This window comes from Primulina tabacum, chromosome 3 (genome assembly GCF_025594145.1).
Source record: "Primulina tabacum isolate GXHZ01 chromosome 3, ASM2559414v2, whole genome shotgun sequence".
Taxonomy (NCBI): domain Eukaryota; kingdom Viridiplantae; phylum Streptophyta; class Magnoliopsida; order Lamiales; family Gesneriaceae; genus Primulina; species Primulina tabacum.
Window position 1 is genome coordinate 23457567 of NC_134552.1, and position 144179 is coordinate 23601745.

At 36.1% G+C, this 144179-nt stretch overlaps 1 protein-coding gene across 2 annotated transcripts; it reads left to right on the plus strand.

Annotated features, from left to right (window-relative positions):
* Positions 1 to 61690: 61690 nt before the first annotated feature.
* Positions 61691 to 64770, plus strand: LOC142541024 (uncharacterized). 2 transcript variants are annotated; one of them, XM_075647562.1, is made up of 4 exons: positions 61691 to 61927; positions 63059 to 63384; positions 63471 to 63677; positions 63785 to 64770. In XM_075647562.1, the coding sequence occupies exons 2-4, from the start codon at positions 63127 to 63129 to the stop codon at positions 64070 to 64072; spliced, it is 753 nt and encodes a 250-aa protein (XP_075503677.1). In that variant the 5' UTR covers positions 61691 to 61927; positions 63059 to 63126; the 3' UTR covers positions 64073 to 64770. The 2 variants fall into 2 exon arrangements, with proteins under 2 accessions (XP_075503677.1, XP_075503676.1); XM_075647561.1 differs by having other exon boundaries at positions 63062 to 63384.
* Positions 64771 to 144179: the final 79409 nt, after the last annotated feature.

Sequence of the window (144179 nt, forward strand, 5' to 3'; positions counted from 1 at the left end):
CAGTGGATTCCAGCTATACGTGAAGGTACAAAGCCACTGTCCAGTCAAAGGACAATAATGGACGTTGCATCAGAGCATTAAAGACAAAACGTTTCAGAAGGGCAGTCGAAAAGTCGATATACAAAGTCCAAGAAACGAATTCAAGATGCAACATATACGATAAATGATTCTCACTGTACGTTCAGTTTTTTCGCCTATATAAAGAGAAGATCGGTGAAGATTCAACAACAACAATATAAAAAGAAGAAAGATGAAACGTCCTGTCCTTTTTCTTGCTTTAAAAGTACTAGAAATTTTTTTTTTAACACTCAATTTTCGGCCATGTACCCTTCTCACATGAAATATTTTCCCCTTTAAAATTAAACATTAACCAACTAGCATTTTAAAAACCAAGTGCAATAGTGATAAAATGAAATCATCGCATATTTTACCAAACCTAAAAAGCAATAATTTGAAAAGAATAGCCCATACTAAACCTCTCAAAAATCTCTCAAATGCATAAATAAATAATCTTAAAAATCTTTAATCATAAAGCATGAATCAAAAGTCATAATGCGGAAAAAGTAGAAGCGCTGGTCCTCGGGTTGTGTGCGCCTTCAGTCCAGTCAAATCACCCGTCAAGTCCTCCCTCAAACTCACCTGCATCCATTACACCTAGTGAGTCTAAAGACTCAACACACGATCATCTTTATAGCAAGTAATACGTAATACAGTCAACATATAACAGTGAAAAATATTTGTACTTAAAATATCGTTTTCATGAAGATGCATAAACTTCAAACATGAACATTTTCGTGAACCTTTTATGATGCATGAACTTTAAATAGGAACATTTTCATAATGATGCGTCAACTTTAAGTATAAACATTTTCATGACATGCATAACATAAACCTTAACATTTCCTTTTTCCTCAACATGGCATAACATAAACATTTTTCATGATCATAAACATTTTTCTTTTCCTTTTCCTTTGTTGAATTCAGATCGTTAATTGTGACTTTCCTCAAACCTCAAAAGTCGATGGATCCATCTACATGTAACCACAGTATTGGGCGGCGGGGGACACCAGCAACACTCTCACCGGTCAACTGGGCCCTAGCCTATCATGATCGAATAGAAATACGATCGTCGGGGCTCCCTCTGGGGCCTTCTCCCATAAATGGGCTCCCTCTGGGGCCTTCTCCCCTCACGATATTCCCATTCTTACCTCAAACCCCAAATCCTCATAACCTCATATTCGCAATAATGGAAACACGATCGTCGGGCTCCCACTAGGACAATCACCCTCACGACATCGCCATCATTAACGAATTAGTCACAATCACTTCATTTCCTTCAACATTTACATTCTCATCACTTTATAAAATCGTGCATAACATATATTTTGTTTTTGAAACCAAGCATGCAACACGTCTTTTAAATGTCTTCCTTAATTCATAAAAATCCCATGGACATTAAAGAAATCATAATTTAATCATGAACATTTCATAAACATTTAAAATGACATTTTACCCTCAAAACATGTAAAATAACATTTTTACATATTAAATCATAACCATCTAAAATTCCTTAATCATTTAAAATATCATTTTACATATAAAATCTCATAAACATTTAAAATATCATTTTAACATAAAAAATTCCATAAACATCCATAACTATAGAAAATAATAATATTAGCACATAAAACAGCATTCAGGGCACTGCCATGACGTTTACTAATTTTTAGGTGTAAAAAGACCGTTTAACCCCTAGGCTTGACATTTTACGATTTTGACTTTTTTCTTGATTTCTTGACTCTAACATGTCCCAAATAATTATTTAAGCTTATATGAATTTTTCCATAATTTTATTTAGCATAAATATTATACTTTTTCATTTATCTTTAATTAACTGTTTTGACGGTGTTTTAATCCCGAAAAATCCCAAACTTTAATATAAAATTCCTAAATTCTAAATTCAGTCTTTTAATATTTTTTTAGCACTTATGGACCATGACTCGAACCCCGTGAGCCGTTTTCCAATTTTTCTTTACTTAAAACACCCTATTTGACACCTAAACTTCGACCCCGAGCCAACTTCCGATTTTCACGAGTTACCCCCAAACCATGTTGATCCAAAACCTAGCCAACCCATCTAGGGACCCTACTGTGCAAGCCCAGCCCGTAAAACAAGCCCTAGCCCGATCAAAACCTTCCTGAATCTCGACCATGTTCTGTACGTGTGTGTGTTTGTGAGTTCCTTTGAACACGAGGACTCCTAACTAGTCTAGGACTTCTCCCAACCCTTAACCACCGAACCCACCTAACCCTGACCATCCTCGGACCATGCCCAGACTCGACCCAACCAGCACCGAGCCCCTGAACCCACGCAGCAGCCAGGCGCACATCACTAGCGCGCGAGACCCAATGTGTGCGCGAGAGTCCACCTAGCGTGGGACTCCTTGCAGCAGCCAGCACCGAGCCCTAGACTTCCTGCCCCACTCTGAACCACCTCAAGTCATCACCCAAACCACCTAGCCCAGCCATCAACCGAGCCATTCCTCTGAAACTCTCGACCGACCACCATCATCTTACGGAAAGAGTCCTATGCAGCGTGGACTCTTCCCTAGCTTGGTACACGAGTCCTAGCCGTGCTAGGCCTCTTACTAGGACCTAGTCACGTCCCAATCTAGCCCTCCTCAAGACTTAGTCGAGCCCCTAAGCCCCATGCATCACAACTGAACCCATGAAGACAAACCAACCTCTCGCTATTCTTTCCTTTTCCCAATTTCGGTTCCAGCTTTCTGTTGTGTACATGTGCAGCCTGTGTGGGTGACTTAGGACCCTTTAAAACATGTATAAACCACCCTTAAACTTTACCTAATCATGGCAGCCCCTTAACCAAACAATAAACACATTATTGGGTTCGAAAATCATGTTTCTTCATGTATACATGCAATATACCGAAAATTATGACAGATATTTCATGTTCTTCATGCATACAATAATTCAAACAATAATATGATATGATGGATGAGAAAAGGAGATGTATGTCGTGCCTTTGCGTTATGCACGCACGAAAAACCGTTGACGTCGAAGAACGGATCGAAACCTTTGGCTTGTTTCCCTTAGAACCCTTCGAAAACCCTACTGAATTTTTCCTTCAATATGGTGTGCCGTGTGTGATGTGGGTTGTGAGGAGAGTTTTCAGAAAAAAAAAAATTGAGTGGCCGTGAGGTTTGATTGCAAAGTGAAGGGTTTTGTGTGCATTAGTATATTAAATACACTAATTAAATAGTTAATTAGGCTTTAGGCCTATTAAGGGGTTTAATTAGGCCCAATAGTCTTAATTAAAATATTAAAAATAATTTTGGTAAAATAAGGTTGTGAATTTAATAGCCGGGTTGCCGAGAAGTTGTATTTTTGTTGAAAAACCAACACCGATAAAATTTATGTCCCGGCGTTTAAAATCACCTCAAAACCCCTTATTTTCAAAAATATGAAAAGCATCGACCATATTTTAAATAATTAAAAATAATCATTTAATAAAAACATTTGACATTTTTCAGCCCTCGGTCCCCGTTCATCGATCGTCACTTTGAATATTCCTAAAAATACAATTTTATGCATGATAACAATAAAAATCTCGTTTAACATATGAACAAGTATGTCACATAATTAATTAGTAATTAAAATCAATTATTACTTATTTTTCATTATTTCCTAGATTCGCATGCAGTTGGATTACGTCGTCTTAATTTTGGACCTTACAAAAGATATACAGAAAAAAAAGAACTTCAACGCAGACAAGATAGAAAAGAAAGGGCACGTACATTGCACATCAGCTTTCAGAAGCATTCAGTCCAGAGAGACACTTTAACGTATTATCTGCTTAGTTTAGAAGCCTATTTCCCTCAATATGTGAGAACATCCTTCAGTTCTCACACACAAACACTCTCAACCACTCAAATTGTAACGCCCCGAAAATTTAAAGGGGCCACGCGAACCACATGCATATAAATTATTAAATTCTTTGTATTTTGATTAAAATGTTTTATTTGCATTAATTAATTATGTGGTGCATATTTGCGTGTTTAAAATATATTTTTCTACATGGTTGCATTAAAATGTATTTTTTAAAGGTTATTCGAGTTGCGATCGAGGAACGGAGACCGAGGGCTGAAAATTAGAAAATGTTTTTATTAAATAATTATTTTTAATTATTTAAAATATGGTTGTTGCTTTTTAGTATTTTTGAAAATAAAGGGTTTTGAGGTGATTTTATACACCGGGACGTAAATTTTATCGGTGTTGGTTTTTCAACAAAAAATACGAACTTCTTGGCAACCCGACTATTAAATTCACAAACTTATTTTACCTAAATTATTTTTAATTTACTAATTAAGCACTAATTGGCCTAATTATATGCTTAATGGGCCTAAGCCTAATTAGTAAATAATTAGCTATAAAATATATTAAAAACCCTCCCCAAACCTAATACTTTGCACGCCCCACTTCCCTAAAATTTACAAATTCTTTCTCCCTAGCAAAACATCACACGGCACACACAAAATAATTTGGAGAAATTCAAAAGCTTCAAGGGAGTTCAAGCCATGATCGTTCGTCGCCGTTCTTCGATTCGTCAACGTATATTCTTGCGTAAATTACGCAAAGGCACGCCATACATCTTCTTTTCTCGTTCATCACATCATATTATTGTTTAAATTATATTTGAATGAAAAGCATGAGGTTTTTATGAATATTTTTGAAATATTGCATCTACATGAGGTAAACTTGTGAATTGTTGTTCCAAAAACATGAATATTATGTTGATTAGGGGCTGCCATGATTAGGATAGGTTGAGGGATGTTTTTACATGTTATATTGAGTCCTTAATCACCCTAAAACGCTGCAAATATGAGAAAAATAAAGCTGGAACCGTGGGCAAAGATTTTACGAGAGGGCCGTGAGGTTGTGTGTTGGGTACTAGATGTATGTGGCTTGGTTCCTATGCATGGGGTCATGGGGCTTGGCCAGGGCTGGCTGCGGCTCGAGTTGGGTCAGTTTTGAGGGCTGGTAGAGTCCTAGCATGGCTAGGACTCAAGGGGCAGCAAGCTAGGAAGAGTCCGATGGTGCAAGGACTCTTCCAAAACACGCAGGGGAAGAAGGATGCTAGGGGGCGGCTCACGGCTGGCTTGGGTGAGCCAGGCTGGTATTTAGGGTCTAGAGAGGATGGTCCGGGGTTGGGTCAGTGGCTGATGTAGTTTGGTTCAAGGAGGGCACGAGCGAAACCTGTAACGTGGAGAAGCATGGAGTCGCGGCGCTGCTATCTTCTGATTCAGTGGCTCGTGCGCAGGGTACAGGGTCTGGGCTTGGTCTGGGCGTGGTCCAGGGGTGGTCAGGGTTGGCTAGGCTCGGGGTGGCTCGGCTGGAGGTGACCTAAGAGGAGTAGGAGTCTTCTAGCGTGAGTTCAAGGGGAGTGCAGAATTGGGTCAAGTTCAGTAGGCTTTTTGAACAGGTTAGTTTCATGATTTTGGGCTGGGCTTGGTCAGTAGGGTCCCTAGGTGGGTTGGCTAGGTTTTGGCTCAAGATGGCTTGGGTGTGGCTCGAGTAAAATTTGAGATGGCTCGGGTGGTTCGATAAGGTGTCTAAAATGAAAATTTAAGAAGTAAAATTGAATCCAAAGGTCCACGGGAGTGGCTCATGACTTGGAAGGGTAAAATAAATCTTAAAAATGTTATGTGTAAAATTTGGGATCAAAATAACGAGTTTTTGATTTATTCGGGATTTAACCGCCGCACGAAACGCTAATTAACGAGTTAATTGAAACGCCTAGTTTTAAGCCTTATAAAATTATGAAAAATTAGTGTTAAGCTTAAATAATTGTTAGAAGTCTAAGTTTTTAATTTGGGAATTTTATATTCAGGTTTGGTTTAATTCGGGATTAAAACGCGTTAATACGTCTTATTTAAAGATTAAATTAAAAGTCCTCGATTTAGGCAAAATAAAAATATGGAAAAATTAATGAAGGCTTAAATAATTATTTGAGACATGTTAGAGGCATGAAATCAAGAAAACGTCAAGAAACGTAAAATGTCAAGTCCAGGGGTAAAACGGTCTTTTTACACTTAGAAATTAGTAAACGTCATGGCAGTGCCCTAAATGCTATTTTTATGATATTATGATTATTTTTAAATGTTTATGAAATGTTCATGATTAAATTATGATTTATAAATGTCTAAGGGATTTTATGATTTAAGGAAGACATTTAAAAGACATGTTGCATGCTTGGTTTCAAAAACAAAATGTTATGTTATGCATGATTTTTATAAAGTGATGAGAATGTAAATGTTGCAGGAAGTGAAGCGATTGTGACTAATTCATTAATGTTGGCGACGTCGTGAGGGTTATGGTCCCAGTGGGAGCCCGACGATCGTGTTTCCATCATTACGAATATGTGGTAACGGTTATGTGGTAACGGTTTTGTGGTAACGGAAGAATGGAAATATCGTGAGGGGAAAAGGCCCCAGAGGGAGCCCATTTATGGGAAAAGGCCCCAGAGGGAGCCCCGACGATCGTATTTCTATTCGAATAATGATAGGCCAGGGCCTAGTTGACCGGTGAGAGTGTTGCTGGTGCCCCCCGCCGCCCAGTACTGTGGTTATATACAGATGGATCCATCGACCTTCATGTCATGATCAGGAAAGTCACAATTAACGATCTGAATTCAACAAAGGAAAAAGAAAAGGAAAAAGAAAAATGTTTATGATCATGAAAAATGTTTTATGTCATGTCATGTTGAGGAAAAAGGAAAAAGGTTGAGGTTTGTGAAATGCATGTCATGAAAATGTTTATGCTTAATTTTATGCATCATGAAAATATTTATGAAAATGGTCATGTTTGAAGTTCATGCATCTTCTTGAAAACGATATTTTAAGTACAAGTATTTTTCACTGTTAGATGTTGATTATATTACGTATTATTCGTTATCAAGATTATGGTGTGTTGAGTCTTCAGACTCACTAGGTGTGATGGATGCAGGTGAGTTTGAGGGAGGACTTGACGGGTGATTTGACTGGACTGAAGGCGTACACAACCCGAGGACCAGCGCTTCTACTTTTCCGCATTTACGATTATGACTTATGATTTATGTTAAGATTTTTAAGACTGTTTATTTATGCTTTGAGAGATTTTGGAGAGGTTTAGTATGGGCTATACTTTTCAAATTATTGCTTTTCTAGGTTTGGTAAAACAGTAGACGATTTCATTTTATGACTAGTGCACTTGATTTTAAAAATGTTAGATGGATGATGTTTTATTTTTTAAAGGGGTAAAATATTTTATAAAAATATTTTCATGAGGTAAAGGTACGTGACAGAAAAATCGAGTGTTTAAAAAAAATTCTAGCACTTTTAAAGCAATAAAAAGAGCAGACGTTTCACAAATATAGTTTCTCACAAAGACGTTAAGCTTGTGTATGTATTCTTTGACACATAGATGTTAAAGAAGTGTTGGCTGGAAGGTGCTGCCTTCAGTCGTAGCTAGGAGTTCAGTTTAGGCTGTAGTGTAAGTCCTAGCTGAGTGGGTTTGTATTAAGTACTGTATAAATCAAAGTCTTGTAGTGGATCCTACCCGAGGCGATAGAAAGGGTGACGTAGGAGCAGTTGAAGTCTCCGAACATCCATAAACATATCTTGTATATTTAACTGAATAACTAATGTTTTCAAACTGTTTGGATCAATTAGAGTATCCGATAAGTTCAGTTGTCACCATAACTGAACTGACAACTGAACTGATGAATGCAAAAACTAATCTACCCTTTTTCGGTTATTCAGTTTACATGAGATAAAATGTTTTCTAATATAACAGTCTTCTTCACGAAGAATTACTTCGAGTTTCTTCCGCTTGGTTTTAAACCAAACTCGATTTAATCCATCGGTGTTACCATTCTTAGAACACGAGCTATTGCAGCTGATTGGAGAATATAGTGTTTGAAATGCCTTCAAAGGCACTAGCACACTCGTTCCTTCAGCTCAAAATATTCTTAAAATTCTAAATCATCAAAAATTCTTACCATTTAACTCATTCAATCCGCACTTATTGTTAAACTAGTCCCCAAATTCTTTCAAAATTGCAAAATAAATTCTTAATTTTCTCAAAATTATCCAATTGCTCCTTAATTTCGAAATTTCCACTATTAACCCATAATTTTTCGGCATTCTTAATTTCCTTCTACGGGTTTCCCATAAAATAAATTTCGATAATTTTAAACTTATTTACCCAAAAAACAATTCTCATAACAATCTTACTTTTCATCAAAACTTAAAATCCCAATTTATACATTTTCTTACTTCCAACGATAATCGTTGTCTTCGAATCATTATTACTCATGAGTAATTCCCAAAAATTAATTGCACTAGTAACCATGAATCATAAATATTTTCTTAGCAAATCTATGTGTCCCAAAGACATTCATAATATTCACGATTAACTTATGGCCCAAAAAGTAGAATGTCAATACTAACACAAAAAATTCAACATAGTCCAATCCCATCACAAAGCCAACATGCGTTGGAATCAAATAATTCCTTATTTCATATCTTATCACATATAACAACTCTAAAGCATATAAAACATATATCATCATAAACCTATTAAACATGTGACGTGAACATATAATTCATGTACTTATGCAGGTATCATCATAAAATCATATAAAGTATATAAACTTAAAAATTTGAGGCTTGACGACTGAGCTTCCCGGCACTGATGGTAGCACAACCCTTTGCAAAAACCATTGTTCTGATACCAACTGCAACTTCTGCTATTCGTTTTACTTAAAAAGTACTAGAAATTTTTTTATCTTTTTTTTAAAAAACCCATACTAGCATCGGCCGAACACTTGCATAAAATAATTAAATTATTTTTGACGTCATTTTAAAATAACCCAACCAACTGACATTTAAAAATCCAAAGGAAATAGTTGAAAGCATAAAATCGTCAAACTTTTACCAAGCCTAAAAACATTATTTGAAAAGTATAGCACATACTATAAACTCTCAAAAACCACTCGCAACCATAAATAGATTGTCGTAAAAATATCTTTAACATAAATCATAATCATAAACTAGTGCAGAAAACTAGCGTCGGTCCTCAGGTTATGTGCACCTTCAGTCCAGTAAAGTCAACCATCAAGACCTCCATTAACATTACTATCATAATCACCTGCATCAATCACACCTAGTGAGTCTAAAGACTCAACACACCATAATCTTGATAACAAGTACTATATATACAGATCACATGTACCGTAAAAATACTTGTACTTAAAAAATCGTTTTCATGAAGATGCATAAACTTTAAACAATAATATTTTCGTAAACATTTTCATGATGCATAAACTTTAAATAATAACACTTTCGTAAACATTTTCATGATGCATAAACTTTAAACAATAACATTTTCATAATGATTCTTAAACATTTTCATATAAACATAAACATATTCATATTTGTATACATATTCATATCAGCATATTCATATAATCATATTCATATTCATATTCGTGTTTGTTGAATTCAGATCGCGATTGTGACTTGTATTCGTATTCGTATTGGGCGATTGATCCATATATAAAAACCACAGTACTTGGAAGCGGGGACATCAGCGACACTCTCACCCGTCTACTGATTCTTGGCCAATGTATTAACATATTAACGTATTCGTATCATGGAAACACGATCGTCGGGCTCCCACTGGGACCATAACCCACATCTCTAACATATCATCGTATTGGTCACAATCCCTTCATGTCCTTCAACATTTCGTATTTTCATCACTTAACAAAAACATGCACATAATATCGTTTTTCTTTTAAACCAAGCATGCAACATATCTTTTAAATGTCAATATTAAATCATAAAAATCCATAAACATTTAAAAATCATAATTTAACATATTAAAAATTCGTAAACATTTAAAATAAATATTTTAACATATAAAAAGCCATAAACGTTTTTAAATCAACATTTTAACATATTAAATCATAAATATTTAAAATAAACATTTTTACATCATAAAATCATAAGATCCATAAACACTTAAAATAAACCTTTTACCATCATAAAAATCTATAAACATTTAAAATTGACATTTTAACATATAAAATTCATAAACATTTAAAATAATCAAATTAGCATATAAAATAGAATTCAAGATACTGCCATGACGTTTACTAATTTTTAGGTGTAAAATTACTATTTTCCCCCTAGACGTAAAATTTCAAGTATTTGACTTTTTCTTAATTCCGTTAACTCTAGACCATCCCAAATAATTAATTAAGCTTACAAGAATTTTTTCAGATTTTTATTTGGCATAAATCGAGAACTTTTAAATTAATCTTTAAATGTAACGTATTAATTCGTTTTAATCCCGAATTAAACCAAATCTTAATATAAAATTCACAAATTAAAAACTTAGACTTTTAATAATTAATTGAGCTTGAATATAATTTTCCATAATTTTATTCCACTTAAAACTAGGCGTTTCAATTAATTCTTTAATGAATGTTTCGTGCGACGATTAAATCCCGGATAAATCCAAAAGTCATTATTATGATCCCAAATTTTACACATAGCATTTTTATTATTTATTCTACTCTTGTGAGCCATGAACAACACCCGTGGACCCATGGCTCCAATTTTAGTCTTTTAATTTTCGTTTTTGACACCTAGACGAACACTCCGAGCCATCTCCCAATTTACTCGAGCCACGCCCAAGCCACCTTGAGCCAAACCTGAGCCAACCCATCAAGGAACCGTCCTGACCAAGCCCAAGCCCCTAAACCTAGCCCTGGATCGCTCAAACTCACCTGGAACTGAGACCATGTACTGCATGTGTGTGTGCGTGAGTTTCCCTTGAACAATAGGACTCCCACCTAGTCTAGGACCCTTCCAGCCCTTAACAACTTGACCCCTAATGACCCTAACCTTCCCTAGACCACGCCCAGACCCAGTTCAGACCAGACCAGTCCCTTGAACTCGCGCACGAAGCATTGCACCAGATACATGCTTGGCCGAGAATCTCCCTTGATATGCACTCTTTGTTTCTGTTGCTAGCCACCCAACCAACAAGCCAGCCCTTGAACCAGACCCTCAGGCACCCTCCTAGGATCCTAATGACTCAACCTAGCCCATCCCAAAGCCCCAGGGCACGTCATCTCTCCCTGTCCAGCTGCTGAACCATGCGCCACTTCCTTGAAGCTCACGGGCTAGGACTCCTTCTCAGCCCTGGTGTTTGAGTCCTAGCGTGGCTAAGACTCTTCCCTTGACCCCCCACGAACCCTAGCCAAGCCCTGGTCCCAGACGAACCCAAGCCCAGCAACATACCCGTAAAACCGAGCTCCTTTGATCACATGACCGAATTATGACACCAACCTGTTCTATTCTTATGTGCAGCCTTTTTGTGTGTTTTCTAGTACTTATAACTTGTGTAAAACCATCCCTTTTCAATTCCTAATCATGACAGCCCTTTATATACATGTAAATCATGATTTTTGGAACAAAACTAAGCTTTAAAAATCCACCAATGATGCATGTAAGAAAATATATCAAGGTGCTCTTGTTTTTCATGCAATTTCAAACATAAATACATAATATGATGTGATGATGAGTAAAGAAAAAATATGGCGTGCCTTTGCATATTTTACGCATGAATAAACGTTGGCGAATCAAAGAACGACGACTTGAAGAACCCTTGAAAACCTTGAAGAAGTTTGATGCTTTTGCCCTTCAATATTTGCTGTGTTCCGTGCCTTGTAAATTGAGAATTGTGTTTGTAAATTGATGGGGTTTGGGGCGTGGGGTTTATGGTAGGTTTTTAGTTTTTAAATATTGTTTAAAATCCTAATCAAACTCTAATTACTAGCTCAGGCCCATTAACCATGTTAATTAGGACCAATTAGTTCATTAGTTTTTAATTAAAATATTAAAATTATTTTGAATAGAAAAGTTTGTGAATTTATTAGATGGGTTGCCGAAATGTTTGTATTTTTATTGAAAACCCAATACGGATAAAATTTACGTCCCGGCGTATAAAATCACCTCAAAACTCCTTATTTTCAAAAATATGAAAAAACATCACCCATATTTAAATAATTAAAAACAACTATTTAATGAAAATATTTTCTATTTTTCAACCTTCGGTCTCCGTTCCTCGATCGCAACTCGAATAATATTTAAAAAATATATTTTAATGCAACCATGTAGAAAAATATATTTTAAACATGTAAATATTCACATCATAATTAATTAATGTAATTAAGACAATTAATTGTAATACACAAGGAATTTAATAACTTGTATGCATGTGGTTCACGTGGACCTTCAAATTTTCGGGGCGTTACAAAAGCCTTCATGACCTAATTAGCCTCTTAATTAACATTAATGGGCTTGATTAATTAATTGGACTAGTCCAACTAGTTTAACTAGTTAATCAAAATCCATTAAAAACTTAAATTATTTAGTATGTTGCACTTGTAGTTCTATAAGCCCATTAAACATACTACTCACTATATTTAATTTAATATTTAATAAACTCAACTTTTGAGTTTTATAAATAATTTAAATTTCCAAATCTTATAAATTCAACTCCTTGAATTTATTCTCTCCAAATTTGATAAATTCAATTTCTTAAATTTATTATCTCATAATTCAACTCCTTGAATTTATTTTTTCTCAAAATTTAATTATCATAAATTCAACTCCTTGAATTTATTATATCATAATTTTATATAAATTTAACTAATTGAATTGATTCTCTCAACAAGAACAAAATGATCAAGTGCTTGTGTGACCCTCAATGGTTCAGGGATACTGTTAACCGTGGGTTCACAACTCATTGTAATTCAGGACATAATCATTTATTCGGGCTTACCCTAATTTGCCACATTCTTTGTATCAACAATTGATCATTAGAATGTCAGAAATCATATTTCTGATTAGACCCATCGAATCATGGTAAGAGCGTCTAGTAGCATCGTCCCATGATTCCCTAGGTATCACTGATAGTGCTTGCAAGAACCAGTCGGCTATGATAAACGTACAATAAGGTCCCTTCATCTCATATATCCCGATCGAATCTGCAACCATTGGTTAATCGAGGGTTGCATAAGAATTCAATAACTATGTGACACATATTTGAGAATAAAAAGTGGCATCGCATGTACAATTGGAGAAATCCTTCTCTAACGTACATCTCATACTCTGGGTAGAGATTTTATGCACTATTATTTCATTAGATCACACAGGATATCCACACTAGTAGGTGAGCGATGAATTCCCGACTACAATGCATTGGCTCCTACATGCGTCGGAACTGTACCCAATCTCACCATCTGATGATCCTCCTGGAGTCGGTAAACTTCGAAGCACAGCCCTAGCATATAGAGCCTCGGTGTTGTCCCGGCTCGTAAGGACTAATGGTGTATAATCATATCCACGAACTTATCCTCTCGATGAAGGATAACCACTTAGAAAGTCATTGGGAGGGCAGTTCGGTATAATCATCATATGACTACCCATCTGCAATGAAACGTCTGCTATTCGTTTTCTTAAAACGTGCTAGAATTTTTTTTTTAAAAAACCTCACTTACCATCGGCCGAACCATAAAATATTTTTGACATCATTTTAAAAATAAACATCCAACTGCCATTTAAAAATCCAAAAGAAAATATTTTAAAGCATAAAATCGTCAAACATTTTACCAACCTAAAAACATTATTCGAAAAGTATAGCTCATACTATAACCTCTCAAAAACCTCTCATAACATAAATAAAAGACGCAAAAATATCTTTAACATTACTTAAAATCATAAATCATAACTAGTGCGGAAAACTAGCGTCGGTCCTCGGGTTATGTGCACCTTCAGTCCAGCAAAGTCAACCATCAAGACCTCCATTATCATATTCATAATCAATATCACCTGCATCAATCACACCTAGTGAGTCTAAAGACTCAACACGTCATATTCTTGATAACGAGTAATACGTAATACAGTTAACATATAACAGTGAATAATACTTGTACTAAAAATATCGTTTTCATGAAGATGCATAAACTTTAAACAAATCCATTTTCATAAACATTTTCATGATGCATAAACTTTAAATAAAAACATTTTCATAATGATACATCAACTTTAAGCATAAATATTTTCATGACATGCATCACATAAACCTTAACATTTTCCTTTCTTTTTCATCAACATGACATAACATAAAACCTTTTAACATGATCATAAACATTTTTTCTTTTCCTTTTCCTTTGTTGAATTCAGATCGTTAATTGTGACTTTCCTCATCGTGACATAAACCTCAAAGTCGATGGATCCATCTACATGTAACCATAGTACTGGGCGGCGGGGGACACCATCAACAATCTCAACGGTCAACTGGGCCTTGGCCTATCCCCTTTCGAATAGAAATACGATCGTCGGGGCTCCCTCTGGGCCTTCTTTCATAAATGGGCTCCCTCTGGGGCCTTCTCCCCTCATGATATTCCCATTCTTACCTCAAAGCTCATATCCTCATATTCGTAATAATGAAAACATGATCGTCGGGCTCCCACTGAGACCGTCGCCCTCACGATATCTCCAATATTAGCGAATTAGTCACAATCACTTCACTTCCTTCAACGTTTTACATTCTCATTACTTTATAAAAATCATGCATTACATATAATTTTGTTTTTGAAACCAAGCATGCAACATGTCTTTTAAATGTCCAATTTAAATCCTAAAAATCATAGACATTTAAAAATCATAATTTAACATATTAAAAATCATAAACATCCATGAAAATTTTAAAATAAACATTTTAACATCATAAATATTTAAAATAAACATTTAAATCATAAACATTTACAATAACGTTTTAGCATATTAAATCATAAAACATTAAACATATTAACGTCTTAAAAATCCATAAATATTTAAAATTGACATATTAATATATAAACATCCATAATCATTGAAAATAATCATATTAGCATATAAAACAACATATAGGGTACTGCCATGACGTTTACTAATTTTTAGGTGTAAAATGACCGCTTTACCCCTAAACTTAAAATTTCACGTTTTTGACTTTTTCTTAATTCCATTGATTCTAACATGTCCCAAATAATTATTTAAGCCTACATGAATTTTCCTATTTTTTTATTTAGCATAAAACGAGGACTTTTAAATAAATCTTTAAATGTGACGTATTAATGCATTTTAATCTCGAATTAAACCAAACCTTAATATAAAATTCCCAAATTAAAAACATAGACTTATAATAATTATTTAATCTTAAATATAATTTTTCATAATTTTATAAAGCCTAAAACTAGGCGTTTGAATTAACTCGTTAATTAGCGTTTCGTGCGCCGATTAAATCCCGAATAAATCCAAAACTTGTTATTTTGATCCCAAATTTTTAACATAACCTTTTTATGATTTATTCTACCCTTCCAAGTCATGAGCCACACCCGTGGACCCATGGATTCAATTTTTGTTCTTTAATTTTTGTTCTTTAATTTTTGTTTTTGACACATAACCGAACCACACGAGCCAACTCCTAATTTACTCGAGCCACGCCCAAGCCACCTTGAGCCAAAACCTAGCCAATCAATCTAGGGACCCTCTTGACCAAGCCCAGCCCGTAAAACAAGCCCTGGCCCGACCAAAACTTGATGGAAACTCAACCCAATATTTTGCGGTGTTGTGTGTGTGCTTCCTTGTATGTCTAGGACTCCTAACCCAACTAGGACTCTCCCAGCCGAGCTACCATGGAGCCCACACGACCCTAACCTTCCCTAGGACACGCCCAGACCAAAGCCCCTGGACCCCGCGCACGAGCCACCTGAACAGCACAGCAGCCTCGCGCGTTTGATGCCTCCCTCACGATTTCCACTTCCAGCTGAGCCAGCATCAAACCCAGCCGCACCACGCCCTGGCCCGACCCCTACCCATCACACTAGGACCCTGACGGACCACCTAGCTTGCCCCAGACCGAGCCGCGAGCCCCTCTTCTCTCCTGAACAAATCATGCGCGTGAATATGGGAGGAGTCCCACTTCGGGTGGACTCCTTCCCCAAGCCTAAAACTCGAACCCTAGCCACCCTAGGACCCAAACCAGCCCTAAACCGAGACCAACCCTGACCCTAGACGAGCCCTGGTCGAGCCCCCTGGCCCCATGCATAGGAACCGAACCCTTGCACCTTGACACACAAAAACAAACTCACGGTTCCCTCCATACTTAGGCCCACGGTCCCCGCTTCTGTCATTGTTTTGTGCAACATTATTGGTGGATTTCGGTGACTCTAAAACATGTGTAAATCATCCTTAATTATATCCTAGCCATGACAGCCCCTTTAGCAACCATATAAACATGTTTTTGGTACAAAAATCAAGCTTTAAAAATCACCTTTGATGCATGAACGAAAATAAAACAAAGTTTCCCTTATATTTCATGAAATTTCAAATATAAATGCATAATATGATGTGATGATGAGTAAAAGGAGAATATGGCGTGCCTTTGCGTTATATACGCACGAAAAACCGTTGACGACGAAGAACGGGACGCAACCTTTGGCTTGTTTTCCTAAGCACCCTTCGAAAAAAACCCTTGAATGTGATATGTAGGTGTGCCGTGTGTGTAGAGTGGTTGGGAGAGAATTTCAGAATTTTGGGAGTGTGTGGCCGAGAGATCTTGATGCAAGAGCGAAGGGTTTTGGTGGTTTAACACTTTAAATACCAATTAAATACCAACAAGGCTTTTAGGCCTATTAAGCCTCTAAATTAAGCCCATTAGTTTTAATTAGGATTTAATAAAATTTCAACAAGGTTTTTATTTAAATAAATTTGTGAATTTAATAGCCTGCCAAGAAGCTCGTATTTTAGTTGAAAAACCAACACCGATAAAATTTACGTCCCGGCGTATAAAATCACCTCAAAATCCCCTTATTTTCAAAAATATGAAAAATCATCAACCATATTTTAAATAATTAAAAATAATTATTTAATAAAAACATTTTACGTTTTTCACCCCTCAGTCTCCGTTCCTCGATCGCAACTCGAATAACCTTTAAAAATACATTTTAATGCAATCATGTAGAAAAATATATTTTAAACATGTAAATATGCACAACATAATTAATCATGCAATTAAAACATTTAATCAAAATACAGGAGAATTTAATAATTCAAATACATGTGGTTCGCGTGGACCTTTAAATTTTCGGGGCGTTACATGCATGTTTGGACATCTCTATGCCCTTACCAAGAAACGCGGTACACAACATCACAGATGTTAGTCTCCAGCTCAAGAAACCTTTATCTATTTTTTAGGCGGCTGAATCGACTAGGAACAGATTTAGATTATACAGTAATTACAAATGAGTTTCAAACTCAAATTACGATTCATTTGTATTAAAGTATAATCAAAATCTTTATCTATGTTGTTTACATGGGTATACGGATAAAGAATTAACAAATCATGAAATATATTAAAATAAAAATTGTTTATTACAACTGAGTCAATAAATTCTTTAACCAACAGTTAGCTTATATAGCATCTACTCTAACGTTTATAACTCTCAAAGAATCTATAATTTAATAGATAATAATAGATGATTCGAGTTTCTATTCTATCTTATAATGGAAGTGTGACTGATAATAATAATTTTTATTGTAATGTTAGATGTACATTTAAATTGACATACGATGATGACATTTTCTGTTTTTAAATGTAATTGAGAATAAAAAAATAAAGTAATCTAATTGAATTTAGATGTATTTTTGTAATTTATGATGCAAAATATAATCCAACAATTTTCCTAACTTCTAATATAAAAAATAGATTTACAGTATTATTTCTCATCGTAAAGAGAACTCTATGATTGAAACACGTTTTTTGGTGATTATACAAATTTATTTAACGAGAGGATAAAATATTTCAATTATTCTATAATTATATATCATATTACTCAATCTGTCTCATATGTTTAAATAAGTTCTTTATTACATTTTGTCGAATATCTATATATACAAAATATTTCAAAACTTCACGTGTAATTCATGTAAGGCACGTTATATTACTTAGCGACCTGCTGCATACGTGTTGATATATAATATAAGATATAATCATTAAGTGTTTGTTTTATGTATAACATATTTTTTATTTTCGAATAATTTTTTGGTTATGATTTGTTTTCATGAAATCAAGTTCTTTGTTTGGTTAATAAGAAACGTCTTGAAAAATGATTTGCAATGTAAAGTGCGTAGTGAAATAACACAAGTATTTTTATGAATATTTGGAGATAAAACTCTTATATCACTCATTCTTCCATTTAGGTGGGTTTCCACTCAAAGACTTTTATTTTACAACATTTCGTAAATACCCACTTCAGCTAGGACGTATTGCCTAAGTTGAAATTCTTAGCTACCACTTTACAAATCTTGATGTTTGAGAACCTTCGGTTCACCATAAAACAATGCAATATCCCAACGGTCAATCTTAGAATGATCATCTGTACTATCGTCCGACAGACATGTCACTTTCAGTTGTTCTACGTATCATTGAATGTCAATCTAATGTTCCATGTGTTTTGTGACTTTAAGCTCTTGTTTTCATAAAACTGACACACCATGTCCGGAATAAATAACTTTCTATCATTGTAGAGTTAATAGGATATTATGAAATCATTCTTAATAGGGAAGACATTGAACGATATGTCTTACTATATATGTTTTTTTAAAAATAACTCATTTCTGATTGATGGAAGTGCAGTTGTACATTCAACGGTTTGAACGTGTATAATGTCCGTCATTTTGACAAATGATATCTTGCAGTTAGAGTTCAGATATTTTGTGGCTTGACTTCTTGCCGAAAAGGCTTGATCTTCTGATTCTCTTGTTTGAACGGCTTGAACTGATCCAGGGATATAAAAACTTGAAAATATAATTGAAAAGAAGCTGGATCTGAAAAAATTCAATGTTTTTATTTTGTCAATGACCAAAACTTAGAATAATAGAAATATTCTAACAATTTTCCCTTTTTTGATGATGAAAAAACCAAGTTGTAAATATATACAAAAATTTACAATAACACAATATAACCGATGATGGAAAAAGAATGAATTTCATTGAGTGAATGAAATGTCATTTGTACAGGTATAGTAAAATATAAGTCCTTATAAAATCTTCTCTGGCTAGTACCTCCACCACTGTCACTGCCTATTCTTCTTCTCTCATTCCCTTATTTTCTCCTCTTACAACCAATCACTTTGACTCTTTATATTTGGCTCTCTTAGCTTGAAGTTTTTGTTCTTCAATATTTTTGTGATCTACCAAATCCTTTTTTTTCCATTACCATGTTGCATATAACTAAGAATTTCTTGAAACTGGCTACCTCTAGTGTCAACTCGATCATTCATAAGTTGTATGACTTGAGCAACTTGAGCTTTTAGTTCAGTTTTCATAAGATTTTGACGTCGTGAAATCTAAGCTGAAAGTTCTGTGTTCATGATGATGGCTCGATTCTTTATTATGGTTTGATCGGTCATGGCCAAATGAAATTGGGATTCAATGGCACGTGTTCTCGATCATTTGAGACCTGAAACTGGTGAACTTTACTCGAGGAACATAGTTTTTTTACTTATATGTTATTCAAGAATTGAGAGATTGTGAGCAGCTAAACATGAGATGATCGAATGGAGACTTGGCTGGAGAGTGCTCTTTCGGTTAGAAAGTCATCTGGAAGAGGGGATGAGGGACCGGCATGGCGTTCAATAGAACCATTGGTGGGACTTGGAGTGATGGAACTGGCGGCTGTAAGTTGGACTTGTTATGGCTACTGATCAGCCACTTTTTAATAAAAACCTGCAAGAAATGGTTCGAAAAGTAGGTGCACGTAAAAAGTAAAGACGCATGATTTTTATAGATGTTTGGAGATAAAAACTCCTACATCATCCCTTTTTCTTCTTTATGAAGGATTTCACTAAAAAACTTTGGCTTAACAAACTTTTTGCAACAGTCCACTCCAATCAAGACTTATCACACTGCCTATTTTCGAACTCTTAGTGATCGCTTTACACTTCTGGATTTTAAGAACCCTCGTTTCACCAGACAACACAATCAATCAAATAACCAAAAGGTTACTGATAAAAGAAACATTGTATGTTTTGGGTAGTACGAAATTTTGAATGATCAGATATATTTCTACTTAATGCGTGCTTGATGAGCAATGAAGTATATGAACTTTAAGAGTGATCAAATATTTGAGTATGCTAGCTTCAGTAGTATGTCAATCACATGGTTGAAAAACTTAAAATTGATCGAACTTGTATCTGCATTCTTCAGCTCTTCTTTTATAGGCTATCATCCAAATGGTCGGAAAAGATACATAACGTAAACCTGTAGCGTTGGAATGATGTATCACTATCCACTGTAATTTCAATAAATGTTCTTCAAAGAAGTATTTAATGTTCTCTTTGCTTGCACAAATTTGAATATCGTTCCTTGAAGAGTTGTTGTTGAGCATCCTTTTACGACAATTTTTATTAGCATAAGAACTTGTAGTATGTATAAGAAATCTTTCTATTAATAGGAATAATGACATTAATGCAGATCAATATCGGGACTGGTGCAGGACATGGTTGACTTGTATTGGTGCAAAACCATTGAATGCCCCGAGCTGGTCAGAGAATGTCTTTCATTAAGTGGGCAATAAATAATTCTTTAATGAAGCGGTTTGAAGACTTTGATCAACCGATTGAAAGTCTTCTAATGGTTGAAACTTTTTCAAGCGGTCGAAGACCAAGCGGTTGAGATCTAGACGGTTGAAATGGTTCCTGTTATACAAAAAAGATTGCAGCTGCTTCCTGAAACAATTAGGTGCTGTTTTGATTTTGTCAATCACAAAAACTTTAGGATAATAATAATTTCTTAACAATTTTCCCCTTTTTGATAATGACGAAACCCAGCTACAGAACTATACAATAGTTTACAAAATATTTTTGTATTTCATTGAGTTAATGAAAATACAAACTACGGGCAGCAAAACAGTAATCAAACAGTAATAGAAACAGATAAACAATTGCAATAGTTAATGTAACGTCCAAAAAACGAAACGTATGTAAACCACATGCATGAAAATTATTTTAATTGCTTAATTGTTTTAATTAATTTATTTTAAATGCTAGCATGATATTTATTATATGATTAAATGTATGATTGCATGATTAAATGATAATATGACATGATTACATGAAATTGAAAAATTTTACCCGAATATTCGATAATAGGAAGGGGGAAAGAGACCAGGGACGACAAAAAAAAAATATTTATTTTTCATTAAATAATTGCAAGGCTTCCTAATATGATTAAAAATGATTTAATTTTCTTAAAAATGCTGGAGTTCTAATTGTTTTACGAGTCGAGCTCGATTATTCTCGGAAAGCCGGTTTTGGGAAAACAAAGAGTTTTAAAAGATCGAAAATATTATTTTTGGGAAATTAATTTTATAAATTTTTATGATTTAATTAAATAAGTGTTATTGGGCTCAATTTAATTATTTAAAGTAAGAACAATTGCCCTTAAACTTGTTAGCCCAAAATCAAAGCTCATTAGCATGTTGTTTAAATCTATAAATAAGCTACCTAGGTCTTTTAAACACCATATTTTTTTTACCTAGTAGCAGCAAAAACACACCACGCACACACTTCATAATTTCGAGATTTTGGAGGAAAGAAAAGGCTTGTGTTCTTCGTCGTCCGGTCATCCAACGTCACACCCCGCCAACAATCGTTTATTCAAGCGTTATAAGGGCAAAGACATGTTTTCTAAACCCTTTAAAACATCATACAAATTATAATATGCGTGTTTTAATTGATTATGCATGAAAAAATATGTTTGTTAGATTATTTTATGGTATGATACGTATTTTCAATGTTTTTATGATTTTATGCTTGTTGATGTAACGTTATGATTCCCGAGGGTTAAGCTGCCAATACATGATAAAATTTGAAAAAAAAATGATAAATATTGAAGAGAAAACAAGCTGGAACCGTGGGATGAATCAAGGAGTAGGAACAAGGGTTTGTGTGCATGTTGTAGGTCCAAGGGTGTGGTTGCTTTGCATGGGGCTTGGGGGTTCAGCCAGGGCTAGCTGGGGCTCCAAGAGGGTCAGTGGGTGAGGGCTTGGTAGAGTCCTAGTGGGCTAGGACTCGTGAAGCAGGGCTAGTGAAGAGTCCTCGCTGCATAGGACTCTTCCCGAGGGTGTTTTCTTGTATGGCTGAGAAGAGGGGCTCGCGGCTGGCTTAGCTAGGTGGTTCAGATGAAGGCTTAGGATGGTTCAGTGGGGGTTAGGAGGACTTGGGCTCGGTGGTGGCTCGAGTAGGAACTCTCACGTAAGAAGGAGTCTATACGCTTAAGGAAGGGGTGTGCACTGCTATTGTTTTTGTGCAGGGTTGCAGCACGGTTCAGGGGCTCGGGCTGGGTTCGGTTGGCTCTGGGCAGGGTCCAAGGAAGGCTGCTTGGGGGTGGAGCTTGGGTTGGAGCAGCGGTGGCTCGTGAGGAAGGCGGTCGTACCTGTTGAAGGAGAATCATGAGCACAGGTTCGCGGCTGGCGTGGGGGCTGGTTGTGCGGCCTTGTGCATGGGTTAGGGGCTCGGTGATGGTCTGGTCTAGGTTGGATCATGGTCCAGTGACAGTTAGCGGGGTGTGTGACCAGGTGTAAATAAGCTAAAAGAGTCCTAGATTGATAAGGACCCCCAAAAATACAAGGAGATGGCCGTGGGTTCTGGTGCATACGGGCTGGAGGTTTTTCAAGTGGTTAAGGGCTGGTCCTTTTGGATAGGGCTGGTCAGTATGGTCCCTAGGTGGGATAGCTAGGGTTTGGCTCAAGGTGGCTCGGGCGCGGCTCGAGTAAATTGGGAGATGGCTCGGTGGTTTCGAATAGGTGTCAAAAGTCTAAAATAAATATGAAAAGTTAGAACCATGGGTCCACGGGGGTGGCTCACGATTTGACTTGGTATTTTAGGTAATAAAAATGTTATAAATAAAATTTGTTAAGAATATAATGAGTTTTGAATTTATTCGGGATTTAATCGCATCACAAAACGCTAATTAAAGAATTTATTGAAACACCTAGATTTAAGTTTAATAAAATTATGAAAAATTATATTTAAACTTAAATAATTATTTTGGATAATCCCATGTCATTAAAAGTGAGAAAAAGATAAAATTGAGAATTTTTACGTCTATGGGCAAAACGGTAATTTTACACTAAGAAAATACTTAAAAGCTAAGCAGCATCCCGAAGGATCATAATGCATTTTAAATGATATTTTATGATATAAAATGACGATTTTAATGAAAATATGATATTTTATGATTTATGGATATTTTAGGATTTATGATAAAGTTGTGTAATCTATACTGTTTAAAATGCTATTTTTGGAAGTTATGATATTTTATGATTTTTAAAGAAAAGGAAAAATATTTTGAGGGATATGAATTGACTGTGACAAATTATATATGATGTGTAGGGGATCCCTTTTTTTGAGGGAACGGTGAACTTATATGATTTTGTGGAGATATCGTGAAGGCCAAGGCAACAGATGGAGCCCATATACAGACCAAGGCCCCAGAGGAACTTGTTTACGGGCCAAGGCCCCAGAGGGACCCCGTGTATGGGAAAAGGCTCCAGGGAACCCCCATGATCGTATTTCCATGGTGGAGCCTAGTGCCCACCCCCATGGGCTATGTGGAGCTGAAGACTGATCAGTCGATCGAAAGATAAAAGCTAGTCACTTTCAACGATCAAAATTCACTCAAAATGATAAATGATTGAAAGACTTACGATTAAAATGATTTATGATATATGATCTATGCTTAAAGCTATTTTTAACTAATTTATTTATGCTTAAATGATTTTAAATGATTTATTATTGTTCGAAAGCTATTTTAAATAAAAGTATGATTTTTAAATGCATGTGATTGTATATGTATTATTTGCTATTTATGTTTAGAACGTGTTGAGTCATTAGACTCACTAGGTTTGTATGATGTAGGATTTGATGATTTTATGGAGGCACTGACGATTGAGTGGATCGAGTGCAGCAGTACACTCCGAGGGACCTTTATGTTTCCGCACTAGATTGTTAGATATAAGATTTAAAAGTTTTAAGTTAATGATTTTATTAGATATTTTTATGCTTTAATTTTATGTTAGTTGATCTTTTTAAAAATCGACGTAGAATTTTTGGTTAGTTGACGATTTATAGATTTATTTTATGCATTTGAGATTTTAAATGTTAATTTATTATGGTTATGAAAATGTTAAGTATTTTAAATTAGTATTTTCAAGTTATGTTAAAAAAAAAATGTCGAGGTCGTTTCAGTTAAACCTTTCCCTTGTTCTTCAAGCTGTTTAGCTTCATCCGTTTTGGCACTCTGCAACCCTTTTCCTAGTTGCTTCTTCTGCTTTCTTTAGTTCTTTCTACCTCTCACTTTCCCCTGTTTTGACATCACCTTGCATCATAAATTGCATGATATCAGTAAGTTGATCTCCTTGGGAAGACATGCGCCGATCAACATGTGCTCTTAGGCTAGTCATTTGACTCGAAAGCTCAGTGCACATATTGAGATGCGAGGAATTATGCATTTCCTTTCGGAGGGTAATTCTTGTATTCATGACAAGAAATTCCTTGGAGAGGCCAGATTTCATGGATTGAAAGGCTTCATTAAGATCAAATTGCTTTCGGTTAAGAGCAAGAATTGATTGATCCATAGTCTTCAGACGATCCAAAATTTCCTTCTGGCTATCCTCTTCCGCAAGTTCTTCTTCGGGTTCAAATAAATCTGATGAAGAAATTATTCGAGCCTTGAAATGAAGCCAGTTGAAAGGATGATGCTTTTCCGGTTGCATGACCGCGTTTTGATCAGGATTGGGAAGCGGTAAAGCATGACCGGGGACCAATCCACCGACTAAAGCATGACCAGGGACCAATCCACCCACTAAAGCATGACCGGGGATCTTATATATGTGGGAGTGGACGTTCGGTCGAGAGCCTGTGATGATCCCTGCCAGCCAGTACTATGCTTTAGTCTGATCAGGCGTATTATGTTATGGGTCACTTGCTTGGAAACATATCTCTATGCAAAATGATGATGTTTATGCATGTTTAAGTATGTATGATGCAGCACGTTTATGAAAATATTTATGAAATGATGGCACATCTATGTTTATGTAAGTATGTATGTGCCACTTTTAAATGCATGTGGTTTTATTATGTAATACTTGCTACTCTCAATTTATACATGTTGAGTCTTTAGACTCACTAGACTTGATCGATACAGGTGAAGACGGGTATGGGGAGGCGAAAGGCGGGGACCAGAGAGTTGGCTCGGACGGTGTGGAGGCCTAACCCGAGGACCGCTTGAGTTTTCAAGAATTTTATGCATGTTAAATTCCTTTACTCTGATTTTCATGAAATTATTTCATGTTGTTTAAACAAGTACTTGTTGCAAGCTCTTTTACATTTCAAATATTTAGACAAATATTTTATTTGTATTTCATTTTATGATATTATTACTTATTTAAGAAAAAATTTAATTTTCCGCAAATTTTAATTAGTTTAAAATACGGTACATTACAACTGATATGACCATTTCTGAGATTATATGACCTAAGAATGTGACTCTTTTTTATCCAAAATTCACACTTCTTGAATTTATCGCATAATTATTTTTCTCCGAGTGATTGTAGAGTGAGGCGAAGATGTTCCTTGTGGTCTTTTCACTTGGTGAATACGCAAAAATATCGTCAATAAATTCTACCTCAAACTTGTCGAGGAATGTCTTGAACACTTTATTCATCTATGAATGTTGTTGGTGTATTGGTTCGACCAAAAGGCATTATCGTCAAATCATAGTGTCCATACTTTGTTTTGATGGCTGTTTTAGGAATTTCCTCTACCTTGACCTTTGGTTAGTGGTAGCCTGAATTTAGATCGAGCTTTGAAATATCTTAACTCTTTATAACTGATCAAAAAGGCCATCTATTCTTGGAAGATAACATTTATTCTTGATTATGATCTTATTTACTTCTTTGTAGGTTAATACACAACCTTTTACTTTCACCATTCTTCTTTACAAATAAAACTGGAGTTCCCCAAGAAGAGGCACTTGGTCTGATTTGTTTCTTGTCTAACGGATCTTGGAGTTCTTCTTTCAGCCCTTGAGTTCAGCTGGAGCCGATCAATAGGTGCCTTAGTTATTATCGTAGCACCAGCTATCAATTAATTTCGAATTCTACTTCGATGTCCGATATAATTCCAGGTAACGCTTTCGGAAACTCTTGCACCACTGGAATATTTATTAGCTTGAGCTCGATTCCTTATTTTACTTCTCTCGTTATTGTTGGATAGAAGTTTTCACCATACTTCAAGGCTTTTTAGGTCTGGGAAGAAAAAATTAGGGATTTATGTTCCTTGTCCTTGCCATAAAATATGATTTATTCTTGGTTTGGGATTTGACATTCTTACCCCGACAAGCTACTATTGAATGATTCTTGTCTAACCAATCCATTCCCAGAATGCCGTCGAAATGCATATTCATATTGATTTTATTCTATATATCATGATTACTATTTCAAAACATAAAACCAATATAGAATCTTGGAACATAACTCCTTATCAGTCTATTAACTTAAGTCCCAAGAATTATAACTAGTCATTAATAAAATTTATTCAAACTTGTACGAAATAAACTAATCCTCAAATAATTCTTCTTTTACTAAATCTTTCTTTAATCAAGACTATGAGCCTAGCATACTCTAACAGAAATGAGTTTCGTTGGATGAATTTCTCCTTAAATCATACCTCTTTTTTTTACTGTAAAAGAGCTAGAAGTTATTATGTATGTTACACTTCCCTCGATGTCCATCAATATCTCATAACTTACTTTATCTACATAAGGTAATTATCTTTTTTCCCTAAAATATTATAAATTTCTTAACTTGAGATATTGTTTTTACGCTCATAAGCTATTACAAAATATTACGTATTTAAATTTATCTATTAGCATCTCAAATTTAATGTTCATGCCGTTAATTATTGATACAAAAATTAGCTTCTATATCGAAATATCAAACTTATGTAATTCTTATATGTGATTTTAATATATATAATTTATTATCCCCAAATCAAATATTTTATCTTAAGTTGGTATCTTCAATCGATTTATCTTATATAGGTATGAGTCAACTTATCTCCGATAGGTATATTTCAAAAAATATAACTCAAATTATCTCTTATAGGTATATTCCCAAAAATATAATTCAACTTATCTATGATATATAAAGTCCCAAAAATATAATTTAATAAAATTGTTTTCCTCTTATGTAATTCCATAAAATTCGACAACTAATAAAATTTACGTGTTGAATCGGGTTTTTTTAAAGATATTTTTTAAAAATGGAAAATCTAAAGATTTTGAGATAGATGGAAAGCCTACATCGTTTGGTTTACGGAACGATCGGCGAAATCGAACTTCGAGATTCCTACGTGAAGCTATTGTAGATCCAAAAAATGGTTAACAAACACGATTTGGAAAGTGATATCAAAATGAAGGGTACTTTCAAAGAGAGTTTTACTCGTTGGACCGATTCGGGTTAGATTTCACTAGGCTTTTTGTGACGAACCATATCTTAAATTACTAGTACTTTAATATTTGTGGAAAATTTTGAATTTTCTTATTAAATAATTTATTATAAATATTACTTGTAAAACAATTTAACGGTTATCACGCATACTAAATTAAAATTAATATTAAAACTCCACCATTTTAAATACCACAACCACGAAATCCAAGTTAAAACATCCACCATAGTTTGAAAAATCCAACATAATATAAAAAGTTCAGCATACTAGTCAACAAAACCAGTGCAATAAAATCAGAGTAAAAAGTTTCTAAAACGTGTATAAATAAATCTCGTAAGCTACAAGGTGCTCGGGTTTACACTGCCGCTAGTCCGAGCCTGCTCACTGGTCACCGCCTCCCGTATCCTCAACTACATCATCTGCATCGATAAAGTCTAGTGAGTCTAATGCATCAGCATCCATAAACATTGAATAACAAGTAATATGCAATATAATTTATGCAATTTTAACATAGCTCGTACATAGCATAATATAAGCTTAAATATGTATAACGCGACTTTCCTGCATAAACATTTCCATAAAATCATATTTTCTTGCGTAGAGTTCTGTTCAATGCAGGTGGGTCATAACATAAATCGTTTGATCAAACTAAACCACAATACTGGGCATGGCAGGGATCACCACAGTCCTCGGACTGGTTTTCCACTCCCTAACATAATATAATTCCTCCGAAGAGGTTGGAGAGGTCTCCGGACACGTTCTCCGGCTTCCAAACCTGTAACATAATTTGTCCACAAGACAAATCGCATACCTCAAAAATAGTTATTTTGCACGTCATACATACTTACAAAAATCGTGAACCTTGTGGGATCGTCCTTGGAAATATTGTCTTTACATATTAAAAATTATACCAAAAACAACTCATAAAGTGCATTCCGACACGTACAACTCCTTAATTAAATAGAACCACTTAGGACGTACCAGTCAAATCTGGACTTTATCTATACTTGAAATACATCCTAACCTACTGCCCAAGTCCCTTAACCAGCCCCGAACCATAACCAATCCCGTACCATGCTTAACGAACAATATAAACACAAGTTGCCCAAAGAGTGACTCTATGACACCTATAGGTTCCGTACGACTTCCTATCGATTCTATATCGAACCAAGCCCTTGACTCCACACTTAGACATAAATTAAGCCTCTGGTCTATCCCATTCCAGCTCCTAACATTCCAAAACCCATTAAATCACAAAAAACATGAACCCTAGTCGCGCCTAAGCCCTATGCACGCAAGCTGATGTTCACGACTCCAGCAGCTATTTCCACCCAACTGGACCCTAACCAACCCATACCAGACCTACCTCGGGACCCTAAGACCCTGCCTAGACCCTAGCCATGAGCCCTGGTCCAGCCTAGGAAGCAAACACGAACACAAACCCCCGATCGCCCTTTAATCACGTGTGAAACTTCCTTCACCTCCTACTGCACCAGCAGCGTAATTGTAACGGCCCCAGATTCGACGAGTGTCCTCACTGTACCAAGACGAGTCTTTCCAGCGTGCTTATGTCCTCACTCACACGCACCCTAGAAAACTTCCCAGGAGGTCACCCATCCCAGAATTTCCCCAAGTCAAACACGCTTAACTTTGGAGTTCTTATGTGATGAGCTACCGAAAAGAAGATGCACCTTCTTGATATGAGTAATACATATCAAATCTTTTAAGCCCTCTTCAACTGCACAGTCCCATACCTGAACAGTTTCGAAAAACCCTCTCCTTCCGATGTAAGATCGGTTCATCCATGTTCCTTCCGCCTAGAAGCCTACTAGGATCCGCTCATTGTCCGTGCAACTTCATGGCACCGGCGATCACCCCCCGCCCTCTTCGGCCCTGGCCTCACATGCCCACAAGCTTCCGCTTGGTTCGTCTCCGAACCACACCGTACTCGGAGAGATCGGCTCTGATACCAAATCTAACGCCCCAGATTCGATGATTGTCCTCACTGTACCAATACGAGTCTTTCCAGCGTGCTTATGTCCTCAATCACACGCACCCTAAGAAACTTCTCAGGAGGTCACCCATCCCAGAATTACCCCAAGTCAAGCTGTTAAGAAAATATTATTCCCAAGAATTTTGGTGTATGACGAAAACAAGACAGCACGAAAACAGTTGCGGTTTATATATGAGATATGCATCGGTTCAACCATCTGGCTCATCAGCTGTAATAACTTTCTAACAGGATAAATCTCAAAGAAGTCTCAACCGCTTATTTCAGACCGCTAGCAGATTCAGCTTGGACTTAAATGATCCTCAAAACCAAATCATTAAAGAGAACCATTTATTGCTCAAAGACATTCTCTGACCGACCTAATACATTCAAAGTATTACACCGCCTTGAAGTCAACGTATAAATTCATCAGTTCCAAAAATGATCTGCATATATATCTTTATCCCAGAAAAGATAGACCAAGTATAGACTTCAAGTTCTGATGAAAGAAGACAGTTACCACAAAAAGAACTCCTCAGGAAAAGCGCTTCAGAACTACGCTGAGCAAAAGGAAGATTAAATGCTTTTACGAAAGATCATTTAATGCTCATAAAAACGACAACAACACATCTATTCAGTGGATCAGGTTAACGTTGCTCCATCCTTTCCGACCGTTAAGAAGATCGCATATATTAACGGAGGATTGAGCTAGCTAAGACCACCTCTTGATCTACAGCTAAAACTCTTGTTGCTAGCATACACAAAGATCTCAGAGCGCTATCAAAAGCATACATACTTCATCGCTCTTTCAGCATGCTTTAAACATCATCACATTCGATCTTCTAAGGATCAATTTCGTGCTACTCAAAACAAACTGATTGTTCATATAAGTAACCTTTTGGTTATTGGATTTAGACTCGGTATCTGGTGAACTAAGTGTTCTTAAAACCCAGAAGTGTAAAGTGATCACTAAGAATTCCAAGACAGGCAGTGTGTTAAGTCCTGATTGGAGTGGGCTGCTGCAAAAATGTGTACAGCCAAAGTCTTTTAGTGGAAACCTTCCTAAGAAGGAAGAAGGGGTGACGTAGGAGTATTCATTCTCCGAAGATCCATAAAAAATCTTGTGTCACTTTACTTATCGTAAGCATTTTCTTTGTTTCTAATTGTTGAATAAGCTTGTTAACGTGTTCAAGTTTCTATTGGAAATTGTTAACCGTCTTCCGCACTAAATAGTGGTTCACGTTTCCAACCGTTTGAGAAAAATTGTTCCAACCTCCTAAAAACGGTCGAAACCAACACTTTACACGAAAAAAATTTGAAAGAGTTTATTCACCCCCCCTCTAAACTCTTTCCCGATCCTAACAAGTGGTATCAGAGCGGGGTTTTCTCAAACACTGACATCTTTTTGAACACTTATGGCTTCTTTCAATAAAATTCCGATGATCTCTAAAGAAGATTATGATGATTGGAAAATTCGTATGCAGGCACATCTAACATCCCAAGATGATGATGTGTGTTATATTATCACTGATGGGCCGATGAAATTCTTGAAAGTTAATACTGCTGCCACTACAATCGAAGGTGCTCCTCAGATGGTAGAAAAGCACAGATCCGAATGGACAGCTGAAGACAAAAAGAAGGAAAATCTAGACAAAGTTGCAAAATATATCCTCTACAAGACTCTGGACAAAAATATGTTTGCCAAAATCAAAACTTTCACTACTGCTAAGGAAATATGGAAAAACTCTCTCAATTATGTGAAGGCAACGATCAGACAAAAGAAAACAAGTTAACTGTCGCCATCCAGAAGTTTGATAATGCGAAAATGAAGCCAGGAGAAACTCTGGCAGAATTTGATGAACGGTTCAGCGGTATTATCATCGAACTCATTTCATTAGGAAAAGATTATTCTAATCGTGAAATTTGCCTTAAAGGTTTTGCGAGCTCTTCCCAGAGAATGGGACGTAAAGGCTATAGCAATGCGAGAATCCAAAGATCTAAACAAGTTGGAACTTCATGACCTCTTCGCCCACCTTAAAGCGTATGAGTTCGAGCATAGGATACGAACTCAAGAAGAACCATCCACCTCTCAACAAACGAAGGCATTGGCAGCTACCACAGTGACTCTTCCGGTCGAAGAGTCCACAAGTAAGAAATCGGCCGAGCAATTAAGCAATGAATCCATGTCTTTATTTGTTAAAAAATTTAGTAAATACATGCGTAAGAATAAATCACTGATGAATAAAACTCACTTCAACAAGGACCATACTGATGATGGTCAAGCTTGTTTTAACTGTGGAAAGAAAGGACACTTTATTACAGAATGCAACAGGCCAAGAAAAAATGAAAAGAAATCAAGTGACAGAAGACGAGTTAAAAACAAAAGATTCATGAAAAAGAAGAGTCAGCGAGTCTTAGTTGCAGAAGAAGATAAAGTCAAATGGGCTGAATCAGAATCTGAAAAGTCCATCTCTGAAGAATCTTCAAGTGAAAGCGAAGATGAGAAAGTAGAATGTCTCATGGCCAAAGAAGATCAAGAATCTACCGATGAAATGGTATTTGACTTTAACTCTGATGAATTCACACGAGAAGATCTTGTCACCGCACTTCACGACATGGTAAATGAGTTTAAGAAGCTATCACAGCAGTTCAATGAAGCCAAAACAGAAAAACAAAACTTGGAAAACAAGTTAACTCTCTCTAGCTGTTCGCAGCAGAAAGAGGTTGATAGTTTGAGAGTAAAGTTAAGTCTGTTAACGGCTGAGAACGATGACCTGCGAAGATTGTTCCATGCTACGTTAAAAGAAAATAAACGGTTGATAAATACAATCAACAATTGGAACAAGTTCTCTGTTTCTCTTAATAGGATGCATGAAATGCAGAAACCGGTCGGAGACAGAACCAGACTAGTTTATGGCATTAATGAATGCAGCACCTCTGGAGGATCAACTCAACCGTTACTAGAGAAAGGCAGTTTAAAACCAATTAAAATTTTCAGATCTAGTACGGTATATGAACATGGTAAGACTGAATATCAAGGTACTCAGAATGTAAATCTTGAAAACAATAGAAGGAGATGTGGTTTAGGATACGTCGAAATTGAGAATGCTAAAACCAACCGATCATGGCTCAGAGCAGGCCAAATACAACCATTCACAACGGTTCGGGTTGGGCCAGCAGAAAGTCAGGGTCAATCAAAAATCATTCAAAAACTAGACCTAACCATTACCACAATAGCCGACCTGTTCAAAAGAGGTACCGATTGAGTGACAATGACAGACGGTCGAAACAACCTACACCACTTGATTATGCTCACAACAGCACTTACTTTAGGACACATCATGAAAAATCCTTCAGTATAATTCAAGTGTTGATTCCTAAAGGACTAATAAATTCAGGACCCAAATAGAAAAGGGTTCCAATCTCTTATTTCAATAATGACAGGCAACAAAGGAAAAGGAGCTGGAAGAATCCATCTGGTTCCTGGATAGTGGTTGCTCTAGACACATGACTGGAAACAAAGATCTTCTATCAGAAATAGTCAACTACAAAGCTCCAACCATCACCTTTGGTGATAATTCTAAAGGTAGAGCTGTGGGTAAAGGTAAGATTATCCACGGCAAAGTTATCATTAAAGATGTGCTTCTTGTAGAAAATCTATGTTATAACTTGATAAGCATAAGCCAACTATGTGACAAGGGTTACACCGTTGAGTTTCAAAAACTCTTATGCACTGTTAAAACCACAGCTGGTAATATCATGTTAAATGGTCATAGAGAGTAAAAAACATATAAAGTCAAATGGAATGATGGTTATCTTAATGCACCTACCTGCTTTATTGCCTCGAATGGAAATAAAAATTGTCTTAGGCATAAACGACTCAACCATCTCAACTTTAAATCCATTGCTACTATTAGCAGACTAAAACATGTATATAGTTTGCCTAACATTGACTTTGCCAAATATAGAATTTGTAATGGCTGTCAATTAGGAAAACAAGTTCGCTCCACATTCAAAAGCAGAGGAAGAAACTCAACAGCAAGATGTCTGGAACTTCTTCATATGGATTTATTTGGACTGATACCCTTAACGAGCTTAGGGGGAAACAAATACACTCTCGTAGTAATTGATGATTTCTTCAGATTTACATGGGTAACATTTCTAAACTCTAAAGTTCAAACCGTCGATCAACTAATCAAGCTGCTCAAAAGACTTCAGAATGAGAAAAGCGAAGCCATTGACAGAATCAGAAGTGACAGAGGAACTGAATTTCTAAAATAATTCCTGTCATTCTATCTTGAAGATCATAGCATAAAGCATGAACTATCAGCGGCTAGATCACCTCAACAGAACGGAGTTGCTGAAAGAAGAAACCACACATTAAAGGAAGCAGCTAGAACTATGCTAGCCGAATCTAGTATTTCACAAAGGTTTTGGGCAAAAGCTATTAATACATCCTGTTATACTCAAAACTGGTCCATGATCAACAAAAATCATGAAAAGACTCCATATGAAATTTGGACCGGCAAGCAACCAGAAGTTGGATAATTTTGCATTTTTGGTTATAAGTGTTTCATTCATTTAAATGGCAAAACACATCTCACCGCATTTGATGTAAAAGCTGACAATGGTATCTTTTTAGGATATTCAGCAGTGAGCAAAGCATACAGAGCTTATTACCAAAGAAATCTCACTGTTGAAGAATCCATACATATTGTATTTGATGAATCTTCTATATGTCATGACAATAGTAGTAACAGTATACATGATTTAATAAATAATCTTGATGCTACTATCCTTGAAGCAAGCAGTGATGATGAGGTAGATCTGAGAAAAATAGGGAGACATATCAAAAAAAAATCCAACCGCACAAGAACAAACTCAACAGGTGCACGAATAAGAGGAAAACCAGCAGACACAAAATACACAAATAGAAGAAGCACTGGAGCAAGAAGAGGAAATCATTCAACCAACTGAGCTAAATCCATATGGACCATGTCTCCAGTGGAGAAAAGATCATCCACTCGAACTGGTCATCGGTAACTCGACTGCTCCTCTTAGAACTAGAAATCAAATGATAAATGAATTTATGCATGCTGAGTTTGTATCTCAGATAGAACCTAAGAAAATCTATGATGCACTACTTGACACAAATTGGATAGAGGCCATGCAAGAGGAACTTAATCAGTTTGAAAGAAGTAAGGTTCGACATCTAGTCCCTCGGCCTAATAATAATCATGTGATTGGAAAAAGATGGGTGTTTACGAATAAAATGGATGAAAATGGTTTAATTATAAGAAACAAGGCTAGACTAGTAGCTCAAGGCTATAGACAGGAGGAATGTATAGACTTTGATGAATCATTTGCCCCAGTAGCCAGGTTAGAAGCCATTAGAATATTTTTGGCATTTGAAGCATTTAAATATTTCAAAGTATATCAAATGGATGTTAAATTTGCATTCTTGAATGGACTGTTAAATGAGGAAGTTCATATAGAACAACCACCCGGCTTTGTTAATCACACTTTCCCTGAGTATGTTTACAAACTTGACAAAGCTCTATATGGACTAAAACAGGTCTCGAGAGCATGGTATGACACTTTAACCAAATTTTTTCTTGAGCATGGTTTCACAATCGGAACAGTAGATAAAACGCTGTTTAGATTCTCAAAAAATGATCATTCACTGTTTGTACAAATATATATGGATGATATTATTTTCGGATCAACTAACCCTAAGCTATGTGAGAGATTTTCTAAGATGATGCAGGAGCAATTTGAGATGAGCATGATGGGCGAATTAAATTAGTTTTTAGGACTGCAAGTCAAGCAGTCCGAAAATGATATATTTATCAATCAAGCCAAATATACTCGAGTTATGCTAAAGAAAGAAATTCGGCATGAAAAGTTGCTCTCAAGCTTCCACTCCAATGAGTTCATCAATTAAACTGGATAAAGACGAAGGGGTAATCTCTGTGGACACAAAAATGTATCGAGGGTTAATTGGTTCTTTGCTATATTTGACTGAATGTCAACCAGATATTATGTTTGCGGTTTGTTTATGCGCACGGTTTCAAGCTAAACCTATGCAATCTCATATTATTGCTTCTAAACTTATCTTTAAATATTTTAAGGTACTACTAATGTGGGTCTTTGTTATCCCAAAGATTCAAGTCTCAATCTTTTAGGGTACTCAGACGCAGATTATGCTGGTTGCAAAGTCGACAGAAAAAGTACGAGCGGTTCATGTCAGTTCTTGGGCGAAAGACTAATAACATGGCTTAGTAAGAAACAGACGTCAATTGCTACATCAACCGCTGAAGCAGAATACCTTGCGGCTAGAAGTTGCTGTGCTAAGATGCTATGAATACAACAACAATTAAAATATTATGGCATCCAAGCTACTGAGTCACCCATTTTTTGCAACAATACCAGCACAATAGCCATAACATACAACCCTGTTATGCACTCTCGGACAAAACATATTGACATCAGACACCATTTCATCCGAGAACACGTCATGAAGAAAGAAATACGGCTTGAATATGTTCATATGGATCAACAAATGGCCGATATTTTTTCACAAAACCATTATCAGAGGCTAATTTTTCACATTTCCAAAAATTGCTTGGATTAGTCGATTTATTTTGATATAATTATTTCTTGCGTATGTTCAGTTTGTAATGCAGGAAATAAACGGAAAATAAAAAGACAGTCAGTAATACAAAATAGAAAATTTTTATTAGAACAACCGGGAACGTACAATCATAATTTCATTATCAACGCCCTCGACCAGCTATCCAACCTGGCGGTCAGCCCACCGATGGAGGTACGTAAAAAATCATCTGAGGAGGCAATCCTTCTCAGAGTCCTCTGTTCTTTTAGGAGCATGAGGAGGTAGACGCCATCATCTGAAAAGACGTCTGCATTATCAGTGACGTAAAGACGTCGCTGATATTTCTTCAGAGTTGCCACCTCCTTAGAGGTAACAACTTGTCCTCCCTCAAGGGAGGACTGAAGCTCCTGGACCTCTGTCCAGGTTACCACCGAAGAGCAGTCTTGTGGGAAGTCACCACCGATTCCATGAACGCTTTCGCAAGGTCTGGCTCACTTCAACTGCCTGCCTTTGCCATTCTGATATCTGTTTTTTATCTCTAATATTTGTAAAACTAACCCCTCTACCTGTATTTATAGATGAGTACCATATGAAGGGTCTCTCTCTCTCATGATGACAGATACTAGGGTTTGAAGAGGCTTTCTATCAAAGCCATCGCAGGTTCATCTTCCAGGATTAGCTTTAATCCACATGCTTAGGGGGAACAATGGTTAAGTCATTAATTAAATAGAATTCTCAACTGTTTCCTCCTAACTACATTACTTATACAGTTCATTTTCCTTGGGCACGATACTTCCATGTCATTTCGTAAAAATTAGTCGAACTTTTCGATTGCCTCTGACTGACATGACGGTTTTTATTTTTGAAATTTGAATTTAATGATTTTACCGCCGCCCAATTTTTTTTCAAAACTTACAAAATTCTCTCCACTAACAGTCCTCCACGTGGACTGACTGGTGCTTATATGAACCGCACATACATAATCTACATTTGCGAACTTGTTGATCTTACCTTGCTATTACACTCGATCACGTTTAAACTTAATTTGCAGGTGCTAAATTCAAACCTTCTTGGTAAATCAAGGAAATGGCTGCCTCCATTGCCCAAAACACAGTCACTGTTAACTTTACGTCAGTATTTGCCATGTCCAACAAGTCTATGCAAGCCATGTTTCGTACGATAGAACATTCTGGGCTTCGCTCTTTTCTGGGTTGCCGCTACAATTACTCCGACACAATATTGAAGGAATTTTTTGATTCAGCGTACATGAAAAACAGAGAAATTGTTTGTGCTGTTCAAAACAAAAATCTCATGTTCACACAGAAGATGTTTGCTGATTTGTTCAGCTTACCCACGGAAAGAATTACTAATTTCTCCACACTGCCGATCGGAAATATTGACATTTGACGTAGTGCCTTCTCAAACACAAATTTTCCAATTTCTCATCCAACATGTCAAAAACGCAACTTAAAGATTGAATTCAGACGGTTGGCAGATATCGTGGCAAAAGGAATACTTGCCAAGGCTGGTGTCTATGATAAAATAACCTTGTAAAAATTTCTTTTTATGGCCACCATCTCATCCAAATTGCGGTTAAATTGGTCTAACGTTCTCTTCAAGATATTGGTGGCCATGATCAATAAAGAAAACCAATCGCAAGGTTTTGCGATTCAAATCTGCCATATGCTGACTGATGCCGGGGTTCAACTGGTTGATATGGTAGAAGTTGGAAAAACCAAGCTTTTCAACTGGGTATCGATTGATAAATTTATCAAGAAGAATCGGCCGACAGATGAGGAGATAGTCTCCATGAAAACCAAAACCGGGGAAGAATTCGTGAAACAGAAGAAAACATCCTAGACCGCTTCAACAGCCAAAGAAACCAAAAGCAAGGTGGTTCTAAAATCTAGTTCCGATGATGAGTCCAAGGATGACGTTCCAGTCTCTCAAGTTTTTAAGAAGAAGAGAACTGCACACTCAAAACTAGCAAAGATCAGACAGGTCAAACATCTTTCTGCACCACTCGTTCCTGCCCCACTCCCTGCAATCTCAGCCACAAAGTTAAAAGGGACTCAAATTACTGAACCAGAGATTGAGTCCTCTTACTCAGATAAGGGCAAATAGGTAATGATTGAAAATCCGCCACAAAGCAATTTGGTTCATATGGCCATAGTACTCACCAGCGAGCGTGTCAATGAGGGCGTCCGTAAGAAAAAGAAGATGTTTGATAAATGGGTTCAATATCGGACTGCTGTAACTTTTGACTCTTTATTTCAAACCGGCAAAATAAAAGCAGCCGCTAAGCTTGAACGGTCCATTTTGAAATGGACAGAGACATCTGATATCCAAACCGCTCTACATCGACGAGACTTTCTGGAACTTCAGATGAAAGAAAGCACTCTCCGAGTCATCATACAATTAAAAAGGAAAAACTTTGATCCCTTTTGTCTTACGGCCAAGGATGATTCAGCTGTCATCTTTCAACTTGAGATGGACGCATTGTCGCTTGCTATGAAGGTCGCTCTAATGCGACAGGATCTCAATATTACAGCATTTACAGAACAGGGAAAGTTCGATTCTCTGATGGAAATACATGAAGATCTATGCTCTGAATAGTTTCAAGCCATCCCTACAAATAAGGATTCCTCATCTACTTCACCCGGTACAAGCACTAAGCTTTCATCACCAGTACTTACCGTGACATCTCAACCGGTTGATGAAGAGAACACTATGCCTCCTTCTGAAAAAATCACGCCAGAAGACTTTCCAAGTGCTGAAAAACAATGCCATCATATTGCTTCCGACATCCCATCTGTGTCTCCCACAATCTCTAACATTGATACGTCTGCAAAACTGCCTCCACTTCATCTTTCAGCTGCTCAAACTATTTCTGTTGATGAGAAAGTGAAGTTTTTATCTGATTTTGATAAAGCTATCACATTTCAAGAAAAATCGGGTTCTCCAACAGGCTCTCCCACCAAGGATGATCCAACAGCTATTTCAGAACAGCTTTTGACCTCTCCCAAGGAATTGCATGAAATCGAGCTGATCAATCCTTCGATGTATGCAAATTCTCCTCTACCGAGTTCTCCGCCAGCAAAACCAGAGGAAACAGATGTCACCGGATCTAAACCGCCTGCTTCCACTGAAGACATTAATCAAAATATTCAGAGCATTACGGATGAACTCCATGAGCATGAACCATCAGAATATGCTGGTAAGCTATCCTCCTCTCAACTGGTCTCTTTCAAGAACAGGTTATTATCTGAAGACGACGTACCTGAAGAACAAGAAGTTCTAGAAGAGAGTTGCCAACAGCAGATTCTGACCAGACTAATCACCATGGATAAATCCATTCTGGCACTCAATCGCAAACAATTTGATCTAAAGAAGGAATTTCGATCAATCAAGACTGCTTTCCGCAACGATCTTTCCACCATGGAAACAAGTCTTTCTCTCACGCAAGCTAAACATAACTCTGCTCATCTTAACATCTGCCTTGGCCTATCGGAGCAAATGACTCGTCTTCAGACAAATCTCGAACAACGCCTCGATGCCCAAGGTGCTCAGCTTGCAGAAATCATGGAGTTCCTTGTTCATAGTGATGTCAAAAAGGGGGAAAGAGAACGTCAAAGGGCAATTCAAGAAGCAGAAATATCTGTTATGAAGGAATTGCATGAGTTGAAAGAAAAGGAAGACAAGGCCAAAAACAGTGGAACAAAGTAAAAGGTCCAACGAAACACTAGTTGCCTATTTTCTTACAACAGTTGGTTATTTTGAATATTGTAATTTCATTTACTTAATGAAATACAATACTTTCGCTCTTATATATCTCCTTCAAAATTATTATGTTACATAGCCTTACAGCTATGTTTTGTTATCACCAAAAAGGGGAAAATTGTTAAGAAAATATTATTCCCAAGAATTTTGGTGTATGACAAAAACAAGACAGCACGAAAACAGTTGCGGTTTATATATGAGATATGCATCCGTTCAACCGTCCGGCTCATCAGCTGTAATAACTTTCTAAGCGGATAAAGCTCAAAGAAGTCTCAACCGCTTATTTCAGACCGCTAGCAGATTCAGCTTGGACTTAAATGATTCTCAGAACCAAATCATTAAAGAGAACCATTTATTGCTCAAAGACATTATCTGACCGGCCTAATACATTCAAAGTATTACACCACCTTGAATTCAACGTATACATTCATCAGTTCCAAAGATGATCTGCATTTATATTTTTATCCCAAAAAAAGTAGACCAAGTATAGACTTCAAGTTCTGATGAAAGAAGACAGTTACCACAAAAGGAACTCCTCAGGAAAAGTGCTTCAGAACTACGCTGAGCAAAAGGAACTTTAAATGCTTTTACGAAAGATCATTTAATGCTCATAAAGACGACAACAACACATATGTTCAGTGGATCGGGTTAACGCAGCTGCATCCTTTCCGACCGTTAAGAAGATCGCGTATATTAACGGAGGAGTGTGCTAGCTAAGACAACCTCTTGATCCACAGCTAAAACTCTCGTTGCTAGCATACACAAAGTTCTCAGAGCGCTATCAAAAGCATACATACTTCATCGCTCTTTCAGCACGCTTTAAACATCATCACATTCGATCTTCTAAGGATCAATTTTGTGCTACTCAAAACAAACTGATTGTTCATATCAGTAACCTTTTGGTTATTGGATTTAGTATCGATATCTGGTGAACTAAGTGTTCTTAAAACCCAGAAGTGTAAAGTGATAACTAAGAGTTCCAAGACAGGCAGTGTGATAAGTCCTGATTGGAGTGGGCTGTTGCAAAAATTTTTTAGAGCCAAAGTCTTTTAGTGAAAACCTTCCTATGAAGAAAGAAGGGGTGACGTAGGAGTATTCATTCTCCGAACATCCATAAAACATCTTGTGTCACTTTACTTATCGGAAGCATTTTCTTTGTTTCTAATTGTTGAATAAGCTTATTAACGTGTTCAAGTTTCTATTGGAAATTGTGAACCGTCTTCCGCACTAAATAGTGGTTCACGTTTACAACCATTTGAGAAGAATTGTTCCAAACGCCTAAAAACGGTCGAAACCAACACTTTACACGAAAAAATTTTGAAAGAGTTCATTCATCCGCCCCCCAAACTCTTTCCCGATCCTAACACAAGCACGCTTAACTTTGGAATTCTTATGTGATGAGCTACCGAAATGAAGATGCACCTTCTTGATATGAGTAGTACATATCAAATCTTTTAAGCCCTCTTCAACTGCACAGTCTCATACCTGAACAGTTTCGAAAATCCCTCTCCTTCCAATGTATGATCGGTTCATCCATGTTCCTTGCGCCTAGAAGCCTGCCTGGAGCCGCTCATTGTCCATGCAACCTCATGGCATCGGCGATCACCCCCCGCCCTCTTCAGCCCCGGGCCTCACAATAACGGCCCATTGCGGACCACCTAATGACACCTAGACACGTCCCTTAAAATGACCATACATAGAATCAAGCCATAGGATTAGTTCAGCGAAGACGGCGATTAAAAACTCTAAGAAACATAGAATTTTGTGCATATTTTGTATCCAAAAATAGTTTTTGTACCGTTCTAGCGTGCATATTATCAAACTAACACGTTTTCATGCATAATTTGTATCAAAATATGTTATTTAAAAAGATTGATGCATAGAAGAAAGGTTTAGACATGCCTTTGCATTGAAACGCACAAAATAACGAAAAAAAACTCGGGGACGAACGGAGGCCGAACAGAGACGAATTGCTGCATTTAATGGCTTGAAAAGTGGCTAAATATATCAAAGATTGTAGTGTGAGTGTTCGGCTGAGCTTGCTAATGGGAGAAGGTTGAAACAAATCGAGCCCTTGTGTGAGGAAACTCTCATCCAAAGTGTGTGTAAATAGTGTGCTCTTGGTGCTTTGGTTTGTGTTGTGTGTGTGTGCGCGAGAGTTGTGTAGGGAATTAAGGTGGGACTCCTTCTAATATTCAAATAGTATCATGACTATGTGTTTAGTTTAATTAAATGACAATCTGAAATTACCAATTAAGCCCTCCAAGTTTTAAAATTTGTATATTTAAGAGTCCTAAAAATCTTAAATTCTACCAATAATTAAATACTACTTAATTTAATTAATTAAGTCATAAAACTCATTATTAAAAAAACTGTACTTCGAATGGAATTATTTAAATCTCTTATTTTTTAATGTTGCTAAATAAAATGTTTTACGTACTTTTATTTCACTCGATAAATGAAATTTAGTACTTAAATGCTAACATTCATAAATCCTTTAAAATAACTAATTTCTCGACTTAAATAAAAAAATAACTTTAAATTTTTAACACTTTCATTGTCTCCGGTCTCCTTTCTCGGATCGACATCGAATATTCATCAGAAAGATAAAACTTGAGATAACACTTTAAATTGGATAAATGAATAAATAAATATATATATATAAATAAAATAATTTTGTAGGACCGAGCGCTTGCCGCTTTACCAAAAGCTATAGCTGGTGGTAATGGTGCAACTCAAATCTTTTAAACCGCACAACAGCTCAAGCACAACGGTTCGATCGCTCTACCAAGCAGGGAAAATTATTGCATCCAACAATCTCTCTCCCAATAATTGCACTCCTTGCAATCATGGGAATCGAATCCGTGATCTTGGTTCTGATACCAATTATAGGACCGAGCGCTTGCCGCTTTACAAAAGCAATAGCTGGTGGTAATGGTGCAACTCAAATCTTTTAAACCGCACAACAGCTCAAGTACCACGGTTCGATCGCTCTACTAAGCAGGGACAATTATTGGACCCAACAAATTTAACACATAGCATGCATTACTTAAATTATTAATTGAAGAAATTAATTAATTTAATCATGAATGGGGTTTACGTTTACTAGTTTTTGGGCACTACACTTTTGCCAAAATTTGACTTCTTCAAATTGTCAAATTTTTTCTACCAAAACCCAGCGTCAACATAAACTTAGCGGCTCTCATATCACTTAAATGTCACTCTCCAAGACCGAGTGTAGATGACATCCAACATTATTTAACAATTTAATTGAAAAAAATAAGCCTCGTAGCAAATAGCAAACCAGTCTAATTAATAACAGAACATCATTTTTTATATGTGAAATATGAATAATGCTGAAGCTGTACTTACAAAGAATGTGGACAAATGAGGAAGCAAATAAACTATAATCATGAAATCAAGGACTTGGTCTTCATAAATTTAGATTTTCATCAGCCCCAAAATTGATCTTGTTCCATCTCTTCCACATGTTGTTCATTATTATCTGGGGAGGGACGTAAGGGGGTGGTGAGTGTTTTAGGAAATACTCAGTAAGTGGAGGTCGATGAAATAATAGAATAATAAGTTATACATATACATATCTTTAAAGTGATCATTTTCATAGTTGAAGTCGAAAGCGGAACAGACAGAGGACAGAACTTATATGATATCAGACGATCAAATCATATCAAATAGAACATAATCTTAACAGAGAAAATCTTATCAAATCTGAATCACATACTGAACACAAATCTTATAATAATGACCATGAGTTATCCTTGATCTTGGGCTCCCTCTGGGGCCTTCTCCAGTAAATAGGCTCTTTGGGCCCTTTTCTCTTACAGGATTTCCCGATGCGCCAATATCGAATCATAACAAATAAACTTACACTTGATCCAAGGAAGCGGATCGAAAGGATCAAATCGGAACTACATGGAAGGAACGAGTCAGAACTTTGCAAAAGATGCATAACAAAACATATAATAATGCAAACAAAATAAAAAATTTAGTAATCAATCGAATTTTAAATCATATATCAACTTTAAAAGAACACATAAGCCTTTAAAACAGTACATAAGTCATTTAGAGTAATTCAAAGGTGTGATTTCAAACTTGATCGATACTTGAACGTGACCTTGGCCGAACCTAGGCAGAGCTTGACTATGACTTGGACAACATACGTGATACACAAGCAAAATTGTAAAACATAGATTCAACTACTGTCCCTTTTGTTCTAAGACGAGTCTTTTCTGCGTGTTTATGTCCTCATTCACACGCACCCTAGGAAACTTCCCAGTGGGTCACCCAATCCAGAATTTCTTCACGTCAAGGATGCTTAACCTTGAAGTTCATATGTGATGAGCTAACGAAAAGAAGATACGCCTTATTGATATAAGTAGTACATATCATATTTTTTAAGCCCTCTTCAACTGCACAGTCTCATACCTGAACAGTTTTGGAATCACTCTCCTTCCTGTGTAAGAACGATTTATTCATGTTCCTTTAGCCTAGAAGCCTGCCAAGAGCCTCTCATTGTCCGTGCAACATCATGGCACTGGAGATCCCCCCACGCCCTCTTCGTTCCCGGGCCTCACATGTCTACCAGCTTCCACTTGGTTCGTCCTCGAACCACACCGTACTAGGAGAGGTGGGCTCTGATACCAACTGTAACGCCCCAAATTCGACTACTCTTCTTACTGCACCAAGACGATTCTTTCCAGCGTTTTTATGTCCTTACTCACACGCACCCTAGGAAACTTTCGAGGAGGTCACTCATTCAAGAATTGTCCCAAGTCAAGCACGTTTAACCATGAAGTTCATATGTGATGATCTACCAAAAAGAAAATGCACCTTCTTGATATGAGTAGAACATATCAAATCTTTTAAGTTTTCCTCAACTGCACAGTCTCATACTTAAACAGTTTTGGAATCTCTCTCCTTCCGGTGTAAGTTCGGTTCATTCATGTTCCCTTCGTCTAGAAGCTTGCCAGGAACCGCTCATTGTAACGCCCGAAAATCAGCCCACGAAAACCGCATGCATGAAAATTATTGAAATTGCTTATTTATTTTCAAATAATTTTAAATATTTAAATGATATATTTTATATGATTAAATGTTTAAATTGCATGATTTGGCATGATTTCGTGATATTAAGGATTTTGTTTCGGATATTCGATAATAGGATGGGGAAAAGAGACCGGGGACGACCAAGATGAAAATATTTTTCGATAAATGTTTTTAAGGCTCGATAATATAATTAAATAGGATAAAAATTTTCTAATGTCCGAGAAATCGATTTTAGTCAAACGAAAAACTTTTAAGGGCCCGAAAGTTTTTATTTTAAAAGTTTTTTTAATAAATGTTTTACTTAACAATTAAATGGGACTTAATGAGCCTAATTAACCTAGAATTAATGGGCCTAATTATTCTTAAATCAAAAACCTTAAAACCCTAACTCTTAAACTAATTTTCGAAAAAATAAAAAGCATAAACCAGGGTTCTATGATTCTTAGTGCTGCTGAAATACACACACCACACACACACTCAAATTTTCGAAAGTCTGAAAGCAAAAATCAAAGTCTATTCGCTTCTCGTTCGCAACCCACGCCCAAGATTGATTATTCGAGCATTTTTAACACAAATGCACGCTTCTAAACTTTCTTTTTGCACCATTAAAATCATAATATATGTGGTTTATGTTTTGAAGCATGAAAAAAATATGTTTATCAAATTATTTTAATGTCTTGATGTTTATTTTTCAAAGTTTGACGTTTTTATGCTTGATTGAGACATACCAAGATTGCTAAGGGACACGTTGCCATTGGGGGAAATAAAGGGATGTAAAGGGTCTAGAAGGGAATCGTTTAAGCACGAGAAGAAAGCTAGACAGAGGCTTAGGAGCCACGTATGTCTAGGGCTCGACTAGGGTTTGTTTAATGACCCGACACCACTCACCCGCGATCATTACTCATAGGACTTCTCCAGCCCAAGGCTGGAGAAGGCTGGAGAGGTCCTATGAGTAATGATTGTGGGTGAGTGGTGTCGGGTCATTACAATAAAAGACGCTTTTTATTGTAATGATCATGGGCTATCCCGATCTTAGGCTCCCTCGGGGGCCTTTTCCCTTCTTGGGTTCCCACTGAAGCCTTTTCCCTCACGGGCTTTCCCTTTCGTCATTACTAATAGGACTCTCCACACCAGGTTGGTGGGGTGGTACCTCCCCAAATCTCGAACCCATGACATCCTAGCATAAGTACATAGTTCAAAGATACTTGATACCAATTGAGTAATGATCGCGGGAGAGTGGTGTCGGGTCATTACAGTTTGTTTCAGTTCTAAGGTTTTCATAGGACTATAGCCGCACCAGGAGCTTGAACAAGCTTGGTCATGGCCCGGTGTTGGCTACGTCCAAAGGCTAGAAGGAGTCATAGGGTGGTTGGATGGGAGGTACGATGGTAGGAGGCATCCACGAGGCTTGAAGAGGAAGCTAGGGTGCATGCGGCTCGGTTGCAGGCGGAGGAGCTGCACGGTGTTTCTAGGGCTGGTCAAGACTATCTGGTAGGGTCCTATGAGGTTGGCTAGGGGTCTGATGCAGGCTTGGCTAGGGCCTAGACGAGAGTGGCTTGATGGATGAGTGAGCCGCGACCTTGGAGAATAAAAGAGAGGGGCGCGTGGCTTAGGGCAGAAGTTAGGGCTTGATCGTGGGCTCTTGTGGGCAGGGTCATGATTCACGGGGGGTAGTTTAGGGATGAAATTTTATGTTTAAAATTAGGGATGAAAATATTAAGTGTTGAAATTATTCGGGTTTGAAACGCTTTACGGTATAATTATTAAGTCATAAAATCGAAAGGCACGGATTTACATCTTAGAAAAATATTAGAAGTCAAATTTAAGCTTATATGATTGTTCGGGATAGGGTCGAGTTAAGAGAAGTAAGAAAAAGTAAAAAACGGGAAGTTCGAGGTCCATGGGTAAAATGGTCATTTTACGTCTCTAGTAGTTCGAGATGTCTAGCAGTGTCCCGAAGAATCATAATGCTTGCTAAATGATATTTTAAAATGTTCATTATTAAAATATGATATTTTTATGATATATGCAAATGCTGTACGATTTTCTCGAAAAAAAATTCTATTATACGATTTTTGGAAGAAAACGATATTTTATAAATAAAAGGAGAGGAAAAATATTTTAAAGGATTTGAATTGACTGTGACACAGTGGATATGTGGGAGATCTATTTTAAGAAAGAACAGTAAACTTACAATTGGGAATATCGTGAGGGAAAAGGTCTTAGAAGGAGACCGTTTACGGGAGAAGGCCCCGGAGGGAGCCCAACGGTCGAATTTCTAGTCACTTTCAAGGATCAAACTTCACCCAAAATGATATATGATGATGAAAGGCTTTATGATTTACTTGCGTTTACAAATTTTACGCCAGCTTATTTTAAATAAAAGTATGATTTGAATGGTTAGATCATGTTGAGTCATTAAACTCACTAGGTTTGAATGGTTGCAGGTGAGGATGAATTGAGGAAGGCTCTGACGCTTGAGTGGATCTGGTCCGACAGCACACTCTTGAGGGACATTGTTTTCCGCAATAGCTTATGATTTAAAGATTTAAACTAAAGTTTTGGAGGATTGTGTTGGTAAAGATTTTATGCTTTGAATTGAAGTCAGACGTTGAACTTTCTTTTAAATTGACGTATGATTTTATGATTGATTATTTATGGATTTTTATTCATTTAGGATTTTTAAATATTAGTTTATTTATGTTGGATGATTTTGAAGTTAGAGGAAAAATGTTTATAAAAAAAACATTTCTAGTAATTATTTAAATTTAAAAGTAAGGGACTGTTGGGGATCGATAAGGAGTTTAGAGGGGGGTGAATAAACATTTTCATTTGTTGGATGATTTTGGATATTACAGTCCAATACTTGTACACACCCATTTCAGCAGGGCTTACCTTTAGCCTACTGAAACTCTTTGTTACACAACTCAGTAAACGAGTACAACAAAGTTCTAAAAAAGACTCTTTTTCAGTTTACAAACTCTTCTCAATGATATAGTAAAGTGTTTAGCTTGAAGAGTTTTCGAAACAGCAACAGCACAAAGTGATCTCAGAAGATCGGATATGGTTAATAAATCGTGTGCTGCTTTTCTGTATGTTGAGCTAGAATATAAGTAGTTTGATGGAAGCTCAAAACTCACGTTGGAATAATCGTTGCGTTGATAATGATAATAACATTGTTTTCTATAAAGGATTGACCTTTATATATATAGAAAAATTTGAGTCCAACTTCTATAATCAAAAACAGCTTCTGATGCTCCTGAGTAGAGCCAGCTTTAATACCTAAAAAAGGTCCTATAGAAAGCTTCAGTGTAATCAGTCTTGTTTCATACCAAAATTGGTAAGGATCGTTAAATGTCTTTGTACAACATTAATGGTGCAATTAATGCTAGTACTAGGTAAAGTAACGGTAATATTTAAGATTGTAACGATCAATTAAAAACGTTAAGTTACTTATGCTTAAGCTAAGTTTTGCTTTTAAAGCTAAGTGCTGCTTCTTATTTTCTAAGCAGTTTAAGTACTTGAAGAGTACTGCTTTTATACTGTATTCTGATTATAGCTATCGCGACCTACTGATTTTGACTCTTATCGCAACAATTAAATTAAGTCTAACAATTTCCCCCTTTGTAGTTATGCCAAAACCTAGAAGTTGGAAAACACAAATTTTAACAATAAGCAGATAGCAATTGATAGCAAAATAATCAATAATAAAATAAGCAGTAAAACAAAGTGAAAAAGAGTTTAATGAATTTAATCATCAGTGCCGATATCTCTGAACATTGTTTCCTCATCTTGAGGATCTTGATTCATGTACGAAGATTTTGATTGATGACCTCTAGATCTGCCTTCTTCTAACCTGGCTTCTGCTTCCCCCTTTTTGGCATGATTGGCTAGAACTCGAGTGAGTAAGTCATCCACTCGGCCAGTAAGAGTAAGAATGCCATTATTCAGCATCTCCAAAAATGGTGCTTGATTCGAAACTCGTTCATTTAGATCAAGAATAGATTGAGATTGAGACTCAATCTTGGCATCAATAGTTACAAGTTTCGAGTCCAAGGCTTCTACTTTGGTGGAGACTGATTGAGTAGCCGAATTATGATCAGAGACAGTTTTAATGATGTCAGATTGACCAACCAAGATGCTGGCGTGACTTGAGACAACATTTTGTCTAAAAAGGCTGGTTTTGACATGTAGTTTGGCCAAAGATTCTGCCGAGCGAATGACTTCTTTTGAGATGCGGTCACGGAAGAATCTGGTGGCATAACCTCACCAGTATGTTCAAAAGACAACTGTTTAACAATTTCTAACAGATTATCAAGATTTCTTGTCAGAATATCTACCTCGAATTCAAGATCAAACGTTGCTTCTGCTGGGGACGGTGTCCTTTCGCGCATACGCTTTCTGATCTCTGCGAGATGATCGTTGTGAGCTGGAGAATCAGCAGGAGGGATAATCAAAGCAGTAGAAGGTGCATCTTCTGGTTGAGCAGTAGAAAGAGCAGTAGCCTGTTCTGCAGAGGTTCTTCAAATATCAATAGTTAGTTCTTGAGCTGCACTCTCATCTGGTTGGGCAGCTTCAGTGGTTTCCAGTTGCTCAGCTGCTGGAATGGATTCAGATGGGATATTCAAAATAGCTTCCATTTTCGCTTGATATTCAGCAGAGAATACCTCCAGATTTGGCAGTGATTGAGATGGAGCAATATCTGGTTCTGCCATTGGTTGGTCTGCTGGTTGAGCTTCCGGTTGAACCAAATCATCAACCTAAACTGTTTCTGGTGCAGTAGAGGCAGCAAAAACAATAGATTACTGAAGCTACGTCACAGACAGAAATCAAAGAGGAGGATTGAGTAGGCATCGTTAGGGATGCAGGAGTACAGGAGACCTTAGCTTCTAATATAGCTGTGGTGCTTTCCTCAACTGGCTTATTCTGAAGAAAGTCTGGAATGAAGCCTACTTGGTACTGTACAGGCTCTCCAAAGGCCTGTTCTTGAGCAAGAAGTTGCTCATTCATCAATCGCACTCGGTCGATCAAAAGATGAATCACATTCTGATCCTGAGTAGCAGTGGGAATCATAGAGTCAAAATTAGACTGAAGAGTCTTTAAAACAGATTCCAGCTTCTGGCATTTCAGCTGCTCTAGAATCTTCTTCTGTTCATTGCCGCAATCACAGTTTCGGTCTTGGCAGATTCAAAGACCTTCTTTTCATTTTTCACCATTTTCGCATAAACACCTGGTGTTTTCAAATAAGTGATTGGGTGGAGAATTCTTATTTTCAGCTAGAAAGTCATGTCTTCACTGGCAGATTTTTCAATCTCCTCCAAGTGAAGATCAATAGCAGTGAGAGCAGATGACTTGGCACCAAGAGATTGTGGTTCTGCAACAAGTTTACCCTTGTCTTTATCTGAAGAGGAGGCAAGCAGCACGGGTTTAAAGGCAGAAGACCCTGCAGTAAATTCTATAATAATGACTCCAGACGTTGGTCTGAAAGTCGGAACAGAAGTAGAGGTGGTTGCAGCAGAGATGGCTGCTAGTTTGGAGATGGGGAGAGATTCTGGTTTGGATGAGGTGGCTATTGGAAACACTTGTCTCAAAGGGACAATGTTTAAATCAGCAAGAGCTGCTGTTTTCTTGAGGCGGAGGGTTGTGCGGGCTTTCTTCTTGCTTGGGGTGGCTGGGAGTGAGGCTTTGATTGGAGCAGCAGATTCCTCAGATACTGTTTTATCTGAATCAGTAGAAACAACCACTCTTTTCCTCTTGATTTTCTTTTGAGGTCCTTGAGCCTTAGTCTGAGTGTCGCCAATCTCCTTCTTCAAGGCAACAAATTCAGCCACAGTTGGCTTAGGCCTTAGAGCAAGTATATTATCAGCATCGGCCATAGTAACAGATAAACCATCATGTTCAGAAGTAAGAGGAAAATCCAGCATCCTTCAACATCATGCCGATCTGAACATCAAAACCAGTACCCTTCCACACAATCAGGTCCTTCATGATTCTGAACAAAAAAACGACTCCAGTCCACTTTAATATTACAAGTGATAGCTACCATTACTTGAACCTTTTCTTGGGTCAGCTTATCAAACGTACCAGCTTTGACCAGAAGTGCCTTTGCCACAATATCGGCAAGCACTTGATATTCCCTCTTCAGAAGCTTCTTGAAGCAAAAAGGAGAGAGTTCCTCTCCAGAACCTGAGAAGGAGGTAAGGGCAGTGGACATCTCCTCCTTAGAAATATTAGAAAAATCAGAGATACCTGAGCATGGGAGAAAGAAAGTCGATCCCAATAGTGCAGCATCGATAGAGATGGATGCACCTCCCTGGGAGTAAATTATTTTACCATCCTCGACAGTTGCTTTCGCATAGAAGTCCAGAAGGGCAGTCTTGTATATGATAGCAGGTGCTTCCAGAAATCTTCTTAGACCAGATTTTTCAATGGCCTTGAACATATTGACAAGATTGTCATCCTTGATTTTCAAAACTGATGCGAAGTAAACTTGGTAAGAATTTAGTGTGTATAAGCTCCAGTCATTTCTGCAAATAAAATGAATTCGAAGTAGATTCTGTAGTAGAGATGAATGCTAGAGAAAGCAGTAGCTAGTATGCAATAGTCTGAGATCGTAAAAGATGAAATGAGATGGAAGAAACGGTTAATATTCAAAATTGTACAGCCGTCAGTGAAAACATAAGGACACGTGTCAGTATGTTTGCGGCTGAGTTTTTGAAAAGTTAAAAATTGAGTGTCGGATACGCCAAAATAAAAAAAAATGAAAGAGGCGGGATGTCCAAGTGGTTATTAAGGAAGAAAATCAAAAGTAGATTTGTCCAACTTCTCGTAAGATGATGTTTGAAGACATCCTTTTTCAAGAGATCAAGACTTGGAAGAAATTCCTTGACCTGTAATCTTAATAATCAGTTAGGTTACTCTAAATTATGTTAGAATAAGCTGTGGAATAATCCCTTTCACAAACACCGATTGACCGACGATTTCGGTTGGGAATAAATCTAGCAAGCGGACTAGGTCAAGTAATAGTATTTGGAGATGAGTTCAGGTATCGTACCCACAGATATCGATGTTTAATTACTAGAATATGAATTATTCTTCGCTAATAAAGTTCAAATTATGGGAGATAGATTAATCAAAACTAAATTAAACAATTTAAATAAATAAACTAAAGCAAAAAAAATCCAAATTATTAAACTAGACGAAGATTCAAATTATTTAAAAACGACTAAGGCGCACAACGGTACCGAGACAATTTATAATCTACGTGTCAAATTCATATTCAATAAATTAATTATTTAATTCACGACGGAATTTCAAAAATTATTTATTAAACGATTCTTCGAATTAATAAATCTAATTAAATCTAACAGTCCAATTATTCCTAACTGAATTTAATTAGATTCAACCGCATTAGATCGCTGTGAAATTCCAGTTTTTCAACCTAAAGTCGCACACTGAAATCGAATACTATTTCTAGTCAATTTAACCATGTGTTGATTAATGTGTGAAACAAATATTAATCTATCGCCTTCCGGTTTTAGATTAACCAACAAATATTCTATTTAATTGGCCAGATTAAAAGAACACGTGATAAACGACATCAATCAATGAATAAAATAAATAATCTAATTGAATTAAACTCAAAACATCAAAAAATAATATGTCTCGGCCCTATCATGACCTTAGTCTATAAAAATCTACTCCATAAACTTAAAATAAAATTCAAAATCAGTGTTTAAATTCAATGCAGAAAACATGATTAAGAAGGAAGGAAAAAGATTCTCTGTGATTTGTAGCATGTGTGAGGAATTCCTCCAACAAAAGTCTTCTGTCTTCCTCTCTTCTTTTCCTTCTTCCGCGCTGTTCTGCTATTCCGTCTGCTGCTCATGTGCTTCTGTTATCGGATGCTCCCTTTTTTTCTTCTGTACGCTTCTGCCCTTTTATTCTTCTTAATGGGCCTCCTCCTTCCTTTCCTTTTTAAGCCCATCTCTATAAAAGAAAGTGTAGATAAGATATTTATACAGATTTACATAGATTTTTCCAAGATTTCAATATCACCAAGGAATAGAATATAAGAGTATTTAATTTCCTTTCTTCTGATATTTTGTTCCCTTTGAAATCTAGTAAATTTATATTATCTCTCAATTTAAACACTTTTCACATTTTATTCAAATCTACAATTATTATTCAATTAAGCACATAATTAGGGATAAAAATTATTAGATAAGGGCAAATATTATCAAATCAAATCCCTAAAATCTTTTCAAGATTTGGCCTTATCACCGATCATACAAAGAGAGGGGATTATTCCATAGTTTTAGAATGACTAAGCTGCAGAATCATCCCTTTTACAAACCATGACCACGCGAAGAAGGGGATGATTCCAGTAACTCCTAGTTAGATTCCTACTGAGGGACTTCAATACTGCTGATATCAACAATTGTAATAGCTTAAATAATGTAACGCATCTGGTTTTATGAATGAAATATTTCATTTTGTCATATCTCTTGTTTATCTACTACTTTTACTTACTGCATAAGAGAAAACTGAAGACAGAAAACAGTAATTAAGATAAATCAATTAAACCGAGAACATTACGAAAATAAGAGAACTTATTCTCAGGCAAATGTTTAGTAAATATATCTGCTATTTGTTGATCAGTAGAGACATATTCCAGACTAATGTCATTCTTCTGCACATGATCTCTAATAAAATGATGTCTGATGTCAATGTGCTTCATTCTGTAATGAAGTACTGGATTGTGCGTAATTGCTATAGCACTGGTATTGTCACATAATATAGGTGATTCAAAACCTTAAACTCCGTAGTCTTTAAATTGTAGCTGTATCCACAGTATTTGAGAGCAGCAACTTCCAGTAGCAAGGTATTCTGCTTCTGCAATAGACGTAGCTATGGAAGTCTGCTTTTTACTGAACCAGGAGATCAACCTATCACCAAGAAGTTGACAAAAACCACTTGTTCTTTTTCTATCTAGTTTGCAACCTGCATAGTCAGCATCTGAATATCCAATAAGATTGAAAGAAGAATCATTGGGATACTATAGGCCGACATTTTGAGTACCCTTTAAGTATTTCATAATACGTTTAGCAGCAATATAATGTGATTGCTTAGCGTTAGATTGAAATTTTGCACAAATACAAACAGCAAACATAATATCAGGTCTACTGGCAGTAAGATATAACAATGAACCAATTAAAACACGATACTGAGTTACCTCTACTGAAATTCCATTTTCATCCTTATCAAGTTTAGTAGATGAGCTCATTGGAGTGGAAGTAGCAGAGCATGTTTCCCTACCAAACTTTTTCAGTAGTTCCTTAGTATACTTTGCTTAATTTATGAAGATTCCAGTATCAAGTTGCTTAATCTGGAGTCTTAGGAAGAATGTCAATTCTCCCATCATGCTCATTTCAAATTGTTCATGTATTGATTTAGAGAACTTTGCACATAATTTGGGGTTAGTTGACCCAAAGATAATGTAATCAACATAAATCTGTACTAACAAAATGTGTTTATTCTTAACTAAAGTGAAAAAAGTCTTGTATACTGCGTCGATAGTAAAATCATGATTGACAAAAAATTGTGAGAGCGTTTCATACCAAGCTCGAGGTGCCTGTTTTAAACCATGCAGGGCTTTATGTAATTTAAACACATGATGTGGTAAGAAATGATCAATAAAACCTGGAGGTTGTTTAACGTAGACCTCTGCTTGCAGTAGACCATTTAGGAAGACACTTTTCACGTCCATCTGATAAACTTTGAAACTTTTGAAAGCAGCAAAGACTAAGAATATTCTGATTGGTTCAAGCCTTGCTACTGGTGCATAGGTCTCATTATAGTCTATTCTTTCTTCTTGTCTGAAACCTCGAGCCACCAGTCTTGCTTTATTTCTGACAATAATACCTTCTTCATTTAGCTAGTTTCTAAAAATCCATCGGGTTCCAATAACAGCTTGATGAGATAATCTAGGTACAAAAAACCAAACTTCATTTTTTTTAAATTGATTCAGCTCTTCTTGCATAGCTTCAATCCAACTGGGATCCAGAAAAGCTTCTTCAATTTTCTTTGGTTCATCCTGAGAGATAAAAGCAGCATGCATATATCCATTAATCATTTGCCTTCTGGTTCTTAATGGAGCCGCTGGATTACCAATGACCAAAGATCGAGGGTGAGATTTTCTCCAGACAAAAGGGTTTAAAGAAATTTCTCCCTGGTTTGATGGATTCAGATCATGCTCAGCTAAAGCAGCAGCAGGTTCTGGAATGTCAACTTCTAGTTATGGTATGTCCTATGTCTGAACAACTGGTTCTACCAGAGGAATGTCTGGTTCTGGATTTTAGGCATCTTTGACACTTGGTTCTGCATCATCGTCACTATCTAGTTCCAGATGAATCTTGTCTAATCTGTTACTTAGATTTGACACGTTAGAAATTTCAGGAGCATTGCTATCTTAATAAAAAAACAATATGAATAGATTCTTCAACATTAAGAGTTCTATTATTGAAAATTCTGAATGCTTTGCTTACTGCTGAATATCCAAGAAATAATCCAGCATCTGAATTTGAATCAAATGCAGACAAATTATTTTTACAATTATTGTCCACAAATCATTTACAACCAAACACATGAAAATATGATACATTAGGCTTACTCCCTTTCCATATCTCATATGGGGTCTGATTGTGTCTCTTGTTGATCATGGTTCTGTTTTGTGTGAAACACGCTGTATTGAATGCTTCTGCCCAGAAGCGCTGAGAGATATTTGTATTTGCTAGCATTGTTCTAGCATCTTCTTTAAGAGTTTTGTTTCTCCTCTCAGCTACTCCATTTTGTTGAGGCGTTCTGGCAGCTGAATATTCATGATGAATGCCCTGTTCATCTAAATATAACTCAAGAATCTTGTTCGAAAATTCAGTGCCCCGATCACTTCTGATTTTAATGACAGAAACTAATTTTTCATTTTGAATCCTTTTCAGAAGCTTGATAAGGAGGCTACTAGTTTGATCTTTTCCAGTAAGAAATATCACCCAAGTAAATCTAGAAAAGTCATCAACAATGACAAGTGTATACTTCATTCTTCCTAAGATCATGATAGGGATTGGACCAAATAAGTGCATATGCGATAATTCTAAACACCTTGAAATTGATTTACTACCTTTATTCTTGAAGCTAGATCTTACTTGTTTGCCAAGTTGACATGCAGAACATACATGATTCTTAACGAAATTAATATCAGGTAAACCATCAACTATGTTCTGCTTCTTGAGATAATTAATTGACTTGAAGTTTAGGTGATTCAATCTCTTATGCCATAGCCAATGTTTATCACTAAGGGAGGCAACTAAACATGTAGGAACATTAACATGATCTATGTTCCATGATACTTTGTAAGTGTTGCCTTCTCTTTTTCCTGTTAATACAGTAAACTCAACAACATCTTTAACTGTGCATGTGTACTTCTAAAAAGCTACTGAATAACCATTATCACACAGTTGACCAATTCTGATTAAATTATAACAAAGATTTTCAACCAAGAGCACGTCATTTATAGTGATGTTACCATGGATAATCTTACCCTTAACCACGGTTTTACCTTTTGAGTTGTCCCCAAAAGTTATTTTTGGTCCAGTACAACTCATTATTTCTGAGAGTAGACTCTTTTGTCCGGTCATATGTCTGGAACATCTACTGTCCAGATACCATGTGGAGCTGCTGATCTTAGCTTTCCTCTCCTGTTCCTGCAAGAACAAGTTTTAGTAACTGGTACCCAATCTATTTGGGTCCGAGCCTTATCAGTCCTTTAGGAACCCACATTTATTCAATTCTAGGTGACCTTGTACTTCGGGTATCCACTGAGGTGTGTGCTACAGATCATCTGTTATTTCTAACAGAATGCATCTTAGAATATTGTTCTTCCCGTCTGTTTTTGTTGTCTGGCATGTATCTCTTCTGAACAGGTCTAGAATTATAGTACCGGTTGTTTTTAACCTTCATAGAGGGTTGTCCTCCTGAGTTGAATCCTCTAATGGATCCAGAACTCCGGTGGACTCTTCCCTGAGGTTCAACATAACCCAGACCATAATGCTTCCTTCTGTTCGTCTGATCTACAAATCTTTCAACTCGAACAGTTGGTACTACTGATTCATATACCACACTGGATTTAACAAAATGAATGCATTTCCCTTTGTTTGTATCCAGTTCTGGCTTAGTACTTGTTTCAGAAGTGCTTTCATTATTACTGAATCCGAGACCACTCTTGTCTCCAGATTGCTTCTGTAATTCTTGCATCTTCTCTAATGAAACAGAAGACTTGTTCCATGCATTTACCAGAACCGATAGCTTCTGATTCTCAGACCTCATTGTCTGGTAATCTGCATTTACTCTGTCATTCTCAGTCTTCAACTTACTTATCTCAACTTTTAGATCACCACTGTTTTCTTGCAAGCAAGTAAACTTACTGATTTGATCATTTAAATTTCGATTTTCAGTTTTAACTTCCTCGAATAATTGAGAAAGTCTTGAGTACTCTTCTACCATGTCATGCAGTGCATTAACCAAATCAGTTCGTGTAAATTCATTAGAGTCAAAGTTAAATACCTCTCCAGATGTCGAGGTTGATTCAGTATCTGTTATGAGACATTTGATCTCTTCTGCATCGCTATAACTGGAATGACTTTCTGAGTCATAAGACTCATAACTAGAACCCGCCCATTTAGATTTGCTTTCTTCTGCGATCATCGCTTTGCAGTCTCTTCTGAATTTCTTGTCATTCCTCTTGTATTCCTTTTCTTTTGATCATCCTTCTTTGGCTTAGGGCAATCAGCAATGAAACGCCCGAATTTTCCACAGTTGAAACACGCCATGTCACCAGGTGGTGAATCCTTCTTAAAGTTTCGGTTAGGACCCTGGTAAGCTCGATGATTCTTCTTCATGAATCTGGAAAATTTTTTCACATATAAAGACATTGCACCGTTGCTGATTTGTTCAGCAGTCTTTCCAGATGTGCTTTCATTGGCAGTAGCAGGTGCAGCAGTAGCAGTAAGAGCTTTGGTAGGTGGATTTGACGAGGGCTCTTCTCCACTTCTCACTTCGAGTTCAAACTCATAGGCTTTTAAGTCTGCAAACAAGTCGTGTAGTTCTAACTTGTTCAGATCTTTAGATACTCTCATAGCCATAGTTTTTAGATCCCATTCTCTGGGTAAAGCTCTCATAACTTTGAGTGTTATTTCTCTGTTGCCATATTCTTTCCCCAGAGCTGCTAGCTCATTGACTAAGCTGCTGAAACGTTCATCAAATTTATTCAGAGTTTCTCCAACTTTCATTTTGAGATTTTCAAATTTCTGCATTGCTACACACAACTTATTCTCCTTTGTCTGTTCATTTCCTTCACAGATTTGGATGAGTTTTTCCCAAATCTCTTTTGTAGTTAAAAACATCTTGATCTTGCTGAAGGTGTTCTTATCAAGTTTTTTGTAGAGAATGTCCTTCGCAACATTATCTAGATTGGCTTTCTTTTTATCCTCGCCAGTCCATTCACTTCTGTTCTTCTCAACCATCTGAGTGCTCCCTCAGTAACAGCAATAGCATTGTTAGGCTTTAAAATCTTCAGTGGACCATCTGTGATGACAAACCACGTGTCATCGTCTTGACCTGCAAGATGAGCTTGCATACGGATCTTCCAGTCATCGAAATCTTCTTTTGAAAACATGGGTACTTTGCTGAAATGTGCCATATCTATTGTAAATATATAGAACAAGAAAAATCTGCTCTGATACCACTTGTTGGGGGTCGATAAGGAGTTTAGAGAAGGGTGAATAAACTCTCTCCTTTGTTGGATGATTTTGCAAAGTGTATTAGAATCCTGTTAAAGATTGTAGCTGATCTTGTTCGAGTGTAAGTCCAGTAGATCACAATAATAAGTGCGGAAACGATCCAATGGAGTACAATGAGAAATAATAAAACAGTAGGCAGTTGAACATTGGTTGTTTCTGGAAGTTTGAAAATAAAATCGAAGGTATCACTAAAAGACTTTGGATATTACAGTACAACACTTGTACACAACCACTTCAGCAGGGCTTACCCTTAACCTACTGAAACTCTTAGTTACACAACTCAGTAAAACGAATACAACAAAGTTTTGGAAAAGACTCTTTTCCAGTTTACAAACTCTTCTCAATGATATAGTAAAGTGTTTAGCTTGAAGAGGTTTTCGAAACAGCAACAGCACAAAGTGATCTCAGAAGATCGGATATGGATAATAAAGTGTGTGCTACTTTTCTGTATGTTGAGCTAGAAGATAAGTAGTTTGATGAAAGCTCAAAACTCATGTTGGAATAATCGTTGCGTTGATAATGATAATAACATTGTTTTCTATAAAAGATTGACCTCGATATATATAGAAAACTTTGAGTCCAACGTCTATAATAAAAAACAGCTTCGGATACTCCTGAGTAGAGTCAGCTTTAATACCTAAAAAAGTTCCTGCAGAAAGCTTCAGAGTAATCAGTCTTGTTTAATACCAAAATTGGTAAGGAGCGTTAAATGTCTTTGTACAGCATTAATGGTGCAATTAATGCTAGTACTAGGTAAAGTAACGGTAACATTTAAGATTGTAACGATCAAGTAAAAACGTTAAGTTACTTCTGCTTAAGCTAAGTTCAACTTTTAAAGCTAAGTGTTGCTCCTTATTTTCTAAGCCGTTTAAGTACTTAAAGAGTACAGCTTTTATATTGTCTTCTGATTATAGCTATCGCGACCTACTGGTTTTGAATCTTATCACCACAATTAAATTAAGTCTAACAGGGACATTTAAAAAATAATACCTTAAAATGTTTGTTAGATTCTGTAGAACTTGACTGGAAGCACACGATCTCGACGTCTACTTGCTTGAGGATGCCGAACTATGACGATTCGAATGAGGCTCGATTTCAATTTTATTGTTGCTTAACTCCTTAGGGAACTTCTTGACTTGAATATGATTATTTGGACAGATTAACACCTTAAAACAATGCCTACTTGCTGCCCAAAATTTAAGGGCACAACAACAACTTTCTCGCTTGAAGGGGTCGAATTTTTGGTGAGTTTGTGGAGGTTTTTTGAAGTATGAATTGTGTAGGCCATGAGTAGTATTTATAGGATGAAAACGGTATATCAAGGGCCATATATGGCGGAAAACATGGAGCCCAAACAACCTCCATGATGGTCAATGTATTCAACCACTTCAAAGGTCACTTTGGTTTATTAAGTGCCATCATTTACGCCATAAAGATGTCCAACTCCTAGCTTATCACTTGGCTGCATTTTTTTTTTCCCATTTTAAGACAATAAGGATGTGCTTATTTGAGCTAGATATTAAAATCAATGAGCTGGGGTTTACACCCTCGAGTAGCCTCACTTTGATTCTTGCGAGCTTGTATCACATCAGGCTCTAATAAGCTGAATTGAGTACCTTTGAGCTGGGAAATCGAGCTTTATCACTTAGATTTTTGATTGATAAGCTTTGAACTAATAGTTTTAAGTTTATTTTTTTTTTACATGTTTTGTGCTTTAAAATTCCGAGTCCTCGTATTTAACTTTAGGCTATTGGTCATTTCCAAACTTTAACAACTTATTTGACCAAAACTCTAAATTGGACAAGTTAATGAATTAAAATAATTTTTCCTATGTTTTACGTTAAAATTTACTGCGTATAATATGCATCGAGTGCTATAAATAGAATAATCAGATATTTTTTGTTTGAATTATTTTGATTACCAAGTTATATGCCTAGAATTCGTTCACATGAACAATTTTATTCAACGAGAGGACGGATTACGATGAGTACTTTTGCTCTGAGTTAGAGAGATTCGATTACCAACCTCATCTTATTTCACGTTTTCATTTGCGCATGATTTTTGTCACGCCTTGGATCTAGGCTCTGCAAGCACAATTGTATAAAAAACATCTATATCAACTATTTTGTATTCGTCATTGATTTACAGATATGATAAATCAAGTTGTTAAAGATTCTATTACAAACATTTATAAACCAATTCAAACATATTTTTCTAATCAAAATGAGATAGGGTATCAAAATCCCCTCATTTCAGAAAAACAATATAACTTTCATGACTTGATCTCTCAATCCACTAGTATTGAGAATCTAGAGGTGGACCATATGTTCAAGGGGAGGCTCCATGACTTTAGGTTGCACTCAACACAACATAAATAAGATTTTGTTCTCTTGTACTTTAACCTGCATATTGTTATCATCTCTGATCCTATTGTAGGTGACGGTCTCTAATACAAATTTTATCATGCTCAAGGCCCATGACCACGCAAATGCGCTGTACAATAAGCCAGTGTACCAACTATTTCGTATTTATTCCCTTAGTTTTTTAGAACTTTTAATTTCACATTGAGGATTTTATTTCAATGCTACTATGGTAAACCGAATCTAACTTCTTTCATTAGAACGATTTTACGAGATAATTTTATTCACGGCCTATGCAATAATTTTGCTTATAAAATCAAAGCTCGTAAGTGTCAATTAAATAATAATTGAAGGACATCAATTTTAAAAATCAGCGGGCGGCCGCTACCAGTATTTGCCCACGGCTCGATTACCCGTAGCACATATAAACGCACCCCATGTTTTACACCTTACCTTCCATTCTAAGCTTCCCTCGGTCACATTAGCTACCTCCTCCGCCGCCATATTACCAGCTATCTTCTGTTGGAATCAACCTATTTCCATGGAGAGTCCACGTAGAGAAGGATGAAACCCCAGGTGAGCTGTAAAGTTGGTTTCGTGATGATTTCAATGCAATCTTCTGATTTTCGTTGCTTCGTCTGTTGGGTTTCTGGATTTTTGATTTTGATTTTTGATTATTTTGCGCTCTAACTCTGTTTACCCTATTATCAGCAATTCTGGAGCTTGAAATTGAACGACCTTTGTTCGATTTGAGCTTGATATAGAAGAGTTGTAGAGCTATTCCATGATTCGGGAAACGTTTGAACGGATATTATTTGAGCAAAACTAAAAACGATCGATTTTGGGATTTTTCCTTTCAGCAGAACGATGTAAATGTGTGCTAATCGAAGCTTATGATAGAAGGAATTGCTCGATATTTAGTCCTCATAAAACTTCCCAAGAAACGAATAGTTGCATCTGAATTATATTTTGTTATGTCGGTGACCATAATCTTAACTTATTGAGAACGATAGCAGCACAAATCGCTGAAAGAAATGAACTTTAGATCTGTTCGATACATAACAGAGTCAATCTTGTATAAATTTATTGAAAAATTAACAAGAGTTATGAAAATTGAAAATCTTGATATTTAGGAACATAGATTAAAAAATCGACGATTTTGAGATTTTGAGAGTGATAGAGTTTGGTTGAATTTGTGATAGCTCGCTAGCTGTCAAAGAAAAATTTGTGCTAGCGTTTCTAGCAAATAATGGGGAATGGATTTTCGGTAAAATATGTTGACCTTGAATGTAAACGATGATCAAGTGGCTGAATTCATTCCTCTTTGTTGTTTTTGACAATCTTTTTATTTCAACATCGGCTATGGTTCTTATGAAATGTTAATGTTTCATCATCTTCATTTGTCCTCCCCGAATAAGTCATTATCCTGAATATAGGGACATGGGTTGAAGAATCTAAGATTTTGTAAACTTATTCGTGGCTTCATGTGGTAAAAGTTGTGATAGCTAACAATGGGACATGGACCCGGGCTAAAAAATGTCGACTTCGAATCTGAACAATGTTTGAGAGCCATTTGATTTGATTTTTTGAATTGTTTGGCAATCTTCTTTATAATCATCCATGGTTCGCCAAAGGTTTTTATGTTTCATTGTCTCCTCCCAGAATAAATCTTTATCTTGATGTATTGACCCTTTTTCGCTGGGACAGCAGGTATTTGGGAATGTGGGGTTAGTCCAAGCAGATATTTCCCAGTGGACAATTTTTATATATTGAGAATGTCTATGCTCTCAAAGCTACGCTGTATCACGGTAGATGTTACTGGCACGCTAATGGCTTACAAGGGAGAACTTGGTGATTACTATTGTATGGCAGCTAAATCAATTGGACTTCCATGTCCTGACTATAAACGAGTACATGAAGGCTTTAAACTTGCGTATACAGAGATGGCAAGGAAGCATCCATGTTTTGGATTTTCTGAAAAGATGCCCAATATTGTTTGGTGGAAGACATGTGTGCGTAATTCTTTTGTCCAGGTAAAATTTAACGCGCTCAATAGAATTATAGTTGACTCGAGATTTAATAACTTCTGTTTCTAGCACTTTATTGTGTTTCCTGGCAGGCTGGATATGAATATGATGAAGAGACATTCGAGAAGATTTTCAGGCGGATATATTCGACCTTTGGTTCTTCTGCGCCTTATGCAATCTTCCCAGATTCACAACCTTTCCTGAGATGGGTTCGAGGGAAGGGTATAACTGTTGGAATTGTTAGCAATGCAGAGTATCGGTATCAGGATGTTATACTTCCTGCGTTGGGTTTACATCAGGTAAAGATGCAGGAATAATATAATTTGAATTTTGTCCGAAATGCTTCATGGAATATAAAATATCTCTTTTGCTTTCTATGTTTAATTCGTTATACCTTTGATTTCAGGGATCCGAGTGGGACTTTGGCGTGTTCTCGGGTCTCGAAGGTGTTGAGAAACCAGATCCTAGAATGTATCAGATAGCACTGGAGAGGGCTGGAAATATAGCTCCTGAAGAAGCTCTTCACGTTGGAGACAGTATGCGCAAGGACTATTTGCCTGCGAAGAGCGTAGGAATGCACGCCCTATTGCTAGATCGTTTTAAGATACCAGATGCAGAAATTTGGAGGAAATCTGGTGCTGTAGTTCTACCTGACTTGATGGCGGTGCAAAAATGGCTTTCTTCTGTGGAATAGGTTTGTAAGTGACATGGTAGAAACTCAGACCTATCCCTCTGTTTTTAACTTAAGGGGTCGACCACAGGTCCCCAACTCTCTTTGGTGGCCATTGTTTTTGTTGGTTTGACAGACACCAAATGGTCCAATTGATGCAGCGATTATATGCATACAAGGAAACACAATTGAGATCGTGATGTCCCAAGTTCTATTTCCATACAGCGAATTGTTAGCATTGTGATGTAATAATGTACTTCTTTTCAGTGAAAATTTAGATTTGTAATTGAAATTATTGCTAATTCCTTCGTTTGTTATATGTCCCATGTTCGGGTTTTCCCACCTAGAAGACTGATTTTATGGGTCGGTTTTCCTATTGGACATATGGCCTAATATCGATGCTCTCTTTCAAGAGTTAACTAGTTGAAGAGATGACCATTATCGATTGAATTAAGGCGGGTATCGACTTCTCTAGAGGTGCTGATGTTAGATGTCGTTACGTGTAAGCTCAAGAACGCAAGCCAAACAAGAAAAGATTAGCCTTTTAAGTGGCAGAGCTGTTGCCGTGCATGCAATATGTCCCAGAGAGTTCAATTTGAAGTCTTGATATCTTCCGTTTTCTGGATTGAATTTAATACCTTCTTGTATATGTTGTACTTTATATTCTCACTTCATTAATCAGATGTAAGAAATGTACCTTTTCTAAAAAAAGTACTCATTCTCCACACAAAAATCTACTATATGAACCCCGCCCATTTGTGATAAAAATTGCTTACAATGAATAGCACGAGGATTGAAGTCGTGATTACCATTTTGATGGTGCTCGTGGTATCAGCCTACGCAAGCTGTTGCACGGATTGCTTGTAGCAATGTCTTGATGACAAATCCATTTTCATCATTTTGTGTGTCTCTGTTCGAGACAGGTCGTCTTGCCGCCCTAACGCTGCCACCTTCTACCACCAGATTCTTCGCTGGAGATAAATATGTTACAAATCATCTCGCAGATAATCCAAGTGAAAGGAATAGGGAAAAGTTTTTGTTTGTGCTTATTCGAAGAATGCAAGTAAAACTATATGTTATGTATGTTGGAGTTTAAAATTTTAGTGATGATTTTCAAAACGTTATTTGGACGTCGTATGATTTAAATCATTTATATGATGTTTAGATCTGATTTATCTTGGTGTAAATAACATCGGATCAAATTATTCCGGGTTTAAGCTGATATAGATCTTCTTGTAAATTTATACAAACAAATCTTCCTCCTTCTTTGATAGTCAAATCAAATCCACGATTAGAAACTTTGTTACTCGTATAGATCGTATTAGAGATCTATATGAAGTTTGTGTCGAGATTGGATTGCCAGAATTTCAGAAATTTGGCAGTGTTGCAGCATCGGGGCGGTGGAAGAGTGTAGGCCGATATTTTGTTCTCCAAAATATTGGGTGGCCAAATTTTCTTGTGAGGAGATAGATGAGAGAAAAAGACAAAATTTTCTGTGCAAAAGTTATGTTATTTCATATAACCGTTCATGAAATATTTATAAGTTTAATTCGTGATCTAATCAAGAATCCTACTTGAATAAAGATATAGTAACTTCATTATTCAAAAGTTCTGATTTATGTATTTTTTACTTTTGAAAATATTATGCATAATTAAATAATTTTCAAATTTTGATAAAATACATACATACATATATATATATATATATATTAAATAAAATTTAATTACTTAATTAATTATTTAATATAATATGATGCATTTTTGAGTAATAATAGTAACATGAAATATGCAATTAAGAAACATCTTTCCAAAATGTCTCTTACTTTTGCAAAATATTCCTTGCACTATTAACTCATTAGATCATATATGATTTCTTTACCAGTAGAGCGAGCGCTGAATCCTCGAATACGATGCATTGGCTCCTGCATATTTTGAAACTACACCCAACTTTGCCACATTATGACCTTTAATATAGTCAGTAAACCGATCAAAGGCATGCTAGTACATAGAGTCTCTACGTCGTCTCGGTTCAAAGGGCTAATAGTGTACAACCATAACCGAAGACTATTCAACTCGATAAGAGATACCCACTTGGACAGTCTGACAAAGAGTTGTTAAGTACATCATCAAATGATCACCCATATATATGAATGAGCTACTGTAAAGCACAACTAATTCTCATCATTCAAAACATCATCATTTTCATCAATTGTAAAATCATTCACTTATGCAATTTTCTTTAAATCCAAGCATGCAACATATATTTTCATAAAATCTTAGAAATCATGATTGTGATGTATAAACATTTAAAATATAGTAAATTTGTTCTCAGGGCGCTGCCAGTACAAAAATCTCAAGCCGGGCGTAAAATGACAGTTTTGCCCCTTGAAATTCAAAAATTATCGTTTCTTCCATGGACCTCTAAAATTGACCCGAAGCTTACCAAACTCCTTAAAATATCCAAAACATATTTAAAAGCACTCATAACATAAACTTGAGCCTATTTTACAACTTAACCGATTCGTTTTAAAACTTGGACAGGGGTCCCGATTTTTAACCCAAGTCAACTCGAAACCCAACCTAATTACTCCCAACTTTTTACCATACCTAATACACATCTAAAATGTCTTAAAAACCTCAAAACCAGATCCTTAAACCATTGAATCAAGGTTCAGCGAGCTGCTGGAAATCTCAGCACCCACGTTTCAAGAACCTACTCCCCTAGTCCCGGCTCTAACGTGCTAACCACTCCAACTAGCCTCGAACCCAACCACTAGAGACCAAGACCAGACCTTACTGGACCCCCTTGAGCCGAGCCTACAACCCCATGCATGCTACAACTTGCTAAAGACCGAGGAAAAACCCAAGCCGTCACCCGCGACCGACCCCGATACCCCCGACCCCAGGCGGTTCTAAGGACTAAACCAGCAGGTGGTGGACCTCCCCTAGCCTCGGTTGGACCCTCTTAGATCGAGCCTCGGAGTGACGCAGCCTCTGCCCAACAGAACTCAAACCAACCATAGCCACAAACCCTCGACTCCCTCACCCCAAGTGCAGATCGCGACCCTAGCTTAAACAACATCAGCTTACCCTTTCGCACAGCCCCTTAACAGCAAGAACATGGCATCCCCTCGCACAAATCAAAATACACGTGAGATGGAAGCAACTTTGCAACGTTTTTTTTCGTAAAAAGAATGAACGAAAATGAGAGCATGCATTAGATCATGACATTCACGTTCAAACACATACATTTCAGTATACCAACGGCATATGTGATGAGAAAAAGAATACAAGCGTGCCTGATGATTTTTTTTTTGGTGAACAAATGCTTGAAGGAACCTGAGACGTGGGAAGAGCTTGAGTTTGAATGAAAAGAAGAAACCGAAATTCTTTGTTGTTGCACTCAATAAGAGGATGAGTGATTGGAGGGGGTGGGCGGTTGAGTGGAGAGTGAATTAGGTTTATTGGGGGTGCTTAAGGAATAATTAGATATTATTTAAATGCTTAACAAGTAAATTAGTTCACAAACTGAGCGTTTAATAGATTGAACTAGCAGATCAAGAAGACTGATAGAAACTGATCTAAAATATGCAAACTATCTGTTGTCCATAACCGAAGATTAGTACGCAGATTTTCCAAGGCAACTGGACTAGCAAACTGAACTACGCACGCAACTAACTGATCAGTTACTACAATCAGTTGTGAGCTTATCAGCGACATGTTATCACCTGATCTTTCAGCATTACATGTCATCAGTTAAGGAAAAGGACGTTCAACCGACAACTATACAAAAACTGACTGCAACAAGTAGTGGGATCGCAAAAGCTGCAGTGTACAAGTGTCAGAAGAATGTTGACATGAAAAACAACGGATATAAAGTTTCAAATCATATTCAATATTACCGTTGGAGGCAAAACCTATAAATAGCAGAGAAGAGAATCTCTCCGAATTAACCCGATCGATATACTATTCTATCAACTGAGCTGTTACTCTGCTTAAATCCTTGCAAATTTCAAAGCTCACGCTTATTGAATACATTTATAGCATTCAAGGCTATACTTCGAGCTTACAAGCACAAACTATTATTATTTTAATACTTGATCTTGATGAGATCAGTGGTGCTAAATTATTCCAGTCCAATTTAGTACTGTAAATTGGTTCGTAACTAAGAGTTTCAATTTGGCATTGTTAATTCCAAAACTGAAGTGGGTCTGTACAAATCTTTGTATCAATCAAAGTCTTTTAGTGAATATCCTATCTTATTGATAGAAGGGGTGACGTATGAGTATTTGAAATCTCCGAACATCCATAAAATCTTGTGTCTTCTTCTATCTATCAGTCTGTTTATTTCCACATTTTTATTGTTATTGATTGATATCGACTTACAATATTCCCGAGTATCAGTTTATCACTAAAATGACTCATAAAAAGCGAAAAGGTTGTGAAAATTGTCAGTGTTTATTCAAACCACCTTCTAAACGCTCTTTCACCTTTATCCGACCCTATCATATGTTATGAACATGTTTATGCTTCGACTGGTCTTGATTATGCATACAACTTTCTAAGATCATGAAATCTATTTTTATTACGGTACTTTTCAATGTTGCCTGTTATGTATATGTACCTGCTATGACGATACACGTGTGTTGAGTCTTTAGACTCACTTGGTGTGAATGATGCAGGTGAGCATATCGATCGGCAGACTGGAGGTGTCGAAAACTGAGTAGGCGGAGTTGGCTGTGCGTACGCAAACCCGAGTACTATATTTTCCACACATTATGTTTTGAACTAAGAGTGAGTGGATATTTTTTACTCATTCATTTTATTATGTTGATGGTTATCAAGATCATTAAATGTTTCATATTTGTTTTTTTTTTTTAAAAAAACGTAAGTGTAGGGTTGACGATTTGTCCTAATTTTTTACTGCAGTAATTTTTACTTGTTAGTTAATTTATATTATTTTAAAATGTGTAATTTGCAGTGGTATTGCATGCATGCGTAAATATATAATTTCGGAAATGAGCTTAAAAAAATAGTAGTATTTTAAGTAGTAGACGTTACATACTGTATCACTACTCATTCAAAAATTGCTATAAAACATTCTACACATTTACAAACATATTAAATGTTTAATTAGAACACGACTTTCCCAATTTTCAAAAAATATATAATTCACATTATATTCAATGTATTTTTTAATATCTGAAATTTTTTATCCCATATTTCTGGAATAGAAAATAAATTTGGGATTAAACAAAATGAAAGTGGCACTCTTCAAATGTGGTTCAGCCATATGGATTTAATTTCACAATATTTTTTTCCAAACCAATTATCATAAAAAATAACATTAATGCCGACATATTTCCAATATTTATCAAGTTGACTACTTGGATTCCCATACAAAAAATATGAAAGAAAAACCAAATCTTATTTCAAAATATGGAACACATGATTACACATATATCGTGTGCATTGCATAAACAAGAGAATATTCTTGAAATGAAAATATTATAAATTGCTACATCTTATGCAGTGCATAAACAAAAGAATATTATTCAAAAAAATTCAAGAAAGGAATAATCTCAACATATTGTGTGAATATAATTTTAACATGGAGGACAAACGTTTTAAAAAATATATATATATTAAATACCACCAAGAATTGGGTCAAGGTTCACACATATATAGTACAACAACAAAGCATTACAACTTATTAAACAGTAATAGTTGAGTGAAATGCAGCACAAAATTTTTGGCTTTTTGGTTATTGTAGTGATGGTGATGGCACTCATTGCGAATGTCTCGAGTGTAGAAGATAGCGACTTTGGTATTTGCCAGAATTCGTGTTTCAAGCTCTGTGGTTACGGAAAGATTTGTTCGAGTCAGTGTCAAGGTCTCTGCTCCGAGTCTGTTCAGGAAATTACGACTTTCACCGACAACAATAGCTAAACATATATAATATTACTGAAAATTAAATGTGATAATTTATGATATATGAAATTATTGATTTAGAATAATCAGTTTGATTAGTTTTGAATTGTTTCTTTTGTATTAAAGAATTTAAAAAATCAATTCTTGATAATTTGAATGGTCCAATACAGAGCTGGTAAACGACATGACCCTCAAAAAACCCACCTAGCTCTTGGTGGGTTTAGAATTTCTCAATCCAACCCAAGGTGGGTTGCAGGTTACGCAAGCCACCAGCGGACCACTCATACAAAAAATATATATATATATATATATATATATATATATATATATATAATTAAATGAATTTAATCATTTCATAATAAAATTCTATATCGTTGATTTTACAATTATACACGTTAGTTAAAGTAATGATCACAAACATTTCACAACTTTCACTACAAAAAAATATAAAGATATATTATTATTTTAAAAAAATTCCCAATTTCGGGCCAACCAAGCACTCCTGCAAATGACTCGTGCTAGCTAGTAATTGGAGGCCAGCCTTAAATCCCAACACAAACCACTTAATTTGGTTGGTTAGTTAGGAATACTGACGGATCCAACTCGTATTGACGACTTTAATCCGATACAATGAATCTAGCCCAAATATATTAGCAATATATTCATTGATGATGAATAAGATATAAATATGTTAGACTTAAATTTGTTGTGGAGATGCTAATAAAAGTGGCGATGCTAGTAAAAACCAGTCGATGCTGGCTTAGTACAAAACCAGTAGATGTAAAATAGCAGAAAAACAAAAGCATAGCAGAAAAACAGAAGCACTTGTATCGAGCTAAAGACCAGTAGCAGCACTTGTCAAGTACTGTTTCTTAGCTAAAACCAGAACTAGAAGGATACAAAATTCGAAATATACACTAACAGAATCTTGCGTATCTCAAAGTGTCTAAATATTACTGTTGATCTATTAACGTGATACCAGCATTTATTGCTTCATTAAATGCCATTAAATGCTATACAAGATCATTTAAGACGGTATACCATTTTTGGTATGAACTGCGACTGATCACTTTTAATGTATTCTGCAGGGTCCATTTTCGGCAATAAAGCTGAACCACTGAAAAGTCAAAAGAGCCGTTCAGATTTTAATGTTGGATAAAAAAGTCTATATATATGGAGACGAAGCACTTTTCAAAAAAAGAAGGGAAACGAATCTAAATCAAAGAATATCATTTGAGCATCGCTAGAACTTTCAGTCATCCCAAAAAGCTCAACACTGAAAAAGCAGCACACGCTTCATTGCATACTCTTGATCATTGAGATCATATTGTGCTAGCTATTTTCGTTATATCTTCTCAAGCTATTCACTTCACTATTTCATTGATAGAAGAATTTGTAACTGGAAAAGAGTCTTTTCCAGAACTTAAGATCATTCAAGAAGTTGAGTTGTAAAACTAAGAGTTTCGATAGGCAAAGGGTAAGTCCTGTTGAAGTGGGTGTGTACAACTGTTGTATTGTATTCATCAAAGTCTTTTAGTGATATCTTCTGGAAACAGAAGAAGGGGAGACGTAGAAGATTCATCTTCGAACTTCCAGAAACAAACCTTGTGTCATCTACTGTTTTTCTGTTTCACTATTTTTCACCTACTAACCAACAGATCGTTTTCGCACATTATCTTGTGATCTGCTGGTCTTTAAACTTGAATAAGAATCTTATCTTTAACAGGACTCTAGCACATCATTCCGAAAAATCGGTTAAGTTTGCCGTTGAGTTTATTCAACCCCCCCTTCTAAACTCAACCCGATCCTGAACAAGTGGTATCAGAGCAGAGTTATTCTTGTTCTGAAAAATATTTAATAGACATGGCTCATTTCAGCAAAGTTCCAATGTTCTCAAAAGAAGATTTCGATGATTGGAAAATCAGAATGCACGCTCATCTTGCGGGTCAAGATGATGACATGTGTTATGTCATCACTGATGGTCCATTAAAGATCTTAAAGCCAAATCCAGCTATTGCTATCACCGAAGGTGCACCTCAGATGCTTGAAAAACCAAGATATGAATGGACAAGTGAGGACAAGAAGAAAGCCAATCTTGACAACTTTGCGAAGGACATTCTGTACAAGACACTCGACAAAAATACCTTCAGCAAAATCAAGATGTGTCCTACTGCAAAGGAAATCTGGGAAAAATTGATTCAGATCTGTGAAGGAAATGAAGAAACTAAGGAAACCAAACTTTTTGTAGCCATGCAGAAGTTTGAGAATATGAAGATGAAGGCTGGAGAAACTATGAATGAGTTTGATGAATGCTTCAGCAGCCTCGTCAATGAACTCTCAGCTCTTGGGAAAGACTTTGGCAATAGAGAAATTGCATTAAAGGTAATGAGAGGCCTACCCAGAGAATGGGACGTCAAAACAATGGCAATGAGAGCTTCCAAGGATCTCAACAAGTTAGAACTACACGACTTATTCTCGGATTTAAAGGCATATGAGTTTGAACTTGAAGTTCGAAGTGGAGAAGAGCCCCTTAGCAAATCCACCAACCAAAGCTCTCGCAGCTACTGTTAACTCTACTACTACAGTTGCTCCAAGCTCATCTTTTGCTACTGCTTTAGAGAACACTTCTGAGAGAAGTGCTGAACAGATAAGCAATGACGCAATGTCATTATTTGTTAAGAAGTTTTCCAGATTCATGAGAAAGAATCATAGAACATTTCAAAGTCCCAACCGCAATTTCAAAAAGGAATCATCACCTAGTGATATGGCATGCTTTAACTGTGGAAAAGTTGGACATTTTATTGCTGATTGTCCAAAACCAAAGAAGGATGACCAGAAGAAGAAGGGCGTCAAACGCAATGATAAAAAGACCAGAAGAGACTGAAAGGCAATGATTGCAGAAGAAAGTAAGTCCAAATGGGCAGACTCAAGTTCTGAATCTTCTGATTCTGAAAGCCATTCAAGTGAAAGTGATGAAGACGAGATCAAATGTCTGATGGCAAATACTGAGTCAACCTCGACATCCAGAGAGGTATTTGACTTTGACTCTGATGAATTTACACGCACTGATTTAGTCAATGCATTACACGACATGGTAGAAGAGTATTCTAGACTTTCTCAATCATTCGAGGAAGTTAAAATTGAAAATCAGAACTTAAGAGATCAGAATAGTAAGTTAACTTGCTTGCAAGTAAACAGCTGTAATGATTTACAATTTGAGATGAGTAAATTAAAAACTGAGAATGAAAGAGTAATAGCAGATTACCAGACGATGCTTTCGGAAAATCAGAAGCTATCGCTACTGGTGAATGCTTGGAACAAGTCCTCTATTTCACTCGAAAAGATGCAAGAGTTACAAAAACAATCTGGAGACAGGAGTGGTCTCGGATTTTGTAATAATGAAGGCACTTCTGAAACGAATACTAAGCCAAAACTGGATATGTGCAAAGGGAAGTACATTCACTTTGTGAAATCCAGTGTGGTACAGAAACCAGAATAACCTACTGCTTCAATTGAGAGGAATGTAAATCAGATGAACAACAGGATGCATTATGGTTTGGGTTATGTTAAACCTAAGGAAAGAGTTGACCAGAGTTCTGGATCCAGTAGAGGATTCAACTCAGGAAGACAATTTTCTATGAAGGTTAATAGCTACCAGTACTACAATTCTAGACCTGTTCAAAAGAGATACATGAAAAACAAGAGAAACAGAAGGGAAGAAAAACTTTTTAAGATGCATAATATGAGAAATAACAGACCCTTTGTTGCACACACCTCCATGGATACCCGAAGTACAAAGATTGTACAAATGTGGGTTCCAAAGGGACTAATAAGGCTTGGAACCAAGTAGATTGGGTACCAGATACTAAAATTTATGTTTGCAGGTACAGGTGAAGAAAGCCAAGATCAGTAGCTCAACATGGTATTTGGACAGTGGATGTTCCAGACACATGTCTGGACAGAAGAGTCTACTACCAGAAATAGTGAGTTGTACTGGACCAGAGATAACCTTTGGGGACAACTAAAAAGGTAAAACCGTGGGTAAGGGTAAGATTATCCATGGTAACATCACTATTAAGGATGTGCTCCTAGTTGAAAATCTTTGTTATAACTTGATCAGTATTAGTCAATTATGTGATAGTGGTTTTTCAGTAGCATTCCAGAAGCACACTTGCACAGTCAAAAATGCTGATGACTTTACTGTTCTAACCGGAGTTAGAAAAGGCAACACCTATAAAATTTCTTGGAACATAGATCATATCATTGCTCCTACATGTTTAGTTGCATCTCTAAGTGATAAAAACTGGCTGTGGCACAAGAGATTGAATCATCTGAATTTCAAGTCTATCAACAATCTCAAAAAGCAGAACTTAGTCGACGGATTGCCAGACATAAAATTTGTTAAGAATCATGTATGTTCTGCATGTCAACTTGGTAAGCAAGTAAGATCTAGTTTCAAAAATAAAGGCAGCAAATCATCCTCAAGATGTTTAGAATTATTGCATATGGACTTATTTGGTCCAATTTCTATCATGAGCTTAGGGGGAATGAGATACACCCTTGTTGTTGTTGATGATTTCTCTAGATTTACTTGGGTAATCTTTCTTGCTGGAAAAGATCAAACCAGTAACCTCCTGATCAAACTTCTGAAAAAGATTCAAAATGAAAAATCAGTTTCTGTCATTAGAATCAGAAGTGATCGAGGTACTGAATTTACTAACAAGATTCTTGAGATATATCTAGATGAACAGGGCATTCATCATGAATATTCAGCTGCCAGGACGCCTCAACAAAATGGAGTAGCTGAGAGGAGAAATAGAACACTTAAAGAAGCTGCTAGAACAATGCTAGCAGATGCAGACATCTCTCAGCGCTTCTGAGCAGAAGCTATTAATACAGCTTGCTATACACAAAACAGAACGATGATCAATAAGAGAAACAATCAGACTCCGTATGAAATATGGAAAGGAAGTAAACCGAACGTATCTTACTTTCATGTTTTCGGTTGTAGATGCTTTGTGCACAATAATGGCAAAAATCATTTAGCTGCTTTTGATTCTAAATCTGACACTGGTTTATTTCTTGGATATTCAGCAGTTAGTAAGGCTTTTAGAATTTTCAATAATAAAACTCTTAATATTGAAGAATCTATTCATGTTGTCTTTGATGAAGACAGCAGTGTTCCCGAGATTACTAACATATCTAATTTAAGTAAAAGATTAGACATGATTTATCTGGAATTAGACAGTGAAGATGATGCAGAAGCAAGTGTCAAGGATATTGAAAATCCAGAACCAGACATTCACATTCCAGAACCAGCAGCTGATACTCCAGAACCAGCAGCTGACATTCCAGAACCAGCAGTCGATACTCCAAAACAATCTACTGCCTTATATGAAGACAATCTAAATCCTTTTATTTGGAGAAAATCTCATCCTCCATCTTTGGTAATTGGAAATCCAGCAGCTCCACTAAGGACTAGAAGACAGATGATAAATGAATACATGCATGCTGCTTTTATTTCACAAGATGAACCAAAGAAGATTGAAGAAGCTCTTCTGGATCCCAGTTGGATAGAAGCTATGCAAGAAGAGCTGAATCAATTTGAGAGGAATAAAGTTTGGTTTCTAGTACCTAGACCTTCTCACCAAGCTGTCATTGGAACTCGGTGGGTATTCAGAAACAAGCTAAATGAGGAAGGAACAGTTGTAAGAAACAAAGCAAGACTGGTTGCACAAGGATTCAGACAAGAAGAAGGAATAGACTATGATGAAACCTTTGCACCAGTAGCTAGGCTCGAAGCTATCAGAATATTCTTAGCCTTTGCTGCTTTCAAAAACTTCAAAGTCTATCAAATGAATGTAAAGAGTACGTTTCTTAATGGTCTACTACAAGAGGAAGTCTATGTTGAACAACCTCCAGGTTTTTCTACTCATTTGTTACCAAATCATGTTTTTAAATTATATAAAGCATTGTATGGTCTGAAACAAGCACCTAGGGCTTGGTACGACACACTTTCACAATTTCTCATTAATCATGGTTTCACCGTTGTTACTGTAGATAAGACTTTTTTTACCTTAGCCAAAAACAAACACATATTGTTAGTTCAGATTTATGTTGATGATATCATATTTGGGTCAACTAACCCCAAATTATGTGCAAAGTTTGCTAAGTTAATGCAGGACCAGTTCGAGATGAGCATGATGGGAGAATTAACATTTTTCTTAGGACTTCAAATCAAGCAACTTGATACTGGAATCTTCATAAACCAAACTAAGTATACAAAGGAACTACTGAAAAAGTTTGGGATGGAAACATGTTCTGCTGCTTCCACTCCTATGAGTTCATCTACTAAACTTGATAAAGATGAAGGGGGAATTTCAGTAGAGGTAACTCAGTATCGTGGTTTGATTGGTTCATTGTTATACCTTACTGCCAGTAGACCAGATATCATGTTTGCTGTTTGCATTTGTGCTAGATTTCAATCAAACCCTAAACAATCACATTACATTGCTGGTAAAAGAATTTTAAAATATCTTAAGGGTACTCAAAATGTAGGCCTCTGGTATCCCAAGGACTCGTCGTTTAATCTTATTGGATACTCAGATGCTGATTATGCAGGATGTAAACTGGATAGAAAAAGCACAAGTGGTTTTTGTCAATTTCTTGGTGATAGGTTGATCTCCTGGTTTAGCAAAAAGCAGACTTCCATAGCCACGTCTACTGCAGAAGCTGAATATCTTGCTGCTGGAAGCTGTTGTTCTCAAATACTTTGGATACAGCAACAACTCAAAGACTATGTAGTTCAAGCCTCTGAATCACCAATATTTTGTGATAATACCAGTGCAATTGCTATATCACATAATCCAGTACTCCATTCCAGAACTAAGCACATGGATATCAGACATCATTTTATCAGAGATCATGTGCAAAAGAAGAATATTCGTCTGGAATACATTCCTACTGATCAGCAAGCAGCAGACATTTTTACAAAACCTCTGCCTGAGAATAAGTTTTCTTACTTTCGAAATACACTTGGATTAATAGATTTAACTTGATTATTTATCATCATCTGATATTATGGCTTAACTTTTCCTCTGTTATTATTCAGTTTTAATTTTGCAGAAGGTAAAAGCTGAACGATAGAGATAATCAGTAGACATAAAATTTCATTAAAAATAATAGAAGCGGGGGCGTACATTTCTCACTTCTTTTTTAACGTACTCCCTCCAGAATACCAACCAAGTGGTCAGCTCTCCGGTGGAGGTACGTAGAAACTCCTCTGAAAAATAATCTTTTTCAGAGTCCTCTGCTCCTTTAAGAGCATGAGGAGGTAGACGCCATCATCAGAGAAGACGTCTTCGCTGTCAGCACTATGGAGACGTCGATAATATTTCTTCATCATTAACAACTCCTTGGTGGAAGATGCTCGCCCACTCTCGAAGGAGGACTTAAGCTCCTGGATTTTAGTCCAGGTAGCAAGTGTCTTCTTCAGCACTTTAGTCTTCTATTGCTTTCTTTCTTGCAGCGGTCACCTCCCTCATTAACTCATCAGCCAAATCAGGACTATTATCTCTTGCCATTTCTCTTATAGAATGATTATCTGGTTTACCCCATGTTAATATTTATAGATGAAAATCAGGCACCAAAGCTCGAGAAAGTCTTGACTACAGTAGATATATATATGAAACATCCCATATCAAGCTATCATCGGTTCAGTTACCAAGTATTTTCATTTAATAATTGCACTAATTTAGGTAGAACTTTATTCTGATCTTCTGTGATTTTGTGTCAGATGCAGAATGTATTTTGTCTCATTAACAAAACAAGGCTTTCTTCAGTTTCCAGTAGAAGCTATCATAAGACGACTTACTTTCTTCTGAACTTAATCATTTATTCATTTTATTCTTCTAACATTGAGTTGTTTGCAGAAAGGAATAAAGGAACATCAAGTACTTCAACTGAAATTTTATTAGAAATTTTCCAGTACATTAAACAAAGCGAAAGTTACAGAAATCTCAAGACAATCGAAACGTCTTCTGAAATTCTAAACTAATCAAGCTTATGTCTTCAGTAATATTAGCAGCTTGTAGTATTTTTGCAAAGTACTTCAGCAGAAGAAGGAGAGTCTTTTTCAAAAGAATCTAGCAAGCTTAGGTCTTGCAAAGAATCTAGCAAGATTGGGTCTTGTCAGCACTATGTATAATCAGATACTTTACAGGACATTATAGATGATATTAGCATTATCGATCCACCAGCACTCTCTTATTGCATTAGCATGCTTCTGGAAGGGATCGATGCTACATATCAATCTCAATGAAAGCAAACAATCTTTTTGATAGTTAATATTACAACTCCAGGAGTATGATCCAAGGATCATTATGTGCAGAACGACTTTTTCCAACATCTTCTTAGAAATCGCAGCAAGCTGTCTTCTGAACATTCTTGCTTCTGCTTCCGGATCAGTTGTTACCTCTTCTTTCATTTGATTTTTATGTTTACTTAACCTTGTTTAACCCTTGCAGGTATTTATAGTGATATTCAAAGGAGATAAGGATTCTTGCGACTGTTAAAATTCAACGGTTTAAATTGAAAGATTGCCAAGAGTCGTTTAGTATTTAATATCCATTACTACTGCATTAATTGAGGGGGAACATCTTTATGGCATTTATATTAGAAACTGATTTGTCTTTTCGATAAAACAGTATACCTACCAGAAGTTGTTGAAGTGCTGCATTTGTTTCAGCATCTTATCCACTTCTAGTAGATATTATCATAAAATGACAAATCATCTTCTGTTTATTTAGCAACCGCCTCGGACAGCCCGCCAATTTTTAAAATATTTTAAAATGAGTAGAGTAACTTACACTTTTGCCTCTCTCTCTTCTAACACATCGACATGTGTCCCTATGTTCACTGACGGCTGTATATTTTGCTTTAACCGTTCATTTTTTTTACTACGCTTTACGAACTACAGATTATTTCCTTGTCTCTACTGCTTTTTCGCATCTACTGCTAACATACTTCTATTCTCTTTCAAATTTAGAAATGGCCGCTAGCATATACGTTGAATGCTTATCAGGTGAATTTTGCTTCTGTGCTCACTATTAAGGATGAGAATCTTGTCAAGATGTTCAAATCATTGGAAAAGTCTGGGCTTCGAATATTCTTGGAATTGCCTGCTGTTATCTACAATTCTGTTCTTCTGGATTTCTATGCCAAAGCAGAAGTTGTGGAAGGCAAGATTACCTATACACAGGGAGATGCATTGATCTCTATTGATGCTGCACTTCTGGGTTACCACTTTCTTCCTACCGAATTTCTGGCCTTTCCGAGCTTTCGGATATCACAAAGGAAGAAATGTCTACTCCTTTAACCATCTTTTCAGCTACTGGTGAAGAGCTCTCACCTTCCTGCTTCAAGAAGCTACTGAAAATTGAGTACCAGGTACTCGCTGATATAGTAGCAAAAGCCTTGTTAGTTAAGGCTGGAACCTTTGACAAACTAACAAAAGAAAATGTTCAAGTGATGGTAGCCATCACATCAGAAAAGAAAGTGGATTGGGGACGTTTTCTGTTTCGCATTATGAAGGATATGATTCTCAGGAAAAGTACTGGATTTGCTGTGCAAATCAGTAAGATGTTGAAAGATGCTGGCTTTCCTGGCACAACAGAAGAGGATGGCTCTTCAGTCACCATGACTTATGCTGATAATGTGCTTGCCTTAAGGCCAAAGCCAACAGTTGGTGAATTTGTGGCCATTTAGAAGGAGATTGGAGAATCACAAATTGAGGGGTAGAAGAAAATTAAACGAAAAGGAGTTGTGGTCTTGTCTGATTCTGACAAAGCAGAATCTGGAGAATCAGCAGCACCCACTCAGCAAGCTTCACTGCCTCCCACCCCAGCTAAGAAGAAGCCTCGCACAACAATCCGCATCAAGAAAACAGCAGCTCTTGCTGAATTAGAGAATGTTCCTCTTCGACAAGTTTTTCCACCAGTTGTCCCATCCACCAAAGCTAAAGACGTTGAATCAGGGCCTTCAACTGCTCCAAGTTTCAGACCAATTTCTGGTATGGTCATTAAAGAATCTGCTACTGGTTCTTCTGCTTTTAAACCAGTAGTCTCCGCCTCTTCTAGAAAAGGGAAAGGTAAGATTACTGAGTTGTCTGAATCACCGGTGGCTCCCTCCTCAATCCAAACAGCAATAAATCTACATCTGGAAGAAGTTGAGATCTCAACCAGAGAAGATATGAAATTTTTTGACGATTGGCTTAAGGTACGAGTCTACCACCCAATCACATTTTTGAAAACTACTGGTGTTTATGCTCAAACAGTAGAAAATGAGAAAAAGGTTTTTGATGCTGTCGGGACACGAAATGTGATAGAAGCTATAAATCGTCGCAATTACATTCTGGAAAAATTCAAAATGCAGAAGATGGACACTGTTCTGAAAACCTTAAAGTCAAATTTTGACTCTGCAAGTCCTACTGCTTTTCATGGCCAGAATGTCATTCAAATTTTGTCGGAGCAGCTGACAATTCTTTCTGAACAAATTGCTGATAAGGAAAAGGCTTTTTCTCAGCCTCCAAAATTCAGTGTCACCACTGTCCCCACCATTTTGAAGACTCAGTCAGTTGAGGAACCGGCCAAAGCTTCTTCTGAAGCCAAGGTCTCTAGTACTCCTGCACCTCAAGAAGTTCCTACTCAATCATCCTCTCTGATTTCTGTTCATGATTTGGCATCGGTTGATGAGGTGATCGAATCGATTGTGCAGACTCAAGCAGCACAGGATGACACAATGCCCGTTACTTCTACCTCTGCTGATCATCCTCCAGTCCAATCCATTCCAGAATCATGCAACTGCTACTGCCACTGCTACTGTTACGGCTACTGCTTCTTCATCTCTTCCAGAGTTTGAGCATTTTTCAGAAGCTCATCAAGCTGAAATGGCAACTTTGTTGCATACTTCACCATCTACTGTTGAGCCACAAGCCATACCTGAACCTGCTGCTGATTTGCAGCAACCAGAAGAAAGGCCAACAGATCAATCTACTGCTTCAGAAGGACCTTCTGCTGAACCAGAACCAGCTGTTATCACTCAAGCAGAAGTTGCACAATCTACTGCTCTTATTATTCCTTCTCTGCAGTCTCCTGAGCGCATCGCCAGAATGGAAGACATTAAGCAATGATTGCTTGCAAGAACCCCTTCACCAGTTGTGGAACCATTTGATTTAGAGTTTCAGATTGATAATCTACAAAAGGAGCTACAGAATCTTTCTGATATAGTCAAGCGGCTATCTCGTGAGAATGCCGTAGAAATCAGTGGTGCTCAGTTTTTCCGAGACCGTATGTCCAAGGAAATACATAAAATGGCGGAATCTGTGCATAAAATGAATGCTGAAACCATTGTTTTTCGACAAGTTATATCCAGAAGTTCCAGTCAGCTCATGATTGCTCAATCTGACATACTTACCCGGCTCACCGAGCATGATGGCCTTTTTCGCTCAATCTACACCACCATGGACCTAATGGATGCCAAGATCGATTCTCAATCTCAATCTCTCACCGCTCTAAATGATCGAGTTTCTAATCAGGCTCCATATCTGGAGATGTTGACTAATGGCATTCAAAACTTATTTGGGCGAATGGATGACTTAATTGCTAGGGTCATTGCCGATGATGCCAAAAAGGGGGGAGAAGATAGAACTGGAGATAGAACTGGAGCGAGTAGCAGCAGACCTCATTCTTCTGGAAGGGATAAAAATCCAGATGAAGCTACTTTCAGAGATATTGGAACAAATTAGTTTTATTTTCTTGTCTTAACTAATTTGTGCTTTACGTGATTTTTCTGGATAATAACTGTTTTTATCTGCTTCGTAATCTGTTTTATCTATTCATCTTAACGTCTAAGGAACATCTAGGTTTGGGCATCACCACAAAGGGGGAAATTGTTAGACTTAAATTTGTTGTGGAGATGCTAGTAAAAGTGGAGATGCTAGTAAAAACCAGTAGATGCTGGCTTAGTACAAAACCAGTAGATGTAAAATAGCAGAAAAACAGAAGCATAGCAGAAAAACAGAAGCACTTGTATTGAGCTAAAGACCAGTAGCAGCACTTGTCAAGTACTGTTTCTTAGCTAAAACCAGAACTAGAAGGATACAAAATTCGAAATATACACTAACAGAATCTTGCGTATCTCAAAGTCTCTAAATATTACCGTTGATCTATTAACGTGATACCAGCATTTATTGCTTCATTAAATGCCATTAAATGCTATACAAGAACATTTAAGACGGTATACCATTTTTGGTATGAACTGCGACTGATTACTTTTAATGTATTCTGCAGGGTCCATTTTCGGCAATAAAGCTGAACCACTGAAAAGTCAAAAGACCCGTTCAGATTTTAACGTTGGATAAAGTCTATATATATGGAGACGAAGAACTTTTCAAAAAAAGAAGGGAAACGAATCTAAATCAAAGAATATCATTTGAGCATCGCTAGAACTTTCAGTCATCCCAAAAAGTTCAACACTGAAAAAGCAGCACACGCTTCATTGCATACTCTTGATCATTGAGATCATATTGTGCTAGCTATTTTCGTTATATCTTCTCAAGCTATTCACTTCACTATTTCATTGATAGAAGAATTTGTAACTGGAAAAGAGTCTTTTCCAGAACTTAAGATCTTTCAAGAAGTTGAGTTGTAAAACTAAGAGTTTCGATAGGCGAAGGGTAAGTCCTGTTGAAGTGGGTGTGTACAACTGTTGTATTGTATTCACCAAAGGCTTTTAGTGATACCTTTTGGAAACAGAAGAAGGGGAGACATAGAAGATTTATCTTCGAACTTCCAGAAATAAACCTTGTGCCATCTACTGTTTTTTTGTTTCCCTATTTTTCACCTGTTGTGGGGACCCGGACGCTAATCATCTTCTTAATCATCTTTGGGATTTAATTATCAATTAATATAAGCAGGGTCTAAAATTTTTTTTTTCAAAATACAAGTGCGGAACGTAATGGAATGAAACTAATATATATCTCAGTATACAAGTACAATAATATACAATAATCATTCAAACTAGTCTAAGGTTCAACTACTAGATTCCAAGTGTTAAAACCATATCTTCAATAAGTCCGGAATCACCACTCTAATCTGTCTCCTCTCATCGTTTCTTGACCCCGATCCTGTCCCACCTGTTGTCATGCGCACATACAAACAAGACAACAGCCGGATAACTCCGGTGAGAATAAATCCCAGTATAAATAATGTATACATGCAGTTAACTGAATTAACATAAAAGCATGAATTATATCTTATCACATGTAGCATAATCAAACAACATGTATCAATACCAATCTGTAAACAATATCTGAATCGTAATCTACGAAACATAAATCAATACAACTCTGTAATCAAGTTCTAGTCTCGATATCTAAAACTCGACTCATCTCTCATTCTATTCTAGGGATCCCGGTGAATAAGAATGTAACAAGTCTCCCACCTACTACTACCAGTCGCAGTGGCGGTACGTTCTTATTTCTGGACTTTGGTCTAGCTGTATCGAATAATCTACAATAAGAACAATGTCTGTATCTTAAGCATATCGATACACCAAACGTCCAGTGCCTTGGCGTATCTACCAAGACTAAGCCTAGTCTGACAATGTGCAATGGGTCAGTGACTATACTGTCAAAATCTAACCCCTCTGTCAGTGACTCTCACTCAATAGCTCTCTGCTTTCTACTTCTAATTCAATAGAATAAACATAATCATTAAGACACAAAGGTATAAAAACAATAGCATACAAGTATGTGGTTTAGGGAAACTCGAGTTAACTCTAACTCAAGTCGATCTCCCAATTAACATCAATTTATACCTTTCTCTTCTCGGTCTGATGAAGACGAAGTCTCATGTTCAAATCTTTCCATACCCAGTCTGGCAATGACAATCGCATAAATACAATATCAGTATATAAATCAATTCAAGACTTGTTCTGATCAATACTCAAATCAATACATAATCTGATCCATATCTGAACAAGGCACAATCTAATTCATATCAACGATATCACGATGCAATCGAAATCATTACTGAATTTGACCAATCTAAATCAACGGATGTTTCGACGGCATAACGATACTGTCTCGATAACCCCGTCAATCTCAACATCACAGAGATACTACCAGAATTCATAATCAGTACAATACAATTCCTAATCTCAATATCGGTACACTTAAGATCAGTATTCCTAATCTCAATATCGGTACACTTAAGATCAGTAATAACTCAATTCTGATATCAAATCTCAATCAATTCAACTCTGAAAATCATAACAATTGTATAACCAGTCTATTCTTTAATCTAACTTCAATTTTACAATGCCTACTGTAGCAGAAACATCATATCTGATTCATATTCAATTCTGACAATATCATACTTTCAAATCATGTCTAAACGTAACAAAACTTACGTCCAATTGGAGCCTGCATTGATAGGAACACAATACTGAAGTAGGATTGAAAATCAGACGGGCGGATCTTTCGCAAATCATAAATCTATAAGGTAAAAGGCGTAAGGATTATTTCATAATCCTCCTCAACCCTTTTCTCAGAATCCTGAAGAGGAATGACGTGCACTTCCTATATATATATCACTTTGCATGAAATTGAAACGTGGCTGATTTTCCACAAAACTTCAGCGGCGCTCGAGCGGTTAAAATGTACCGCCTGGGTGCGGAACACTCTGCCCGAATACTTAGCTATTGTCCATTGGCGCTCGGGCGGTGACTCTTTATCGCTCGGGCGTAACAGGTTCTGTCCAAACCCTATTGTTGTGCGACACTGGCGCTCGGGCGGTTATTTGCTACCGCTCGGGCGCCAGAAATAACCGCCCGAGCGCCAGAGATTCTGTCCAAAATCTTGGCTCACAATGCAACGATGCCCGGCTTCTCCATTAAAGTTCGTATAACCTCAATCATGTCAATTAATCAACGTCTGATTACAGTAATTACATCTCGGGCCTTACAACTACTAACCAACAGATCGTTTCCGCACATTATCTTGTGATCTGCTGGTCTTTAAACTTGAACAAGAATCTGCTAGTATCTTTAACAGTACTCTAGCACATCATTCCAAAAAATCGATTAAGTTTGCCGTTGAGTTTATTCAACCCCCCTTCTAAACTCAACTCGATCATCAACAATATATATATACAACTTTTATTGATATATAATAATATTTTGTTATGATCGGGATGTGCTTTAGAGTGTGAATAAAGCATAGAGTTATTTTTTTCTTTTCAATGAACCGATGACCTCCACTGGTGTTAGAAGTAGAAATCTAATCTTGATCTTCAAAGATCAGTAGTCAATGTGGAATGTGGAATGATACTATCGAACCTTGTGAAAAATAATGGCAGTAATAATAAAAAAATAATTATTGTTTCAGAAAGTTCTAAGTATAAAATCCTTTTACGTCTCCCCTTCTTCTGTTTTCAGATAGCATCCACTAAAAGACTTTGATATTTATATTTTATGTAAACACCCTTTCACTAGTACTTAATATTGCATGCTGAAACTCTTATTAACAATTCTTTTCACAATGAGAACAAGCTACTGAACATAAAAACTCTTTCTATTAATTACAACTAGTTTTTCACCCGTACGATGCACGGACAATTATTTTATCTAATTGATTATTAAAATTAGTATGTATGATAATTTGTTTACTTTCTCTATAACGTAACTTTTTATTAAAGTGAAATGTTTATTGTTTTCATATACATATAGATCTTAACAATGAAACACTGAATAAAAGAGTCCTTTTTGTATTTCGACTGAAAATTAATATCACGCTTGTATTAGACAATGAATGACATAATGTGTTTATCAATTATATTGTATTCACATATAAATTTATGTACTATGTAGAAAACAATAAATGTAACAAAATAAAATGATACAAAATTTTAATGTGGTTTTAATTTCAATAAATAATTTAAATTAAAATACAAATAAACTAAATGGATTATAGATCATACAATTAGAAAACAAAAACAAATTACAAATTTTGAAAAACTTCCTTAAATACAACATTTGTCGTTGAATTTTTCGGGTTGCTATCACTATCACCTATCAAAATTTTTAGACTCTTAGGATTCGTAACTCTGGATACAGCAACGTACAACCGACCATGACTAAAAACAGGATTCTTAAAAAAAGTCCTACGTGAGACAATGATTGCCCCTGACTTTTGTTGATTATCATTGCATATGATACAATCAAAGAATACTGAACTGTGTTCGTTGTAATTTAAAAAGAAGCCTTAGATCAGAAGATATCAATGACATTCTTGAAATAAGCACTTTATGACCTGCATTACTTCCAGTAAGAATTTTCCTTCCCAAACATGGTTTTCGAGCCTTGTCACGATCAATCTAGTGTCATTGTATAATCTAAGAGAATGATCTATGTTGGACATAAAGTACTTTATTTAATTAAAAGAAATCATATCATTTGTAATATCACTTAACGTATATATTGATGTTGGAATCAGCATCTTGACTGCATCATGAAAACTAAATTGTTGAGATACTCTAGCTCTCAAATCCATATTTTCTGTTTAAATATTTACAACAATAAATATTAAAATAAATGGAACTAATTTTAAAAGAAATATTTAGAATGATAACTCACAAGATAAATGTATTAAAGTATAAAAAAATAGTAATTGATATTTAATATAAATTTATTTAACAGAGATTATTAACAATAGCTTACTATACAACTCCATAATCAATTTTGTCCTTGAAGTAATTTATATTATTTTGCATGAATAAAAAATAATAAAATAGTAGTTTATATTAAATCGACATACGATTATTTTTTAATCATCTATAATGATTCGAGAATTGTTGGTCTAAGATTAAAGTTAATATATTGAAGAGAAAAATGATTTTATATTATTGAAATAAATATATTAGATTTCAAAATAAAATCAAATTAAAAATTAGTTCATCTAAAATATAGATGAATTTTTTTAATTATAATAATCTTACATCGATATAGATGTGTCATTAATTTTAAATTAATAAAATGATTTCAAAGGAGCACAATTTTTGAAACATGTTCCAAATTTTCATAAAATTCATATTTAAATTTTGAATAACAATTTGAATTTGGTTTATAATTCCCATAATGGAATTTAATTTCTAGATTTGAAATTTGAAATGTAATTTAATTTGGTTTGTAATTCCTAGGAGAGATTCAATTTTCAAGCAAGTTATACAGACAAACATTAATATACAGTTTTAATAATGAATTAAATATATTTAGGAATTTATTATAATATATATTACAACATTTTTCGTTTAGTTCTTTTTTTAGAATGTCATTTAGGCGGAAATTTACTAAATTTAGCAACAACTCATCTTTATATATATATATATATATAAATATATTGATAGACATAAATTAGTTGTGGCGATGAAAATAAAAACCAGCAGTATTCTTTAAGAAAATAGTAGACAATAAGAAAAGCAGAAGCTACTATGTTAGTAAAACAAAAGCAGTAGAAAGGATAGAAAAACAGAAACAGAAGAAGATGTTTCCTAACGGAACTAATCTTGAATGTTACCGTTAAGGTTACCTAGTACTAGTATTAATTGCAGCATTAAATACTGTACGAAGTCATTTAATTTGCTTTACCGATTTTAGTATGAAACAGGACTGATTGTTTTATAGCTTTTCTGCAGGAACCTTTTTAGGTAATAAAGCTGATTCAATCAGAAGTCAGAAGACATCTTCTGATCTTAGACGTTGAACTCAGTCACCTATATATATGGAACAAACCCATATAGGAGACAGGGTAGTACGAAAAATATCTTTCAAGGATAAACTCAATTTCACTCAACGAAAAAACCTCAAAATTCCTTGAGTTCAACATAAAGAAAAGTAGCACACGCTTCATAGCAAATATCTGATCTTTTGAGATCATCTTGTGCTACTGTTTCTTACACTCTTCATAATTATTCACAGCACTCATATTTTATCAAGAAGAGTTTGTAATCTGAAAAGAGTCTTTTCAGAACTTTGTGTATCACATTTTCACTGTGTTGAGTAACTAAGAGTTTTAGTAGGCAAAGTGTAAGCCCTGCTGAAGTGGGTATGTACAAGAGTTGTCCTGTAAAAACCAAAGTCTTTTAGTGATACCTTCTGGAAACAGAAGAAGGGGAGACGTAGAAGATTTCATCTTCGAACTTCCATAAACAACTACTGCCTAGTGTTATTACTGTTTTTCACTTACTCCATCAGATAGTTTCCGCACCTATTATTGTAATCTGGTGAAAGTATACGCAACAAGATAAACTACTATCTCTAACAGGATTTTAGTACCCCCTTGTAGAAAAACGAGTAGAGTTTATTCATCCCCCCTCTAAACTCAACTTCGATCCACAACAATTAGTATCAGAGCAGGTTATTCTTGTTCGAGAAAAACTACAACAGACATGGCTCACTTCAGCAAAATTCCAATGTTCTCAAAAGAAAACTTCGATGACTGGAAAATCAGAATGCAAGCCCATCTTGCAGCTCAAGATGATGACATGTGGTATGTCATCACAGATGGTCCATTAAAGATCTTAAAGCCAAATCCAGCTATTGCTATCACCGAAGGTGCACCTCAGATGCTGGAAAAACCAAGATATGAATGGACAAGTGAGGACAAGAAGAAAGCCAATCTTGACAACGTTGCGAAGGACATTCTGTACAAGACACTCGACAAAAATACCTTCAGCAAAATCAAGATGTGTCCTACTGCAAAGGAAATCTGGGAAAAATTGATTCAGATCTGTGAAGGAAACGAAGAAACTAAGGAAAACAAACTTTCTGTAGCCATGCAGAAGTTTGAGAATATAAAGATGAAGGCTGGAGAAACTATGAATGAGTTTGATGAACGCTTCAGCAGCCTTGTCAATGAACTCACAGCTCTTGGGAAAGATTTTGGCAACAGGGAAGTTGCATTAAAGGTAATGAGAGCCCTACCCAGAAAATGGGACGTCAAAACGTTGGCAATGAGAGCTTCCAGGGATCTAAACAAGTTGGAACTACATGACTTATTCTCAGATCTGAAGGCATATGAGTTTGAACTTGAAGTTCGAAGTGGAGAAGAGCCCTTAGCAATTCCACCAACCAAAGCTCTCGCAGCTACGGTTAACTCTACTGCTACAGTTGCCCCAAGTTCATCTTCTGCTGCTGCTATAGAGAATACTTCTGAGAGAAGCGCTGAACAGATAAGCAATGACGAAATGTCATTATTTGTTAAGAAGTTTTCCATATTCAAGAAAAAGAATCACAGAACATTTCAAAGTCCCAACCGCAATTTTAAAAAGGAATCACCCTCTGGTGATATGGCATACTTTAACTGCGGAAAAGTTGGACATTTCATTGCTGACTGTCCAAATCCAAAGAAGGATGACCAGAAGAAGAAGGGTGTCAAATGCTATGATAAAAAGACCAGAAGAGACAGAAAGACAATGATTGCAGAAGAAAGTAAGTCCAAATGGGCAGACTCAAGTTCCGAATCTTCTGGTTCTGAAAGCCATTCAAGTGACAGTGATAAGATGAGATCAAATGTCTGATGGCAAATACGGAATCAACCTCGACATCCGAAGAGGTATTTGACTTTGACTCTGATGAATTTACACGCACTGAGTTAGTCAAAGCATTACACGACATGGTAGAAGAGTATTCGAGACTTTCTCAATCATTCGAGGAAGTTAAGATTAAAATCAGAACTTAAGAGATCAGAACAGTAAGTTAACTTGCTTGCAAGTAAACAGCTGTAATGATTTACAAGTTGAGATGAGTAATTTAAAAACTGAGAATGAAAGAGTAAAAGCAGATTACCAGACGATGCTTTCTGAAAACCAGAGGTTATCACTACTGGTGAATGCTTGGAACAAGTCCTCTATTTCACTTGAAAAGATGCAAGAGTTACAAAAACAATCTGGAGACAGAAGTGGTCTCGGATTTTGTAATGATGAAGGCATTTCTGAAACTGAATACTAAGCCAAAACTGGATATGTGCAAAGGAAAGTACTTCATTTTGTGAAATCCAGTGTGGTACAGAAACCAGAAGTACCTACTGCTTCAGTTGAAAGGAATGTAAATCAGATGAACAAAAGGATGCATTATGGTCTGGGTTATGTTGAATCTAAGGAAAGAGTCCACCAGAGTTCTGGATCTAGTAGAGGATTTAACTCAGGAGGACAAATCCCTATGAAGGTTAAAAACTGCCAACACTATAATTCTAGACCTGTTCAAAAGAGATACAGACCAGACAACAAAAACAGAAGAAAAGAGCAACATTTTAATATGCATACTGTTAGAAATAACAGACCTTCTGTTGCACACACATCTTTGGATACCCGAAGTACGAGGTCACCAAAAATTGTACAAATGTGGGTCCCCAAAGGACTGATAAGGCTTGGACCCAAATAGATTTGGGTACCAGATACTAAAATTTGTGTCTGCAGGAACAGGAGAAGAAAACAGAAATCAGTAACTCTACATGGTATCTAGACAGTGGATGTTCCAGACACATGGCTGGACAGAAAAACCTACTTTCCGAGATAATGAGTTGTACTGGACCAAAGATAACCTTTAGAGACAACTCAAAAGGTAAAACCGTGGGTAAGGGTAAGATTATCCACGGCAACATAACCATTAATGATGTGCTACTAGTTGAGAACATTTGCTACAATTTGATTAGCATTAGTCAATTATGTGATAATGGTTATTCTGTAGCTTTTCAGAAGCACTCGTGTATAGTTAAAGATTCTGCTGAGTCTACTGTATTAACTGGAAAAAGAGAAGGCAATACCTACAGAGTCTCTTGGAACTCAAATCATGTCAATGTTTCTATATGCTTAGTTACCTCTCTTAGTGATAAACACTGGCTCTGGCACAATAAATTGAATCATCTGAATTTCAAGTCAATCAACAATCTCAAAAAGTATAATATAATTAATGGTTTGCCTGATATTAATTTTGTTAAGAATCATATTTGTTCTGCATGTCAGCTTGGGAAGCAGATAAGATCCAGCTTCAAGAACAAAGATAGCAAATCAACTTCAAGATGTTTGGAATTGCTGCATATGGACTTATTTGGTCCAATCCCTATTATGAGCTTAGGGGGAATGATATATACCCTTGTTGTTATTGACGATTTTTCTAGATTTACTTGGGTAATATTTCTTCCAGGAAAAGATCAAACCAGTAGCCTCCTGATCAAGCTTCTGAAGAAGATTCAAAATGAAAAATCCTCTTCTATTATTAAAATCAGAAGTGATCGGGGTACTGAGTTCACTAACAAAATTCTTGAGTTATACTTAGATGAACAAGGAATTCATCGTGAATACTCAGCTGCCAGAACGCCTCAACAAAATGGAGTAGCTGAGAGGAGAAACAGAACACTTAAAGAAGCTGCTAGAACAATGCTAGCAGATGCAGACATTTCTCAGCGCTTCTGGGCAGAAGTAATTAACACTGCAAGTTATACGCAAAACAGATCAATGATCAACAAAAGGCATAATCAGACTCCTTATGAGATGAGCAAAGCTTTCAGAATCTTCAACAATAGAACTCTTAATGTTGAAGAATCTTTTCATGTTGTCTTTGATGAAGACAGCAGTGCTCCCGAGATTACTAACATATCTAATCTAAGTAACAGGTTAGACAGGGTTCATCTGGAACTAGACAGTGAAGATGATGCAGAAGCAAGTGTTAAGGATATTCAAAATCCAGAACCAGACATTCATATAGCAGAACCAGCATGCTGGCACTCCAGAACCAGCAGCTGACACTCCAGAACCAGCAGCTGACATTCCAGAACCAGCAACTAACCTTTCAGAACCAGTAGCTAATATTCCAAAACAATCTACTGCTTTGTATGAAGATAATCTAAATCCTTTTATTTGGAGAAAATCTCATCCTCCATCTCTGGTGATTGGAAATCCAGCAGCTCCGCTAAGGACCAGAAGACAGATGATGAATGAATACATGCATGCTGCTTTTATTTCTCAAGATGAACCAAAGAAGATTGAAGAAGCTCTTCTGGATCCCAACTGGATAGAAGCTATGCAAGAAGAGCTAAATTAATTTGAGAGGAATAAAGTGTGGTTTCTAGTACCTAGACCATCTCACCAAGCTGTCATTGGAACTCGGTGGGTATTCGAAACAAACTAAATTAAGAAGGCACAGTGATCAGAAATAAAGCAAGACTGGTGGCTCAAAGTTTTAGACAAGAAGAAGGTATAGACTATGATGAGACCTACGCACCAGTAGCAAGGCTCGAAGCTATTAGAATATTTTTGGCCTTTGCTGCTTTTAAGAACTTCAAAGTCTATCAATGGATGTGAAGAGTGCTTTCTTAAATGGTCTACTACAAGAAGAGGTCTACGTCGAACAACCTCCAGGTTTTATCGATCATTTCTCACCTCATCATGTATTCAAATTACACAAAGCTTTGTATGGTCTAAAACAGGCACCTAGAGCGTGGTATGACACTCTATCAGCAATTTCTTATCAATCATGATTTTACAATTGGGACAGTAGATAAAACTCTGTTTACTTTAGTCAAGAAGTAAACATATACTATTAGTACAAATCTATGTTGATGATATTATTTTTGGGTCAACTAACCCCAAATTATGTGCAAAGTTTGGTAAGTTGATGCAGGATCAATTCGAAATGAGCATGATGGGAGAATTAACATTCTTCTTAGGATTACAGATCAAACAACTTGATACTGGAATTTTCATAAATCAAGCCAAGTATACCAAGGAGCTTCTGAAAAAGTTTGGTATGGAAGCATGCTCTGCTGCTTCTACTCCAATGAGCTCATCTATCAAGCTTGATAAAGATGAAAGTGGAATTCCAGTAGAGGTAACTCAGTATCGTGGTCTTATTGGTTCTTTGTTATATCTTACTGCCAGTAGACCAGATATCATGTTTGTTGTTTGTATTAGTGCGAGATTTCAATCTAACCTAAACAATCTCATTATATTGCTGCTAAACGTATTTTGAAGTACTTGAAAGGAACTCAAAATGTCGGCTTATGGTATCCGAATGATTCATCGTTCAATCTTATTGGATATTCAGATGCTGATTATGCAGGTTGCAATCTAGACAGGAAAAGCACAAGCGGTTTTTGTCAATTCCTTGGTGATAGGTTGATCTCCTGGTTTAGTAAAAAGCATACTTCCATAGCCACATCTACTGCAGAAGCAGAATATCTGGCTGCTGGAAGCTGCTGTTCTCAAATACTATGGATGCAACAACAATTAAAAGACTATGGAATTCAAGCCTCTGAATCACCTATCTTCTGTGACAATACCAGTGCCATTGCAATCACACAAAATCCAGTACTTCATTCCAGAACGAAGAACATAGATATCAGACATCATTTCATCAGAGATCATGTGCAGAAGAAGGACATTCGTCTGGAATATGTTTCTACTGATCAACAAACAGCAGATATCTTTACAAAACCTCTGCCTGAGAATAAGTTTTCTTATTTTCGAAACTCACTTGGATTAATAGACTTAAATTAATTATCTGTTATCTTCACTAATGTGTTGTGACATCTTATGTTTGTTCAGATTTGATTTGCAGAAAATAAAAGACAAGCGAAAGAGACAATTAGCAAACAAAATATAATAATATAAGCGGGGGCGTACAACTTTCACTTCTTTTTTAACGTACGCTCTCCAGGTAGCCAACCAAGTGGTCAGCTCTCCGGTAGAGGTACGTAGAAACTTCTCTGAAAAAGCAATCTTTTTCAGAGTCCTCTGCTCCTTTAAGAGTATGAGGAGGTAGACGCCATCATCAGAGAAGACGTCTGCACTATCAGCACTATGGAGACGTCGATAATACTTCTCCATCGATGACAGCTCCTTGGAGGAAGACACCTGCCCACCCTCAAAGGAGGACTTAAGCTCCTGGATTTTAGTCCAGATAGCAAGTGTCTTCTCCAGTACTTTGTCTTCAATTGCTTTCTTCCTCGCTGCTATCACCTCATTCATGAACTCCTCAGCCAAATCAGGACTATTCTCTCTTGCCATTTTGTTTAAAGGGTGACTGTATGGCTAACCTCTATGCCTGTATTTATAGATGATAAACCAGGTTCCAGAGATCGAGGTAATCATAACTTCAGCGTGAAATGTGAAGCGTTCTGAATCAAGCTATCGACGGTTCACTTACCAAGATGTGACATTTAATAATTACATCGATTTAAGGGAATTTTATTCTGACTGTATTTGATTTTGTGTCAGAAGCAGAAGCTAACATTACGATATTTGCAGAAGACTTCGTGATATTTGGAGACAGAGTGAATTGCTGTTATTTCATTATTCATTGTTATCTTACCTATAAGACATGATACAATCAATAATGAAGAAGTTGAAAAGTCTCAAGTGTACAGAACCGTCTTCTGATTTAAACAGACTGAGTTTTTCTTATCCTTTATTATTCTCATTATTATTGTCTAACATTCACTAAAAGCAGTAGATAAACAAAATATGTCAAAAATAAGAACATTCTTTCATAAAACCCGAAGCATTACATTGAATTTATCTACTACATTCGTGGATATCAGCAGCTTGAAGTACTTTTCTTATTGCAAAGTACTTCAGCAGAAACCTATCTAATGACTATAAGGAATTCTAAACTGAGGATTTTCTTCCTAATCCTCATAACTTGGAAAAGGATGATCTTCTTCGAAAAGAATCCAGCAAGCTTGGGTCTTGCCAGCACCAATATATTGGAAAAGGATGTCTTCAAACATCTGCTTTCTTCAAACATCTGCTTACAAAAACTTCAAGTTGTCTTTGGAATTCCTCTGCTGATTCTGACTCTGGAGAAGACTCCGAGAGATCATCTACACCTATCATTTGAATTAATTTAGTAAATGAATGACTTAGTTTGTGAATGTGCATGCATTTATATAGAGTTTCGAGGAAACTAAAGAGACGGCGATCTGACTACACGTATTCCAAGATTCATCCATCCTGTTCTCAGATATCATATCCCTGCATTTATTAGTTGCATTTATCGAGGGGGAACAGTATCTGAGTCAGACTAAGATCTTCTTATCTTTTTCAGAAAACATATAGAATGTCTGTCTTTTTGATAAAACAACAAGTCTACTGGTTTTAGTAGTAGACGTTATCATAAAACGACAAACTCTCTTCTGATTTTTTAGTAACCGCTTGGACAGCCCGCTCTTTTCACCAAGATTCAAATTTCCAAAATCATTAGTCTAGTCTGACACGATCTGGATATTTTTTCAAATACTCAACCGTAAACATACTGACACGCGTCCTTGTGTTTACTTGACGGCTGTACATTTGTTTTAAAATATCAAGTTTCTTACTCTTCACTGTTACCATTCCAAAAATCTTTACTACGCAGCTACTGCTTTCTCTTAAACATTTCCTCTCTACTTCAAAATCTATCTGATTCATTTCTACTTACAAAAAAGGCCGGAGCATATACTCTTAATGCCTATCAAGTCAACTTTGCTTCAGTTCTCAATATCAAAGATGAGAACCTTGTTAAAATGTTCCAAGCCCTTGAAAAATCAGGACTTCGAAAATTCTTGGAAACACCCGCTGTGATATACAAAATTGCCCTTTTAGACTTTTATGCTAAGGCAACCGTTCATGAAGGAAAGATCATTCATTCTCAAGGAGACGCATCCATCGCTATTGATGCCGCACTATTGGGATCAACCTTTTTCCTTCCATACTCAGGTATGTCTGAACTCTCTGATATTTTTAAACTAGAAATGTCTACTGCTCTCAGAATTTTCTCAGCTTCTGAAGAAGAACTGTCTCCCTCTTGCTACAAAAAGTTTCTCAAAATGGATTATCAAGTTCTTGCTGATATTGTGGCGAAGGCTTTGTTGGTCAAAGCTGGCACGTTCGATAAACTAACCAAGGAGAAAGTTCAAGTGATGGCTGCCATCACTTCAGGAACTGAAGTGGATTGGAGTCGTTTTCTGTTTCGAATGATGAAAGAAATGGTTACAAGGAAAAGCTCTGGATTTGCTGTTCAGATCAGCACAATGTTAAAGAATGCTAGTTTTGCTCTTACAAATGAACATGATGCTGCTTCTGTAACAATGATTGACGCTGACAATGTACTCGCTTTAAGGCCCAAGCCAACTGTGGCTGAATTTGTTGCTTTAAAAAGGGAGATTGGAGAAACTCCTTCTGACGATCAAAGACCTCGAAGAAAGATTAAAAGGAAGAGAGTGATTATCTCTACTGGTTCTGACAAAACAGTATCCGAGGAGTCTGCTGCTCCTATTCAACCATCTCTGCCTTCAACTCCCAGCAAAAAAAAGCTCGTACTGTTCTTAAGATCCAGAAGACAGCAGCAATTTCTGAAATGGAGAGTGTTCCGATCAGACAAGTGTTTCCAGAAGTTGTTTCTTCTGCAAGACCCACTGCTCCTGTTTCACTACCAGCTGCTGCCGCTGCTCCAACAACATCTACTGCTTCAATCTTCAGACCTGTGTCTGGAATTGTAATTCAAGAACCAACTACGGGGTTTTCTGCTTTTCGACCCGTCTTGCCTATCTCATCGTCTGATAAAGGCAAAGGAAAACAGAATGAAGAACCACAAATTCTTGGACCCAAGACATTTGTGACCACTGGTGTTGATCTTCACTTAGCAGAAATAGAAAACTCTGCCAATGACGACATAAATTTCTTTGACGAATGGCACAAAGTTCGAGTCCTTCATTCCTTCGCATACTTCAAGAAGAAAGGCTCCTATGGAAAAATGATGAACACTGAGAAGAAGGTTTTTCAGCTTGCCAAAACTGAAAATGTAATTGAGGCCATGCGTAGACGAAGCTACATCCTCGAACAGCTGAAATGTCAGAAGTTAGAATCTGTTCTGAAAACTCTCGAATCAAATTTTGATCCTACGATTCCTACTGCTGTTCAGGATCAAAACGTCATTCATATTCTAACTGACAGATTGAAACAGATGAGTGAGCAACTTCTTGCTCAAGAACAGGCTTTTGAAGAGCCAATTCAATATCATGTCGGCTTTGTTCCAGACTTTACACAGATTCAGACAGTTGAGGAACGGACTTCAGCTTCATCAAAAGCTCCTGCTCTCAGTACTCCTGCATCACCAAAGAGGCCTCTTCAGTCATCATCCCTCCTGTCTGTGCGTGAACTGGCTTCGGTGGAAGAAGCCATTGAATCAATTGTTCCTACGCCCTCTACTGCTCAGGAAACTGATCTAGCTACTTCGTTAGTCCCATAATCTTCTCCAACAGCAGACCAACCCATGTCAGAATCAGATGCTGCACCATTATTGCCAAATCTAGAGAACTTTTCTGCTGAACATCAAGCTGAAATGGAAGTTCTCTTGAATCAGCAATCTGAACCTATGTCTAAAGAACAATCAATTGTACCTGCTGAAATTGCTCCATCAGAAGAGAACTTGGTGTCTGCATCTGTTGCTCCTGATGAAGAGATTGTTCCTACGAACACTGCTGCAGAACCAACTGTCACTACTGTTCCAGATGAAAGCTCTGCTGACCCTGGCCCCTCTACTTATTTGACGGATGCCATTTCTCCTACCAAAATTCAAGTATCCACTGCTTTGATTGTCACTAATCCTGTACAAACTAACACGGATATTAGCCTTGCTGGAATAAGGCAACGCTTTCTTGAGCAAACTCCATCACCAGAATCAGAACCATTTAATTTAGAGTTTTAGATTGATACTCTACAAAAGGAGCTCAATAATCTCTCTGATTTAGTCAAGCGGATGTCTCGTGAAAGTGTCGCAGAATTCAGTGGTGCTCAATTCTTCAGAGACCGAATGTCCACGGAAATACATAAAACGGCGGAATCTATGCATAAAATGTATGTTGAAATCATTGTTTTCAGACAAGCTAAATCCAGAACTCATAGTCAAATTGTGATTGCTCAATCTGATGATCGACTCACCGAGCATGATAACCTTATTCGGTCAATTTCCACCACCATGGAATTAATGGATGCCAAAATTGACTCTCAAACTCAATCTCTCTCCACTCAGGCTCCATATCTGGAAATGTTAACCAATGGCATTCAAAACTTGTCTGGAAGAATGGATGATTTCATGACCCGTATTATTGCTGCTGATGCCAAAAAGGGGGAAGAACAACAAAGAGGAGGAAGAGATCAAGCTGAACAAAGAAGAACAGAAGACCAGGCCAAACCTTCAGTCAGAAGAGATCAGGATCCTCTGAATGAAGAGATCATATACAGGGACATTGGAACTAATGATTGAATTTTTAAAAATTCATGACCCGTATCCTTTTGCTAACTGTTATATGTTTTTAACACTTTCGTATTGTTTAGGTTTTGGCATCAACACAAAGGGGGAAATTGATAGACATAAATTAGTTGTGGCGATGAAAATAAAAACCAGCAGCATTCTTTAAGAAAACAGTAGACAATAAGAAAAGCAGAAGCTACTGTGTTAGTAAAACAAAATCAGTAGAAAGGATAGAAAAACAGAAACAGAAGAAGATGTTTCCCAACGGAACTAATCTTGAATGTTACCGTTAAGGTTACCTAGTACTAGTATTAATTGCAGCATTAAATACTGTACGAATTCATTTAATTCGCTTTACCGATTTTAGTATGAAACAAGACTGATTGTTTTATAGCTTTTCTGCAGGAACCTTTTTAGGTAATAAAGCTGATTCAATCAGAAGTCAGAAGACATCTTCTGATCTTAGACGTTGAACTCAATCACCTATATATATGGAACAAACCCATATAGGAGACAGGGTAGTACAAAAAATATCTTTCAAGGATCAACTCAATTTCACTCAACGAAAAAACCTCAAAATTCCTTCAGTTCAACATAAAGAAAAGTAGCACACGCTTCATAGCAAATATCTGATCTTTTGAGATCATCTTGTGCTACTGTTTCTTACACTCTTCATAATTATTCACAGCACTCATATTTTATCAAGAAGAGTTTGTAATCTGAAAAGAGTCTTTTCAGACTTTGTGTATCATATTTTCACTCTGTTGAGTAACTAAGAGTTTCAGTAGGCAAAGTGTAAGCCCTGCTGAAGTGGGTATGTACAAGAGTTGTACTGTAAAAACCAAAGTCTTTTAGTGATATTTTCTGGAACAGAAGAAGGGGAGACGTAGAAGATTTCATCTTCGAACTTCCATAAATAACTACTGCCTACTGTTATTACTGTTTTTCACTTACTCCATCAGATAGTTTCCGCACCTATTATTGTAATCTGGTGAAAATATACGCAACAAGATAAACTACTATCTCTAACAGGATTTTAGTACCCCCTTGTAGAAAAACGAGTAGAGTTTATTCACCCCCCTCTAAACTCAACTTCGATCCACAACATATATATATATATATATATATATAGATTTTTAGAAAATTAAATAAACTAATTATATATTGTATTTATTTTTTAGTAAGTAATTTGGACATGAAATTACTTAAAATATCAAAATGTATTTTTGAATGATTTACCTCACGAGTGATACTGAAAATTACAATCATTTGTAATTTAAATTTATTTATAAAGTTTTTGTTTAAATTGCTTGATATAATCAATGCAAAAATTTTAATATAATTTACGTTTTCAATAGAGTGTAGTTTCAATTTGAGTTAAAAAATTAAAAACATATAATACATAAATTATATTCGAATTAATATAAAAATTAATTAATTCAAAATTGAATTAAATGAATTGATATAATCAATGCAAACAATAATTGAAGTGATCATTTATTACAGTACACATATTTCAATATTAATGATATCTTTCCTTTTTTAGAATGACATTTTGGCGGGAAATTACTATTTTTGGCAAAAACTCTGCTTTTATTTATATATAGATGACTTACTCAAATTATAAAGTACAAGTAAAATTATAATAAGTAGCACAAGATGATCTCTGAAAAGATCTGGTATGAACTTGATAGTGTTGTAAGAGAATGATCGCGTAATTGTATCTTTATGAGAAAAATATAGTCTTATATTTTAAGTCTTGTTAATATTATTAAAAATTATTAAATTTTTCTAAAAATGGTAGGGTCCAAATTATTTTACGAGACGAGTTCGATTTTATCCAGGAAGCTGATTTTGCGCAAATGAGAGATATTTAAATAACCAAAAATATTATTTTTGTAACCCCCGAAAATTCGAAGGTCCACGCGAACCACATGCCTATAAGTTATAAAATTCCTTGTGTATTTCAATTAATTATTATTATTGCATAAATTAATTATGTTGTGCATTTTGACATGTTTAAAATATACTTTTTTGCATGGTTGCATTAAAATATTGTATTTTTAAAGGTTATTCGGGTTGCGATCGAGGAACGGAGACCGATGGCTGAAAAATGGAAAATAATTTTTTTTATTATTTAAATTATGATTGATGTTTTTTTTTATTTTTAAAATAAGGGGTTTTTGAGGTGATTTTATACGCTGTGATGTAATTTTTATCGGTGTTGGATTTTAAACAAAAATACGAACGTTTTGGCAAACCGGCTAATAAATTCACAAACTTTATTAAACAAAATATGTTAATTAAACACTAATGAGCTTATTGGGCCTAATTAATCTTGTTAATGAGCCTAAGATTTTGTTAGTGTGTTAATTCATATTTAAAAGTGCAAACTACCCCATAATTAAATCTTAAACTCACGCCTCCCCTACCCCAAAACACCACAATCCTTTTCCCTCAATCAAGTCACGGCACACACCATGATTTTAAGGAGAAAAGTTCGAAAGTTTGCAAGGGTTCAAGCCGTCGTCGTTCTTCTATTTGTCAACGTAAAATCATCCGTTTAAAACGCAAAGGCACGCCATATTCTTTCCTTCAAACATCTATCACACCATAGTATTTGTTTAAGCATGTTTTGAATGAAAACAACCCACACATCTTATTATTTTCGTACATGCATCTTATGTGGTTTTTAAAACATGAAATTTGATCCACAAATCATGAAATTCATGTACCTAAGGGGATTCCATGATCAAGAAGTAATATGAGATTGTTTTACACAAGTTTAAGGGCCTAGAATCATGCACAATATGTTGCACACGCACAAGAACAGAAGCTGGAACCGAAACATGATTATTGTGTCCAAGGGCAAACGGGTTCAAGGGTTTGATGCATGGCTTGGCTTTGGATTGGGACCAGGGCTTAGATAGGGTCTGTGAGGGGCCAGGAAAGGAGTCCTAGCCATGCTAGGCTTCGATTCAAGGGGGCTGGGGAGGAGTCCTAGCAAGCTAGGACTCCACCCCCGCACATCAGCACATGCTGCGCTCTTGTGTGTAGCAGCGCGCAGAGGGTTATGGGGCTCGGCCAAGGGCTTTAAGGCTCGGCTAGGTTAGGTCCTTAGGGTCCTAAGAAGGTGTCAAGGAGCTGGTTGGGGTTTTGGGATGGTTGGCTAGGTCCTAGCAACATAAACGTAGAGCCCATGTCAAGTAGGATTCTCGGCCACTTCATGCACTTGTGTTGTGACTTCGGTTTTTGGGGCTGGGGTCGAGTCCTTAGGTTCTAAGGGTCCAGTAGGGTCCATAGGGGGTTTGGGTTGAGGTTGAATCAAGAGGGTTCGAGCTTGGCTCATGGAAAAACGATCATGGCTCAAGGGTGCCTCGATGGGTTTCTCGGCTGTTTCTGCAGCTTATGTTGTGGCTTCGATTTTGGAGCTTGGGGTTTAGTCGTTTGTTTCTAAGGGTCCATGAGGTTCCTAGGGGGGCTAGGGTTTGGCTTGAGATGGCTCTTGCGTGGATCGAATAAATTGAGCTATGGCCTGGGTTGTTCGATAATGGGTCAATATTTCGAATTTAAGAACAAAAATTGGAACCATGGGTCCACGGGTGTGGTTCATGTCTCACAAGGGTAGAATAAATAATAAAAATGTTATGTTTAAAATTTGGGATCAAAATAATGATTTTTTGATTTATTCGGGATTTAATCACCTCACGAAACGTTAATTAAAGAATTAATTGAAACACCTAGATTTAAGCTCAATAAAATTATAAAAAATTATGTTTGAGCTCAAATAATTATTGAAAGCCTAAGTTTTTAATTTGGGAAGTTTATATTAAAGTTTAAGTTAATTCGGGATTAAAACGCATTAATACGTTATATTTAAAGATTAATTTAAAATTCCTCGATTTAAGCTAAATAAAAATATGAGAAAATTCATGTAAGCTTAAATAATTATTTGGGACATGTTAGAGTCAATGAAATTAAGAAATGTCCAAAACGTGAAATTTTACGTATAGGGGTAAAACGGTAATTTTACACTCGAAAATTAGTAAACGTTATGACAGTGTCCTGAATGTTGTTTTATATTCTAATATGATTATTTGAAATGTTTATGAATTTTATATGTTAAAATGTTTGTTTTAAAATGAATATGGAATTGTTGCGATTTAATATGTTAAAATGTGTATTTTTAATGTTTATGGATTTTCATGTCAAAACATTTATTTTAATTGTTTATGGATTTTTATGATTAAACGATAACATTAAAAGATATGTTGCATGCTTGGTTTAAAAGAAAAACGATATTATATGTATGTTTTATTAAGTGATGGAAATACGAAATGTTGAAGGACGTAAAGAGATCGTAACTAATACGATGATATGTTGGAGATATCGTGAGGGTTATGGTCCAAGTGGGAGCTCGACAATCGTGTTTTCATGGATACAAATACGTTAATATGTTAATACGTTGGCCAAGGCTCAGTTGACAGGTGAGATTGTCGCTGATGTCCCCGCCACCCAGTACTGTGGTTTTTATAGATGGATCCATCACCCAATACGAATATGAATACGAGGCACAATCACGATCTGAATTCAACAAAAACTAATATGAATATGAATATGAATATGTTGATATGGATATGGATATGAATATGAATACGAATACGAATACAATGAATATGAATATGTTTATGTCGATATGAAAATGTTTTGAAAACGTTTATGAAAAATGTTTATGAAAATTTTATGAAAATGTTTATGTTTAAAGATGATGCATCATTATGAAAATATTTTTATTTAAAGTTAATGCATATTCATGAAAATGATATTTTAAGTACAAGTATTTTCACTGTTGTATGTGATCTGTATACGTATTATGTTGTTATCAAAATTATGGTGAGTTGAGTCCTTAGACTCACTAGATGTGATTGATGCAAGTCATTATGATAATAATGTTAATGGAGGTCTTGATGGTTGATCTGACTGGACTGAAAGTGAAATGTCTGCTATTCGTTTTCTTAAAACGTGCTAGAATTTTTTTTCCCTTTTTTATCCTTAATCTAATTAAAAATATACATATATATAAATACCTTAAAATATCTTTTCACCATTTTAAAAATAAACATCCAACTGCCATTTAAAAATCCAAAGGAAGATATTTTAAAGTATAAAATCGTCAAATGTTTTACTAACCTAAAAACATTATTTTAAAAGTATAGCTCATACTATAACCTCTCAAAAATCTCTCATAACATAAATAAAAGTCATAAAATATCTTTAACATTACTTAAAATCATAAATCATAAACTGGTGCGGAAACTAGCGTCGATCCTCGGGTTATGTGCACCTTCAGTCCAGCAAAGTCAACCATCAAGACCTCCATAACATTAACATCATAATCACCTGCATCAATCACACCTAGTGAGTCTAAAGACTCAACACACCATAATCTTGATAACAAGTATTACATATACAAATCGCATGCAACAGTGAAAAATACTTGTACTTAAAATAACATTTTCATGAAGATGCTTAACTTTAAACATAACCATTTTCGTAAACATTTTCATGATGCATGAACATTAAACAAAAACATTTTCATAATGATGCATCATCTTTAAACATAAACATTTTCATAAAATTTCATAAACATTTTCGTAACCCTTTTCATATTATCCTCAGCATATTCATATGAACATGCATAACATAAACCTAAACATTTTTCTTTTCCTCTTTTCATAACATAAATCCTTTCATCATGAGCATTTGCATATTTCCTTTTTATTGAATTCAGATCGTTAATTGTGACTTTCCTCAATCCTTAAAAGTCGAGGTCCATCCACATAAAACTACAGTACTGGGCGGCGGGGACATCAGTGACATAAGATCGTCAACTGAGCCTTGGCCTATCCTCAATCATATCCTCATATCCTCATTAGTCGATGGATCCATCTACATGAAACCACACTACTGGGCGGCGGGGACATCAACGACATAAGATCATCAACTGAGCCTTGGCCTATCCTCAATCCTCATATCCTCAATAGTCACAATTACTTCACTTCCTTCAACGTTTTTCATTTTCATCACTTTATAAAAATAATTCATTTAATATCATTTTCCTCTTAAAAACAAGCATGCAACATTTTTTTTAACGTTATCCTTCCCTCATAAAAATCCATAAACATTTTAAAAAAAACCTTTCAACATATAAAAGTCCATAAATCTTTTAAATATACATTTCAACATCATAAACATTTAAAATATGCATTTAAATCATAAAAATTTAAAATAAACATTTTAATATATTAAATCATAACCTTATAAAATAAAATTTTGACATAATAAATCGTAAACATTTAAAATGTCAATTTTACATAATAAATCATAAACATTTAAAATCCATGTCATAAAAATTCGTAAACATTTGAAATAATCATATTAGCATGTAAAACAACATTCAGGGCATTGCCATGACGTTTACTAATTTTTAGGTGTAAAAAGATGGTTTTACCCCTGGACATAAAATTCTCAGTTTTTGACTTTTTCTTAATTTCATTGACTCTAACATGTCTCAAATAATTATTTAAGCTCACATGAATTTTCCCATATTTTTATTTAGCATAAATCGAGAACTTCTAAATTAATCTTTAAATGTAACATATTAATGCGTTTTAATATCAAATTAAACCAAACCGTAATATAAAATTTCCAAATTAAAACTTAGACTTTTAATTATTATTTGAGCTTAAATATAATTTTCCATAATTTTATAAACCTTAAAACTAGGCGTTTCCCAATTCGTTTTTTAAACTTAGACGTACTTCTCGATTTTGACTCGTATGTACTCGAAACTTAACCAAACTTGAACCAAAGCTTCCTCACACATAACTAAACCTTCAACCCAAAATAAGCTAATTAGAACCTTCGAGCACACCCCTATCAGCTACTGAAATTTTCTGCACAAAGAGTCCTAGTTCTAGTGTGATTCAAACCTAGCCTAGCTTCGACCCCAGCCCCTTAGCCGCACAACCAGACCCTTGGCCACCCTCTTAGGACCCTCAGCGAACCCTAGGTAATCTCCTGGACAGACGCTAACACACTGACAGCAGCCGTCCCTTTACCCATACCCGAACAAGCCATGTGCGGCTCCCATGGAGCAACTCATGCACAGCATTCGTTCAAGCCCTCTTGTGGTCAACCTAGGATCATGGCTAGCCTCTCTTAGGTCCCTTGAATGTCCCCCAACAGTAGACAAGAGCCGTGTTCCCCTAGTAAGAAAATTCGAAACCCTAAGCCCATGCATCTCCAATTTGCGTTCATCATACTTCACCCTAATTTCCAGCCCTTAAACCTTCATCTATGGACCCTCAAACATGTGAAAAAACATCCATTCAAGTTTCCTTACCATGGCAGCCCCTTTGTGCATCAATAGGAGGAGTTTTAAAAAAGAAAAACTCTGGTTTTGTGCATGTGTAGCCATAAAAACGAAAATATAAAAGTTGTATCATGTTTTTCATGCAATCATGTATCAAACACGTAATATGGTGTGAAAGATGAGAAAAAAATATTAAGACGTGCCTTTGCACATGATTTAACGTTAGCGATTGAAGAACGATGACGAGAAGGGCCTTTGCTTGATTTTTCCTTTGAGAGCTTCGAAAATCCTCTGCAATATGATGTGTGTGTCGTGTAGAATAAGTTGGGAGAATTTGTAATTGTATGGGATTGGGGGCCGTGAGTTATAGAGTTTAATGGGGTGAGTTTTGTAAATTTTATAGTTAATTAATCCTTAATTAACCTTAGGCACATTAAGCATATAAATTAGGCCCATTAGTGTTTAATTAGAATTTAATTAAAATATTAAAATAGTTTTGTTTAAATAAGTTTGTGAATTTATTAGTCGGGTTACCAAAACATTCGAGTTTTTGTTGAAAAAGCAACACCGATAAAATTTACGTCCCGGCGTATAAAATCACCTCAAAACCCCTTATTTTAAAAAATAAGAAAAAAGCATCACTCATATTTTAAATAATTAAAAACAATTATTTTATAAAAATATTTTCTATTTTTCAGCCCACGGTCTCCGTTCCTCGATCGTAACTCGAATAACCTTTAAAAATACATTTTTAATGCAACAATGTAGAAAAGTATATTTTAAACATGTAAGTATGCACAACATAATTAATTCATACAATTAAAATATTTAATTAAAATATACAAAGAATTTAATAATTTGCGTGCATGTGCTTCGTATAGACTCTTAAATTTTCAGGGCGTTACAATCTTCCCCCTCTTAAATTGAATTTCATCCTCGAAATTCGCTTATCGTTGCTAATCAAAGGTTTAGACTTAGTTCTAGTATCCCGAAAATCCACGCTTCCGCTGCTCTACTCTGATAAAACCTAAGTTCTAGAATGTCCTTACGTCTCCTTGATCCCAATTAATTTTTCCTTCTAAATCCTTATTTTCAAATCGCAACTAAAATAGACCCATAATGACTTAGTGTTATTACTATTATAACCTCGAATTTCAATTTTTCTTACAATTCCCAATATTAAAATATGGATGACCATACTCATCGTATATTACTTTCCTTATTTTATAACAAAAATGTTAATCAACCTATCAAATTTCAATCTTAAAATCCCAAACACACCTACAAAGTCTTAAATTTTCAAGATTAATATTGATTCATTCTTAAAAACCCTTGATTAACATTCCTTATAACATTGTAACCAAAATATCCCAAGGTTCCAAATATTCTTAAAAGTCTAAACAATCGAAAATTCTTATCATTTAACCAATTCAATTCTCACTTATTGTTAAACTATTTCTCAAATTCCTTAATAATTGCAAAATAAATTCTTAATTTTCCCAAAAATTATCTAATTGATCCTTAATTTTGAAAATCCTATGATTAACTCATAAGTTTTTGGAATTCTTATCTCCTTCTACAGGTTTCCCATAACAAAATTTCGATACTTTTTAAACTTATTTACCCAAAAATCAATTTGCATAACCAATCTTCACCTTTCATCAAACTTAAAATCCCAATTTATACATTTCTATACTCTCAAGTCATTGCAAATCATCGAATCATTATTTCTTAAGTGAAATTCTCAAAAATTAATTCAACTAGTAACCATGAATCATAAATATTTTCTTAAAAAATCTACGTGTCCCTAAAGCATTCATAATATTCATGATTAACTTATGGCCCAAAAAGTAGAACGTCAATACTAAAACCCAAAAATTAACATAGTCAAATTCCACCACAAACCGACATGCGTTGAATCAAATAATTTCTTATTTAATATCGTATTACGTATAAAAAAATTCTGAAGCATATAAAACATACATCCTCATAATGCTTTTAAACATGTGACGTAAACACATAATCCATATAAATATGCAGGTAACATCATAAAATCACATAAAGCAAAAAAACTTACAATTTGAGGCTTGATTACTGATCTTTTCGGCGCTGATGATGGCACAACCCTTTACAGGACCTTTGCTCTGATATCAACTGAAATGTCTGCTATTCGTTTTCTTAAAACATGCTAGAATTTTTTTCCTTTTTTCTCCTTAATCTCCATAATTAAAACTATACATATATATAAATACCTTAAAATATCTTGTCACCATTTTAAAAATAAACATCCAACTGCCATTTAAAAATCCAAAGGAAGATATTTTAAAGTATAAAATCGTCAAACGTTTTACTAACCTAAAAAAATTATTTTAAAAGTATAGTCCATACTATAACCTCTCAAAAATCTCTCATAACATAAATAAAAGTCATAAAATATCTTTAACATAAATTAAAATCATAAATCATAAACTTGTGCGGAAACTAGCGTCGGTCCTCGGGTTATGTGCACCTTCAGTCCAGCAAAGTCAAACATCAAGACCACCATAACATTAACATCATAATCACCTGCAACAACCACACCTAGTGAGTCTAAAGACTCAACACACCATAATCTTGATAACAAGTATTACATATACAAATCGCAGGCAACTTTGAAAAAAACTTGTACTTAAAATAACCTTTTCATGAAGATGCTTAACTTTAAACATAACCATTTTCGTAAACATTTTCATGATGCATGAACTTTAAACAAAAAACATTTTCATAATGATGCATCAACTTTAAACATAAACATTTTCGTAACTCTTTTCATATTATTCTCAACGTATTCATATGAACATGCATAACATAAACCTCAACATTTTCCTTTTCCTCATTTCATAACATAAATCATTTAATCATGAGCATATGCACATTTTTTTTATTGAATTCAGATCGTTAATTGTGACTTTCCTCAATCCTCAAAAGTCGATGGATCCATCTACATGAAACCACAGTACTGGGCGGCGGGGACATCAGCGACATAAGATCGTCAACTGAGGATTGGCCTATCCTCAATCATATCCTCATATCCTCATTAGTCGATGGATCCATCTACATGAAACCACAGTACTGGGCGGCGGGGACATCAGCGACATAAGATCGTCAACTGAGCCTTGGCCTATCCTCAATCCTCATATCCTCAATAGTCACAATTACTTCACTTCCTTCAATGTTTTTCATTTTCATCACTTTATAAAAATCATTCATTTAATATCATTTTCCTCTTAAAAACAAGCATGCAACATTTCTTTTAACGTTATCGTTCCCTCATAAAAATCCATAAATATTTTAAAAGAAACCTTTCAACATATAAAAGTCCATAAATCTTTTAAATATACATTTCAACATCATAAACATTTAAAATATGCATTTAAATCATAAATATTTAAAATAAATATTTTAACATATTAAATCATAACCTTATAAAATAACATTTTGACATAATAAATCGTAAACATTTAAAATGTCAATTTGACATAATAAATCATAAAATTTAAAATCCATGTCATAAAAATTCATAAACATTTGAAATAATCATATTAGCATGTAAAACAACATTCAGGACACTGCCATGACGTTTATTAATTTTTAGGTGTAAAAAAATCGTTTTACCCCGGGATGTAAAATTCTCCGTTATTGACTTTTTCTTAATTTCATTGACTCTAACATGTCTCAAATAATTATTTAATCTCACATATATTTTCTCATATTTTTATTTAGCTTAAATCGACAACTTTTAAATCAATCTTTAAATATAACATATTAATGCGTTTTAATCTCGAATTAAACCAAACCCTAATATAAAATTCCCAAATTAAAAACTTAAACTTTTAATAATTATTTGAGCTTAAGTATAATTTTACATAATTTTATAAAGCTTAAAACTAGGCGTTTCCCAATTCGTTTTTTAAATTTAGACGTACTTCCCGATTTTGACTCGTATGGACTCGAAACTTAACCAAACTTGAACCAAAGCTTCCTCACACATAACTAAACCTTCAACCCGAAATAAGCTAATTAGAACCTTCGAGCACACCCCTATCAGCTACTGAAATTTCTGCACAAAGAGTCCTAGTTCTAGTGTGATTCAAACCTAGCCTAGCTTCGACCCCAGCCCCTTAGCCGCACAACCAGACCCTTGGCCACCCTCTTAGGACCCTCAGCGAACCCTAGGTAATCTCCTGGACAGACGCTAACACACCGACAGCTGCCGTCCCTTCACCCATACCCGAACAAGCCATGTGCGGCTCCCATGGAGCAACTCGTGCACAGCATTCGTTCAAGCCCTCTTGTGGTCGACCTAGGATCATGGCTAGCCTCTCTTAGGTCCCTTGAATGTCCCCCAACAGTAGACAAGAGCCATGTTCCCCTAGTAAGAAAATTCGAAACCCTAAGCCCGTGCATCTCCAATTTTCGTTCATCATACTTCACCGTAATTTCCAGCCCTTAAACCTTCATCTATGGACCCTCAAACATGTGAAAAAATATCCCTTCAAGTTTCCCTACCATGGCAGCCCTTTTGTGCATCAATAGGAGGAGTTTTAAAAAATAAAAACTCTTGTTTTGTGCATGTGTAGCCATAAAAACGAAAATATAAAAGTTGTATCATGTTTTTCATGCAATCATGTATCAAACACGTAATATGGTGTGAAAGATGAGAAAAAAATATTAAGACGTGCCATTGCGTATTAAACGCATGATTTAACGTTGGCGATTGAAGAACGATGACGAGAAGGACCTTTGCTTGATTTTTCCTTTGAGAGCTTCGAAAATTCTCTGCAATATGATGTGTGTGTCGTGTAGAATAAGTTGGGAGAATTTGTAGTTGTATGGGATTGGGGGCCGTGAGTTATAGGGTTTAATGGGGTGAGTTTTGTATATTTTATAGTTAATTAATCCTTGATTAAACTTAGGCACATTAAGCATATAAATTAGGCCCATTAGTGTTTAATTAGAATTTAATTAAAATATTAAAATAGTTTTGTTTAAATAAGTTTGTGAATTTATTAGTCGGATTGCCAAAACTTCGAGTTTTTGTTGAAAAAGCAACACCGATAAAAATTTACGTCCCGACGTATAAAATCACCTCAAAACCACTTATTTTCAAAAATATGAAAAAGCATCACCCATATTTTAAATAATTAAAAACAATTATTTAATAAAATCATTTTCTATTTTCAGCCCTCGGTTTCCGTTCCTCGATCGTAACTCGAATAACCTTTAAAAATACATTTTTAATGTAACAATGTAGAAAAGTATATTTTAAACATGTAAGTATGCACAACATAATTAATTCATACAATTAAAATATTTAATTAAAATATACAAAGAATTTAATAACTTGCGTGCATGTGGTTCGTGTGGACTCTTAAATTTTTGGGGCGTTACAAAAAGTGTACATATCCCGAGGATCGGCGCTTCTATTTTCCGCACTTGATGATTTTACGTTTATGATTTACGGTAAAGACTTTTAAGATTATTTATGTATGCTTTTGAGTGGTTTTTGAGAGGTTTAGTATGAGCTATACTTTTAAAATTTATTGTGTTGGAAACTTAATTTCAGCCGTATGACAAACTAAGTGATTAACTAATTGGACTGACTTATCAAGTTAAATGTAGTTACTGAACTATACAAATCAACTGACAGTTGCATAACTGAAGATTAATGCGCAGTTTATCGAAGGCAACTGAAACCAGCTGAACTGAACTATCGAAGACAACTGATTGATCTGTTGGAAACTGATCAGTTGACATATTCAGTTGTGAGCTTATCAGCTGATCATTCAGTTGTACGCATCATCAGTTGAAAATGACATTCAACCGACAGCAGTACAAAGCAAACTGCAACTTGTAGTGGAACGCCGCATTTCAGAGCTTACAGTGTACGAATGTCAGAAGAATTTTGATGTGGCAATCAACGGATATATTGCTTCAAATTACATTTAAAGTTACCGTTGAAGAGAAGGCTATAAATTGGTGAGAAGAGCAGTTGAGCAAGCACCTAATCGAACTATCTATTCTCAAGCTTGCTGTTACCCTGCTGAATTCATAGCTCTCACTCAAAGATTAAAAGCTCACATTTATCGGATTTATTTGTAGCATTTGAGGCTACCTTTTGAGCTTATAAGCACAAATCGTTGTATTGTTTATTTGATCTTATCTAGATAAGTTGTGCTTAGTTCAGTCAAAGTATCGTGAGATATAGAGTTAACTAAGAGTTTCAGTTTTGGCAGTGTTAAGTCCAAATTGAAGTGGGTCTATACAATCTTTATATCGATCAAAGTTTTTAGTGCATATCCTATCCTTATGATAGAATGGGTGACGTAAGAGTTATTTTATTTTCCGAACATCCATAAATCTTCGTGTTGTTACTTCAGTTATTTATTCTATCTTTCAGTCAGTTTATTTCCGCAATTGTTATCAGTTAAACTGATTGTCATCGACTGATAAGATTCCTAGTTTCAGTTTGTCACAGAACTGACACTTCATTCGAAAAGATTCAAAAATCTTGAGTGTTTATTCAACCCCCCTTCTAAACACACCTCAACCTATCAACTGATCCTATCAAATGGTATCAGAGCAGTTGAATCTTGTCTCAAAATACTCTTATTCAAAATTGATCAACATGTCTTCATTCAATAAAATACCTATGTTTTCCAGATAAGATTTTGACGACTGGAAAATCAGAATGCAAGCTCATTTAGCTGCACAATATTATGACATGTGATATGTTATTACTGATGGTCCCATGAAGATTCTAAAAGCAAATACAGCAGTTGCCATATCTGGTGGGGCACCTCATCGCATAGAAAAGCCTAGAGATGAATGGACAATTGAGGATAAAAGGAAAGCCAACCTAGACAATGTGGCTAAGGATATCTTATATAAAACGCTGGATAAAGTCACTTTCAGCAAAATCAAGATGTGCAAAACTGGCAAAGAAATATGGGAGAAACTGATCCAGGTGTGTGAAGGAAACGAGCAAACAAAAGAGAAAAAGCTATCAGTTGCTTTTCAGAAGTTTGAGAACATCAAGATTAAAGCTGGAGAATCCTTGCATGGATATGATGAGAGGATCAATGGTATTTTCAATGAGCTGAATACACTTGAAAAAGTGTATTCGAACAAAGAAGTGGCATTGAAGGTGGTCAGAGGTCTTCCCAAAGAATGGGATGTCAAGACCATGGCAATGAGAAAAAATCTAAGGACCGGAACAAGGTCGAACTTCATGACTTGTTTTCTGATCTAAAGGCTTACGAGTTTGAACTACAAACCAGAGAATGAGAACCTTCTACATCTGGTGCCACAACTGCTTTAACTACTGTCAGACTGGAACCAACTGGTTCAGTTGACAAATCTGCTGATCAACTGAGCAATGACGTAATGTCATTGTTTGTGAAGAAATTTGGAAGGTTTATGAGAAGGAATCAAGAAAACTTCCAGAAGAAATATCAGAAAAATCAGTTCAAAGAAGAATCCTATGCTTGCTACAACTGTGGCAAATCTAGTTATTTTATAGCAGACTGTCCTAAGCCAAAGAAGGACAGTCGAATATCAACTGAAAAGGGAAAGAAGCCCTATGAGCACAGGAGAAGGGCCAAGGATGACAAGAAATCTTTTAAAAAGAAACATGAAGTTCTTTGGGCTAAAGAGAGCAAATCTAAGTGGGCTGAAAATGACAGTGATGAGTCAGAACCAAAAAGCCCAATCACTTCAAGTGAAGATGAAGAGGAAGTCAAGTGCTTAATGGCAGATGATGCTGAACATGAGTCAGCAAGTGAACATGTATTTTACTTCAGCTCTTTTGATTTCACTCGTGAGGAACTCATTACGACATTGCATGACATGGTAGATGAGTATCACAAACTTGCTCAATCGCTTCAGGAGGTTAGAACTGAGCAAACTGATCCCAATGACAACAAAACAGAAACTTATAAGTCCGTTGAACTGTTGAGTCTACAAAGGGAGATTGCTCAACAAAAAGCTGAAATGATTGAAAATCAAGCTTTGTTATGTCAGTTAAAAACAGAAATTTCAAAACATAATGAACTGATTCAAGCTTGGAACAAATCTTCAGTTGCACTGACTGAAATGCAGAATTCACAAAAATCAGTTGATGATAAAACTGGTTTAGGCTTTAACAATCATGTTGAAAATTCTTCAAGTGATACACAATTTAGGTTGAATGAAAACAATGGAAAGTACATTACCTTTGTAAAATCAACCATGGAAAATGAATTCTTAGAACCTAGTAAACCAGCTATTCAATTGACTGAAAGTAATAACAAAGGCAAACGATATGGAATTAGATATAGCTCTGAGAGTTCAACTGATACAAGAAACGAGTCACTTAAACGATTCAGTTACAAAAATAAGTACTCAAGGAATGGCTATTAGAATTACTACAACTGTAAGCAAATTCAGAAATGATATCAAAAGAATAGCCATTTGAAAAAAGGATACAAATCATACTGTTTTATCCTCACATCACACACATATTGCCAAGCATTCGAGAAAAACCATTTGGAACACAGTGACTGGGAAGTTAGTTAGAATGATTCAAGTCTGGGTTCCTAAAGGACTTAACAGTTTAGGACCCAAATGAATATGGGTACCAAAATTATATATGCTGCGTGATTGCAGGTAACAGGTACAATCAAAGAATCAACTTGGCATCTAGACAGTGGATGTTCGCGACATATGATAGGAGATGCAAATTTGCTATCTCAATTGATCAAATATACTGGACCAAACATCAGTTTAGGAGACAACTCCAAAGATAAAACTGTGGGTAAGGATAAGCTTATCCATGGTAACTTTACAATTAAAGATGTTTTGCTAGTTAAGAATTTGAAGTATAACTTGATAAGCATCAGTCAGTTATGCGACGATAATTTCTCAGTTCAGTTTGACAGACACACTTGTTCAGTTAGAGACTCAACTGATGAGGTCATTCTAACTGGAAATCGCTGTGAAAATACTTACAAAGTCAGTTGGACTAAACAACCTTATGCACCAATTTGTCTTATTGCTTCCAAATCTTCTAAAAATTGGTTTTGGCATAAGATGTTGAACCACTTAAAGCTCTAAATCTATTGCATATATGAGTAACCATGATCTTGTAACTGGTTTGCCCAAAATAAATTTTTCAAAAGACAAAGTTTGTTCAGCATGTCAGGTTGGGAAACAAGTAAGATCTTCATTCAAAAAGAAAGGTTTTAAATCATCTTCCTGATGCTTAGAACTTTTGCATATTGATCTTTTTGGCCCAATACCAGTCATGAGTTTAGGGGGAATGAAATATACCATAGTTGTTTTTGATGACTTTTCAAGATTTACCTGGGTTATTTTTCTCAAATCAAAAGACCAAACTGCTGCACAACTGATTAAGCTCTTGAAAAGAATTTTAAATTAAAAATCAGTTGGGATTGATCGAGTAAGGTCTGACAGAGGGACTGAATTCATCAATCAAAATCTTTCAATCTCTTTAGAAAATACTGGAATCAAGCATGAGCTCTCAGCAGCTAGAACACCTTAGCAAAATGGTGTAGCTGAGAGAAGAAATCGAACCCTTAAAGAAGCTGCTAGAACAATGCTTGCTGATTTGGTATTTCTCAAAGATTTTGGGCTGAAGCAGTAAAAACTGCATGTTATACTCAGAACAGATCAATGATTAATAAGAATCATGTGAAAACACCATATAGATCTGGCATGGAAGAAAAAGTGTGGTTTCCTTTTTCAAGATATTTGGCTGCAGATAGTTTATTCTTGATAATGGTAAAAATCATTTAAAAGCCTTTGATGCTAAATCTGCAGAGGAAATACTTCTTGGATATTTTTCAGTTAGCAAAGCATATAGAGTTTTTAATAAAAAAAATTTTAATGTTGAAGAATCCATTCATGATGTTTTTGATGAAACTGTACTAACTGATAAGACAACTGATCCAGTTGAGATAGTTGATCGATTTACAGAGATCAGTTTGGAGGATGAAAGTGAAGAAGAAAATCATATCATTAGAAATATCCTTTAAATACCTGAACCAGAAATACAAGATCAATCAGATGAACAGGAACCTGCTCCTGATAATAAGTTGGTGGAGCAAACAGATGATATTCAGTTACCAATTGATACAGCTCCAACTGAAACTGAAAACATTCAGTTGCCAATAGAAGTAGTTGCTGATTTGGAAACAACAAATGCTGAACTCAGATGGAAGAAATCTCATCCACCAGAATTGGTGATAGGTAATCCATCTGACCCGGTAAGAACTAGAAATCAAATGCTTAATTTGTTCATTCATTCTGCTTTTGTCTCACAACTAGAACCATAGAAAACTGAAGAAGCTCTTCCTGATCATAACAGGATAAATGCAATGTAAGAGGAGCTAAATCAGTTTACCCATAACAATGTCTGGAACTTAGTTCCAAGACCAGTTTGCAAAACTATTATAGGTACAAAATGGGTATTCAGAAATAAACTGAATGAAGATGGTTCAGTTGCACACAATAAAGCAAGACTTGTTGCACAAGGATATAGGCAGCAAGAAGGAATTTACTATGATGTAACGTATGCACCAGTTGCAAGACTGGGAACAATCAGAATGTTCATTGCCTATGCATCATTCAAGAACTTCAAAGTCTATCAAATGGATGTAAAAAGTGCATTTCTGAATGGTCAGTTGCAAGAAGAAGTTTATGTTGAATAACCTCCAGGTTTTATCAATCACTCTTTTCCTGATCATGTCTATCATTTGAACAAAACTTTATATGGTCTTAAACAAGCTCCAAGAGCTTGGTATGAGACACTTTCAAAATTCTTAACTGATCATGATTTTACTGTTGGATCAATTGACAAGACTTTGTTCAAATTTTCTAAGAATGATCACATTTAATTTTGCAAATATATGTTGATGATATTATCTTTGGGTCTACTAACCCTTAATTATGTGAGAAGTTTGCCAAGTAAATGCAGAACAAATTTGAGATGAGTATGATGGGTGAACTGACGTTCTTTCTCGGACTACAAGTGAAGCAACTGGAAACTAATATATTTATCAGTCAGACCAAATACACGAAGGAACTGCTCAAGAAATTTGGCATGGAAACATGTTCAGCTGCAAGCACTCCCATGAGTTCATCAATCAAACTGGACAATGGTCAAGGGGGAATATCAGTTGAGACGACACTCTACAGAGGTTTAATAGATTTATTATTGTACCTAACTGCTAGTCGTCCTGATATTGTATTTGCTGTTTGCATGTGTGCTAGATTTCAAGAAAATACTAAGAAATAGAATTTTATAGTTGCCAAAATAATTTTAAAATATTTAAAAGGCACACAAAATGTGAGATTATGGTACGCTAAAGACTCTTCTTTCAATTTAGTTGGATATTCAGATGCAGATTATGCAGGATCTAACCTAGATCGTAAAAGCACCAGTGGATCTTGCCAGTTTCTAGGAGACAGACTGATCTCATTGTTCAGCAAGAAGAAAACATCCATAGCTACTTCCACAACTGAAGCATAATACCTTGCTGCTGGAAGTTGCTGTGCCCAACTGCTCTGGATTCATCCACAACTAAAAGATTATGGAGTTGATGCCAAAGAATCTCCCATACTTTGTGATAATACAAGCACGATTGCAATAACTTATAATCCAGTTCTTCACTCAAGGACCAAGCACATTGATATCAGGCATCACTTCATCAGAGATCATGCTCTGAAGAAAGCTATCAGACTAGAATATGTGTCAACTGAACAACAAGCTGCTGATATCTTCACCAAATCATTACTAGAGACTAAGTTTTCTCACTTTTGCAATATACTTGGTTTAATTGATTTATCTTAATTATATCAATTTTATTGTTGCTTTGTCAATAAATGTTCATTCAGTTTGTCATTTAAATGCTTGTCAACTGATTTCAGTTAGTTATTTATCAGTTATTGAATTCAGTTCGTTAACTGTTTGTCAACTGATGTCAGTAAGTCATTTATCAGTTCTTGTATTCAATTTTTAAATATTTATCAACTGATGAAAGCTAAGTTTTGCAGAAAGGCAAAGAGACAACAGAAATGGTACAAATCAAGATTTTATTACGAATAAAATCGATACCATACAACATCACTTAGCCCTCTACCTACGGCATCTTGCCATAACATCAACCAGCTATTCAAGCCATGACTCCTAATATTCTTGAAGATTTCGGCATTTTCAATTCTTTGAAGCAAGTGGCAATTTAAAGCTTCCTTGCTAGTGATCTCTGTTGAGCAGAAGCAGGAAACTCTCCATCATTGATTGATTGGATGTAGTGAGCAGCAGTCCAAACGGACATAACCTTTATAAAGACGTATTCCTCAGCATCTTTTTTAAGCATATGAATACGTTCAGGCGTCCATAAAGGAGGAGGGACATGAGTGCTGCTCTCACAATCCATTGAAGTTCAGATGTCACTACCAAATGACACTGATCTTAATTTGTAGACAAGAGATATGAGGAAGACAAAGAGTCATCAGGCCCTAACTGATTCAGACTAAGTTTCTCTTACCCTTATTTATTTGCATTTATTAAGGGAGAATATCGAGCAAAAAGTTAACTGAGAAGACAATAGTCAGTTGGTCTTCAACTGAACTGACTAAGTTTTTAATTGGTCACTCAGTTGCTGACCCAACTAATCTTCTCAAATATGTTAACTGATAAATCAAATAATATTCTATATTAAAGGTTTTCCATAAAGTTGACCAAAAATTCACAGTAATCAAAAAGACAGAAGACTAGGTTTTAAGATCTAAAATTTTGATCCAAAATCGTTTTAAACATTTTTGCTCAAACTTTTGCATAAAATACATATATTTTTCATACAATATACATCAAAATACTTACTACAACAATATCGATGCAAAAATAAAAGAATATACATGCCTTTACGTCTAAACACTATAAGATGAAGAATACCGACGCGGTGGGTTACGGGAGATGATCGGGGAACGCCCGCTACATGATTCTTGCTCGAAAAACCAACATAAATATTCAGAAATTTGCAAGGGGAAGGGGTGGCTGCTGCTGAATATTAAGAACCCTAGTTTTTTCTCAAAAATAAAGAAATAAAACAAGGTGTGTGTGTGAAAAACATTTAGGTGTGTGTGTATTATTGATTATGGAGATCATTAAGAGAAAAATATGCTTAGTCAAATAATTAGTGATAACATAATACTAATATAATTATTTAATCCCAATCAAAGACTTAGGAAAATAATAAAATACTAATTTTTCAAGATTAAAATTCCCAAATTCCAAATTAGTATGTTTGAAAAGTTTAAAATCTTAAAATCACCTAATAAATTAAATTATTATTTAAAATGGATTAAAATTTCATAAATCATTTAAAATATCAATTTCTTAGACTTGAAATAAAATACCACTTAAATCAAAAATCGCCTAAATCGTCACCGTTCTCTTTTCCCGATCCCGTATCGAATATTCTTTTGAAACACAAGACTCAAGAAAAAATTTTAACGTGCATCAAATAAACATTTAATAATTTAAAATAATGCAAAATCATAAATCATACATCGTTAAAAATCATTTTAAAATTAAATAAATAATTTAGCAATTAAATAAATGCATGGGTTAACGTGTACTGATTTGGGCTCTACAATAACATCTGCAGCCAAATATTCTGAAATAAGATACCACACTTTTATGCCAATACCAGATCTCATATGGAGTTTTCAAATGATTTTTGTTAATCATTGATCTGTTCTGAGTGTAACATGCCGTGTTTACTTCCTCTGCCCAAAATCTTTGAGATATACTAGAATCAGCAAGCATTGTTCTAGCAGCTTCATTAAGAGTTCGATTTCTTCTTTCTGCTACACCATTTTGTTGAGGTGTTCTAGTTGCTGAGAACCCATGCTTAATTCCAGTATTTTCTAAAAATTTAGAAAGATTTTGATTGACAAATTTAATCCCTCGATCGGACCTTATTTTGTCAATTACAACTGATTTATCATTTAATAATCTTTTGAAAATCTTAATCAGTTGTGTAGCAGTTTGGTCTTTTGATTTAAGAAAGATAACCCAAGTAAATCTTGAAAAATTATCAACGATTACCAAGGTGTATTTCATTCTCCCTAAACTCATGACTGATATAAGACCAAAAAGATCCATATGTAGCAGTTATAAGCATCTGGATGAAGATTTACTACCCTTGTTTTTAAATGAAGGTCTTACTTGTTTACCACATTGACATGTTGAAACTATCAACAATTCCAGCTCGTCTGACAACAGTTGTCCGCCCCACAGTTATATCTCTAGCATGCTCAAAAGGCATAACCATCAGAGAAGCGCTGGACACAATTGGTTCAGCACTGGACTTTCCTCATGCCATAACTGATCCGAAGGGCAAGGAAAAGATGATTGAGGAACCGAGACCGAGCTGTGCCATTCAAACGCAAATTGATCTTATTATTCAAGATATAATTCAGCATGTTGAACTGAAGCTGGAACATTACGATGAATGGGTGAATTTCAGAACAGTCACTCTTGCATTGAAGCTAAAGAAGAAAAAAGTTCTGAAAAGTTTTATTTCTCTGGAATCAGCTGTCTTGAAAGCTGTAAAAGCCACCACAGTTGCCAAAGCCACGGAGAGAAGATCATACTTTTTTGATCTTATGCAAATAAAGAGGTTGGCTGTGGTGACAGCTGAACTGAAATCAAACTATGATCCATCTTGTCCTACTGCCTATGAAAATAGAGTAGTGTTTAAACAACTGGACTCTGATCTCATCTCTCTTCAGATGAAAGTGAAGAATTGGGAGATGGGACAACAATTACATGTTCCAGTACAGACCAGCAGTTCAAGATCAGTTGAGGATGAAATCCCATCTTATTCAGTTGTTGAGGACAACCCAACTGAAACAGCAGAGGAGAAACTGATAGCTCCAGCTGAAACAGAGTCAGTTGTGGTTCAGCTAGTTGAACTAGTTTCAAAAGTCCCTCATCCACTCTCCACTGATAAACAACCCTTCTCTTATGCAGTATTGATTATCCTCCCAGTCTCTAAACCTACATCGCAGACGTGTACATATAATGAAGAAGATCTGACATTGGTAAATGTAGATGATCTGCTGCAATCAGATGCTGAGGATATTAAAATGGAATACAAAGATGAATCAGCTGCCGATGAAGTTGTTTAACCTACTGAAGATCAAGCCATGATATCAACAACAGAGGTGGAAGTTCAAACTGAAGTTGTTCAGTTACTAACTGAACAATTTAATACTCCCTCGGTCCAGGAACCTTCAGTAGCACTTGAATTGCCATCAATCAACCTACTGCTTCCTGAGACTTTCTTTATGTCAGAATCCACTCTTTAGATGTTTGCTGCTCAGACAATTGCTAAAACATCTAGTTCTTCAAATGATCAACCAAATCACCCTCCCAATCAATTAGTTCAAGAAGTAATATTATAAGAACTTTCAGTAGATATTAACCAAGATGTTCCCTCGGGTCAGCTTGCTGTTGTGGAATTCTCTTAAAATGGAAAAGGGAAAGAAAAAGTACCTACTGAAGCATTATGCTTTGAATTTTCCATTAGGAGCTGATATAATGCTGGACACCATCATTTTTAGAATTGAACAATCTTGGTTCACATATCAGCCAGATCAAATCTACTCAGCTGTTGCATTCTTTAAGTCTGGATACCTTAAAACAAAATACAATGAAGGACTTGAAGAAGCTAATCAAAGATGGAGTTGCTCTTTTCGAATCGGTTGAAAAGATTAAAAGAGAATCAGTTACACTTCCTACTCTACTCTCATCCCTAGAACAACGTAGCATTCAGATTGATTTTTTTCATAGAAGTCTGCCTAAGAAGATTGACATAATGCATAATCAGCTAACCGTGGTATCTACTCAAGTCAGTTCAGTATTCCTTCTTTTTACCAGAGTAGCGGGTGTTGCAAAAAAGGAGATGAACAGAAGACAGAGGAAGCAGGAGCAAGCAGCATGAAGAGAACTGAACCAGACAAGCCAACTGATAAAGGATAAGTTGAGAAAAAAGTCCAAGAGATATACTATTTGTCCTAAGTCAGTTGATTAGTATGAAGAGGTCTTATCTTATTTTCTGTTTTTGAAATGTTTGTACAAATCTGTACTTATCTCTTTCAAAATCTATAAAATTGTTGTTGCTGAATATGTATGTATGAATCTGTACATTACTTTAACTACAATACGTTTTGTTCTCTTCAATCAATTCATGAAATCTAAGTGTTGTCAAACACCGAAAGGGGAAAAATTGTTTGAATATGATAAGTTTCAGAGTTTGACAAATTAATCAAGAAGAGAACTGAAAAATCTAACTGATCGAACAATCATGTAATCGTAACTGAAGACCTCGTTCTAGGTGAACTAGAAAAACCTTATCAACTGAAGATTTCGTAATTGATAGAACATCATTCAGAACAGATAATGTCCAACTGAACTAATCGGCTGTGTGAGGATCCGCATTTTTCAAGCAAATCACCTCCATAAGCTTGAAAAGTAGCTCAAAAAGAAGCGAGGCAATGCAAAACCATAAGAATCAAAGGGACGCCGCTTGGAAGAGGAAACCCTTAGTTCAAAAGCTAAAACCCTCGGCTCAAGGAAGCTCATTGATTGTTGGAAAAAAACCCTAACTCATAAGCTAAAACCCTCAGCTCAAGGAAGCTCATTGATTCTTTGGAAGAAAACCCCTAGCTCATGACATGTTTGTATGTGTGTCTAATTATTTTCTAAAAATGCTAAAATATATTTTAAAATCTCGATCGATGTACAATTTGTTTCTTTAGTTTTCGATTTCCTTTGATTCTGCTAAGTCCATTCACAATTCTGATAAGTGTCGTTTGATAAATCTGATTTTGTAATACGCTGCTATGATTCGAGTTGAATATAGAACGAGGATTGTAAATTCTTTCTGGCCCCCATCAGTGGGTATAAAAATATGTTTTGCCCCCATCAATGGGTATAAAATTGTGAATAGTCTGGCCCCCATCAGTGGGTATAAAACTGTGTTCTGACCTCACCCCTTAGAGGACTAACATATGAGAGGACAATTTGACCATGGATAACGAGATGAATAACAGTGTTCTGTTTGTTCTGATTTGTTCTGATAAGCTTTGTTTCACATTGAATTCTGATTCTGTTAATGTTCTAATATGATAAAGTCGATATAATAAGTATTGAAAATCTTTCTGCAATATGGATTTTAAATCTATCTATATATGTATTTGTGGTAATAGATCGGTGCCCACTTGCTGAGTGTTTCCGAAAACACTCAACCCTTACATCTTTCCCAGATAAGAATGAAGATCAATTGAATGAAGAAGAACAGAAGATGTTTTGGGGATGGTGACAAAAGTAAAGGACCAAAGATCATTCGTTTACTTTCAATATTTCAATTTTATATTTCGCTTCCGCAAAACTATTGATGTAATTTATATTCCTTTGTCATTGTAAAAGACAATATTTATTTATGAAAAAGACTGGTTTTTGGTTATTTGCTATGAGGCTTATTATTGGTTTCATAAAATTGTTAAACAATGCCGGATGACATCGACGACTCGATCTCGGGGCGTGACATTTAAGTGATATCAGAGCTGCTAGGTTCATAATCCGGCTGAGAGTTTAATAGACAAAATTTTGCGAAGTCAAATTTTGGCAAAAGCCTATGCCTTCTTATCCAAATCATTCTGATACATCACACTCATCTCTTTTTGTTTAAATCTTCAAATTCATGCTATTGCCATAATTGGATAGCTTATACTTTTGCATAGAATCTCGAAACTCAATTCATCAAACTCTTTCAATCTATGAAAAATTGTTAAACTTTACTCTTTTTGAAGTTCCTACTCTGTTCGATCCAAATCCTTGCTTATCTTATAATGTAACTTTGATCTCTTTTTCATTCGATATGTATTGGAAATGGCTACCTCTAGTACTCATGCTCAAGCCACCCTTCGCATGTGGGAACTTACCAATGAAAACCAAACACGAGATATTGCAATGCTAAAGGCTCAATTCGCTATAGGAAAACAAGAGAAAAAAGAACTCATGGAGATTAAGAACATGCTTCAAACTGATATACATCGTCTCACCCATCATCTTCACTAAGAAAAGAGCCAGCTCGCCCTAGCACTACATAAACCATCTCATGTGATACGACTAATTTCCGCTAATTTGAAAGTTGATAGTAAGGATTGAAACTGAGAATGATCTTGCTAACTAGTCTCGTCATTAAATGAAGACCTTGCTAGCAAGCAAGAACGTTACATCGCCAAGCTTCATGGCACTATGGATAGACTGCAAGAACAAAATAACTATATGCACCTTGTCATGGAAAATGTGGAAGATGAAGCACCTATGGGTTTAGTGGAAAAAGAACAGTAATGATGGATAGATGATAAGGTAGGCTAGAATGGTATTATGGTTATATGATACGAAAAGAAAGAAGTTATTGGAACATTTCATGTTCGTAATCTTGATTTTGATGTTAACAAAACTTGTTATCTTGTTTCTAATGAATTTATCTAAGTTCGCAGAAAGCTACCGAGCCTAAATGAAGCTATCGAGACGCAAACAGAAAGCATCAATTGATTGCCCAAACTGAATCAGTTCAACTGATTGTCCAGCTGAAAGGTAGTTTAGTAGAAGACCTTTAGAAGCCTTGCCAGCTGATGAAGAGCTCAACTGATGAAGAGCTCAGCCGAACAGTTCAACTGAATCAGTGAAATCAGTTCAGCTGACGAGCCAACTGATTTCACCAAACCGGTTCAAGACCAGTTCAACTGACTAGTTCAGAGCATCAGCTAGGAGCCGATCAGTTTGCCGAACACGACAAGCTTTTCTAAGTGGAATCCAGCTGTGCACAACGGTATAAAAGTAATTGTCCGATCAAAGGACAATAGTGAACGTTGCAACAGAGCTTAAAGTCAAGACGTTTTAGAATGGCTGTCAGAAAGGACAAGATACAAATATCGAGGAACAGATTCAAACTTCAACGGACATATTTGATGAGTCTTGAAGAATGGTCACAAAGCCTCTATAAATACAAGATCAAGACCATCAACAAACACGGGTGTGAAATTCATGAGAAAATAAGAAGGGAACGCTCATTGTATACTAGCTTACAAGAAGCAATCCGCCCAGATTTGAGGGAACACTTCAACGTGTTATCATCTTAGATTAGAAGCACATTTCCCTCAGTGTGTGAGAACACTTTCGCATCAGTTCTCACACACGCACACACAATCACTCCCATATACGGAGATTTAAGCTTATTCAATAGCTGAGTGATTCTATAACGCCCCGAAAATTTAAAGGTCCACGCGAACCACATGCATGCAATTATTAAATTCTCTTGTATTTTAATTAAATCTTTTTAATTGCATGGATTAATTATGTTGTGCATATTTGCATGTTTAAAATATATTTTTCTACATGGTTGCATTAAAATGTATTTTTAAATGTCATTGAGTTGCGATCGAGGAACGGAGACCGAGGGCTGAAAATAGAAAATGTTTTTATTGGTTAATTGTTTTTAATTATTTAAAATATGGGCGATTCTTTTTCTTATTTTTGAAAATAAAGGGTTTTGAGGTGATTTTATACGCCAGGACGTAAATTTTATCGGTGTTGGTTTTTCAACAAAAATACGAACGTTTTGGCAACCCGGCTAATAAATTCACAAACTTTATTAAACAAAACTTATTTCAATATTTTAATTAAATTCTAATTAAGAAATAATAAGCCTAATTAGTATGCCTAATGGGCATAAGCTTAATTAAGGAATTATTAACTATTTAAAGTGTAAAACCCACCCCTTAACCCACACAATTCACACGCGACTTCAGATTTGCACACACCACAACTCCTCAAATTTTACATGGCACACACAAGTGAGAGTCGAAGGAAAAAGCATCAAAAGTTGCAAGGATTTTCAAGCCGTCGTTTCCTCGTCGTCGTTCTTCAATCGTCAACGAAAAATCGTGCGTTTAAAATGCAAAGGCACGCCATATTCTTCTTTTACTCATCATCACACAATATTATATAATTGTTTATGAATTTACATGGAAACAAGTCACACAATTCACAATTTTCGTAACCATGCATATGCTTGTGTTTAACCCTTGATATTGGATTCAAAAACATGGTTATTGGGTTGCAAAAAGGGCTGTCATGACTAGGATAGGATTAAGGATGATTTACACAAGTTTTAGAGTCATAGAAATCAACCAAAATGCTACACACTGAAAATTACAGAAGCTGGAACAATCTAATTTTTGTCATGTTAATCAAGGGTCTCGGTTGATGGGGAGTTTGTGGCTTGGCGCTGGGGCTGGACTAGGCTGGGATAGGGTCATGTGTGAGTCAGGGTAAGAGTCCTAGCCACGATAGGACTCGAGTTAAGTGGGCTGGGAGGAGTCCTTGCCAACAAGGACTCCTACCCGAGAGAAGTTCAAGGGAGGATGCGCAGGGTTCAGGGTCTTGTGCAGGGATAAAGGCTCAGGCCAGACGGATTGGACAGGGGCTAGATTAGGTCTTTAGGGTCCTAAGAAGGTGCACAAGGGGCTGGTTCAAGGTCTGGGATGGTGGGCTAGGTCCTAGCAACAGAAACAAGAGAACTTGAAAAGGTGGGTTTCTTGGCTGTGGCATGCAGCAGAAGTTGGAGCTTCGTTTTCAGGGGCTGAGGTCAAGTCCTTAGGTTCTAAGGGTCCAGTAGGGTCCATATGGGGTCTGGGTTGGGGTTGGATCATGATAGTTTGAGCATGGCTCGATGAAAATTCAAGTTGGCTCAAGGGTAGTCTAAGTGGGTTTGTTTGCAGTTTCTGCAGCTTATGTTTAGCTTCGGTTTTCGAGCTTAGGATGAGGTCCAATGGGTTCTAATTGTCCAAGAGGGTTCCTAGACGGGTTGAGTCGGGTTTGGCTTGAGGTGGCTCGGGCGTGGCTCGACTAAAATAGGAGATGGCACGGGTTGATCGGTTAAGGGTCAAAAACGAAAATAATAAGACTAAAATTGAATCCAAGAGTCCATGGGTGTGGCTCATGACTTGGAAGGGTAGAATAAATCATAAAAAGGTTATGTTAAAAATTTGGGATCAAAATATTGAGTATTGTATTTATTCGGGATTTAATCGCCACACGAAACGCTAATTAACGAGTTAATTGAAAAGCCTAGTTTTAACGTTTCATAAAATTATGGAAAATTATATTTAGGCTCAAATATTTATTAAAAGTCTAATTTTTTAATTTGGAAACTTTATTTTAAGTTTTGGTTTAATTCAGGATTAAAAAACATTAATACGTTATGTTTAAAGATTAATTTAAAAATCATCGATTTAAGCCAAATAAAAATATGAGAAAATTCATGTAAGATTAAATAATTATTTGAGACATGTAAGATCAATGAAGTTAAGAAAAAGTCAAAAACGGGAAATTTTACGTCTAGGGGTAAAACGGTCTTTTTACACCTACAAAATAGTAAACGTCATGGCAGTGTCCTGAATGCTGCTTTATGTGCTAATATGATTATTTTCAATGGTTATGGATGTTTATGGAATTTTTATATGTTAATATGTCAATTTTAAATGTTTATGGATTTTTAAGATGTTAATATGTTTAAATATTTTATGATTTAATATGTTAAAATGTTTATTTTAAATGTTTATGATTTAAATATTTATTTTAAATTTTTATGATGTTAAAATGTTTATTTTGAAATGTTTACAGCTTTTTATGACTTTTTATACGTTAAAGCGTTTATTTTAAATGTTTACGGATTTTTAATATGTTAAAAATGTCTATTTTAAAATGTTTATGGATATTTATGATTTTAATATGTTAAATTATGATTTTTAAATGTTTATGAATTTTATGATTTAAATTTGACATTTAAAAGATATGTTGCATGCTTGGTTTCAAAATAAAATGATATTATATGCATGTTTTTATTAAGTGATGGAAATACGACATGTTGAAGGATGTGAATGATTGTGACTACAACATGTTGGAGACTATCGTGAGAGTTATTGTCTCAGTGGGAACTCGACGATCGTGTTTCTTTTGATACGGATACGAATACGAATACGAATACGAATACGAATACGAATACGAATACGTTAATACATTGGTCAGGGCCCAGTTGACCGGTGAGAGTGTTGCTGGTGTCCCCGCTGCCCAATACTGTGGTTTTCTCTAGATGGATCCATCGCCTAATACGATTAAGAATACGAGTCACAATCACGATCTGAATTGAACAAACACGAATATGAAGATTAATATGGATACGAATATGATATGGATATGAATATGAATATATTTATATGATTATGTTTATTAAAATGTTTAAAGTTTAAAGTTTATGCATTATTATGAAAATGATATTTTAAGTACAAGTATTTTTTACTGTTATATGTTAATTGTATTACGTATTATTGGTTATCAAGGATATGATGTGTTGACTCCTTAGACTCACTAGGTGTGTATGATGCAGGTGTTTGTGATTATGAATGTGATAATGGAGGTCTTGATGGTTGACTTTGCTGGACTGAAGGTGCACATAACCCGAGGACCGACGCTAGTTTTCCGCACTAGATATGATTTATGATTTCAAATTATATTAAAAATATTTTACGACTTTTTATTTATGTTTTGAGAGGTTTTTGAGAGATTATAGTATGGGCTGTATTTCTCAAATATATAGTTGGTTGTTTTATTTTAAAATGATGTCTAAAATATTTTATGTAATTTTTGGTGGTTCGGCCGATGCTAAGTGAGGTTGAAAAAAAAATTTAGAACGTTTTAAGAAAACGAATAGCAGACATTTCAGATTCTTGCACAAAGACGTTAAACTTGTGTATGTATTCTTTAACACATAGACGTTAAACAAGTGTTGGCTGGAAGGTGCTGCCTTTAGTCTAGGCTAGTAGTTCAGTAAGGCAATTGCATAATTCCTAAGCTGAGTGGGTTTATACAAGGTGTTGTGTAAATCTAAGCCTTCTAGTGGATCCTACCCGAGGTGGTAGAAGAGGTGACGCAGGAGCAGTTGAAGTCTCTGAACATCCATAAACATATCTAGTGTACTTAATTGTTTAACTACTATTTCAAATTGATTTGATTAGTTCGAGCTGATATCGGTTCAGTTCTCACCATATCTGAATTGACACAAGCAAGAACTGATATTCCTCATTTCAGTTATTCAGTTCACACAAGGTAAAAGGCTTTCAAATTAATCAGCTTTCTTAACGAATGATTATTTCGAGTATTTTTCGCTTGGTTTAAAACCAAACCCGGTCTAATTCATTGGTGTTTACATTTTTAGAACAGGAGCTATTACAGCTCATTGAGAATATTGTGTTTGAAGCACGCTCGTAGGTGTCAGAACCGATCAATCAAAAGTGTAACAATTCTTTGGGAAATACAAAGATAAGTTGAATTATATTTTTGGGAATATACCTATATGATATAAGTTGACTTATATTTTTGTGGATACACCTATCTGATATAAGTTGACTTACATTTTTGAGAATTTACCTATCGAAGATAAGCGTCCGACTTAAGATGAAACGTTTGACTCAGGAATGATAAATTATTTATGTAGATATGAGATAAGAATTTTATAACCTTTGATATTCAAATTTAGAATTAGATTTTTGTGTAAAAAATTAATGGTATGTACATAAATTTGGGATGCTATATGTAGGATTTTGTAATATCTTATGAAGGTAGAAATATTATCTATTAAGAAATTTATATTATTTTTATGTCATTTCCCTATGAAAATAAAGTAAGATATTGATGGGCATCGAGGATGTAAGCAAACATAATAAGTTTAGACTCTTCTTATAGTACAAAAAAAGTGGGGAAGATTTGAGGAGAAAGACATCCAACAAAACTAGTTTGTGTTAAAGCATGCTAGGCTCATTGTCTTGATTAAAGAAAGATTTAGTAAAAGAAGAATTTTTTGAGATAGTAATCGTGATAATTTTTAGATATAATAAACTAAGTATAGATACGCATATATTCAGTTCCAATTTTATTCAGTGTAGTATAGGAATTGATTGGTTGGACAAGAATCATGCAATGGTGGATTGTTGGGGTAAGAATGAAAAACTCCAATCCAAGAATAAATTGTATTTCATGGCAAGGATAAGGGAAAAAAATCCTTCCTTTCTGCTTTTCAGATATATAAAACCGTGGAGTATGGCTAAGAAGTCTAACTAGCAATAATGACATAAGCAAAAGAAGGAATTGAGCTCAAGATATAAAATATTCTTGTGGTACGAGAGCTCCGGAAGCGTTACTTTGAATTAACTCAGACCATGAAGTAGAATTCGAAAGTAGCTTGATAGTGTCTGCAAGAACCTTAAGTTTTGGTTAATATACAGTACGGTTCCTTCAACTCATATATTTCACATCAAATATGCAACCATTAGTATATTGAGATATGTGTATAAATTCGATAGCGATGTGATGTATCTTTGAGTAATAATAGTGACATCGTATGTGCAACTAGGAAAACACTTTTCCCTAAAACAAATTTCTTGCCCTGACCAGATATTCCTTTCATTATTAACTCATCAAATCACATAGGATATCTTCATCCGTTGGAACATGGTGAATCCCTGACTACAATGTATTGTCTTCTACATATTTCGAAACTACACCCGACCTAGCAACCTATTGACCCTCAATGAAGTCGGTAATGGATCAAAGTTCATGGTAGTACGTACAAGCTCTGTGTTGTCCCGGATCAAAGGACTAATGGTGTACAACTATAATCATAGACTATTCAACTCGATAAGTGATAACCACTTAAACTGATTGAGGAAGGGTGGTTCAATGTATCATCAAAAGATCACCCATCTATATGAATGGACATCTCCATGTCCTTACCAATTAAACATGACTTTTACATCACAGATGCTTGTCTCAAGATCAAACGACCTTTATTCTTGTTTTAGGCTGTTGATTTGACTAAGAACCTGTTTAAAATATACTGTATACTTCTTAATCAGTTTCATGATCTTACGTTGAGAGGCAAACCTCATGGTACCTTTTGAATATTCAAGGACTTTGTCTATGCAGCTTGCATGATTATATAGATAAAGTAAATGTCATAATTGGATAAAATCGTAAAATATTATTAAATAAAGATTGTTTTTACATAATTGTCAATAAAATGCAAACGACAGGTTGGCTCACTAGGCACCTACTCAAATAATCTCCCATTTTCCATTTAGCCAACTTCCTATAGATTTCAGACCGATTGTGGGTTGTCGATTAAGTCAAAACAAAAATAAAGTGATCAACTATTGTTCAGGTTCTTAGGCTTTAAAATATATAATTAGTCGCGTGTAACATCTACTAATAAAAAATCCAGATTTTTTTTAAAAGCTAGCATTTTCGTAAATATCTTTTAAATATTTTGCATTCATGCAACCCTACTGAAAAATATCTCATTTAAAAATAATCGTAAATGTTTAACAACTTAAAGCAGTGTAGTTTAAAATGGCCAAACTCGACTAACAGAAAGTGCCTAAACATAATAAGTCAAAATCCTAGTAACCATCATCATATCAAAACCAATGTATAAAATGCTCATGTCCTCTCAAAACTAATAAAAACATAGTGTGCGGAAGAAATGTGGTCCTCGGGCCGGGCATGCACATCCAGTACTGTCTACTCAGAGTTCGGCACTTTCAGTCCCCTCGTAAACATGCTCACCTGCATCACACGCACCTAGTGAGTTTAAAGACTCAACACACCTGTACTAGAAATAACAAGTACATATACATAGCACACAACAGTGAAAATATACTGTCATCAACTTACCATTCATGAACTTTAAAAGCGTAATGTAAACGTGTCATATGAAATTATAACATGTCAAAACAGCTCATCGTTATCATCATATACTTATACATCATTTCCTTTAATGAATTCAATTCATTAGTTGTCACCTTCGTAACATCATTCATCATTATACGATGGATCAATCTACATAAACCGTAGTACCCGGCGGCTGTTGGACATCAGTGACAGTATTACTCATTCCACTGTGTCTCGGCCTCATCATCAGCATTTACATATACATCTTAAGCATTTTCATATACATTGTTAGTCACAACTAATTCTTATCCTTCAAAACATAATCATCTTTTTCATCACTTATCAAAATCATCCACATGCATATATTTTTCTTAAAATCAAGCATGCACCGTTATTTTCATAATTTCATAAAAAAATCATAACCATGATGAATAAAAAATTAAAAGCATGATAAATTTGTGCTCAGGACGCTGCTGGGACCTAAAAACTCCCCCTGGTGCAAAATGATCACTTTGTCCCCGGAATCCAAAATGACCGTTTGACCCCTGGACCTCTAAATTTCAACCCGAAGCTTATCAAACTCCTTAAATCATCCCAAAACATATTTAAAAGTGGTTCTTAGACGTAAACTCGAGCCTGTTACAAAAAATAACCGATTCGTTTTAAAACTTGGATAGAGATCCCGATTTTAACCCGAATTGACCCGAAGCTTAACCAAATTGCTCCCAACTTAAAACACCACTTAATATCATCAAGCTAGACATAAAAATCTCAAATTCAAACCACCCAAAGTCCCCGGAACCTTGCTGAAAGCTACTGAAATTTCAAGCACCAGCAATTTGAAAAACCTACTCACCAATTCTCGACCCTAGCTCAAAAGCCACCCCAACCAGCCTCGAACCAGACCACTTAGGACCAAGACCAGACCAGACCACACAAATTCATCAAATTGCAGTTGCATGCAAACCCCATGAAGCCCCAACTCGTCACGGCCCGAAATCACTCCACCCGAGGCTCACCCCTCTAACATGCGATCGGCCCGCTACATGGGTGGTTCCAGCAATAATTGAGCCTCTCTGTGGCGTGTCTCAGACCCAATAGGGTCTGATCCATGCCTCGGTTCAGCCCTTGCACCGCCAGCTCCATTTCTCACTCGATCCACCATCAAAACAACACACAACTCCAAGCACACCCCCCGGCTTATGCAACAACTAGCCCAAATCATGTATCCAACCTATTGTCCCTTAATCATTGACGTGTTTCAGCCTATAAACAACAACAGCTGACAGCCCTTGAACAGCCACGCAGCTATGGACATCAATGATCTTCTTGAGAGCACACAGCTATGGCCGAGATTTTCTGCTGTTTTTCTTGCAAAATATCGAGGGGAGCCTGCTGAAATGGAGGGTAGGGCGGGTTTTAGCTTAGAGTTAGGTTTAGGGTTTGTGAAAATAGGTTTAGGTTTATTTAAAATGGGCTAATGGGCCCTAACTTAATTAGAAAAGCACAAAAATGATTTTTGAGCCCAATTAGCAATAAAACAAACCAAAAATGCTCCCGAAAAATATTTCGTTTTGGTACGTTTTGAAAATAATGCCCGAGCCCTCAAAAAGTCCTTCGAATAGTTAAAATTTGCGTACCGGGTAAAAATATGCTCTCGCAGGGTAAATATAACTAACAAAGCCCATTTCTTGAAAAATACACTTAAAACACCATATATTAATAAATAAAAATTAAACATGTAATAAAAATAATTTTCCTGATAATTCATCGGTCTCTATTCCTCGATCGAGCATGAAATGCATCTAGAAATTATAATGCGTGAACTTTTAAAATAATTGTGAAATTCATCATATCATGTAATAATTATGCATTAAATGCATAAAAATATATAAACAGATCATTTAAATAAAACCATAGATTGCATGCATCAGGTTACGTAAATTAAATTCCTGGAACTTACAACTCTCTCCTCCTTAAATAAAATTTCGTCCTTGAAATTAAAATTTACCGAATAACTCTGGGTAGCGACTCATCATCTCGGTCTCCGTCTCCCAAATAGCTTCATCCTCGGAATGATTCAGCCACTTGACTTTGACCATGTGGATCACCTTGTTCTGGAGCCTCTTCTTCTGTCTATCCAGTATCTCTGTGGGTTTCTCCTCAAATGACAGGTTCAGTGTCAGCTGTAATGGCTCATAATTCAGCACATGCGAAGGATTCGACATGTACTTCCGCAACATAGAGACATGGAACACATTATGAACTCTCGCCAGATTCGAAGGTAAAGAAACTTTGTACGCGAGTGTCTCAACTCTCTCTAGGATCTCGAATGGTCCGATGAATCTAAGGCTAAGCTTTCCCTTCTTCCCGAACCTCATCACAACCTTCATTCGTGCGACCTTCACAGAAACATGATCCCATTATGTGAACTCAAGATCTCGTCGTCTCTGATCTGCATAACTCTTCTAACAGCTCTGAGCGTTCCTCATCCCGCCTCAAATTCTGACCACTAACTCTGCGGTCAGCCTGACGACATTGGGACCCAAATCTTCTCTCTCTCCCAGCTAATCCTAAAACACTGGCGACCTACACTTCCTCCCGTAAAGTGCCTCGTATGGAGCCATACCTATCGAATCCTAATAACTATTGTTGTAGGTGAACTCCATAAGAGGTAACTTTGGCTCCCAGCAGGCCTAGAAGTCGATCATGTAAGCTCGGAGAAGGTCCTCCAGAATCTGAATCAACCCCTCCGATTGTTCGTCTGTATGAGGATGGAAAGCAGTGCTGAATAGAAACTTAGTACCCAACGCCTGATGTAGACTCTTCCAGAACGCAGACGTGAACCTCAGATCCCTGTCTGACATGATGCACATTAGAATCCCGTGCAGTCTAACTATCTCTTTGATATACAATTCTGCGTACTGAGTCATGGTGAAAGTCTTCCTGATCGGTAGGAAATTAGCTGATTTAGTGAGCCGATCAACAATCACCCAGATGGAATTACATCATCCAGTAGTATTCGGAATCCCTGTCATAAAGTCCATGGTGATGTTCTTTCATTTCCACTCGGGAATAGGGAGTGTTCTTAACTTTCCTGCAGGTTTTTGATGCCCAGTCTTTACCTGCTGACATGTCAAACACTCGGAGACGAAACACATAATATCCCGCTTCATGCCCGGCCACCAATAAAGAATCTGAAGGTCTTTATACCTCTTCGTACTCCATAGATGGATGGAGTATGGGGTACTGTGGGTCTCGCTCAAGATATCTGCTCTCAGGGAATCACTTTCAGGAACCCATAGACGGTCCCTATATCTGACTATGCCGTCCACAACTGTATATAGTCTATGGCCCTTAGCCTCGTCCCTCTGTCTCTAATTCTGCAACTGCTCGTCAGAAATCTGCCCTATCCGAATTATGTTCCTCAATGTCGCCTGTACCGTCAGAGTAGCAAGATTTGGGGCATCGCCCCTGGCATAAAATGCAAGCTCAAATCATTGAATCTCCGCCTATAGCGGCCTTTGTACTGACAAATGAGAAATCACTGCATGTTTCGTGCTCAGAGAGTCTGCAACCACATTAGCCTTACCCGGATGGTAGCTAATGTCATAGTCATAATCCTTCACTAGCTCTAGCCATTTCCTCTGTCTCATGTTCAGCTCTTTCTATGTGAAGAAGTACTCCAGGATCTTTTGACCAGTAAAAATCCTGTACTTCTCCCCATATAGATAGTGTCTCCAAATCTTCAGGGTAAATATCACTGCTGCGAGCTCGAGGTCATGAGTCGGATAATTCTTCTCATGGATCTTCAGCTGTCTATACACGTATGCTATAACTCTATCATGCTACATGAGAACCGCGCCCAAACTGAGCTTTGATGCATCTGTGTAAACCACAAACTCTCCCTGCCCTGATGGAATAGTGTATTGGTCAATGCTTGCTTCAGTCTATCAAAGCTATCCTAGCACTCAGATCCCCAGATAAACTTGGCATTCTTCTTTGTCAAGGCGGTCATAGGCACCATAATAGAAAAGAAGACCTGAATTAATTCCTTGTAGTAACCAGCCAATCCTAAGAAGCTACGGATCTCTGTCATGCTCTTAGGCAATGGCCAATATCTGACTGCTTCGACATTACTGGGTCGACCTCAATACCATACCGAGATACAATGTGGCCCAGGAATGCCACTCTGTCAAGCCAAAACTCGCACTTAATGAACTTGGCATACAGTCGTTTGTCCTGTAATGTCTGCGGTCCTCAGATGTTGGCTATGCTCCCTTCTGCTCCTCGAATAGATCAAATATCGTTAATGAAAACTATAACGAACTTATCCAAGTATGTCTGAAACACGCGATTCATGAGATCCATGAAGATCGCTGGTGCATTAGTCAAATCGAAGGGCATAGCCATAAACTCATATTGCCCATAACGCGTCCAGAAGGCTGTCTTGTGCACGTCATACTCTCGTACATTCAACTGATGTTATCCGGATCGTAGGTCTATCTTCGAGAACACTGATGCTCCCTGAAGCTGATCAAACAAATCATTGATCCTCAGCAACAGATACTTGTTCTTGACTGTGACTCTGTTCAGTTCTCGGTATTTTATCCAAAGTCTCATACTTCCATCTTTCTTCTTGACTAACAGTACCGGTGCGCCCCATGGAGAAAAGCTAGGGCGAATGAAACCCTTATCTAGCAAATCCTGTATCTGGTCTTTCAGTTCATTCATCTCTGCAGGTGCTTAGAGAAGTCAACCTCTCTGTCTGGTGGAATTCCTGAAACATCGTCAGGGAAAACACTGGAGAACTCACTGAACAAATCCACGTCCTCAAGCCTCTGACTGACTGGTGTCTGGCTGCAACAAAAACAAACGGCATACCACTGGACGGTCGGACAGACATTGACCTCTGTCCAAAGTCTATGAAAGCTCTGTTCAACGAAAGACAAACCATAACCAGAATAATGTTGAATCCGGCAACGGTAGCACTATCAGATCTGCCTGCACCATATATAACTGTAGCCGAAGCTCCAAACTCTTCACTATCTGAGAAGTGAACATCTAATCCGTGGATGTGATCGATACTCTGAACCTGAATCCATTGCCACTTGTATGATTCCTAGTCTCTTGATGAGAGATTCAGATATAAACGAATGTGTAGCCATTGAATCTAGCAATGCATGTGTGGCTACACCTGAAATATATATCCTCATGCGACAAAACATACCATCAAATCTAATCGTGTACAAGTTTAAGAAATTTCTTATCGGAAAATATCCCAAAATCCTAAAAAATTCATCAAATTAACCCAAATATTCTTCAAAATTTTGAAATTAACCCTCAAAAAAATCGAGAATTTCCAATTAGCCCATTAAGGTTTCGAAAATTGCAATATTGTCCTTGAAACTTTTCGAAATTTGCAAAATGACCTCATAAAAGTTTTTGGAATTTAACCTCAAAAATTGTGAAATTCTCGAAAACCTAAATGTCAAATTTCCCAAATTACCGAAAATTCATGAATCACCCCTTAAATTATCGGTTAATACAATTGTGTCCTAAAATTCTCCAATTAACCAATTACATTCTTCATCCCAACCAGGTAGAGCATGCGTCCAAATTCCTTCTAATTTATCAATCTCATAATTTAATCTTCAAACATACAAAAAATCCAAGCAATCATGCGACAAATTAAAATCTTAAACATAAGGGTTACCAGTAAGTAGCATCGAATCTGGCTCTGCATCGGCCTCCTTGGCATGCATCACATAAGCTCAGCCAGTAGTGGGGCATATGTTCTTAGGGCATTTTGCAACTTTGTGATCTTTATGCTCGCAAACGAATCATTTGTAGGTCTCCCATAAACAATTGCCGATGTGAAACTTGTTGCACCACGTGCATGGCTGTCTGTCAGCTGGCTGAGGCGCCCCTGGCGCCTGAGGAGGTCTCTGCTGCTGGGGCCTCCTAACCTGTCCTTGGGTCTTCTGCTGTCACTCCTGCCTCGTTGGCCCTAAATACTGTTTTCTTCTGCGGCTGGGAGCTGGACTGAGTCTGATGCCGCTTTCTCTACATCTCAAATTCTATATCCCGCAGAGCCTGCTCCACCTAAAAGGCACAGGCGGTGGCCTAATAATAACCTATCGGCCTCATAATAACCTGCCGGCGAAGGGTGGGTCTTAGTCCGTCCAAGAAATGTCTCAGTTTCTTAGCCGCATCTCTAGCTATCATGGGCACGAAATGACAGCCCCTGTCGAACTTGCGGATAAACTCCACCACAGATGAGTCCCCCTGGAGGAGCCTCATAAACTCCCTCGTTAGGCAACCCCTGACATCATCCAGAAAGTACTTCTCGTAGAACCTCTCCTTGAATCTGTCCCAGGTGACAGTAGCCAAGTCAACTACATGAGTGGCTCCCTCTCACCATAGGGACGCATCATCCCTTGGCATATAAATGGCGCACCTAACCTGGTCGCCATCTCTCATCTTCAGATACTTATAGTGCAACTCCAAAGATTGAATCCATCTCTCTGCTAAGAATGGATCAATAGTGCCCCCGAACTCCTTCGTGTTGAGCTAGCTAAACTGCTCATAAACATAAGCCTGAGGTCTAGGAGCCTTCTGTACCTGCACCAATAACCTAGCCATACCCTCAAGTACTTGGGTAGCTGCCTCTCCGGGCGGCGGCGGCGGTGGAGGAGGCCTCTATCGCCTCCAGGAATATCAACCTAGCGGTCAGTACTGGTTGTACGTCTTGGAGGTATATCTGAATACAATCTAATTTATAAACGTAACATATCATGCAATTAATCTAGTTTTTTAAAAATAATAAGTCCTTGAATCATAAAAGCAGTTAAACATGCACTGCAAATCACTGCAAAACGCATATCATACAATCATGTAGGTGACATAAGTAAATAATTTAAAACATAAAATCTTACGGACTTGAGGCTTGAAGACTGAGCTGCAGAAACTGGCGGTGGCACAACCCTATGCAGGAACCTGACTCTGATACCAACTAAACATCAACTAATTTTAAAATGCGGAATTATTTTTTTTAAAAGCTCAATTTTTGTAAATATGTTTTAAATATTTTACATGCATGCAACCCTACTGAAAAATATCCCACCTAGTAATTGTAAATGTTTAACTACTTAAAGAAGTGCAGTTTAAATTGGCCAAACTCGACCCATAGAAAATGCGTAAACATAACAAGTCAAAATCCTAGTAACCATCATCGTATCAAAACCAAATTATAAAAATGCTCATGCCCTCTCAAAACTCATAAAAACATAATGTGCGGAAGAAATGTGGTCCTCGGGTCGTGTACGTACATCCAGTCTTGCCTACTCAGAGTTCGGCACCTTCAGTCCCCTCGTAAAACATGCTCACCTGCATCACACATGCCTAGTGAGTCTAAAGACTCAACACACCTGTATTGGAAATAACAAGTACATATACATAGCACACAACAGTGAAAATATACTGTCATCAACTTACTTTTCAAGAACTTTAAAAGCGTAATGTAAATGTGTCATATGAAATCATAACACGTCAAAACAGCTCATCGTTATCATCATATACTTATATATCATTTCCTTTAATGAGCTCAGTTCATTAGTTGTCACCTTCGTAACATCAATCATCATTATACGATGGATCAATCTACATAAACCGTGGTACCCGCCGGCTGTTGGACATCAGTGACAGTATTACCCATCCACTGTGCCTAGGCCTCATCATCAGCATTTACATATAAATCTTAAGCATTTACATATACATCGTTAGTCACATTTAATTCTCATCCTTCAAAACATCATCATCATTTTCATCACTTATTAAAATCGTACACATGCGTAAAATTTTCTTAAAATCAAGCTTGCAATGTATTTGTGATAATTTAATAAAAAAAATCTTAATGATGATGCATAAACATTTAAAAGAATGATAAATTTGTGCTCATGGTGCTGTCAGGACCAAAAACTCCCCCGGGTGCAAAGTGGCCATTTTGCCCTCGGAATCCAAAATGATTGTTTTACCCCTAGACCTCTAAATTTCAACCTGAAGCTTACCAGACTCCTTAAATCATCCCAAAACATATTTAAAAGTGACTCCATTTTGCCCTCGGGATCCAAAATGATTGTTTTGCCCCTGGACCTCTAAATTTAAACCCGAAACTTACCAGACTCCTTAAATCATCCCAAAACATATTTAAAAGTGGTTCTTAGACGTAAACTCGAGCTTGTTACAAAACTTAACCGATTCGTTATAAAACTTAGACCGGGGTCCCGGTTTTAACCCGAATTGACCCAAAACTTAACCAAATTTATCCCAACTTAAAACAACACTTAATATCATTAAGCTAGACCTAAAATTATCAAATTTGAACCACCCAAAGTCCCCAAAAACTTGCTGCAAGTTACGGAAATTTCAAGCACCAACAATTTGAAAACCCTACTCACCAATTCTCGGCCCTATCTCGAAATCCACCCCAACCAGCCTCAAACCAGACCACTTAGGACCAACTCCAGACCCTGCTTGACTTGCAGCAACATGCAAATCCCACGATGCCCCAACTCGTCACTGCTCGAAATCACTCCACCCGAGGCTCACCCCTCTAACATGCGATCGGCCCGCTACATGGGTGGTTCCAGCAATGGTTTAGCCTCCCTGGGGCGTGTCTCAGACCCACCACGGTCTGGTCCATGCCTCGGTTTAGCCCTTGCACCGCCAGCTCCACCCCTCACTCGATCCACCAACAAAACAAGACACAACTCCAAGCGTACCCCTCGGCCTATGCAACAACTCACCCATCATGACTCCAACCTATTTTCCCTTAATCATTGACATGTTTCAGCCTATAAACCACAGCAGCCAACAGCTCTTGCACAGCCACAACAAAAAAAATCGTGAGTTTGCAAAAGAAATGCACGTGTGAGCCATAAACCAAACTACAATTTAAAAACATGCAGGGACCGAGTTATTACGTAAAAAACAAACAAGACAGCAGGCATATAGCGTTAATGATGCAAATATGAAAGTACATAGCATGCCTTGAAGATTTAAGAACGAAAACGTGAAGAAATTCGTGTCGGGAAAGCGCCGGAGGAGCGGGAAATGATCTTCTTGAGAGCACGCAGCTATGGCCAAGAGTTGCTTATGTTTTCTTACAAAATGTCGAGGGGAGGCTGCTGAAATGGAGGGGATGGCGACTGCTAGCTTAGGGTTAGGTTTAGGGTTTGTGAAAATAGGTTTAGGTCTATTTAAAATGGACTAATGGGACCTCACTTAATTTAAAAAGGATAAAATTATTTTTGAGCACATTTAGCAATAAAACAAACACAAAAAGCTCAAAAATACTCCTGAAAAATATTTCGTCTTGGTACGTTTTTTAAAATATTGCCCGAGCCCTCAAAAAGTCCTCCGAATCATTAAAATTTTTGTACCGGGTAAAAATATGCTCTGCAGGTAAAAATATCCACAAAGCCCATTTCTTGAAAAATACACTTAAAACACCTTATATTAATAAAAAAAATTATACATGTAATAAAAATAATTTTCCTGATAATTTTTTGGTCTCCGTTCCTCGATCGAGCGCGAAATGCATCTCGAAACCCTAATGCGAGAACTTTTAAAGTAACTGTGAAATGAATCATATCATGCAATAATTATGCATTAAATGAATAAAAATAAATAAACACATAATTTAAATAAAACCATAGATTGCATACATTCAGGTTACGTAAATTAAATTTCTTGACCTTACATCGCGGGCCTTTAATATATAGAGACATATGTATAATTTCTGTTTTTATGATTTAATTAAAAAATATCATAATATAATGATAGTCATTATCTATGTATGGTTTATGGTTACCATATCACGTGTTTTCGCATTTCCTATTATCTATCTCATTACAGAAAATAGTTCTGAAGAGAAATCGAAGGATTATCTCTAGGAAAAAGAATGCGCGGATCTGGAAGAGCAAGACTCATTCTTAAGGCATGATGATATGGCTTCAGGTACGCTTCCAATTAAGTTTTCAGTCAAATTTTTATTTATTTAGCATGATGGATTTTGTTATTTAAGTATTTTCTCAATTCATTTTATCCATTTCAAATATGATTCTTAATATGGTTTGTTTTGAGTTTAATTTAACTGCAATTTCTAGACACATGTAGTGAATAGATTCTAGTGCAACAACACGCATTTTTGTGTCTATGCCGGTTTGCCTGGATTTTCGAAACCAAGTGATGCTGAAAGATTCATATATATTGGTGATGACAAGAAGGTTGAAGTTGACGCAACAAAATAATTTAGATTATTATTGAAGATTGGAATATATATGGATCGTTTTGAAACATTTGTTGTCCTTTGGATTATTGTTAAAATTTTGAATATATCTGTATTGGAAAAATTAGGTTATTCTTGTTCATTTATAAATGGAATATTCAAATTGTTTCATGTTTCAAAATTGGTTGGTTCTGGTTCTTTATCAGGATACAATAATCATTATTCTTTGGATGTTATTTCTTCATTTAATGAATCACACCAAACAAGTAGAGATACTAAAAAATAATTGACTAGTGAGAAATTAGTTGTATTATGACATAAGAGATTGAGTCATATTTATGAAAAAAGAATAAGGAAACTAGTGTCTGACGAAATTCTCGAGCCTTTAGATTACACAGATTTTAATAATTGTGTTAATTGTATAAATGGAAAACAAACCAATAAAAGGAGATTTTAAGCCAAGAAGAGTTCACGCGTCTTAGAACTTGTACATACTGATATTTGTGGAACATTCTCTTTGACTTTTTGGAATAATCAAATGTATTTTATAACATTCACAAAATATTTTTCAATATATGACTTCATTTATCTCATTAATGAAAAAGCAGAGTCATTGAACGTGTTCAAAAGTTATGAAGCTCAAGTTGAAAATCAACTTGGCTTAAAGATTAAAAGAATAAGATCTGACAGTGGTTGTGAATATTATGGTTGATATGATACTTCAAGTGAACAACGTCCAGGACCTTATGCTAGATTCATGGAGGAATTTGGTATCGTCCCAAAGTACATTATGCTAGGTTCTCCCACTCTGAATGGCGTTCCTGAAAGACAAAACAGAATGCTTAAAGACATAGTGAGGAGTATGATTAGTCACTATACCTTGCCAGAATCACTTTAGGGGAGAAGCACTAAAGGCCGCAACATGTATCCTTTACAGAGTTCTAACTAAAGCAGCGACCAAAACATTTGATGAACTTTGGACAAGCAAAAAGCCAAGTCCTAAGCATTTTCATGTTTGGGGATGTCCAGTTGACGCAAGGCCTTATAAATCTAATATAAAAAACTGGACTTAAGGACGGTCAACTGTTATTTTATTGGATATTTTGAAAGATTCAGGGGTAAAAGTTTTATAATCCCACAAATATGCCTATTTTTGAGTCTGGAAATGCCCGATTCTTTGAGGATGTTGAATTTTTGGGGGGAGATAAAGTAAGGGATATTGTTTTTGAAGATGAATATGTAAATATTCTCACATGTGTCTTGGTCATCGATCATTATCCCTCTCTTTGACCAAGACACAAAATGGGAAGAAAATATTAGAGATCATTCAATTCCAAATGAACAAACTTAAGAACCTTCTACCATTAAAAGGATCCACTAGATAACAGAAAAATGCAATGCTAGATGATTACATTGTATTTCTTCAAGAACACGAGGCAAACAATGGAATGATGGAGGATGATCCACTTCCGTTAAGCCATGGAAATTTCTAACTCTCAAAAGTATGGTGACGATCATGAATGAGAAGATAACGTCCATGAAAGACAATGATATATGGGATTTAGTCTCATTGTCTAAAGGTCCAAAGCCTATTGGTTGCAAATGGATATTTAAAATCATTAGTGATTCGAAAAACGAAGTGAAAAGATATGAGTCTCGTCTTGTCGCTAAAGGCTTTACACATAAAGTATTCATTGATTATAAAGATTTTATCTCCGGTTTCTTCGAAAGTCTCTTTAAGGATATTAATGGCTTTTGCAACGTTTTTCAGTTTTGAGTTTCATCAGATAAATGTAAAGACTGTGTTTCTAAATATTGACATTGATTAAATGATTTATATGATGCATCAAAAAAATTGTGTTCAAAGACAAATAATATGGTTTTCAAATTAAAGAAATTCATTTACAGACTCAAGAAGACATCTCGACTATGGTATTTCAAATTTCATCAAGTGATCATCTCGGTTGTTTTTGAGATGAATTTGTTCAATGATTGTTTGTACCATATGTTTAGTGAGAGTAAGCATATTTTCTTTTTTTATAAGTTTATGACATCCTACTTTCTAACAACTATATAGAGTTGTTGCTTGACACCAAGATATTTCTAGCTAAAAATTTTGAGATGAAAGCTCTTGATGATGTATCTTTTGTACTGGATATTCATATGCATCGGGATCGCTCTCAAATTATTCTTGGAATATCTCAGAAAGGTTATATCGAGAAAGTTCTAAAGAAATATGGATGCAAGACTGTAAACCAACGGATACCCTTGTTTCTAAGGGAGA

What these genes read in the sequence shown, in the direction of transcription:
- LOC142541024 (XM_075647562.1), top strand. Translation starts at nt 63,127, where the DNA reads ATGTCTATGCTCTCAAAGCTACGCTGTATCACGGTAGATGTTACTGGC. An exon ending in TGCGTAATTCTTTTGTCCAG is followed by an intron (nt 63,385 to 63,470) that starts GTAAAATTTAAC and finishes GTTTCCTGGCAG; the next exon opens with GCTGGATATGAATATGATGA. An exon ending in CTGCGTTGGGTTTACATCAG is followed by an intron (nt 63,678 to 63,784) that starts GTAAAGATGCAG and finishes CTTTGATTTCAG; the next exon opens with GGATCCGAGTGGGACTTTGG.